At 28.9% G+C, this 130256-nt stretch overlaps 12 protein-coding genes, 1 long non-coding RNA gene and 1 pseudogene across 15 annotated transcripts; 2 read left to right on the forward strand and 12 right to left on the reverse strand.

Annotated features, from left to right (window-relative positions):
* Nucleotides 1-188: 188 nt before the first annotated feature.
* Nucleotides 189-814, reverse strand: LOC112536256. The gene is made up of 2 exons (XR_003080301.2): nt 594-814; nt 189-424 (listed from the first exon to the last, which is right to left on the reverse strand). It is a non-coding gene; the product is annotated as an uncharacterized LOC112536256 (long non-coding RNA).
* A 9599-nt stretch (nt 815-10413) lies between these two features.
* LOC8262529 (uncharacterized protein At4g22758) lies at nt 10414-12131 on the reverse strand. Its single transcript, XM_002527751.4, has 2 exons — nt 11194-12131; nt 10414-10871 (listed from the first exon to the last, which is right to left on the reverse strand). Exons 1-2 carry the CDS (start codon nt 11426-11428, stop codon nt 10690-10692), a joined length of 417 nt encoding a protein of 138 aa, XP_002527797.1. The 5' UTR covers nt 11429-12131; the 3' UTR covers nt 10414-10689.
* A 14284-nt stretch (nt 12132-26415) lies between these two features.
* LOC8262530 (protein C2-DOMAIN ABA-RELATED 7) lies at nt 26416-28015 on the forward strand. Its single transcript, XM_002527752.4, has 3 exons — nt 26416-26627; nt 27213-27308; nt 27523-28015. The coding sequence occupies exons 1-3, from the start codon at nt 26517-26519 to the stop codon at nt 27829-27831; spliced, it is 516 nt and encodes a 171-aa protein (XP_002527798.2). The 5' UTR covers nt 26416-26516; the 3' UTR covers nt 27832-28015.
* Nucleotides 28016-28337: 322 nt separating this feature from the next.
* LOC8262531 lies at nt 28338-30983 on the reverse strand. Of its 2 annotated transcripts, XM_048373889.1 has the most exons (5): nt 30884-30983; nt 29709-29983; nt 29266-29399; nt 29047-29144; nt 28406-28932 (listed from the first exon to the last, which is right to left on the reverse strand). In XM_048373889.1, the coding sequence occupies exons 2-5, from the start codon at nt 29965-29967 to the stop codon at nt 28728-28730; spliced, it is 696 nt and encodes a 231-aa protein (XP_048229846.1). In that variant the 5' UTR covers nt 29968-29983; nt 30884-30983; the 3' UTR covers nt 28406-28727. The 2 variants fall into 2 exon arrangements, with proteins under 2 accessions (XP_002527799.4, XP_048229846.1); XM_002527753.4 differs by lacking the exon at nt 30884-30983 and having other exon boundaries at nt 28338-28932; nt 29709-30140.
* A 64-nt stretch (nt 30984-31047) lies between these two features.
* On the forward strand, nt 31048-35587 carry LOC8262532 (phosphomannomutase/phosphoglucomutase). Of its 2 annotated transcripts, XM_002527754.4 has the most exons (7): nt 31048-31593; nt 31859-32122; nt 33589-34105; nt 34384-34583; nt 34668-34780; nt 35037-35177; nt 35273-35587. In XM_002527754.4, the coding sequence occupies exons 1-7, from the start codon at nt 31048-31050 to the stop codon at nt 35352-35354; spliced, it is 1863 nt and encodes a 620-aa protein (XP_002527800.2). In that variant the 3' UTR covers nt 35355-35587. The 2 variants fall into 2 exon arrangements, with proteins under 2 accessions (XP_002527800.2, XP_048229845.1); XM_048373888.1 differs by lacking the exon at nt 35273-35587 and having other exon boundaries at nt 34668-34813; nt 35037-35176.
* A 567-nt stretch (nt 35588-36154) lies between these two features.
* LOC8262533 (MLP-like protein 28) lies at nt 36155-37029 on the reverse strand. The gene is made up of 2 exons (XM_002527755.4): nt 36759-37029; nt 36155-36619 (listed from the first exon to the last, which is right to left on the reverse strand). The coding sequence occupies exons 1-2, from the start codon at nt 36943-36945 to the stop codon at nt 36351-36353; spliced, it is 456 nt and encodes a 151-aa protein (XP_002527801.3). The 5' UTR covers nt 36946-37029; the 3' UTR covers nt 36155-36350.
* Nucleotides 37030-43336: 6307 nt separating this feature from the next.
* On the reverse strand, nt 43337-44213 carry LOC8264364 (MLP-like protein 28). The gene is made up of 2 exons (XM_002535366.4): nt 43952-44213; nt 43337-43814 (listed from the first exon to the last, which is right to left on the reverse strand). Exons 1-2 carry the CDS (start codon nt 44136-44138, stop codon nt 43546-43548), a joined length of 456 nt encoding a protein of 151 aa, XP_002535412.1. The 5' UTR covers nt 44139-44213; the 3' UTR covers nt 43337-43545.
* A 2362-nt stretch (nt 44214-46575) lies between these two features.
* LOC125370086 (MLP-like protein 28) lies at nt 46576-54596 on the reverse strand. Its single transcript, XM_048373890.1, has 5 exons — nt 54387-54596; nt 53987-54249; nt 50797-50830; nt 47180-47362; nt 46576-47040 (listed from the first exon to the last, which is right to left on the reverse strand). The coding sequence occupies exons 1-5, from the start codon at nt 54571-54573 to the stop codon at nt 46772-46774; spliced, it is 936 nt and encodes a 311-aa protein (XP_048229847.1). The 5' UTR covers nt 54574-54596; the 3' UTR covers nt 46576-46771.
* A 15906-nt stretch (nt 54597-70502) lies between these two features.
* Nucleotides 70503-71345, reverse strand: LOC8261792 (MLP-like protein 31). The gene is made up of 2 exons (XM_002534220.4): nt 71072-71345; nt 70503-70930 (listed from the first exon to the last, which is right to left on the reverse strand). Exons 1-2 carry the CDS (start codon nt 71256-71258, stop codon nt 70662-70664), a joined length of 456 nt encoding a protein of 151 aa, XP_002534266.3. The 5' UTR covers nt 71259-71345; the 3' UTR covers nt 70503-70661.
* A 3927-nt stretch (nt 71346-75272) lies between these two features.
* Nucleotides 75273-76153, reverse strand: LOC125370145 (MLP-like protein 31). The gene is made up of 2 exons (XM_048374713.1): nt 75892-76153; nt 75273-75752 (listed from the first exon to the last, which is right to left on the reverse strand). The coding sequence occupies exons 1-2, from the start codon at nt 76076-76078 to the stop codon at nt 75484-75486; spliced, it is 456 nt and encodes a 151-aa protein (XP_048230670.1). The 5' UTR covers nt 76079-76153; the 3' UTR covers nt 75273-75483.
* A 7963-nt stretch (nt 76154-84116) lies between these two features.
* LOC8261790 (MLP-like protein 31) lies at nt 84117-85033 on the reverse strand. Its single transcript, XM_002534222.4, has 2 exons — nt 84778-85033; nt 84117-84539 (listed from the first exon to the last, which is right to left on the reverse strand). Exons 1-2 carry the CDS (start codon nt 84965-84967, stop codon nt 84262-84264), a joined length of 468 nt encoding a protein of 155 aa, XP_002534268.2. The 5' UTR covers nt 84968-85033; the 3' UTR covers nt 84117-84261.
* Nucleotides 85034-94723: 9690 nt separating this feature from the next.
* LOC112537642 lies at nt 94724-101488 on the reverse strand (annotated as a pseudogene).
* A 957-nt stretch (nt 101489-102445) lies between these two features.
* On the reverse strand, nt 102446-103594 carry LOC8269624 (MLP-like protein 28). The gene is made up of 2 exons (XM_002535154.3): nt 103215-103594; nt 102446-103028 (listed from the first exon to the last, which is right to left on the reverse strand). The coding sequence occupies exons 1-2, from the start codon at nt 103399-103401 to the stop codon at nt 102763-102765; spliced, it is 453 nt and encodes a 150-aa protein (XP_002535200.2). The 5' UTR covers nt 103402-103594; the 3' UTR covers nt 102446-102762.
* A 9694-nt stretch (nt 103595-113288) lies between these two features.
* LOC8258209 (MLP-like protein 34) lies at nt 113289-114266 on the reverse strand. The gene is made up of 2 exons (XM_002525992.4): nt 114019-114266; nt 113289-113697 (listed from the first exon to the last, which is right to left on the reverse strand). Exons 1-2 carry the CDS (start codon nt 114197-114199, stop codon nt 113429-113431), a joined length of 450 nt encoding a protein of 149 aa, XP_002526038.1. The 5' UTR covers nt 114200-114266; the 3' UTR covers nt 113289-113428.
* Between the last annotated feature and the right edge of the window lie 15990 nt (nt 114267-130256).

Genomic DNA, 130256 nt, shown 5'->3' on the forward strand with positions numbered 1-130256 from the left:
TACTTCGATGGCCCCTGACCAGAGACGAAAAGCCTTTACTATAGGCCCAGTTAAATACTTCAACTTCATGAAGAACACAACTAGAATCAAAGTTGAGTAAGGAAATGAAGAAAACGTAGAAACTTTCAGATAACACTCATATGTCACATCACATAAGCTTAAACTGGATCAAAATATACTCACCACAATACTAGAAATTTATGGTTGGTTTTAAGTATAAGCAAATACAAAGTTAAGCTGGCAGATCATTCATCCTTTTACAATTTACTTTACAGCTGAATTATTTCGAGCCGGTTTATCGGAAAACAGATGTGAAATTGATTGACACTGACCTCGTACTCTCTACAGAGTTCTGGTTATTGTCATAACATACAAAATAGCATATACTCAATGGATACTCATGGACCACCACGAGCTAGCTATTCTGGAATCAAACACAGAGTATAATCAAAATAATATCTAGAGCAAAGAACATAAACTTTTTCTTTTACGGGGTCAACACGTAATCAGCAATCCAAGGCATGCCATATTCTCTATAAGTGTATCAATTAGGATACTTATTGGTAATATCAATATAAATTTATCACCTTTACCTGAGCATCGTTTGAGATAAAAGGGCAGCCTCCATTGTTGTTCATACAACGAAATTGGAAAATTGTGGAGAACTGGAATGATTCTTAGTACTGTTCCAGAAATCTGTATAGATATCACAGGTTCAGTAAAATATAGGTGGGTGATTGAGAAGTGAAGAAGAAAATTTTTGCACGGCAAGAAAAACAAAAAAGACAGAATAGTTGAACTAGTTTGACCTAATAGTAATTGCTAAAATATCTGATAATGACACGTCGGAGTTTAGTGTCCGTGGAGCTTTTTGTACCAATTTTGGTGATAATAGAAACAAAATCCATAAGAAATTCCAAGCCAACCAGAAAACGACATAAAAAAGGACAGCTAGCAAGCTTGAAGATTGCTCTGCTTTTCTCTTTTGTCCTTTGTTTTAGTATATTTTTCATTTTTTTATTATATAAATTTAATCATATTATATTATTGAAAAATGAAAATGATTATCAGTTAATACACTTGATATGAAACGATGTAAACAATTTTGAATTAAAACATACTACAAAAATATTTGGAGCCCACCGGTAGTTTCAGAATCTTATTTCAGTTATAAGATTGAGAAACATGAAAAGAATTAGCTGCTAGTTTATAGAGGCCGGGTTGAGATTTCCCAAGAGCAAGAATGGCAACACTCTGTTGTCTTGAGAAACGCAGCGATATGAATGTTGGAACACAGACGACATTTGTGATGTTTAAATTTGGAGAAAAGTTTGATAGTTCCAGTATGAGTATGTTGAGCATGAGTTACATTACCAGTTGGTACAAAAATGGGCGTTATCGTGGGTTTTAGATCACTAAGTTAGGAATAAGGTTCAGTTTGGCTCATGAACTTTTTGCAAAGAGTCGAATAAGTCTTTTTGACCTTTTTGGACCATTTTAATCCAATACTTAGCAAAATAAGCTCAGTTTACTCCTTTTTATTTGGTCAAAAATAAGAAAGAGGATTGCACTTTCCATCGCAAGTGCGTGAGTGCAATAAAAAAAAACATTAATTTAATTCTTAAACTAAAAAATTAATAAATTTATAATTATTTTAAAAATTAAAAAAAATAAATATCACATATCAAATATTACTACAGCCCTGATCACATTCAACTACATTGCCACTATCACCATCGTCACCGCCACCATTGTCAATATTGCCATCAACAATAACAAAACCACCATCCCCAAAATAACAATACCACCAAACAATAAGACCATCAACAAAATAAAAAAACCTTGCTAGCTGGTCGTAGATTATAAGAAAGAGGTTCATAATCATTAACATCTTCTAGTAAGTATGATCAGTGTACAACCAAAAAACTGCATTCACCATTAAAGCCACAACTGTATCCATAACCATCTTGTATTATTTTGTAAAACAAATCGAAAAAAACAACCAAAATATTAGAGAATCAAAAAATAAAACTAAGTTTAACGCTGCTGCTTCAATCGCCGTCATAGAGCGTTGCTTCAACTGTTGCCGTTGCAATCGCATAGTTGCTTCAGTTGCCATCGCACGGTTGCTTCAGTCATCTTCGTTATCATTGTCTTGAATGAGTAATTATTGGTAGAATTAATTTTGGGTAGAATTTATTTAGTTAGGGTTTGAGTTTTATTTGATTTTATCATTGTAATGATTGTGTTAAGGGTGGTGCTAGTGGTGATGTAAGGGTGGCAGTTGGTGGTGGAACTGATAGTGGTGGTGAGACTGTCGAAGATGGTGGTGGTAGGGTGGGGACTAACAGTGGTGGTGATGAGGGACATTAGAATTTTTTTTCTTTAGTTAAATATTCAAGTCTTTTATTTTATTTTTAAGTATTTTTATTGATAAATAAAACACGTGTAGTTCACTCTCTAAAAAGGGGCTGAAATGAGCTATATTTATTAAGTTTGGACTAAAATAACCTCAACAGGTCAAAAGGAGTGTTTTGAACTTCAGGGGCCGATCTGAACTTATTCCTAAAAAGTTATGTGAAGAAGATGAAATGGGATTAGTGGCCATCCATACACCTAGGTCCTATATAGCTCGTTCAATCTGCGGAAGAGTCCGATTTAAACCAGGCTTGAAATTCTTAAAATATAAGCTTAAGTTTTTTAGAGAAAGAAGAACATTGTATTAAGAATGAGAAGAAATCAAAGTTCTTAAATCATCAAGAATCAAAACATTAATATCATATGAAACTTAATTTATATAAAATATATAAAAATTTCAATAAATTATCTTGTAATTTAACATATTTTCACTTTAAGATTTGTAATTTACTATTTTTCACTTTAGTATCTTGTGAATATGATTGTTAGCAAATAACGGTCAAATTGCATAACACCGTTAGCAAGCGCTGACGTGACAGTTAAAAGAACAGTAGCTATTATTTGCCATATTAGAATCTCTTAATGGTATTGTGCAATTTGGCCGTTATTTGTTAACGATCATATTCAGAGAATACTAAAGTGAAAAAAGTAAACCACATACCCTAAAGTGAATATATGTTTAACCACAAGGTAGTTTAATGAAGTTTTCCTAAAAATATAAGCTTTAAGTTGGGATAAATAGCTCAATTGATACCAAAATTTAGATCTATGTTTTTAATTGGTATCAAAACTCTAATTTTCGTTACAGGTGAAGGTACCTATGGGAATCCGTTCAATTTTTTATGACAAGGAGGGTGAAGCTCCACATCAGCATTTCACTCATCATTCACGTCACACTTGACTTTGAGTAAATTGCCCCGTTAGTACTAAATATTTGCTACTTATATTCAAATGGTACTAATTCTTCAATCTGTTTCTGATTAGTACTTAACCTTTATTTTTTGTTTCAATTGATGATACTTGGATTCAAGTGTTTTTTTTTTTTTTTATTGATGTGTTAATTAGTATCATGCTTAGATGAACTTCTAGCAACCACATCAGTAAAAAATACTGGAACCCAATGTACTGATGTCACCAAGAGTGTAAGGTAACAACCGTGTGATTCATTTTAAGTAGGGGTTCAAGGAACAATGTATTAGCATTAGCCTTTTATTAGTGTTTAGATGATGTTTGCAAGAGAAGTGCTAGTTTTTCTATCTTTGGCGTGATCTTAAAGATCAAGAATTTTAATTTTTTTGAAGTAGTGCTTTGTGACTGTCTAGAATGGTGGTTCGCCTATTGAGTATATTTGTGGCTCTAGGCAGACAGTCGAGCATTGACAAGTTCTTAACTCACATGAGAATTCACCTTTAGGCGAGTATCCATCAATTGCCATATATTGAAACAAAAATAATGAGTATGGTACTAAAAAGATACAAATTAAAGAATTGGTACCATTTGAATATAAGTAGCAAAAGTTTTATACAACGGAGCAATTTATCCAAAATCAAGCATGATATGGACTGAGAGGAATGCCAACATGGAGCTCCGTCCTCCCCATCATAAAAAATTAAATAAATTTTCAATAAATATCATCGACTGTAATGAGAATTAAAATATTAATTGAAAATACACATTAAAATTTTGACACCAATGGAGCTTTTACCTTTTAAATTGACTCAATTAAAAAAATAAATTTTTTAAATATATTATAAAGTAATAAGAAAACTTCAATTCGGACTCAAAAGAAATCTACTAGTATATATTCAAAGCAGAATACTTTGAACGGAATAGGTGAGTACTGGAATCTGTGAATAATTCTATGTTATTTTCAGTACAAGAAGGACAAAAGAAAGTACCTGCAAAATCTACTGTGCTAGCAAAGTTAGATCCAACAACAGATTTCCCATTCAAATATTTCATGAATTCGTGTTGAATCGCATTGGTGATCATATCACTCATCTTCCGTAACAGAGTTAATCGAAGGAGCATTAATTTCTCTAAATCTTCTTTTTTATTTTGTAATTTCTTCTCAAAGTACTTTTACAACTGTAGCATACATCAATACATTTGTTAATTCTTTGAAAATTGAATTTAGGATGTATATGTCTTTGCTGTCAAGTAAAGGAATTTGTCCTGTGTCTCATCATGTATTCTAAGCAACATCTACTACTAATTAACATACAATTACTAAAGTAAACGGCAAAAGGAAAACAGGAAAACAAATAAGATAAATCTACAGCATTTATTTTTTCCTTTGAACTGATTAATAGCCATTTGTAACATCATTGTTACTGCTATGATTTTGTTAATCAGAGAGAATGGGAAAAGATTGACGACACAAAATTAAAGTGGACCCTCAGCCCATAATTTAAGCTCAAAAGTGCACCACCACGAAGCTGAAAACCACATCATGTATAAGATTTATCCCATCACACTCAAATCTTCAATGAGATGACTTGTTACTGAACAAGGGGGGGTCTATTCATGCCCATAATGATCAGAGATAAATGGTGGCCACATTTAAATTTCTTGAGATATGACAATTGGCGCAATGTGAAAGAGGCAAAGGCAAGTGAACTTTAATATGAATCTGAATTGAGGAATGAGGATGATGACCATTGGCCACGAAATACATTGAGTATAAAGCTGCGTCCTGCCTTACTTGTTTTACTGGCATATTCGGTGGGTGTACCAGATTATCAATTATCTTGGCTTTTTCTCTTTTATTTATTTATTATGCATATATGTATTCACATATAGGTTTTAATATGAATAATTCTAGTAATAAGATAGACTTAGGTTTTGGCTCACACAAGTCTGGTCTGCTGCTTAAGGATATTTATCAATTTTAATAAGATTGACTTTTTAATTGAATTAATAATAGTATGTAGAAACATATTTTTAATGTACTTCTCGAGAAAAAAAAAAGAGTCAAATGCTGACATGCGCGTTAGACACAAACGTATTTTTTTTTTAAAAATAATTTATATCCATTAATTTTATATTAAATATTCATTAATTTATGTCCATTAAATATATATTGAGTTTATTAATTTAATTTTGTTAAAAAAATATGAGTACTATAACATAAATATTTATAGTATAATTTTAGCTTAATTATTATTTTTTTATTTATCAACTGTGTAAGGACAATTTATATTATATTTATTTTATATATGTTCATTTGAATAAATTAATAGTTCGATTTTCATTAATGACAAATATCTATTGACAAACTAATAAATATTATCCCTATAAATGATGAATCTTTATATCAATTATAAAAATTTTCAACATGCATCACAAAATCAATAAATTTTTTTATAAATAATTAGTATTTTTATTTAAAAATATTAAGGAACATTATATATACAGACAATGTACATTGCAGTACTAGATAATAAATATTAATATTAACATTGACGAATAATATATCAAAGAAAATGAACATGAATATTAAACATAATAAATATTAAGTTAACAGATAATGAATATTTCAATACAAAGAAAATTAATCATTATATAATATTACATCTAATGGACATTATATATATAGAAAATAAATATTTTAATACATATAAATGAATAAAGAAATATTAATAATGGTCTAATAATTTTTTTTTGACATGTGTTACTATATTCTAACATATATGATTTTTAATTTTGACACGTGTACTTATTATTGACACGTGGAATTCAACTTTATATTTTATTATAGTTTAAACAAATTAAAAAATTAAAAAAAAATGGGAACAAAAGTCCCTACATTATACACTTTAGAAGTAGAATGCTCCATAAATTTTAAAAAGAAAATACACCACACATGTGTTATGGATTCAGATCAATATAGAATTATAGACTAGGGTCCATATTATAATAATTGAGATTTATATGCAAATTGTAAGATGGACCCATGTCCATGCAGCTTTATGAACCCATGAGTGCATCTGACATCGTTTTACTTGAATAAATATTTATGTTTTAAATTTTACATATGTGTCAAACACTGACGCGTATCAAACGTTGACGCAATTTTTTTTGAAAAATAAATATAATATTGAATGCTTATTGTTTAAACATTAAATATTTATTATTTATTAACTTAATTTTGTTGAAAAGATATGTATACGATAATATAAATATTTGTAGTATAACTTTAGCTTGGTATTTTTTTTTTTTGATTATCAACTGTAAAGACGATTTATTTTATGTCTATATTATATATATATATTTATTTGAATGAGTTACTGGGTATGATTTTCATCAATGATGAATATATATTGACAAACTAATGAATATTATGCCTATTAATGATGAATATTTATATCAATCGTAACAATTTTTCAATATGTATCACAAAAACAATAAAAGCTTTCATAAATAATCAATATTTTTATTTTGAGAATATTGATAAACATTATATATACACACAATGAACATTGCAGTACTAGATAATGCACATTAATATTAACATTGATGAATAATACATTAAACGAAATAAATATGAATATTAACCGTAATGAATATTAAGTTAATAGATAATGAATATTTAAATATAAAAAAATTAAGTATTATAGAGTATTACATCTAATGGATATTATACATATAGAAAATGAACATTTTAGTACATGTAAATGAATAAAAAAAATTAATATTTATCTAGTCTAAGAAATTTTTTTGGACATATGTTACTATATTCTAATACATATGATTTTTAATTTTGATATATGTACTTATTATTGACACGTAGAATTCAAGTTTATGTATAATTTTATAATTCTTCTATTAATCTATTATAATTTTTATATTTTTATATTAATAAAATTTTAAAATATAAAAGAACTAACAAAGACGTTAAAAATATTTAATTTATTATTATTTTTAAATATTTTAATTAATTATAAAATATTAAAAATCTATTTAATTTTATATATAGATTTAATTTATATTATTATTTATAATCAAAATAATTATGACGGTCGTATAACAGGTGAGTAAACGAGTATTTTTCATAAATGTATAAAATGATATATTCAAAATATTATTTTAATATGATATTAATTTTAAATTAATTATATAATATAAAAAATAAAAATCTCATATGTCAAAAATTAAATACACATGTCGGAATAATTTTTTTATAATAATAAAATAAAATAATTATAACAGTCGTATAACACATAAATAAACGACTAGTTTTTATAAATATATAAAAATGTATTCAATATATAATTTTTAATGTAATATAATTTTTAAATATTTATTTTATTATAATTTTAAGAAATTTAAAAATGATACAATTTAACAAAAATGAAGAAGCAATGTTTTTTTTTTTTCACAATTACGACTTAAATGAAATATGAAATTCTTGAGTAGTCTACTTTCCTTTGAATGATAAAATCCTAGTACCTTCATTTTATTGTTAGGATATTTTATCATTTTTGGGATGGATATTATTATTTAAATTTCGATTACTTAAATACATTTGTATCGCTGTAAAAGTCAAATGGTCAACAAGTCAGGTTTTACTACAATTACTTAAAATATGTTTGGATAACATACTTTTTCGATTAGGTTAGGTATGGCAAAAAATCTAAACTTAGTATAGTATCTTTTTAAATCTTGGATATAACGTTGATTTATAATTTAATAATTGAGTCGATTCTATAAGTTCATTTCCTCTCTTTTCTTTTTTTATTTCCATCTGTCATTTCTTAAGTCCTATAAATCAACTAAGTATCATAATAAATAATCACTATAAGTCAGATCCAATAGAATTTGACCATATGGGATGTGGTTGTTTTCGATTGAAAATATGAGATTCTATCTTTCTCATTTTCAATTTTAAGTTGGCAATCTTACGTGTTCTACGATATCTTTCTCATCATGCTACAGATAAATTACTGGACTGTGGTGCATGTTATATCAATTATGTTAGCTTGTCTTGGCTTTAATATTGATTTTGGGTACCTAGCCCTCATGGATCCTCCTGCCAGTGTCCGTGAGATTATGCTTCAAGACTTCTATGGCGTGTCTCTTCCTAGAGCAATTCCTCTGAACTACAACTGATTGTTAGGCGTTTTTGCCTCCTCCTTTGTATTAAAAAAGAATTTGAGAGTAGATTATAAGGTGATAATTTTTTGCCATTATGAATCTGTTAACTTGGACTGAATAATCTATATTTAGCCGAACTAAGAATTGTAATCGAATCAAGAATTACATGAATTAGGATAAATTTTCTTTCTTTTATTTTTTCCCTCAAATAGATCCAAATTACATATATATGATTGAATTCTAACTAAAGCTGCAGGGACAAGAATAAAATTGTAAACATTATGGGACCAGCAGTACATCTTTTCTTTTTTTTGTAAAATATCTGAAAACCATAGGTAAAAGTTTCTCTCCAAATTTTGGCCTCTGGATGAGAACTTGGTGCAATGCAAGGCAACTAAACTGGAAAAGGAGGAAGTGTGATAGCAAAGATAAGAATAGAGATTTGACAAGGATAGATCATAAGGTTTCCGTGCAACATAATTGTACTCTATATCATATTGTTCTGAAAATGTGAGATAAGTATCTCCCTCTAAATCTGTATGGTGATGTGAAAATGATGCTTAAAATGATAGACAGTATGCGACTCGTTTTGTAATTTTGAAGCTATTGATTCCATAATATGGCCAATGATGCTGGAATATGATTCCTTTTGTATTGCCTCTTTACCTCCATTCAACACCACAAATGACTGCCTATTAACAAGGAATAAAGTTTTACACAGCTATGCAGTCAATTCAATGAGAAACAATGATCAAAGCAATTCTCGTAATATATATATATATATAAGATAAAGATTCAAACTGATCTTGACAAGATTTTTCTTCTATGAAGCACCAATAAAGAAATACCATACACTCTTTTAAAATTCATATTTTCCTACAACCACCAAGTTGGCATAATAATAATTTGAGCAACATGAATGCCTCACAGATCACAAGTCAACAAAAGAATTAGGCATCATAAGGGAGCCTAACACCTGTATATCTTGTCTTCAATAATATTTGGGGTTGGTGTACTTCAGATGAAGATGGAATCTATCTTTAATATCATTAGAAATCACGAATAGCATGTTAAGGGTAAATACTACAGCCTAAAACAGATAACTATGTAACAGAAAAGCCAGGTAAATGCTACAGCCTAGCGAATTGCTGTGCTATAATTGCCAAAACAACGGTCATGCTTCATTGCTTTATCTTGAAAGCCAAGAGAGGGAATGCTATCAATTCATACGGAGCCTAACAGTCGGGAACTTTTCCAGGGGGAAAAAAGTCTAAAAAGGTATAGAGCCCCACGCTCCCTCACTGTGAGTAGCAAATTTTATTGACATCAGTTGCCCATGTGATGGTGGAAATTTGGCTGTCTGGGTCCACGCCAATATCAAAAATAGAAGACAAACTTTGATTTGGCTCAATGTCAGGTCAAAATTTGATTATAATTTACTTATTTAGAAATGTCAGGTCTAATTTAAAAAATTAGAATAACATTCCAAACTTGATTAGTAATGCAAGTTGCATCCAGTCGCAGTTGAAGAAGAGGGTTCACATCATTAGCAACTCAAGCTACAAAATGCACAAATTTCCAACTGCCACTGCCCAACTCACTTCTAACAAGACATCCTAAAAATAATTTCGCACAATCTATTAATTAGAATTGGAATGATACAATATAAGCAATTCACGCACGTGTTATTCATGGTTAAACAAAGCAAAGGCAACTTCTTTCTTTCTTCTTGCTTCGTATGAAAGCAAGAAGAAACTTCAAGTGCCAAACAATAGATATAATTCCCCTTGGAAGTTTTAACCTTTTAAGCATAAGATGCATTCCCAGTTAGTGTAAGAATATACTGTAAACAGCAAATAATATGCCATTTCAAAGTGCAAAACAAACTAAACAACCATCTACAGGGAAAAAAAAAGAGAGTTTTATTAGACACTTAAACAAATGTCTAATTTTATTCAAAAGCAAAAACTTCCTAAAGAGTACACATTTATTCCCTGAATAGCAAATCTTCTTCAGGTATCTGGTTCAAGCCAGAATTAGATCGAGAATAGCCCAAGAAACATAACCAAGATGACGAATTCAACTCGGCAAATTAAAATAACTGAATACTAAAAATGATAGAGAACAAATTCCATTACTTGGAAACTGATAATTGACAGAAAGGACATCTTCCATTTAGTGAGAAGATATCTTCAGATTAAGGGACTTGTTAATCCAAGACTTCCAACTACCACTCCCCTTCTGTGTAATTGCTGCATGGGGCCTTGCTCCATCATCCACCTTTACTGGCTGTGGCTTCTTGCATAGCATAAAATTCCGAAAACCAAACGATCCAATTGTTTCCCATGGGCTCAGAGCTGCAACAACATTCAACAGCTAAGTTAAAATTATTAAACTTATTAACCAATTTTAACCAAAATCCGCTGCAAGCACGCAATGACATTGAGGATGACATTTAAGAGCGGTTAACGTGTACATGCAGAATCTAAAAACAAAAAAAATCAACACATCAGAGAGTTACCGAAAAAAGGCTCTGTCTCTGTTTTTTCTAAACCGACTTGGGTTAAGAAAATGACCCTATACAGCAAATAACAAGCAAACAAACAAAACAAGAAGACTAAAATGATTTGAACACAATTAAAAACATAAAGGGCTAAAAGGCTAAAAGAAATTGCTTACCTTCCGAACCAGCATTGGCGCAATAAAGGAAGAAATCATTGAGATCAGAGCCAAGGATAGGAAGGCGACCTTCACGAGCATAAGACTTCAGAGCAGTATCAATAACAGAAGCAACAAGCTCTTCTTCATTAACAACAAACCGGATCGGACCAGCACTTCCCAACACTGTCACACTAATCAAGAACCTATTGCCCTTAGCAGCAGCCTGATTTTTCTTTGGCTTGTAAAGCAACATCTTTTTTCTTTTCTTTTTCTTCTTTTTCTTCGAGAATTAACAAATCTAAGCAAAGCCCTTTTGTTAATAAAAGAAAAAGATCTCGAATTTGAGGAATCGAATCAATTAATTGTTAAAACAGATAATTCGGCTTTTCTTTTCTTTTGTTCTTTAGACAAAAAATAAAACAAATTTTCTCAAGAATCGAAAATTGGGGATTGTATGGGAATTAAAGATTAGCTCAGGGGTCGACGCCAAGGCAGCGATAGTACCAGCCTTCTTTGCAAGATCCAAAAGCGAAAGCAGATGCAACAGAGACAAAGCCAAAGCTCACCCTTGATTGACAAAGGGAGAGCATGAAATTGATACTATTACTTAAGATTTCCACCATTCACAATGACAACAACTAAAAACTCGGTTCCTTCGTTGATCTATTTCTGTTGCAAGAATTAAACAAAAAGTGTGTTTATGTGAGTTTCTTTTCAGTATTCAGAAACACAAAACAGAGAGAAAAAAAACTGGAGAGAGAGAGAAGAGGGGGAGCTGAAGATTGGCGTAAAAAAAAAAAAAGGGTATTGTGGATTATTTATATGGAAAGAGCAGAGGGTGTGGGGCAAATTAGGGTTAGGGTTTTGTTGTTGGTTTTGTTATTCTTGTTGGATTTGGAATTCGAGAAAAAATAAATTAATTTTGTGGTGAAATTTTAGGTTTTGAAGAATTCTAAAGCGGCGTATGTATTCCGCGCCGACCTTAACTCTGTTTCTTTACTGGCGGTTCCCTACTCCATGGGGAACACGTTTCTTAACGTCCTTTTTCGTAATTTTCCAGCGATTTCAACGGATTAACCTTCTCTAATTTAACGTCATTCTTTCTTCTACGCGTTCTTTTCCTCGTCTCCTTGTTCTTATTATTGTGCAAAATACACCCGTAAGCTTTCCAATTTTTAATTAAAATATACTAACTTCTTAAATTTTAAACTAATTTAATTATATTTTTGAAGTTTAAAAATATAATAATTATATTCTTACAGAACTTAATATTAACGTTTCTTCATTAAAGTAAATATTTTTATCTATTAAAAATAAATAGTTAAAATTAATATATTTCATATTAAAAAGATATAAATTAAAGATAATTAGATTCTTTTTAGCATCTAATATAAAAAAAATCAATTTATTCTTAACATTTACTATTGGCACATGCACTAAGTAAAACAATTAAAGGCATTTAATATCATTTAATTAGTTGATGTGTCAACATAATTGCTTGAAATCTTTGTTGTAAATTTCAAAAAAGAAGACGAAGAAAATGGGATGGGTACCAGCAGTAGCTAAGAGAAAATTACTTAATTAGCTGATGTGTCGAAGAAAATTACTTAATACTAAGAGAAATATGATAGCCTATTTAGTAGCTGATGTGTCAAAGATCATTTCTTGAAATATTTGTAGATCTTATAAGATTTTAAATCCCATCACATTAATTAGACAAGTGGGGAGAACCAGAATTTGCTCATTCCCAAGTACCACTTCTACAAGCTAAGCTTACTCCATTTTAAGTTCTATTCTGTCTTCCTTTGCCTCTTTCACTTTGTAGTTAGATGAAATAGAAGAAAATACCTCTTTTCCTAAATAATTGAGGAATTTCATTTTTTATTTATTAATAGATTAATTTAGTGTAGTGTGATATCATGTCAGAAACAATTACTAGGAACTCAATCTAAAATATGCTAATAGTCTAAAATAAAGTTTAATTATATGCTAAGATTCCAATTTTGATATATTAAATGATATATTTAAAAATTTCACTTCTTTTTTTTAGTTCTTTTTATATATATTCTTTAAAAATATACGAGATCTAATAAGAACGTTTGCTTTTAAAACATATATAGAGATACACTTAAGTCTGTCTCAAATAGTAAAAGTAATTGCTCTATAAGTAAAAAATTTAAACTTGAGTTTTTTTCGTACGCATTAGGTAATAAATGTAAAAGATGTCTATTTTTTATTGACTATTTTTTCTTAATATATTTTTTATAATATTAAGGCATAAGTATTTTTAGCCTGATTAAAACATAGCCATAGATTAGGATATGAGTTAACAAAGATAAAGTGTAATTTTTGTATTTATTATATAATTAATTTATTAATTAATAAATTATTTTTTGAAATAATTAATTATAAATAATATATTAATTTTAATTTTATATTAACTTTTATATTAATTTTCAATTATATAATAATTTCTAACTCTGAAAGTTGACATATTAATTATAACATTGGTATTAATTATATTGATATATTTAATTTATATATATTTTAATATAATTCTTATATTATTGATAAAATCTTAAAATATCAAAAGTTTTATTAAGAAGATATTTAAAAATATTATTATTTTCTAAAACAATGATTAAGTAAAATTGATAATTCTATAACCATATTTTATATTATCATTTATAATTAAAATTACACCAATAATTATGCAACACATTGATAAATTACTAGTCTATTATATAAATGTCGGGCATAAAAGTTTTGGTATATAGAAAAGTAGTTTAATATGTGTTTATTCTGAATATAGACATTATATACAATTCAGTAATTCTTATATTTTTTGAATTAGTATATTTTGATTTGAAGTAGTGTAATGCATTAACTAATATATTTTTAAATTAAAAATCATTCTAATAAAACAATATTTGATAATTATTTTAAAATAAATTAAAAATATTTATAATTAAAATAATAAATTCCAGAACAAAAAAAATTTTATATGTCTCAATAACTTTGTCACGTACAGTGATGATATATCATTTTATGCTTTTTGCCTAATTAATTAATTAACTTAAGTTACTTTCCTAATTTAATAATAATTATAATTTTATAAACGGGCATTATTAATTATATTTTTAATATTATATAGTTCTTTTGGTTCACCTTAAGTTTTAGTCATTTTTGAATTATTAATTTAGTGAGTAATTATAAAAAGTATCTTCTATTATTTAATATATATATATATATATATATATATATATATTGTCACATGCAATTGATTTTCACATTTTATATTTTGAAACTATAATTATTATTGAGAATTGAATAAGGGTATTTTAGAGAAATAGTGAAAACCATTAATGACATTAACTGAAAAAGACCCATATTTCTTAATCTGCATGCAAACTTAAAATAAACTATTCTTTTAGGATAAAAACGTATTAACTAATAAGTTAGTTTCTATTTTAGATAGTAATTATTAATCTTGAAAAGTATATTAGTTATATTTTAATGTTAATTATTCATAATTGATAAATCAATTATAAAGTACTCTAAACATAAATTTATATATTTACTGTATTAATAGAATACTATAAACTTAATTAAAGGGAACTTAAAAATATTTAGTAGTATTATTATTGTTATTATTTTTCAAAATGTGATAAACAATTTTAAAATACTAAAATATTATTAAAATCTTGTAAATTCATTTTATAATAATTAATAATAAATTTTCTAAATTCTTATCAATTGATGGAAGAGCAAATCAAGACAGTAGGAAGCAAATATTCTTGGTTAGACAACCAGAAAACAAATCTAAGGTAAGATCCAGATCATATCTAAAAAGGTAAAATTAAAGTACTTAGAGTTTAGAGCCAGCCTAGCCTAATAACAGACGCATTGAGGGTGTTACTACATTTTATAGATAAATTTAAAATTTTAGGGCAACCAAACCCTTCATCGTATGAAAAATAAAGTGATTGAAAGACTATGTTCTCAACTCTTAACTATAATCAACAAACATCTTTTTGTCTCTTCCAACCCCTTTTGGAGATTTAAGTTTTTTGCATATTCATATCTTTTGCTAGTTTAATCATCAACTTCCACTAAAAAGTCACCACTTATGCATCCAATGGTGTAGAGTATTAAAGCATATAACTGCTTACATATGAACAAATGGTTTTTCTTTTAATGTACACAAAGATTCCCATCTTCAATGGTCAGAAATGAAAAGAATAACAACTTTGAATTAAATAATAGAGAACAATGTTATCCATTTTTTAATCAACACTTTTAATATCTTTTGGTGAAAAAAAATGTAACTGAATTCTTGGAGTCCAAGCCTATATATATTATATGCTAAATCGGTTATTATTTTCATAGCAACTATTAAATGATGGCTATCTTTGTTTAAAGTGTGCGAAGCATTTAGCCCCATAAAACAAAATAATGATTCTATGCAGTAATCAAGACAAATAATAAGTTTTTTTAGATAAATTTTTAGATAAATTCATCAGTTTATTATGTCATCTGTACACTTAATTAATTGTATATTTATTATTGTATTTTTATCGGTTGATTTATTTATTATTATTAACAACTAATGATTAAAATCCAACAATGAGAATGCAACAGTTAATAAATAGAGCAATATATTACTATAGAATTGATTTAATTTACATATGATATAATAGAGTGAGTCTAATTTAAATATATGAAATAGCACATTCAACAAATTTGTTTTCTAAGCAGTTTCTAAAAGAGCGATACATATATTTGATTTGATGGGGCGATATTCGTTTTTCTTTTGTTTATAATATATAGATTCGAATTTCGTTAATGTATCAATATAATAGCTCATTTTATTCGATTTGATTTTTTTTAAACTTTATTTCCATATAAAAATTTAAAGTGGAAAATTCTTGAAAGGGGGAAATTTCAATGGCTATATATGTAAATGTATTAATCAATCATAAGGTTAGCTGAAGTACTTGATACTGGAGAAAATCTTAGAGGATTGATGCTAAAATAAAGAATTTGAAGAGAGAATGGTAGATTGAAAGTTTCTGTATATTGATAACAATGATAATACAAAGAAGATATAGAGCTGTACAAGTTTATATAGGAAAGAAACATAGCTAATTCTTAGCCTACTAAAACGAGATTCTCCTATGTTAGAGGGATTACAACATAAGCTATCTAAGAAAATTCAACTAAATATTACAGCAATATTTCTTAATACCCCCCCTCAAGTTGGAGATTGAATAACATGAAGTCCCAACTTGTTACACAATGTCATAAACTGCTCCTTTCTTAAGGCTTTCGCAAAAATATCTACTAGTTGGAAACGAGTTGGAACATAGGAAGGACTAATCATTCTAGCTTGTAATTTTTCTTAAACTATATGACAATCTATTTCAATATGTTTCGTCCGTTAATGAAAAATGAAATTTGCTGCAATGTGCAATGCTGCTTTATTGTCACAAAATAGTGGTGTAGGAGATGTTTGTGGAATTCTCAAATCTTGTAATATAAATCGTAACCAAGTCAGTTCCAAACATGTATTAGCCATAGCCCGATATTCAGCCTCTGCTGATGATCTAGAAACATTTGCTTATTTTTTTGATTTCTATGAAATGAAAGAGTTGCTGAGAAAAATACAATATCCTGTAACTGACCTTCGTGTAGCATAAGAACTTCCCCAATATGAATCACAAAAGGCTTTAAAGCAAGTTAGAGGGCAGTAATAATCCTTGACCTGGTGTACCTTTGATGTATTTGAGTATCTGAATGGCAGCATCCCAATAGAGTTTATGAGGTTCATGCATGAATTGGCTCAATGTTCGAACAGAGTAAACTATATCTGGTCTTATGATAGTGAGATATATCAATATTCTAATTAATCTTTTGTATTTAGTTAGATCATTTAGCAATTATCCATCTGTAGAACTGAGTTTCAAATTCTGCTCCATTGAAAATTTATCTGGTCGAGCACCTATGAGACCTGAATCTTACAAAATGTCCAATGCATATTTTTTTTTGTGACATGAATATTCCTTTCTTGGATCGTGAAAATTCAATACCCAAAAAATATTTCAAGTCTCCAAGATCTTTAATACGAAAATATTTGAGAAGAAACTTTTTAAGGCTTTCCATTTCCTGCAAATTATTTCCTGTCAAAATAATATCGTCAACATAAATAAGAATTGCAGTGAAAGAGGTGCCTTGAGCCTTTGTGAAGAAAGACTAATAAGCTTTTGATTGTTGATAACCAGCCTTTTGAACAACATTTGAAAAAGTGAACCAATTCCTTGATGCTTGTTTGAGTCCATAAAGAGACTTGTTAAGTCGACATACAGTGTTCTCCCCCTGTCGACGAAGACCAGGTGGTGCTTTCATATATACGACTTCATGTAAATCACCATAAAGAAAAGTATTTTGGACATAATTGGTGGGTAAACCATTGTTGAGCAGCAGCGATAGTGAGAAGGCAATGGAGTGTTGTGAGTTTGGCTATAGGTGAAAATATCTATTGATTATCGACACCCTCAACCTAGGTGTATCCTTTGGCAACAAGACGAGCTTTGTAACGTTCAATGCTCCCATCAGATTGTACTTAATTTTGTAGACCCACTTGTAGCCGATTGGTTTTTGTCCAACAGGCAAAGGAACTAGATTCCATGTGTTATTTTTCTGTAATGCTTCTAGCTCCACATGCATGGCTTGTTGCCAATTTGGATCAAGGATAGCTTTAGCATATGATTTGGGCTCAGTGTGTACTGTAATGTTAGCTAAAAAGTGCGATGGGTAGGAGTAATGCAAGAAAATGAGAGAAAATTAGAAATAGGATATCGAGTACCTTTTCTAGAACTTGAGGTCGAGGTAGACTGATTGACTTGAGGAGACGTTACATAGTCTTTATGCCATACAAGACGCTGCTTGAAACAAGTAGGTTATGGTGAAACTATGATAGGATCTGAAGTGTCTAGATGAGTTGTATGATCATGTTCTAATTGAGGAGTTACATCTAGTTGGTTAAGCTGAGTGGGTAGCAGTATATTTATGTTTGGTGATTCAGTTTCTTGTGTTGGAGGAGATGGGTCATTTATAATAAATGGTTCAATGTGTGTATGTTCTTGTATGATGTCAAGAGAGTGATCAAGTGGCATATGAGTTGGAGGAGATAGAGTTGGAGTAGAAGAAAAAGAAAAAGTGGTTTCATAAAATCGAACATCCCGATTGACAAAGAACTTTTTATTATCTAGATCATAAAGCTTGTAGCCCCTTTGACCAATAGGATATCCAATAAAGATATAACATTTGGCACGAGAATAAAATTTATTAGTTGGATGAACAACAGTTGCATAACATAGGCAACCAAATATTCTTAAGTGATCAAAAGATGGTAGATGTTTATATAATAACTCAAAAGGAGATTTGGCAGATAATAATGGTGGTGGAAGTCGATTGATAAGATAAACAAAAGTTAAAACACATTCACCCTAAAAATCAAGTGGCAAGTGTGATTGAAAAAATAATGCACGAGCAATAGTAAGAATATGGCGATGCTTTCACTCGATAACTCCATTTTGTTATGGAGTGTACACGCAAGTGCGTTGATATTCTATGCCATGTGATTGAAAATAGTTTTTCATAGAAAGAAATTCAGAACCATTATCTACTCTAATAGCCTTAATATGGGCATAAAACTGAGTATAAATGAAACCAACGAAAGATTTTAAAATGTGTTGTGTTTCCGATTTATGTTGCATGAGAAATATCCATGTGCATCTAATAAAATCATCCACAATGGTGAGAAAGAAAACATTCCCCTAAATGTGTAGGAATTTTATGTGGTCCCCAAATATCACAATGTATTAATTCGAAAGCTGCATGAGTTGATATAGAACTTTAGGAAAATGGTAGTCTTGTTTGTTTAGCCATGGGACAAACAACACAATTATTATCATAAGAGAAATTATTTAAAGATAACAATGAAGAAACTAGTTTGAGACGAGATGGTGATGAATGTCCTAGACGCATATGCCATAGATTTGAAGAGTGAGAAACTTGATGAGATGTAGGTGTCCTTTGCAACAGAGACATATAATATAGACCATTGTATTGTTTACCCGAGCCAATCATCTTCCCCGTATTCAAGTCCTGCAAGATACAAAAAGATGGAAATAAAATGGCACAACAGTTTAAAGCATCAGTAATTTTGCTTGTAGACATCAAATTTAAATTAAAAAAAGGGAAACATAAAACATTGTTTAGAGTTATGTCAGAATTGAATGGTACAATCCCCATTGAAGTTATGGGTTCGAATGATCCAGTTGGTAGATTAACAACAGGCACTGAGGGAGACTTTGTTTGTGTAAGGTGCATAGGGTCAGAAACAATGTGATATGTGGCTCCGCTATCCAAAATCCAAGGTTTTGTAAACACATAATTAATTGAAGTATTAGAAAAAGGGAACAGACTTGCAACGTTTGCTTGGACATTGCTATTACTAGAAGCAAGATTTGGAGACATCATGGAAATGGCATGAGCGAGCTGTTGAAGCTGTTCTGTGGAGAGACCAAAAAGAGATTTGGAAAAATCCCGTGTATTGGAAAGATTGACATCTGATTGAAAAGAGTCTGTAGCATTTGCAGTTGGAAAGAAATTATTGTGAGGCCCGCGTTACTATTGTTGTGATTGATTTTGTCGATTGTTATGCGTTCTTGTGTTGTTGAGAGCCCATGTGCCATCTTTATATTTACAGCGATCCTCTGTATGACCTTTCTTGTCATAAAATTTACAAGTGGAATTTAAGAGTTCTATAATTCTCAATTGTATGGCCATCTCTATTACAGTGATCACAATACTTATTTTTAGAGTTGTTTGAGTTATTTGTTCGACCTGGAACTGTAGTTGCAATGAAAAAAATTTAGTTGATTCTGAGGTCATTTGTTGTTGCGTTTCATCTTGGATGACCAGAGAGTATGCTTGACGTACATTAGGCAATGGTGACATCATCATGATATTTGTACGAATAGTGTTGTAAGCATCATTCAGTCCCATAAAGAATTGCATTAATCGATATTCCTCTCTCTGATCATTATGTGCTTTCATCTGATTGCAGGTGGTAAGCTTTTGGCAAGCCTCCAATTCATCCTAAGGGCCTTTAATTTTTGTGAAGTATGCCGAAATTGTCATGGAACCCTGTAAGAGAGAGGCTAAAGATTTTTGAATTTTATATACTGTAGGTGCATTCTTGTGTAAAAATTGGTCTTTGAAATCTTCCTATACTTGTTGGGCTGATTTGGCATGAATAACTTCTTTGGCTAGATCAGGTTCAACGACATGAGTTAGCCATGATAAGATCAGGCTATTGCATTGATTCCATATAGCATATTCTGTAGGTTTATCAATTTCTGAAGGTGGCTGAATGGATCCATGAATGAAGCCAATTTTATTTTTAGCTATGAGAGCATGAATCATATATTTACTCCATGATGAATAATTTAAGCCATTTAATTTTGTGGAACAAGTATATGGCCAGGTTGATCAGATGGGTGAATAAAGAATGAGTTTGATGGGTCTATGGTAGAATTCATATTTTTGGTGTTTGGATGGATTTTTGAAGATTCTGATGATGTTTTAGTAGTCATATTATCTGTTGATATATTAAAAAATGAATAATTAGGTGCCAGAATATTGCTATGATACCATGCTAAAATAAAGAATTTGAAGAGAGAATGGTAGATTGAACGTTTCTTTATATTCTATATTTTCGTTGCTCTTCTAGTAGCCCGTCTTTTATGTGGCTATAGTTTCTTTATTGCTTAATTTATAGAAGTATTCTTCATCAATTTTATTTTCATATTATATTAATAAAATTACTAACTTATCCAAAAAAGAAACATAAGATGATATTTTTTTTTTCTTTATAGTCATGATAGAACAAAATTTTATATTCTTCATTAAGAGACATTTTATTATTGAAAATCAAAAACTTGAGCGTAACATATTTTAATAATTTATCATGATTTTATACAACTTTCATGTGCAAATTCCCAAAATAGATTTTCCTCAAGAAACTGAATAACAGATCACGGATATAATCCATTTTAAATGTCAAAAAACCAACCATACAATTCTTTCTTGCATAAGACATGCTTACACCTACCAATTTATTGCTACAAGTGTAAGCGGTCTATATCCGTGGTAGCCTAAATTAAGTCCATGTCAAAACGATCCGTTTGTCCTTTTCTTTTTTCTAATGAATAACAGAAGCTTGTCTTAATTCGATTAAAAAAATTTAGCACTTCAATTAATTGATTAACAAAAATTGAAGAATGTGCATAATCGCACACTCAATTAATACGTTTAAGAAATTTTCTTTCAAAATTTAGTCACAAATTTCAAACACAAGCTAATTAATAGAATCGGAACCAAATTACTCAGTTTGAGCCCGGACACGCGGTTTCATTTGTCGTAAGGACCACTAAAATCTATTCAGAAAGAGAAGCATGGCTCTTTGCCTTGCAGTATATGAATTTGGAATATACTTACTACCCCATTTCCTTCTGTAAAAAAAGAAAAAAAAAGAATATATACTATATTATATTATTTTCAATAGATATTTTAAATAATTTCTATATAATCTTTAAAAATATCTCTTCAATATTTATATTCTAAATAAATCTTGTTTTAAGAAAATTATAAATAAAGTTTTCATCCAAACTAAAAGTTCAGAAACTTAGATTTTTCTTTTTTTCTTTTTCTCTTTTGATTTTTTAATTATCTTGCCACTACATATCTTTTACTTCTATTTTTAATTAATTTGGTTAACTGAACTCATATTTAACTGAATATTTGATTTAGTTTTTTAGTGAAAAATTTAGGAAAAGGTGGATAAGTCTTTGAATTTTTTGGCTGACGTGGAATTAAATTTCTAAATATTCTAAGCATTGAAAAATCTCAATTATACTTTTAATATTTAAAAAATAAAATAATTATATTTTTTAGATTTGACTCTACTTTTAATTAATAATAACAGTTGATTTTTTTTATTAATGTAAAAAAGAAATTATTATTTTATAAATTTTATTTATTAAAAGATACTTCTTTAGATGCAAAAAAATATAAGTTGAAAAGGATTAAAATAATTTTTTTTAACACCTAAATTTAACTGAATCTCATATTATTACATGAAGAGATAGAGAGAGTTAATTTTAATGATTAATTTTCTATTTTTTTTAATTTAAAAATTTAATTAAATTAATTTTTTAAAATTTACAAATCTAAGTACATTTTAATCGAAAATTTAAAAACTTATTTAAATTTTTATTAAATGTTTTATTTTTTTATTTATCTCAATTCGATTAACCGAATCGTTAGTCTAGTCTGATAATCCAGTGTGTAAAACGAATGAACCCCAAATATTTCTTCCCCATCATTTTGAATCATTATATATTATTTTAATTTTCACTTTTCTTTGTTTATAGGACAGCAAATTTCTTGTGAATAGCAACGAATCATCAACAGAGTCGCAGGACTATTGTGTTGTGCTCCCCTGCAGAAGCATATAAATTATCGAACAATTCTTAATTAAGTTTCACCAATTCATAGAATTATTAGTTGCCGCTTCTCTTGTCATTTGAGCCTCGATTTAATTAATAAATCATCAAAGAACAGATTTTATTCTTGTTTAATTGGGATGAGAAATTATAATTAAAATATTTACTTTTTAAATTATTTTCAGAGACAACCATATATGTTTTCCTATGAATTAAACTTTACAAACTATTTATTTATATATGCGTACATGAGATCTTAGTATGCGGCCAAAGATGTAAAAAGAATTTCCGAGACTTATTAATATAATTAAAAAATACTTGATAAAATTTTATAACCATATACTTCATTTATTTTAACAATTGAGTCATATTAAATATATAGATTTAATAAAAAACATTTTTATCTATCAAATAAGAAAATAAAATGGTAACAGTAAGCATTGAATTACATTATCATTTATAAATTTAGAAGTATATGAAATACGTCAGGCAAGTGATAAGTATTTGGTGGACAGTTTGAGGCTTACGGCTAGCTTCTGCACTGGATCTACACTTGCTCCATACTCTCTGTTTGTTTATGCTTATTGTACTACCTCCACATGCATTTTTTTAATCACCAAGGAAAAGATGCATGTGCAAGCAAGCCAAGTTTCTTATCCAATTCCACCACTGAAAAGGGCCCGCAAACGCTACATTAGATAATATTTTCTCCCCATTCACTCTTTTAAGAGAGAGCGTATAATTGGTGCCTAGCAAAGCTTAATCTTTCATATTTGTTGGCAAAGTCAAACTTTAGTTCAAGTTTCCTCAGCTACAGAAGATTACTTCTCAATCCCTTTTTATATTTCTAACATATATTTGTTAAGATGCGTTTTGACTTCAGATAGGGTGTCAATTTCTTTTGACAGAATGCTGTCCAGAAAGCCAAATTGGCTCTTAACTAGGATTAGGTAGGGAGAACAAAGAAGAACCTGTTTCATTTCATTTTCAATTCATTTATTGCGTGTGTTTATGTGTGAAAAATCAAATGTAGTAGGTAGGGAATAAATCAAAGAACACAAACCAGGCTATTTAATTTGAAATTGGGGAAGCTCTGACTTGAGAGATGTTAGTTAGAGAAAAAGACAATAATAATTGATGGAGACCCGGTTAATGCGAATTGAGAACTCGTTTATATGTAGGAACCGCCAAAATAGCTAAACTTGGTTTCACGAATATAACTAAACCTGGTTTCTTACATACTTAAATGGACAACTCACTGCTCGTTTAGCCACGACACATGATGACTCTCAGAAATGTAAAATCCACTGCTCTCCTTAATTTTAGCACCATTCATTCTACTTAGCAGTTAACACCAAGACATCACCTATAGATACCTTAAATCAGTCTAGTACAGAACTAGTGCAATGCCAACAACAGCCCTTAAATCACTTCTATCTGAATCTTACAGATCAAACAGCAAGTCTTACTCTCAGTGACTTCATAATCAAGTGAAAAAAGAATGCGGTGGGAAGGCGATATGTACGGTTTTGATTAGAATATATGACTCCATATGGCCCACGTTGAAGCCTTCTTTTCTTTCCTTTTCTCCCAGCATGCACCTGCCAATTATGTCACATTCGTCTAGCTAAACAATTAAAATTCTGCCGTCTATTTTCGTCTGGATTCCTGCAGAAATGTCAGTATTTAACTCGCTTTGAGTTCTTGACGTCTCTATTTTTTTTTTCTTTTGAGCAACAACTTTGACGTCTCTATTTCATGCCTCTTATATATTGAATTCAATAACTAATTAACTCGATAAGGAAATGTTTATGTTTTTGAGTCTCGACACATATGATATACCTTAGTTTCCTATTCATAGATACAATTTTCTTGATTCATACAGAAATCAATATGCTATAACTCCTATGATGCATTACTCTCTAGCAGGAAAAGAAGCCTCATTCAAAGAATTGCCTCGAACCTGTCATATTGTGTCGATGTTTTAGCTGGCAAATTCCAATAAACGCCAATCAGCCGAGTAGCTCTAGGTGCAATGCACTCGCCTGCAGAAATAAATTCACAGTGCAGAAGATTGCCTCGTGGCTTGATAATTTCATTCTTTTTCAAACTTCTAAGAAAAAGAAAAGAATACTTAACTAAAATACTTGGGTTATTCTATGATTCCATAACCATACATGATTAATACAGTTGACAGAACGTGTCAAAGTTAACAAGGATACGAAGATGCCTCAAAAATCATGAAAATGTAAGGGTAGATAAGCAAGTCCTTTGGTTTCAGTCAATAATAAGTACGGTTAAGGGAATAGTAATGGGCATCAGTGACCAACTTGGCTCATTAAATTTAGGTCAACTGTCTTAATACTATAAATGATTAGATCTTCCTTAATTTCTGAGCAAAAAAGCCAAACCAACGATTCTTTTTTAATTTTCCTGACATTAAATTATCATAACAATCTAACTTCTTCACCTGCGGCTCGCAATCAAGTTTAATATTTTACATGGAAGACAAATTTGATTTAAATAGCTTTGGAATCTGTTTATGAGTTTTTCCTACAATTATAAATTTATAGTGTCAGTGGAAGGAATCTTGCACGGACGAACGCTTGAGGGAGTGAATATTAATTATCTGTGATTTGCCAACAATATTATGGTCAGCTATTTAGAAATTAATTAAAACTCATATTGCAATAGATGAGTGGCACTTGCCTCTGAGAATAAAACCAGGAATATCCAACCAATTAATCATTAATTGTCATATCTCAATCATAGATCTCACCGGAAGTAATTAATATTCATATTGTAATAGATGCATGGCCCTTGCCTCTGACAATAAAACCTGGAATATGCGAACAATTAATCATTAAATAATCTAACTGTAATTTCTCAATCATAGATCTCACCAAATATATTGTTCTAAAAGTATTAATTTAGTTTCTAACTATCACTTGCATGTGAAGTCTGTGAGTCGTAAACTGTTTAGATGCTTTGAAATTTATAGAGATGTAATGTTTCAAACCTATCGATAATTAGATGAATTCAGTAATACTTCTCATTTTCCTGTCTCATGTTGTTATCTAGAAGATTACATGCAGAGCATTTAAAATAAGCCCATGTGAAGAATTCATCCCACTGACAACAAGGATTACCTGTTTTCGGTTTATCTGAAACCTTACATTACACCAGATGGCGATATAAAGAAGCAAGAAATGGAGTGATAAGAAAATTAGAACTTCTGATTAAGATTTTATACTAATAAAGTGTTTTCATGCCATCTTCACATAACACAAGCACTCTCTCATTGCCCCGCCAATAAGTCACATGGGCAAGTGATTTTCGTATAATTTCTCCACATGGAGAGTAATAGAAAAGTGAAGAAGATAACCAGTCCGATATTAGTCAAATCAAATGAGATGGAAAAATCGAAAGGACAAAACAAAAAGAAAAAAGGAAAGAAGAGAGACTAATTTTCTAATACAAAAGAGTGTGATGACGCGATGGAATTACAACCTCACAAATCATACTATCATGAGCTCACAGACGAGCGAACGCAATGGTGAGCCACGAGGCCTTATGTCCTTATGGAAATGACACGTAGCACAACATATCAAATTTGGAAGGTTGTACATAGATTCCAAAGGTGGGGCCCTCCTTTTGTTTTGTTTTGTTTTGCTTTTTTTTTTTTTCTTGGTAGTCTGAGTTTTATGTCATTACATGATTTTAGTCTGAATCAACTTCTCTTCTTGAATCTTGAGGCATTATTTTGCAATGGAAAACATTCTTGGACTTCTGAGGATAAGAGTAAAAAGAGGTGTAAATCTTGCTGTTCGTGATCTTGGTGCCAGCGATCCTTTTGTTGTCGTCAACATGGGTCACCAGGTCTCTCATATTTTTTTTTTCTTTTGATTTAAATTATGTGGTATTGAATCTTATTTTAAATTAATATTTGAATGATCTGGGATTTATCATTTCTGTGTTAGATGACTTGAGATGATTAATTTGATTCTGCTCAATCACTACATTTAGCTTCATCTTTTACAAGTACTTTTCTTTTGAGAAATATCTAAACTTTTGCTCCTTTCTGTTTTTCTCTTCTGGTAATCATTTAAGGGAAATTGGTAAACTTAATTTGTTGATGAAAAGGGCACTCGTGTTCGTATATGTTTAAAATGGTAAGAAATACTGTTTTAGCTTGACACTTTTCAGAGAAATCACCTCGTTGCAGAAAGTAATCGGACTCTGTTTTGGAATTTTCACGACTAAAAAATTGCCAAATCTATGATCCTTCTGAGTCACCGACTGTTTGTTTGATCAACTTTGAGCTCGTGAAAGAATTGTTTTACTGGTTCTGTTTCTCAAGTCTTTACATATGATGATGTCATCTTGTTGGAAAATAAAAGAAAAGAAATTTAGACTTGTGTGCTGTTATTCCTCCCTTCTGATGTAATTAAGAAGTTGGTGCAGACATTGAAGACTCGAGTGGTGAAAAAGAACTGCAATCCTGAATGGAATGAAGAATTAACTCTTTCCATTGAAGATCCCATTGTTCCAATAAAACTAGTAAGTGATTTCCTTGCATTATGGATTGTGTTCTTTATGCAGCCATGTAACCTATTTTAAGAGGCAAGAAATCCTAATTATTTTCTTGCATTAGATTTTTTTTTCTTAAGAAAATATCGTTTCTCTTTTCTCTCCTTGATATCGCTATGAAGAAGATGAACAATGGATATCTTGAGGCTTCTCTAATTGCATCACTTCTGGTTTCCTTTTGCAGGCAGTTTTTGACAAAGATACGTTCACTTTGGATGACAAGATGGGCGATGCACACATTGATATCAAACCATACATTGCGAGTCTTAAGATGGGCTTGCAAACTCTCCCTAATGGCTGTGTGGTCTCCAGAGTTCAGCCGAGCAAGGATAATTGCCTTGCCGATGAAAGTTGCATTGTGTGGAACAATGGCAAAATCACTCAAGATATGCATCTCAGATTAAGAAATGTAGAGAGTGGTGAAGTGGAAGTTCAAGTCGAATGGCTTGATGTTCCTGGCTGCAGGACACTGGAGGTTGAAGGTATCAGCTAAACATTATTAGCCTTATATCTGCGACATGTTTGTATATGGACTCAACTTCCATGACTTTGCTTGAAATGAGTTTCTAGTTACTCGTATATGTAATGAATAAACAGAAAGACATTAACACTGAGAATCTTTAGCATCACATATATATATAACAGGTGGCCATGCTGCCAATTGCTTGTGCTGAAAACTGCTTATACAATATGTATTTTCCTTTTCCTTAACATTGAAAATGTAACCTAATTGATTTGCAAGATGTGTTTTTCAAGATGAAGAAACTTCTGAAAACACCATGGAATCAGTAGAAGATATAAAATGCAATTGAGGAAATGAATTACTAGATTTTAGCATTCATGTCATCCTCAACCCTGAATAATTGCCCTGATTTTACCATTAATTCCTCTTCTGCGAATTTGATTTCTGTATATAATTCCTGATTCTTGACTTTTTGAAACCTCAAACGTCAGAGAACTGCTTGGGGTGCTGCAATGTACACCTGAAATTAGATTAAATGAAGGAATAACTAAAATCTTATTTCATTTTGTGGCCTCTGTTCTTACAAGTGATATCTTTGTTGTAATCTTTCCATTTAATGTGCATGTTCCTCCATAAAAGCTTGAAATTCATATACCATAAAGCAAACCATAATCAGCTTTACAATAAACCTGAATCCACAAGCTACAGTAGTTAGAAATGCAAGGATTTTGATTATCTTATTACAAGAGAAAAGAGAAAAAAAAACATAAAGAAATGTTGGGTGATGGTCACAGCCGAACAAGAAATTATGTGGATCATCTTCATTGTCCTTTCATTGTCTTCTCATTCTTTTGTTATCAATAATCCATAACTAATCAAAAGGAACAGAATCTCCTTTCGACTAGATCTTCACATTCTGTAAATAACTACTCATTAAGAATTTCTTTCAATCCATCAGAAATCACCAGTTGTGGAGTGGGAATCAAAGAAGCAGGTGATTCCCCTGGAGTGAACTCTCCATTATCAATCATCGGCTGCCCTCTAATCATGTCTGCTTCTCCATTTTCATTCATCACAACCATGTTACATGGAATTCTTTTTGCAAAGAATTCTCTATCCTTTTTCTGATGCCTGTCTCCAAACACAATTTTTTGTTTATGAACCATTGGTACCAAAAAGAAAAAAAAAAAAAAAGAAGTAGAAACCATAACCTATGTTAATATGCAAATACTTTTCACATTTTACCTGTCAAAGATAACCCATGTGGCATGAAGGCTAGAAATTTTTTCAGCCACCATAAGTCTCAAGGGGAACCCCATTACCACTTCCTTTTGTAGCTTAACCTGCACTGGATGCAAACAGATTCAAAATATGTTTTTGGTTTTTCCCTCACTTTTCTTTTTAATCTGTAATATAGCTACAGTACAGATACATAAAATACATAGAGAGTAGTTGACACCGTACCCCAAATCTTTTGCAGTGGTCTACCACTGCTTGAAGCTTTAGATATTTGGGATCGATCATTGACTCACTCGTCGCTTGCACCATAGATAATTCTTCAAACTCCACTCCCCATACCTCTGGGGTCTTTGAGGACACTATATATTTCAAAGAAGCACAATGTTATATGTGAAACTAATTGCCAATTAGCTGAAGTAGATAATCGTCTAGACACAAGGCATCGATGCCGTGTTTTGGAAGGATGTTCTATTGTGAACATATCCTTCCTTCGCTTCTAAGTTCAAAATCATGTTTTCTTATCATAAACATGAAATCTTGCCAATTATATTAAATTTGAGAGTAGCCCTCCTTTAAAACCTATCTATCTATCTATATATATATACAACTCAATTTTCACAAATATGATGTGTACTTGAACGAGAAAATTAAACTATACGTATACTCACAAGGAATATTAAGCCATGGCATGAATCCGAGAAGAGTTACAGTATAACCAGCAGCCGTAATATTTTCAAGAGCCCACATAAGTGGTTCTATACTGAACTCTCTAAGTGCATCCATAACAATGACTACATGTGGAGTTTTGTTAGATGAGCTAGGAGATTCTTGGTGTATAAGAGAATCTTTAAGTGATTTCTGACTGCTACTGAAAGGCATTGGCACTGATGAGAAGTTAAATTCTCTTCTTCTCAATGAAACAACCATTTCCAGGTTATGATCTGAGGAAAATAAATAATTAAACACAAGAAAGAAAATTATTTCCCTTAAGAAAATGATTAAACTTCGAGGGAAGGATAAGTGAAACATGTTTTGAGCCTTTAATTTATAGTTAAAAGTAATGAATTGTCCTTATGGAAAACAGGTGCAAATAACCTTGAAGTTGGATGCAAAACCTAGGAATACATTGTTCTTGTAAAAACCCAGATGCTTATCTTCATATGTTAGCATGATATTACCTAGACAAAAATGTATGTCCAATTGTATATGGTGTCATAAATCACTATATATAGGAGGGCTAATACTATTATGACACATCAGTGGAGGGTACCATGTGACATTAATGGGATTGAAAAAACAATAGAAGCTTAGTTATCGACAAATAAAGATTAGTCTTTACAAAACATTATTTGTTTTATACTATATTGATCTTAGCTTAATATTTATCTTTTCCTGCTCACTTGAAAAAGAAAAAGATATTCTTTCAAAAAAAGAAAGAAAAAGAAAAGATATCAAAAGAACTTTGCGTATTAATTTGGCCCAAGTAGCCATGTGAATTCCTAAACATGAGCATGGCCATTGGGCCAAAATCTTCTTCAATGGCCTTATCAAATGGGCTTGATTGCTGGAAATAACTTGGCAAATACCAAATTAAGGTTATGACAATATCCCAGTGATGACCATACTTCCAAATTTGTTCGTTTGGACTTAAGTCATGCTATGCAATTCTTTCCGAGCAACCTTTAGAATTAGAACATGCAAAGAATATCCCTTGTTCATTTCAGATATGCAGAAATATCAACTGCATAGATATCATGAAACTAGAATAAGGACATGCATTGGACAAAACAAAGAAAACTGAAACAATACGTAGAAAAAAAAAATCTAAAATTGTTTGGAAGCTTGTATAATAGATATTTTTCTTTTCCAGGATGGCTACGAATTGTAAGGTTATCGTTGTATGGTTAATCTCAACATCTTATCTTCCCAACTTAGTCTCTTCTTGGTCCAGAAAAGCTTCGCCTTTTCAAAAATTGGATTTTCAAACTAAGCTGTTGATCAGAATCGATGGCTCACACTGCAACATCCTCAATTTCCCTGCAAAACAATGTCCCAAATACAAGCTTCAAATCTCCACCATCACCACCAACAAAACCATTTCAGAATAATATTAAATTTTCATTTCCACCCCTGACATTAACTAAAGTTACACGAATAAAATCTTCAAGCACTACAAAGTACAATGAAGTTATTGTTGATGAAGAAATGGACAAGGTCAGGAGACTTCAAAATGGCTCAGATGTTCGTGGAGTGGCGTTGGAAGGCGAGAAAGGTAGGACCGTGGATCTTACTCCACCGGCCGTGGAAGCCATTGCGGAGAGTTTTGGGGAGTGGGTCATAAATGGCTTGGAAAAGGAAAAAGGACGTGTAGTTGAGGATGTCAGAGTCTCGCTTGGTAAAGATCCAAGAGTAACAGGAGCTTCTTTGAGCGTAGCTGTGTTTGCTGGACTTTCTCGTGCTGGTTGTATGGTGTTTGATATGGGACTGGCTACTACTCCTGCTTGTTTTATGAGCACATTGCTGCATCCTTTTGCCTATGATGCTTCTATAATGGTATAGTTGAGCACCAAGCTATCCTTTTTGTTTCCTTATTGAATTTGGGATGGATAATCCTTTCATATACAGATGGGGCGTTTGGATTGCATTTGGCAAAAGCACTTTTGAAAACAAAAATTCATTTTTTTTGGAGTTTCATAAAACCACTAATATGACCAAGCCAAACCCTAATTGATCTTAAATTTAGAATCATTTCATATTCAAGTGGTTGGGTGTAGGGATTAAATGGTGAGGTATTACTTTGAAATAATATGTTTTGCAGATGACAGCTTCACACCTGCCATACACTCGAAATGGTCTAAAATTTTTTACAAAGAAAGGAGGGCTAACCTCGCCGGAGGTAGAGGAGATATGCGAGAAAGCAGCACGGAAGTATGCGAACAGGCTTATGAAAGTGTCGACATTATTAAATACTCCACCAACGAGAGTGGATTTTATGAGCACTTATGCGAAGCATCTCCGGGACATCATCAAGGAGAGGGTGAACCATCCCTTGCACTATGACACCCCTCTCAAAGGATTTCAGGTTTAACTCTATTTATACACTTCATAATGTGTTTTGTTCTTTATCAAACTGTGCAGACATTCATCTACAAATAAGTTATAAGGAAAGCATATATCGCATTATCCTAATTCTATGTTAGGAATTTTGAGAGCCAGAGAGCAAACCTGTGGTGCAAGTTATAACGATATATATATATAAACACTTTAAGCATTATAAATTGATATAAAATGTATTGACGTTTACCGTTTAAATCTAATTGTACACTAATCCTAATTGCATGTTTAATATTTTAATCAGATTGACTTACTTTAAATAAAAACATAGATATTAAAATGATAATTAATGCTTACTAATATTTTTAGTTTTTAATTTTTAATAATAATTTTAAGTAAAATATACATGCAAAAACTTAAGTGTAATAATTTTCTTAAAAAATTTGTATATTAAATTGTGATTGATACAGATACATTATAAATAAAATAGTTAATATATATATAATTTTAATTCAATTATATTTAATAATTGAAAATCATAAAAGAGTTTAACTTTTTAAACTAAATTTGTATTTAGTAAAATTATTAATATTAATTACTATTAAATTAAATTAACAAATAACTAAATTAACCTTGATAGAATATTTGTCCTTTTCTCCTTCTCTTTATAGTTTTATATATTAAAATTATGTCATAAATTTAGAAAAACGATACTTCTTGGATTCAACTGTTCTTGTGAGAGTCTTTACTTCCTTTAAATATACTTCAGATGCCAAAAAGATATATAAAATCCAATTTTTTAAAATCCTACCAATAAATTAGTAGTTTAGCTTTTCTCTCTTTTTTTTTCTATAATTTAATCTTAGTAGTTTAGTTTTTGAAAATCAGTTTTCTAACCTCTAACATTATGAAGTGGGATTCTTGTTCTCAATTTTGTTTTCTGTCAGAAGTTGGAGGAAAGGAGGCTAGATCCCTAAAAGAACTATTTTTATTCTCTATTTTCAAGTGCCGAGGGAAGGAAGAAAAAGAAAACGGCAGTCAAAACTATAATTTTCTAAAATAGAAGGTTTATGCTTATAACCAAGTTGCTTTTTCTTCCTCCTTTTTCTTTGAAAAAAATATCAGAAATATTTATATCTTTTGTTTTTCTATTAAATTTATAATATTTTTTATTTTTACTGTTATTAAAATATTAAAAAGTATAATTTTTAATTTTTTTTTCAAATTGACCGGTTTACTTTTGATTTTCTTTCCCAAAGAACAATGGAACATAACAAAAGAAATTAAGAAACAATTTAAAAAAAGAAATTTACACAGTAAAAACAGTATTTTTAATTGATTTTAGGATATTTTTGAAAAGTTGCCTTTTCTTTTTCTCCCCAAGATTATTTTCTTATAAAAGAGAAATCATTTCATAGGATTTCCTCTCAGAAATAATTGAATTTAACACTTGTACATAGTTCAATAATTCTGTCTCATAAATACCTCTTGCAGATCATTGTCAATGCTGGAAATGGATCAGGAGGTTTCTTCACATGGGATGTACTAGACAAGCTTGGTGCAGACACCTTTGGTTCCCTACACTTAAATCCAGATGGAATGTTCCCTAATCACATTCCCAATCCCGAGGACAAAACCGCCATGGCACTTACGAGAGCTGCTGTCCTGGATAATTCGGCTGATCTTGGAATTGTCTTCGATACAGACGTTGACCGAAGTGGTGTTGTCGATAGCAAAGGTAATCCAATTAATGGTGACAAGCTCATTGCCTTGATGTCTGCTATTGTCCTGAGAGAACACCCTGGAACTACTATAGTGACTGATGCAAGAACAAGCATGGCGCTTTCAAGATTTATTACTGATAGAGGTGGCCAACATTGCTTATACCGCGTTGGTTATAGAAATGTGATTGATAAGGGAGTTCACCTTAATGAGGATGGGATTGAAGCACATCTTATGATGGAAACATCAGGACATGGTGCTCTTAAAGAGAATTATTTCTTAGATGATGGTAAGATGTTTTGCATTTTTCAACAATTTTAGTTGAATATAGCAAGGTAGAAAGTGATTTTAAAATTTGATCAATAATAAGGTGTCTAGTCAAGAAGATTAAGAGTTATAAATTCTGACAGTTCCTTTTGCTTTTAAAACTTTTTGAAAATTGCAAATGGATGAGTAAAACTATAAATTCTTTAATTGAATAGGTATATTCTGCAATTTAATAATGCCATTTAAATATATAGTCCAGCTAATACGGGAGGTTAGTTAACAGTTCAGTCTTATTTGTAGGGGCGTATATGGTAGTGAAAATTATCATTGAAATGGTACGAATGAAACTAGCCGGATCCGATGAAGGTATTGGTAGTCTTATAAAAGATCTAGAAGAACCAAGAGAAGTTATAGAGTTAAGAATGAATGTAATATCTGAGCCTCGACATGCCAAGGCAAAAGCTGTTGAGGTTATCGAGAAATTCCGAAACTTTATTGAGGTACACACATGTGAACTACTTTTTGGCTTTCTGGAAACATTGAAAGATAGCTCATGCTCACGGTAGATCCATACTTTGTCACAGGAGGGAAAACTTGAAGGGTGGGAATTGGACTACTGTGGAGATTGCTGGGTAAGTGATGGCTGCCTCGTCGACTCAAACGACACTCCAGCTGCTGTTGATGCTTACATGTACAGGTGCAGTAAACGCCGCTTGTTACAGTAGTTTTGGTAATATATACTTCAAAGTAGATTCTCTTTCCTAGAAGAAATCTATATCAATCTTTTATAATTCATTTTTGGTAAATTAGACATGTTTAGATGAGCTGAATAATAGAATTTGAACTCCTATTCTACTGCATTATGAATTACGAGGCGGATAAAATTAGGCCAGTGCCTCTTTGTTTCTGAGAAGAATTCATAGTAAAGGATGTAAATCTTTTTCCAAGAACAGGACAAAAGTATCTGATGAAGAACATGGACAACATGGTTGGGTACACCTGAGGCAGAGCATTCACAACCCCAACATTGCTGTAAATATGCAATCAATGGTGCCTGGAGCTTGTCAATCTATGACAGAAGTTCTAAGAGATAAGTACGTCGCGCTGCCTAATTGGGGGTATTAGCAAACAATTTATATCAAGTTCAGTCTGCCTTGAAAGCTTATATACTTGTTAAAAATCTTGTCAGGTTTCTCGTGGCAAGCGGAATTGACAAATTTCTAGATATCACTCAGATCGATAAGTATGCGAATACTGGAATTGCGAAATGAGATCAAGAAGTCAAGAATAGACGGCACAAGATTATTTTAGGGCACAAGTTATAGCCAATCAACTTTAATTAATGTACAGTGAGCATGTGTATACTGCAGTTGGAAATGCATGAAAATCAAGCGAGTCTTATTAGAATCATAGAGAATATTATGTATATGTATATGGGAAAATCTCTGGTATGGCTCTATACAAGTTCAAGTGAAAATTGAGATCGTATAGAGTTTTTACATAATCAATCATCTCTCCATCCTTTCAATTAAAAATGGGAAGTTCATGAGATAAAATTTCTATAATCTGTATCATAAATTGTTTTCACAAATATTGCTGACCAGTTGTAAATTAATGCATGCAATTATATATTCTTTCCTTTAAGTGTGGTTTATTTCGTATTCTTCATTTCTTTTATGCTAGTCATTTCTAATAATCAATATCATATAAGCTGTTACAAATCTGAGAAAGCACAAGTCTTTCATTTTGTCTCATTTTCTTTAATTTTTAATAATTCAATTCATTATATAAGACTACAGTGGAACTTAATTATATTCTTACCTTAACAAAATATATAAATAACAAATTGCCACCAAATGAAAAAATTATGGGCTCGCCAGAAAGTGAACCTGCCTTATAAATTGAGTGGATCTATGTTTTCATCCTCAGCCAATTTTTCTTCTCAAATTTATAAAAGTAAAAAGCAACGCTTGAATGCATATTTTTTAAAATAGAAAATAAAAAATAAAATTTCAACGCACAGTGCTTATTGCATAAAGTGGATGTTTGTTTATTATTAATAGAAATAGTATTAGAGCCAAAATTTAATTATTAATAGATAAGACCATTTGCATAAAGTGGATGTTTGTTTATTACATCGTTACACATAATAGTAAACGAATAATACTTCCACAAAACTTACATATGTTCGGTGGTGATTATTGCATATATATGCACGCAGGTGGACATCCACACAAAGTTTTATTGATTCTGAAAGAGAGTGGAGTCTAAGTTTGGGCAAGGTGGGCATCAATATCTTTGGTGACATTAACTAAAAATTCAAGCAAGGAAGTCGGCTCAGGAATATTTGCATTCAGCTTCTCGTATTCGAGGATCCAACGCACAGTGCTTCCATCGCCCTTAGGTGTAGCCTGAACAACAAATTTGAAACTTTTGTACTCCTTCAGTATATCTCCTTCAATCACTTTGAAGGTAGTGGACATGTTCACATGATCTATGTCTTCCACGAGCTCCTTTGCAACCTTAACTTTCCCATCTGTTATTTTGTCCCCCACCCAGAAAAGAAAGAAAAAAGAAAAGAAAAATCACAGTTAAGTAATACTAGAACATGAAATATATAATCAATGGCTAAAACTGCGCAAGAACTATGATATGGTGTAGTTATTTATAATTACCATGGACATAATTCCAGCGGAGAACGGAGCCCTTTTTTCCAAATTCACCTTCATGTAAATCACATGTTTGTATATTTTGAGGTGAAGCAATGGCGGTGTGGTGTGGTCTGCCGCCCATTACATCATGGAACTTGTCAGCGGAAGTTTTGATTTCTACATCAACCTCCATCTTACCAGAGAGAGCCATTTTTCTTCTATCAATTGCGAAAACAATACAATAATGCAAGGAAAACGGTTGTGGAGGAGAAATGCTTAGGCCTCAATGCTTATTTATAGAAGGCAAGACTCGAGCTAAATTATTTCCAAGAGCCATGTCATCTTATTAAGCTACAACGAGAAGAAGAACAGTTCTTTTTCTGAAATTTCAAAATTAATACTATTAGTAATGAACAAATTATGATTGCGCCCTTGAAAAAAATAAATTCAAATTGACCCCCTTGCTTGTCCCCGGCTTAACGCTTTAAGAACCGTGGATCTACTTCTATCTCTCTTGCTTTAATTAGTTTTAGAAACATTGAATTGTCGTTTTATGTCTTTTTCATAGAAAGAGAAAACTAAAATAGAATTGGCTCTTTTCTTTATTCAATAGAATTAACTCTTTTGCTTTTGATTTAAAACAGAAAATAAAAAATTAAAATAATACATTAGTCTAACAGGTTCTTTATAATTTGAAGTTTGAAAACATAAGTGCACAAAGAGCAACTTTCATTGCAAAAATTGAAAAATGAGATCAGTAATTGAGTTATTCCAACTTATAAATTTATGTATTTTTATACTGCTATAAGTGTCAATCCTTTTCATTTCATCTTTGCCATATAATTTGAATTGTAGTTTTGATTATTTTGTTGAAAAATTAAGTAAAGGAAAAATTACTTTGAATAATATGTACCCGGTTCATTTTTCTGTTGAATTAATTTTCCCTATACCTAGCTACCTACTAATATATATTAAACATGAATGAGAAATTTGATTGGTAGATAAATAATTGGGATTTCCTGATTGTCTGGTTTATCAACATAAGTAGGAGCAATTCCCCATAAATACATGGGTCATGCATGTTTGATTTAGTTGCTGTAGTTGATAATTATTTAATTTGCTAATCAGTGAATTTAAAATATTATAGATAATTATTTTAGTGCAGATAATAATGCATTTTATATAGAAGTTTACTCGTTTAATTTTTTTAGCACAACTACCTTTAACAAAGTACTTTAAAACTTATAAAACTTGGTGAAATTGGCTACGAGAGTTTCCTATTTCCCAAACAATATAGGTTTGATTTTAGGGATCACCACTTATAGATAGTTAATTAATCTCCATGCTCGTATATATCAAGTTAGTCGAATTAAAATACTTTTAAATTTGATTTGATTTGATTAGAAATTTTAAATTTGATTTTTTAATTCATAGGAGGCCAAATGGGTTGTGGACTGCACAACAGGGGATAGCTATTTCCTTACACTCACCATAAAGACAAATTTTTACCTAGGCAGAAGTGGAGACTTGAACTCAAGACCTCTATCTCCCAAGGGCAATTGCTCTTGCTACGTGAGTTAGGCCTCAAATTTGAGATTTTTTTTTTTTAACTTAGGCTCAATTAAGGTTGTTTGAATTATTTAATACAAAGGGTAAGTTCATAGGAAAATAAAAAGTTAAAATTTAATTGAATATCATTTATTAAGTTTAAGGTTGTTTGAATTATTTAATACAAAGGGTTAGATTTTTCAATCTTCTTCTCAATCCTAATAAAAATGAGTAAAATATTAATAAAATATTTATTCTTGAATCATCTATTTGTTCACGTAACGATATTGGATTCTTTTTGGTTATGGAATGACTCAATAAACCTAATGTTAAGTGATCAACTCTTTTTTTATTATCGCCGAACTAAAGCAATATCAATAAATTTTGATTAATAATTTCGTTAGAGATTAAAATATACTTTAGTAAAATTGAAAATTTAAAGACTTTCAAGAAATTTGAGAATAAATCTAAAATGCAAATTTATTTGACAATTAAGTCAATAAAATAATAATCCTTAAATTCCTTATCATTGCGATTAATTAACATTAGACTTGTTGTGATTTACTCTTAGGCTTATTATACTAGTTAGAATATGTATTCTTTTATTACATTAACAATTTATTGATTCTTTATAAACTGAATGCTGTAACGTGACTAAATTAGTAAAAAAGTTTAAAATTTATTTGTTCAGTTTATTATTAAATATCAAGTTTGTCTAAAATTACTTTGGGATAAATATTATTTATCCTTTGAGATTTGATCTAATTTATAACTCAGTTTTTGTATTTTTTTATTACATTAAACTCCCCTTCAGTTTTAATAAAACTAACTATTATTTCATTCCGTGTTAGTTGAATGACTAAACTGGTGATTTAAGATCACAATTTGATCTTTAGATATATGGTCAAGTATCAAACTCGTCAAAAATTAATTTTATTATCAAATTAATAGTAAAATTTTATTTTTAGCACAAGTTAATTTTAATGTCTGATTAAAATAATGACTTTAATATTTTTACTTGTTTATATTTTTATTATTTTAACATATTTGAATTCAAAATTTTTTTAAAAGTATTAAAAGATGTTTATTTCTTATTTAATGTTATTAAATTATTATGTAGTTTAATTTTAAATTCTTAAATAAAATAAATAGTTCAAAGTTATTATTTTTATTAGACACTAAAATTACACTATATTAAAAATAAAAGTTTTACTTGTATTAATCTCATTTGAATAGTTGATAAAAAGTTTCATTTTTAACATATAAGATTATCAAGATCTTCTTTATTGATAGTGAATTTATCAACTTGTTCTCTAAACTATTTCACTAGATTAAGATATAATTATTTAATTTAAGTTTAATTAAATAAGAAATTGCTAAGCGAATTATATAAAATGTGATTTACTTCTTGTAAGTGTCACCCTTGTATTTACTTAGTATGTATAAGTATAATTAAATTTGCCTAATTGGAGGTTATAAAAATAACTATTTTGAAGAAATTATTTGGATGGTATTGGATTCAACCGAAAGTAGTAAATAAATTGATTAATTAAGTTAATTTTATTTTAGAATTGAATTGAAATTTATATTTGAGGAGGAGGCTAAAAGTAGAGTTGAATTAATATGGAGCTTTAGTGGAAAATATACCGGTTGGTATTTTTATAAATAATAGTGTCCGTATGGCATTATGGTAATATCAAATATAAAAGCAAGGGTAAATAAGTAACTCTCTATTTATAATAATTTTAATTTGGCTTAAAGGTAGCAACCAACGACTTAATTAAAAGAGTGATATTGAGCTTGAGGGTTTAGGAAGAATTTTCAGGGATTAATAATCTTTAACTAAAGAATGTAGAGTCTAAATGGCGATATGAAAAAAGAAAGAAATAAAATAAAGAAGAAGGAGAAAAGAACAGGAAAGGAGAAAGAAGAAAAAGAAAGAAAGAAGAAGCTTGGCTACCTGCCATGGCAGATAAGGGAAGAAGAAGTCTGAGGGTCGGCGAAATTGACCGAAGACAGAGGAGGCGTGGCAAAAAATAAGGAAGGCGACAACAGCTTCTCACTACCGTGCAAGGCGATTCAGGCGTCCATTTTTGGTGCTGATGCTCTTAAAACGACCAGCAACTCGTGGGCTTTCATTTCTTTATCATCATCCCTTATGGCTGCCGAAATATTAAAACCCGACGAGATAAGCTCATGGGAACGAATTTAGGTTTCTCTTGATTTTCGGCGACTTCCTGCAAGGTTTGGCTTATCAGAGTTATGGATGAACTCCTCTTATCACAAGTTTTTCAATGGCACTAATTTTGCAGCGATCGGACTCCGTTGAGAAATCGACGGTTGAAACTTTATGATGTATCAAAATGATCGGAGAATCGGGATGATAGAATATTCATCTCGCATTGTCTCGAGTCTGTAGGGCGCACTCGGATCGTCGATCGGGTGACGGTGAAGGCGAGTCGACCGATTTATTAAGCGTCTCGATAATTCTATAGCCTCGATTTTAGAAATTATTAACTAAAAATTATATTGGTTATTTATTGGAGAAAAACAATTTAAGATTTATGTGTAAGTATCTTAGAAAATAAAAAACATATGCTATCGAAATTGAGCAATATGATAATTTTATATAAAATCTTTTATTTAGTTGCATTAGAACTATTAATAACATGAAGCTAAATAATTAGCATAAATAAATTAGTGAATCTTGAATAGATAACTATAAATTCTAGTAATTCATTTAGGTATTTGCAATTGAGATTTTAACTAAATGATTAGCCTATAATTAAAATTGATTATGTTGTTGCTGAATACTAGAAGTGTTTCTAGCAAGTTCTAGACCCGTTATATGGGGGGTAAACATCTATATTTTAGGGAGGTTCTACCGAATTTTCGGTTGCATTTCGAGTCGAAATTATTAGACAGTCAATTCTAGGAGTTTAGGCCTAGGGTTATTTATTAAATATTTTATTTTTATTGATTGAATTATTCCCGTGAATAGATAATCTATCGTTTTAGCCTGCTCCACCCGAGGCTTAGGAGCAGAGCAAGAGGCCATCATAAATGTGAGTTAAAGTTATATATCTGGTATACTTGTATTATGCTAAAATTTTATATAGCAATTTCGATTAATTGATTTATAGATTTAAATTATTTATTTATTTATTATTCATCTAAATAACCGTTTTATGGAATTAATTATCTATTTACTATTTATATATCATTTTCTACATCATTGATATTATGATTGTATATTGACTCGGGATGGGACGACAGTAGAATATGTCACCCGATGGGTTACATCACGACCACGTGCGCACCAATATAGATATGAGACAGGTAGTAAAAGAATATTTTTGAAATTTTCCTTGGTCGAGTTCAACTCTCTGGGCTGTGAAGATTTGATTGCCCGATTAAAGGTTCCTGGTCGAGCGTTGCTCTCTATGTGCCGGCTTTATTTAGAGTCAAGTGACCAGACTGGATTTAAGGACCCTGGTCGAGCCCCGCTCTCTGGGCGCCAATCCTATTGCAGCGGGAGAGCCGAAAAGCTGTTATTTTTGAGATTAGAGTTCTGCTTAGGTACTCGTACCATAACGTTTAAATTGTATTTTACTAAATCATGTATTGCACGCGTTTTAATATGATATAATATTTATTCTAATCAAATAAATATTTTATTAAGATGGTTGCATGTATTTTTGGATTATATGATTTTAACTCACTCTCGAGACTGATAATCTCAAATTTAATTATTTTTCAAGTGTTTGTTAGTTTTCCCGCAGTTGTTCTTCTCTGGCAGCCCGACTTCCTTTATCTTCGTGTTTAATGTAACTAATTTTATTTGTATGTTTAGTTTTTAGAATTCTAGATTCTTCACAATAGTGATTTCAAAACTTATTATTTTGTTTTGGCATGTTAAACTAGGTATTGCCTAATTTGTACTGACAGACTGAATTAAATATGTAGTATCTGGGTGGTTTGAAAGTTTGTTATGCAAAAATATTATAATGGATAGAATTTGAATTATACTTTGATTAAGTTACTGAATATTCAGACTTGCAACGGATTTCAGTGTCCTTACACCTATCCATTCCCTAGCGCCGGTTACGGGCCCATAGATCAGTTCATGACGATACAAGTTCAAGTAAAAATTGAGATCCTATAGAGTTTTCACATGATCAATCAACTCTCCATCCTCTCAATAAAAAATGGAAAGTTCGTGAGATAAAATTTCTGTAATTTGCATTATAAATTTATTTCACAAATATTGCTGATCAGTTATAAATTAATGCATGTAATTATATTTTCTTATTTCAAGTGTAGTTTATTTCGGCATAATTTTTTCATTTTTTTTCTGTTAGTCATTTCTAATCATCAGTACCATAAAATTTTTTACAAACTTAAAATGGTTAAATCTTGAAAAGAATATCATAAATATCTATTTTTTTTTTATTTTTTTATTTGTATTGTGTTAAAATATCAAAATATAAATTTTTTTATTTTTTTTTTGAAATTAATGGTTTTAGTTTTCTTTTGGTTCTTTTTAACCACCGAAAACAAAAAATACTGTAAATTTTTTTTAAAAAGTAAAAAGATAGTATATTTAAAAAAATTTATACAGGAAATACGATATTTTTTATTAATTTTAGAATATTTTTAAAAATTACTTTAAATCTTTTTGACCATGTTTTGTAAATGTTCTAAAAGAGCATAAGTCTTTTATTTTGTCTCATTTATCTTGAAATTTTTAATAAATCAATTCACTACATAAGACTACACGAGCGACTAATTATATTTTTACCTTTAACAAATTTATCAAGAACAAATTGCCACCAAATGAAAAAATTATGGGCTTCGGCGAACCTGCCTCGTGAATTGTGTTCATGGCGGATTTATGATTTCATCCTCCTAGTGAATTTCTCTTCTAAAAAATTCACCAAGACAATAACACATATCACTTCATATACGAAATTTAGCTAATAAAAAATAATTTTGAAAAATCGCTTGAGAGCACGTTTTATAAAAAGAGGAAAAAAAAACTTTCAACCAGTACATAGCCACAATTTAATTATTATTGGATAAGATCATCCACATATAGATGTTTATTTATTACATAATCACACATTATAGTAAACGAAATGATACTTCCATAAAATTTGCATATACTCGACAGCGATTATTGCATATATGCGCGTAGGTGGATTTCCAGGTTCAGTAGATAGTAGCGGCACAAAGTTTCATTCATTATGATAGAGAGAGGAGTCTAAGCTTGGGCAAGGTGGGCATCAATGTCTTTGGTGACATCAACTGCAAATTCAAGCATGGAAGTCGGCTCGGGAATATTTGCATTCAGCTTCTCGTATACGAGGGTCCAATGCACAATGCTTCCCTTCCCCTTAGGTGTAGCTTGAACAACAAATTTGAAACTTTTATACTCCTTCAGTAGATCTCCTTCAATCACTTTGAAGGTAGTGGACATGTTCACGTCATCTATGTCTTCCACGACCTCCTTTGCAACCTTAGCTTTTCCATCTGTTAATTTGTCCCCCACCAAAAGTAAAAGAAAAGGGAAAAATCACCGTCAAATAGTACAAGAACAAGAAATATATAATTAATCAATGGCTAAAATTGCATAAGAACAATGATATGGTGTAGTTATATATAATTACCATGGACATAATTCCAGTAAAGAACAGAGCCCTTTTTTCCAAATTCACCTTCATGTAAATCACATGTTTGTATATTTTGAGGTGAAGCAATGGTCATGTGGTGTGGTCTGCCGCCCATTACATCATGAAACTTGTCAGCTGAAGTTTTGATTTCTACATCAACCTCCATCTTACCAGAGAGAGCCATTTTTCTTCTATCAATTGCGAAAACAATACAATAATGCAAGGAAAATGGCTGTGGAGGAGAAATGCTTAGGCCTCAATGCTCATTTATAGAAGGCAAGACTCGAGCTAAATTATTTCCAAGAGCCATGTAGCTTACTAAGCTACAAAGAGAAGGAGAACAATTCTTTTTTCCGAATTTCTAAATTAGTACTATAATTTATGAACAAATTATGATTGCCCCCTGAAATAATTCAATTTGATTCCCTTGCTTGTCCCCTGCTTAACTCTTTGAGAACCGTAGATCTACTTCTGTTTCCTTGCTTTTAGTCTTAAAAATATTGACTTGCTGTTCTTTGTCTTTTTCATAAAAAGAAAGAATTAAAATAGAATTTGACTCTTTTTGTTTATTTACTAGAATTGACTCTTTTGTTTTTTTGTTTAAAGCAGAAAATAAATTATTGAAATAATACATTAATCTAACAGGTTCTTTGTAATTTTGAGTTTTAAAAAAATAAGTGGACAAAGATCAAATTTTATTGTGAAATTTGAGAAATGCGATTAGACGTCGTAAACACTTCTTCAAAAGTTTTAATGCAACTGTATATTTAAGTTTTAACTCGAGACCTTAGTTAAGTCAGAAGAAGCTCTTACAATCTCATCTAAATGCTCTTGAATTAGTAATTGAGTTATTCAAACTTATAACTTTATATATTTATGTATTTTTATATTGTTATGAGTATAATACTTTTGATTTCACCTTTGTCATAGAATTTAATTAGTACTTTTGATTTATTTTGTGTCAAAATTAAATAAAAAATAAAAGCTTGAATAATATATACTCAGTTTATTTTTCTATTGAATTAAATTTCCCTATATCTACCTACTAATATATATTAAAACATGAATGAGAAATTTGATTGGTAGATAAATAATTGGGATTTCCTGATTGTCTAATATAAGTAGGAGCCATTCCACTTTTAAAGAGAGAGACAAAACAAATAGTTCCCCATAAATACATGGTTCATGCATCTTTGATTTAGTTGTTGGAGTTGATAATTATTTAATTGACTGATGATTGTTTTACTGAATTCAAAATATTATAGATAATTATTTTAGTGCAGATAGTAATGAATTTCATATAGAAGTTTCCTTGTTTAATTTTTTTTAGCATAACTACCCTTAACAAAGTATTCTTTAAACTAGAAAGTTCTAAGGATAGATTGTTTATTTTCTTTTATTTAAAAAATCTTATACAAAAATTACTTAGTTATTGTAATAAATCAAATTTAATGACTTTCCTACTAAAGCATATTTTACACGTTTTAATGTATTAGGTGAGTCAGATCTTATCAGATACTTGTTAATACTTTGTTAATCATTCATATTAATGGATACTCAAATAAAATAACCTATTATATAGGAACTCAACAAAATAATTCAATAAAAATAATAAATTTAAAACAAAAATGTGAAAATCTGACTGTAGGTAATACTTATAGAATTGTTTATCATGGATCCGAGACTATAATACATTACGTACATGCATATGTGTGAAACCTTTTCTTTTTTAATTTTAAATATTAAAGGTAATGTCACACTGCATAAATACAACTTTTACTTTTATCCTGTCTCGTCTTTTTATTTTTTTTATTAATAATTTTTTTTATTTTATATTTTCAATGTATATTTGATATTTTTATTTTATTATAATACTAAATTTATCTTTAAGCGATATGCTAGTTAGTATTTTTACAATAAATTATTATATATTTGATATACAAGTCTTATTAGAATCATAGAGAATATTATGTATATGTATATGGGAAAATCTCTGGTATGGCTCTATACAAGTTCAAGTGAAAATTGAGATCGTATAGAGTTTTTACATAATCAATCATCTCTCCATCCTTTCAATTAAAAATGGGAAGTTCATGAGATAAAATTTCTATAATCTGTATCATAAATTGTTTTCACAAATATTGCTGACCAGTTGTAAATTAATGCATGCAATTATATATTCTTTCCTTTAAGTGTGGTTTATTTCGTATTCTTCATTTCTTTTATGCTAGTCATTTCTAATAATCAATATCATATAAGCTGTTACAAATCTGAGAAAGCACAAGTCTTTCATTTTGTCTCATTTTCTTTAATTTTTAATAATTCAATTCATTATATAAGACTACAGTGGAACTTAATTATATTCTTACCTTAACAAAATATATAAATAACAAATTGCCACCAAATGAAAAAATTATGGGCTCGCTTGGGAAAGTGAACCTGCCTTATAAATTGAGTGGATCTATGTTTTCATCCTCAGCCAATTTTTCTTCTCAAATTTATAAAAGTAAAAAGCAACGCTTGAATGCATATTTTTTAAAATAGAAAATAAAAAATAAAATTTCAACGCACAGTGCTTATTGCATAAAGTGGATGTTTGTTTATTATTAATAGAAATAGTATTAGAGCCAAAATTTAATTATTAATAGATAAGACCATTTGCATAAAGTGGATGTTTGTTTATTACATCGTTACACATAATAGTAAACGAATAATACTTCCACAAAACTTACATATGTTCGGTGGTGATTATTGCATATATATGCACGCAGGTGGACATCCACACAAAGTTTTATTGATTCTGAAAGAGAGTGGAGTCTAAGTTTGGGCAAGGTGGGCATCAATATCTTTGGTGACATTAACTAAAAATTCAAGCAAGGAAGTCGGCTCAGGAATATTTGCATTCAGCTTCTCGTATTCGAGGATCCAACGCACAGTGCTTCCATCGCCCTTAGGTGTAGCCTGAACAACAAATTTGAAACTTTTGTACTCCTTCAGTATATCTCCTTCAATCACTTTGAAGGTAGTGGACATGTTCACATGATCTATGTCTTCCACGAGCTCCTTTGCAACCTTAACTTTCCCATCTGTTATTTTGTCCCCCACCCAGAAAAGAAAGAAAAAAGAAAAGAAAAATCACAGTTAAGTAATACTAGAACATGAAATATATAATCAATGGCTAAAACTGCGCAAGAACTATGATATGGTGTAGTTATTTATAATTACCATGGACATAATTCCAGCGGAGAACGGAGCCCTTTTTTCCAAATTCACCTTCATGTAAATCACATGTTTGTATATTTTGAGGTGAAGCAATGGCGGTGTGGTGTGGTCTGCCGCCCATTACATCATGGAACTTGTCAGCGGAAGTTTTGATTTCTACATCAACCTCCATCTTACCAGAGAGAGCCATTTTTCTTCTATCAATTGCGAAAACAATACAATAATGCAAGGAAAACGGTTGTGGAGGAGAAATGCTTAGGCCTCAATGCTTATTTATAGAAGGCAAGACTCGAGCTAAATTATTTCCAAGAGCCATGTCATCTTATTAAGCTACAACGAGAAGAAGAACAGTTCTTTTTCTGAAATTTCAAAATTAATACTATTAGTAATGAACAAATTATGATTGCGCCCTTGAAAAAAATAAATTCAAATTGACCCCCTTGCTTGTCCCCGGCTTAACGCTTTAAGAACCGTGGATCTACTTCTATCTCTCTTGCTTTAATTAGTTTTAGAAACATTGAATTGTCGTTTTATGTCTTTTTCATAGAAAGAGAAAACTAAAATAGAATTGGCTCTTTTCTTTATTCAATAGAATTAACTCTTTTGCTTTTGATTTAAAACAGAAAATAAAAAATTAAAATAATACATTAGTCTAACAGGTTCTTTATAATTTGAAGTTTGAAAACATAAGTGCACAAAGAGCAACTTTCATTGCAAAAATTGAAAAATGAGATCAGTAATTGAGTTATTCCAACTTATAAATTTATGTATTTTTATACTGCTATAAGTGTCAATCCTTTTCATTTCATCTTTGCCATATAATTTGAATTGTAGTTTTGATTATTTTGTTGAAAAATTAAGTAAAGGAAAAATTACTTTGAATAATATGTACCCGGTTCATTTTTCTGTTGAATTAATTTTCCCTATACCTAGCTACCTACTAATATATATTAAACATGAATGAGAAATTTGATTGGTAGATAAATAATTGGGATTTCCTGATTGTCTGGTTTATCAACATAAGTAGGAGCAATTCCCCATAAATACATGGGTCATGCATGTTTGATTTAGTTGCTGTAGTTGATAATTATTTAATTTGCTAATCAGTGAATTTAAAATATTATAGATAATTATTTTAGTGCAGATAATAATGCATTTTATATAGAAGTTTACTCGTTTAATTTTTTTAGCACAACTACCTTTAACAAAGTACTTTAAAACTTATAAAACTTGGTGAAATTGGCTACGAGAGTTTCCTATTTCCCAAACAATATAGGTTTGATTTTAGGGATCACCACTTATAGATAGTTAATTAATCTCCATGCTCGTATATATCAAGTTAGTCGAATTAAAATACTTTTAAATTTGATTTGATTTGATTAGAAATTTTAAATTTGATTTTTTAATTCATAGGAGGCCAAATGGGTTGTGGACTGCACAACAGGGGATAGCTATTTCCTTACACTCACCATAAAGACAAATTTTTACCTAGGCAGAAGTGGAGACTTGAACTCAAGACCTCTATCTCCCAAGGGCAATTGCTCTTGCTACGTGAGTTAGGCCTCAAATTTGAGATTTTTTTTTTTAACTTAGGCTCAATTAAGGTTGTTTGAATTATTTAATACAAAGGGTAAGTTCATAGGAAAATAAAAAGTTAAAATTTAATTGAATATCATTTATTAAGTTTAAGGTTGTTTGAATTATTTAATACAAAGGGTTAGATTTTTCAATCTTCTTCTCAATCCTAATAAAAATGAGTAAAATATTAATAAAATATTTATTCTTGAATCATCTATTTGTTCACGTAACGATATTGGATTCTTTTTGGTTATGGAATGACTCAATAAACCTAATGTTAAGTGATCAACTCTTTTTTATTATCGCCGAACTAAAGCAATATCAATAAATTTTGATTAATAATTTCGTTAGAGATTAAAATATACTTTAGTAAAATTGAAAATTTAAAGACTTTCAAGAAATTTGAGAATAAATCTAAAATGCAAATTTATTTGACAATTAAGTCAATAAAATAATAATCCTTAAATTCCTTATCATTGCGATTAATTAACATTAGACTTGTTGTGATTTACTCTTAGGCTTATTATACTAGTTAGAATATGTATTCTTTTATTACATTAACAATTTATTGATTCTTTATAAACTGAATGCTGTAACGTGACTAAATTAGTAAAAAAGTTTAAAATTTATTTGTTCAGTTTATTATTAAATATCAAGTTTGTCTAAAATTACTTTGGGATAAATATTATTTATCCTTTGAGATTTGATCTAATTTATAACTCAGTTTTTGTATTTTTTTTATTACATTAAACTCCCCTTCAGTTTTAATAAAACTAACTATTATTTCATTCCGTGTTAGTTGAATGACTAAACTGGTGATTTAAGATCACAATTTGATCTTTAGATATATGGTCAAGTATCAAACTCGTCAAAAATTAATTTTATTATCAAATTAATAGTAAAATTTTATTTTTAGCACAAGTTAATTTTAATGTCTGATTAAAATAATGACTTTAATATTTTTTACTTGTTTATATTTTTTATTATTTTAACATATTTGAATTCAAAATTTTTTTAAAAGTATTAAAAGATGTTTATTTCTTATTTAATGTTATTAAATTATTATGTAGTTTAATTTTAAATTCTTAAATAAAATAAATAGTTCAAAGTTATTATTTTTATTAGACACTAAAATTACACTATATTAAAAATAAAAGTTTTACTTGTATTAATCTCATTTGAATAGTTGATAAAAAGTTTCATTTTTAACATATAAGATTATCAAGATCTTCTTTATTGATAGTGAATTTATCAACTTGTTCTCTAAACTATTTCACTAGATTAAGATATAATTATTTAATTTAAGTTTAATTAAATAAGAAATTGCTAAGCGAATTATATAAAATGTGATTTACTTCTTGTAAGTGTCACCCTTGTATTTACTTAGTATGTATAAGTATAATTAAATTTGCCTAATTGGAGGTTATAAAAATAACTATTTTGAAGAAATTATTTGGATGGTATTGGATTCAACTGAAAGTAGTAAATAAATTGATTAATTAAGTTAATTTTATTTTAGAATTGAATTGAAATTTATATTTGAGGAGGAGGCTAAAAGTAGAGTTGAATTAATATGGAGCTTTAGTGGAAAATATACCGGTTGGTATTTTTATAAATAATAGTGTCCGTATGGCATTATGGTAATATCAAATATAAAAGCAAGGGTAAATAAGTAACTCTCTATTTATAATAATTTTAATTTGGCTTAAAGGTAGCAACCAACGACTTAATTAAAAGAGTGATATTGAGCTTGAGGGTTTAGGAAGAATTTTCAGGGATTAATAATCTTTAACTAAAGAATGTAGAGTCTAAATGGCGATATGAAAAAGAAAGAAATAAAATAAAGAAGAAGGAGAAAAGAACAGGAAAGGAGAAAGAAGAAAAAGAAAGAAAGAAGAAGCTTGGCTACCGCCATGGCGGATAAGGGAAGAAGAAGTCCGAGGGTGAAATTGGCCAGAAGACGGAGGAAGCGTCGGCGAGTGCGGCCGGCAACAATTGCAAGAAAAAATAAGGAAGGCGACAACAGCTTCTCACTACCGTGCAAGGCGATTCAGGCGTCCATTTTTGGTGCTGATGCTCTTAAAACGACCAGCAACTCGTGGGCTTTCATTTCTTTATCATCATCCCTTATGGCTGCCGAAATATTAAAACCCGACGAGATAAGCTCATGGGAACGAATTTAGGTTTCTCTTGATTTTCGGCGACTTCCTGCAAGGTTTGGCTTATCAGAGTTATGGATGAACTCCTCTTCTCACAAGTTTTTCAATGGCACTAATTTTGCAGCGATCGGACTCCGTTGAGAAATCGACGGTTGAAACTGTTTATGATGTATCAAAATGATCAGAGAATCAGATGATAGAATATTCATCTGCGCATTGTCTCGAGTCTGTAGGCGCACTCGGATCGTCGATCGGACTGAAGCGGCTGAAGACGAGTCGACCGATTTATTAAGCGTCTCGATAATTCTATAGCCTGCTGATTTTAGAAATTATTAACTAAAAATTATATTGGTTATTTATTGGAGAAAAACAATTTAAGATTTATGTGTAAGTATCTTAGAAAATAAAAAACATATGCTATCGAAATTGAGCAATATGATAATTTTATATAAAATCTTTTATTTAGTTGCATTAGAACTATTAATAACATGAAGCTAAATAATTAGCATAAATAAATTAGTGAATCTTGAATAGATAACTATAAATTCTAGTAATTCATTTAGGTATTTGCAATTGAGATTTTAACTAAATGATTAGCCTATAATTAAAATTGATTATGTTGTTGCTGAATACTAGAAGTGTTTCTAGCAAGTTCTAGACCCGTTATATGGGGGGTAAACATCTATATTTTAGGGGAGGTTCTACCGAATTTTCGGTTGCATTTCCGAGTCGAAATTATTAGACAGTCAATTCTAGGAGTTTAGGCCTAGGGTTATTTATTAAATATTTTATTTTTATTGATTGAATTATTCCCGTGAATAGATAATCTATCGTTTTAGCCTGCTCCACCCGAGGCTTAGGAGCAGAGCAAGAGGCCATCATAAATGTGAGTTAAAGTTGTATATCTGGTATACTTGTATTATGCTAAAATTTTATATAGCAATTTCGATTAATTGATTTATAGATTTAAATTATTTATTTATTTATTATTCATTTAAATAACCGTTTTATGGAATTAATTATCTATTTACTATTTATATATCATTTTCTACATCATTGATATTATGATTGTATATTGACTCGGGATGGGACGACAGTAGAATATGTCACCCGATGGGTTACATCACGACCACGTGCGCACCAATATAGATATGAGACAGTGAAAAGAATATTTTTGAAATTTTCCTTGGTCGAGTTCAACTCTGGGGCCGTGAAGATTTGATTGCCCGATTAAAGGTTCTGGTCGAGCGTTGCTCTCTATGTCGCAAGCTTTATTTAGAGTCAAGTGACCGGACTGGATTTAAGGACCTGGTCGAGCCCCGTTCTCTGGGCGCCAATCCTATTCGCAGTGGGAGAGCCGAAAAGTTTATTTTTGAGATTAGAGTTCGCTAGGTACTCGTACCATAACGTTTAAATTGTATTTCTTGAATCATGTATTGCAGCGTTTTAATATGATATAATATTTATTCTAATCAAATAAATATTTTATTAAGATGGTTGCATGTATTTTTGGATTATATGATTTTAACTCACTCTCGAGGTGATAATCTCAAATTTAATTATTTTTCAAGTGTTTGTTAGTTTTCCATGATTGTTCTTCTCATGGCCCGACTTCCTTTATCTTCGTGTTTAATGTAACTAATTTTATTTGTATGTTTAGTTTTTAGAATTCTAGATTCTTCACAATAGTGATTTCAAAACTTATTATTTTGTTTTGGCATGTTAAACTAGGTATTGCCTAATTTGTACTTGTGGTGAATTAAATATGTAGTATCTGGGTGGTTTGAAAGTTTGTTATGCAAAAATTTTATAATGGATAGAATTTGAATTATACTTTGATTAAGTTCTTTGAATATTCGGACTTGCAACGGATTTCAGTGTCCTTACACCTATCCATTCCCTATCGCCGGTTACGGGCCCATAGATCAGTTCATGACGATTCAAGTTCAAGTAAAAATTGAGATCCTATAGAGTTTTCACATGATCAATCAACTCTCCATCCTCTCAATAAAAAATGGAAAGTTCGTGAGATAAAATTTTTGTAATTTGCATTATAAATTTATTTCACAAATATTGCTGATCAGTTATAAATTAATGCATGTAATTATATTTTCTTATTTCAAGTGTAGTTTATTTCGGCATAATTTTTTCATTTTTTTTCTGTTAGTCATTTCTAATCATCAGTACCATAAAATTTTTTACTAACTTAAAATGGTTAAATCTTGAAAAGAATATCATAAATATCTATTTTTTTTTTTATTTTTTTATTTGTATTGTGTTAAAATATAAAAATATAAATTTTTTTATTTTTTTTTGAAATTAATGGTTTTAGTTTTCTTTTGGTTCTTTTTAACCACCGAAAACAAAAAATACTGTAAATTTTTTTTAAAAAGTAAAAAGATAGTATATTTAAAAAAATTTATACAGGAAATGCGATATTTTTTATTAATTTTAGAATATTTTTAAAAATTACTTTAAATCTTTTTGACCATGTTTTGTAAATGTTCTAAAAGAGCATAAGTCTTTTATTTTGTCTCATTTATCTTGAAATTTTTAATAAATCAATTCACTACATAAGACTACACGAGCGACTAATTATATTTTTACCTTTAACAAATTTATCAAGAACAAATTGCCACCAAATGAAAAAATTATGGGCTTCGGCGAACCTGCCTCGTGAATTGTGTTCATGGCGGATTTATGATTTCATCCTCCTAGTGAATCTCTTCTAAAAAATTCACCATGACAATAACACATATCACTTCATATATGAAATTTAGCTAATAAAAAATAATTTTAAAGAATCGCTTGAGAGCACGTTTTATAAAAAGAGGAAAAAAAAACTTTCAACCAGTACATAGCCACAATTTAATTATTATTGGATAAGATCATCCACATATAGATGTTTATTTATTACATAATCACACATTATAGTAAACGAAATGATACTTCCATAAAATTTGCATATACTCGACAGCGATTATTGCATATATGCGCGTAGGTGGATTTCCAGGTTCAGTAGATAGTAGCGGCACAAAGTTTCATTCATTATGATAGAGAGAGGAGTCTAAACTTGGGCAAGGTGGGCATCAATGTCTTTGGTGACATCAACTGCAAATTCAAGCATGGAAGTCGGCTCGGGAATATTTGCATTCAGCTTCTCGTATACGAGGGTCCAATGCACAATGCTTCCCTTCCCCTTAGGTGTAGCTTGAACAACAAATTTGAAACTTTTATACTCCTTCAGTAGATCTCCTTCAATCACTTTGAAGGTAGTGGACATGTTCACGTCATCTATGTCTTCCACGACCTCCTTTGCAACCTTAGCTTTTCCATCTGTTAATTTGTCCCCCACCAAAAGTAAAAGAAAAGGGAAAAATCACCGTCAAATAGTACAAGAACAAGAAATATATAATTAATCAATGGCTAAAATTGCATAAGAACAATGATATGGTGTAGTTATATATAATTACCATGGACATAATTCCAGTAAAGAACAGAGCCCTTTTTTCCAAATTCACCTTCATGTAAATCACATGTTTGTATATTTTGAGGTGAAGCAATGGTCATGTGGTGTGGTCTGCCGCCCATTACATCATGAAACTTGTCAGCTGAAGTTTTGATTTCTACATCAACCTCCATCTTACCAGAGAGAGCCATTTTCTTCTATCAATTGCGAAAACAATACAATAATGCAAGGAAAATGGCTGTGGAGGAGAAATGCTTAGGCCTCAATGCTCATTTATAGAAGGCAAGACTCGAGCTAAATTATTTCCAAGAGCCATGTAGCTTACTAAGCTACAAAGAGAAGGAGAACAATTCTTTTTTCCGAATTTCTAAATTAGTACTATAATTTATGAACAAATTATGATTGCCCCCTGAAATAATTCAATTTGATTCCCTTGCTTGTCCCCTGCTTAACTCTTTGAGAACCGTAGATCTACTTCTGTTTCCTTGCTTTTAGTCTTAAAAATATTGACTTGCTGTTCTTTGTCTTTTTCATAAAAAGAAAGAATTAAAATAGAATTTGACTCTTTTTGTTTATTTACTAGAATTGACTCTTTTGTTTTTTTGTTTAAAGCAGAAAATAAATTATTGAAATAATACATTAATCTAACAGGTTCTTTGTAATTTTGAGTTTTAAAAAAATAAGTGGACAAAGATCAAATTTTATTGTGAAATTTGAGAAATGCGATTAGACGTCGTAAACACTTCTTCAAAAGTTTTAATGCAACTGTATATTTAAGTTTTAACTCGAGACCTTAGTTAAGTCAGAAGAAGCTCTTACAATCTCATCTAAATGCTCTTGAATTAGTAATTGAATTATTCAAACTTATAATGTGTGATTATGTAATTAAATTATGCCGTCGAGTATATGCAAATTTTACGGAAGTATCATTTCGTTTACTATAATGTGTGATTATGTAATAAATAAACATCTACATATGGATGATCTTATCCACTAATAATTAAATTGTGGCTATGTACTGGTTGAAAGTTTCTTTTTTCTTTTTATAAAACATTCTCTCAAGCGATTCTTCAAAATTATTTTTTATTTGCTAAATTTCATAAATGAAGTGATATGTGTTATTGTATTTGGTGAAATTTTGAAAAGAGAAATTCGCTAGTAGGATGAAATCATAAATCCACCATGAACACAATTCATGAGGCAGGTTCGCCCAAGCCCATAATTTTTTCATTTGGTGGTAATTGTTCTTGATAAATTTGTTAAAGGTAAAAATATAATTAGTTGCTCTTGTAGTCTTATGTAGTGAACTGATTTATTAAAAATTCAAGATAAATAAGACAAAATGAAAGACTTGTTTGTACTTTTTTAGAACATTTACAAAACATGGTAAAAAAGATTTAAAGTGATTTTTAAAAATATCCTAAAATTAATAAAAAATATCATATTTCCTGTATAAATTTTTTAAAGAAATACTATTTTTTTACTTTCTTTTTAAATTTACAGTGTGTTTGTTTTCGCTGGTTAAAAAGAACCAAAAGCAAACTAAAACTCTTAATTTAAAAAAAACACTTATATTTTGATATTTTAATATAGTACAAATAAAAAAATAAAAAAATAGATATTTATGATATTTTTTTCAAAATTTAACCATTTTAAGTTTGTAAATTTTTTTATGGTATTGATGATTAGAAATGACTAACATAAAAGAAATGAAAAAAATTATGCGGGAATAAACTACAATTGAGATAAGAAAATATTATTACATGTATTAATTTACAACTAATGAGCAATATTTGTGAAAGAAAATTTATAATGCAAATTACATAAATTTTATCTCATGAACTTTCCATTTTTGATTGAAAGGTTAGAGAGTTGATTGATCATGTGAAAACTCTATAGGATCTCAATTTTTACTTGAACTTGTATCCTCACGAATCGATTTTTGGGCCCATGACTGGCACTAGGAAATGGGTAGGCGTAAAGCCACTGAGATTCGTAGAAAGCTTGACCATTCATTAACTTAATCAAAGTATAATTCAAATTATATCCATTATAACATTTTTGCACAACTAAAGTTCAACCACCGAGATACTACATATTTAATTAAGTCTGTCAACACAAATTAGGCAATACCCGGTTTAACATACCAAAATAAAATAATAAATTTTGAAATCACTACTGCGGAGAATTTAGAATCCTAAAAATCAAACATACAAATAAAATTATTTACATTAAACCCGAAGATAAAGGAAGTCGGGCTGCTAGAGGAGAACAACTGCGGAAAAACTAACAAACACCTGAAAAATAATTAAATTTGAGATTGTCAGTCTCGAGAGTGAGTTAAAATCATATAATCCAAAAATACATACAACCATCTCAATAAAATATTTATTTAATCAGAAATAAAGATTATATCATATTAAAACGCGTGTAGTGCTATGATTCAGTAAAATATAATTTAAATGTTATGGGACGAGTATCTCAGTAGAACCCTAATCCCAAAAATAGTAGTCTTTCCGCTCTCTCACTCCAATAGGACTGGCGTCCAGAGAGTGGGGCTCGACCATGGTCCTTACATCGAGTCTGCTCACTTGATTCCAAATAATGTCGGCGCCTAGAGAGCAACATTCGACCAAGGACCTTTAATCCGGCGATTAAATCTTCACGGCCCAAAAAGTTGAACTCGACCAGGGCAAGTCTCGAAAATATTCTTTTACTACCTGTCCTAGATCTATATTGGTGTGCACGCAGTCCTGATGCAACCCATCAGGTGACATGTTCTACTGCCGTCTCATCCCGAGTCAATATACAATCATAATATCGATGATGTAGAAAATGATATATAAATAGTAAATAGATAATTAATTTCATAAAACGATTATTTAGATAAATAATAAATAAATAAATAATTTAAATCTATAAATCAATTAATCGAAATTGCTATATAAAGTTGTAGCATGACATAAGTATACCACTTTAACTCATAGTTCTGATGACCCCCTTGCTCTCCTCCTAAGCCTCGGGTGGAGCGGGCTGAAATGATAGATTATCTATTCACGAGAATAATTCAATCAATAAAAATAAAAGATTTAATAAATAACCCAAGGCCTAGACTCCTAAATTGACTGTCTAAGAATCTTGACTCGGAAATTCAACTGAAAATTCGGTAGAACCTCCCCTAAAAGATAGACGTTTACCCTCCGTATAATGGATTTAGAACCTACCAGAAATACTTCTAATACTCATCAATAACAATATCAATTTTAATTATAGGCTAATCACTTAGTTAAAATCTCAATTATAAATATCTAAATAAATTACTAGAATTTATAACTATCGATTCAAGGTCCACTAATTTATTTATGCTAATTATTTAGCTTCATGTTATTAATAGTTCTAACACAACTAAATAAAAGATTTTATATAAAATTATCATATTGCTCAATTTTGCTCAATTTTGATAACATATATTTTAAATTTTCTAAGATACTTACACATAAATCTTAAATTATTTTTCTCCAATAAATAACCAATATGATTTTTAGTTAATAATTTCTAAATCAGCAGGCTATAGAATTATCTAGACGTTTAATAAATCGGTCGACTCGCCTTCAGCCGTTGGAGTTCGATCGATGATCCGAGCCCACCTACGGACTTGAGACAATGCGCAGACGAATATTCTAGTATCTGATTCTCCAATACAGTCCTCGATCATTCTGATATATCACAAACAGTTTCAACCGTCAATTTTCCATTGGAGTTTGATCGCTACATAATTAGTGCCATTGGAAAGCTTGTGACAAGATGAGTTCATCCATAACTCTAATCAGCCAGACCTTGCAGGAAGCCGCCGAAAATCAAGAAAAACCCAAATTATCCCTATGAGCTTATCTCGCCGAATTTTAATATTTCAGCAGCTTAAGGGATGGTGATGACCGAGAAAATGAAAGCCCACGAGCTGCTGGTCGTTTTGAGACCATAAGCACAAAAAATGGACGCCGGAATCGCCTTGCACGGCAGCGAGAAGCTGCTATCCTCTTCCTTAGTTTTCACCACCCCTTGCTGCTCGCAGCTGTTGCCGTCGCTGCTGCTGCACTCGCCGACGCCTCCTCTGTCTTCGGTTGACTTCGTCGACCCTCCGACTTCTTCTTCCCATATTTGCCATGGAAGGCAGCCAAGCTTCTTCATTCTTCTTTTTTTTTTTTCTCATATCACCATTTAGACCCTACATTCTTTAGTTAAAAATTATTAATCCCTGAAAGTTCTTCTTAAACCCTCAAGCTTAATATCACTCTTTTAATTAAGTCCTTGGTTGCTATCTTTAAGCCAAATTAAAATTATTATAAATAGAGAGTTACTTATTTACCTTGCTTTTATATTTGATATTACCATAATGGCCTAGTGACACTATTATTTATAAAAATACCAACCGGTATATTTTCCACTGAAGCCCCATATATTAATTCAACTCTACTTTTAGCCTCCTCCTCAAATATAAATTTCAATTTAATCCTAAAATAAAATTTAACTTAATTAATCAATTTATTTACTACTATCAATTGAATCCAATACCATCTTGCTAATTAAAATTTACCTTTCTCCTAAGTAAATACAAGGCCGACACTTACAAGAAGTAAATCACATTTTCTATAATTCACTTAGCAAATTCTTATTTAATTAAACTTATTAAATATGAGTTAATAATTCCTTAAATTTTTATCTAACATTTAAAATCCTCTTTAGAATAGGATCTCATCAATAATCTGTCATTATTTATCTAATTTCTTTTAAAAAAATTCTTTACTCTAATCACATACATCAAATTTTAAAACTTCTAGTTTTATTATTATCATCATTACAATCCTTATTAGTTATTATTATTATTATTATTAAAAAGAAAATTTTCTAAGTGTAAACTTTAATTATATTTTAGTATATATTTTTATTTTAAATTATATTATATTTATTTCATAAAATTTAAATTTAAATTATATTAGAGTTTCCTCTTAGATTAGCACAGTCCATCCCTCTTTCCCTTATCAAGGTAATCATCTCATCGTTACCTCAGTTGCTGCCAAGAATTGAGGAGCAAGAAGGAAGCAGCCCACTATAGTAATCTGGAACCCTCCACCTGCACTATATGTCAAACGGAATGTAGATGAGTCCTCAAAAGGCAAACCTGACCTTTAAGGTATTAGGGGGGGGGGGGGGGGGGGGGGGGGGGGGTGGGTGCTTCGCAACTGCAGTGGCCATTTTCTGTCTTTTCTTATGTAGTTTTGGTACATAGGATTCTAGTAAGATCGAACTTTTAGCAATACTGAAAGCATTACAGTTGTCTGCCTCCCATGACTCCCTAAGATTCTTAACTACAATCCTGGAATCGGACTCATCAAACGCAGTGGGATGGGTCTCAGTCAAACTGGAAAAAGGGTCATAGAAACACTGGTACATACTTGGGGAGATTAAGAATCTCAATAGCGTTTTGCCCTCCTTCTCAGTTAACTCTATATCTCGATCAGGTAATCATGCAGTTGATTCCCTTGCTAAAAGTGCAGTCGACAGGACTAGCGACTGTTGATATTTAGGGATTTGTATCTCTCCCACATTGCTAAGTTATTAATTTTGAGGAGTATTTCTCCCACATTGCTAAGTTAACAATCTTGAGATACCTTCCAAGCCTATATAATAAAGACCTCACTTTGTTATTCATTCATTCTAAAAATAAGAGAAAAATATTAGAGAGTTAAGCAATTATTTTTCTCCTATTATAAAGAGAGAATTTTAATGTTTTCTCCTTTATAAATAGAGAGATTGTAACTCCTATTATTTTCTTATAGTGAAATTCTTCTATCATTGCCTGTGGTTTTTACCTTAATTTGTTTAGTGGTTTTTCACGTAAATCTGTGTGTTCTATTGTGTATTTTATTTTTTCTTTATCTTTATTTTCTCAAATTATTAGCTGTGATTTTGCTCTATCAGGTTCATATTATTCAACAATTGGTATCGGAGCCTGGTTGGCAAGAAATTCCTTAAAATTCTGCGGTTGTAGCTCAGTCTGATCTTTCACATCAGAAAAGGGTTTTGAGGTTTTCTTTGGTGCAAAAAAGCTTGTGTGGAGTAGTAAGAACACTTACAATTTAGGGAAGGTTCTGTTTAAGGAGATTGGTATTTAAAAGGTCCGCTTGTGACCCTCCAATCTTTCCTGGAAACTTACCTAGTGAGTTGTGTTCATTACTGTGGTTCATTTTACAAGCTAAAAGGCACCGTTTGTGATAGAAGCAATGGCGGCAAAATTTGAGATTAAAAGTTCAACGGGAGTAATTTCTCACTGTGAAAATTAAAGATAAAGGCTGTATTGAGAAAAGACAATTGTCTTGTGGCTATCAGTGAACGACCGACAACACTCACAGATGATAATAAGTGGAATGAGATGGATGGGAATGCTATTGCAAACCTTCATCTAGCACTTGCAGATGGGATCTTGTTTAGTATAGAAGAAAAGAAAACAGCAAAGGAGATTTGGGAGCACCTCACTAGACTGTTCGAAGCCAAGTCATTACACAATAAAATTTTCCTTAAGAGGAAACTTTACACCTTAAGAATGTCAGAATCTACTTCAGTGACAGAGCACCTTAATGTCTTGAATACTCTATTTTCTCAACTCACATCTTTGGGCTATAAAATAGAGTCATAAGAACGTGCAAAACTTCTACTCCAAAGTCTACCTGATTTATATGATCAACTCATCATCAGTTTGACAAATAATGTGGTTACCGAAATTCTAGTCTTTGATGATATAGCAGCAGCTATTCTTAAAGAAGAAAATCGGCGAAGGAACAAGGAAGACAAGCAGGCAGGTTCACAACAGGTGGAAGTCTTGATGGTGATGAGAGGGAGATCAACAGAACGTGGTCCAAATGGAAGTCACAATCATGGTAGATCAAAAGCAAAAAGTAAGAAGAATTATAAATGCTACCATTGTGATAAGAAAGGTCACCTGAAGAAGGATTCTTAGAGTCTGAAGAATTCCAATCCTCAAGGGGATGTGGCATGCACTTCGGATGATGGAAATGTATTGTGCTGTGAAGCAGCAATATCAATTGAGAGCAGGAAGAGATTTGCTGATGTATGGCTTCTTGACTCAGAAGCAACTTATCACATGACCTCTCGAAGAGAATGGTTCCATCATTATGAACCTATCTTAGGAGGATCTGTGTATAGTTGTGAAGATAATGCCTTAAAGATCATAGGCATTGGAACCATCAGGTTGAAGATGCACGACGGTACAGTCCGCACTATTCAAGGAGTGCGACATGTGGAAGGTCTGAAGAAGAATTTGTTATCTCTGGGGCAATTGGATGATCTTAATTTCATCATCAAAGTTCAGAAAAGAATCATGAAGATTAGCCAAGGAGCACTTGTAATTATGAAAGGAGAAAAAATTGCTGCTAATTTGTATATGTTTTTGGGAGAGACTGTGCATGAAGCAGAATCATCTGTTGCTTCAAGTAGTTCGAGCGAGAGATCTGTAATGGTGTGGCATCAGAAGCTTGGACATATGTCTGAATAAGGCATGAAGGTTATTGCTGAGAAAAATCTACTTCCTGGTCTCATAAAGGTGTCATTACCCTTTTGTGAGCATTGCATAACAAGCAAGCAGCATCGACTACAATTCAATACATCCAATGCTAGAAGCAAAGATGTTCTAGAATTAGTTCACTTTGATGTATGGCAAGCACTAGTTTCATCACTAGGAGGAGCTAAGTACTTTGTGTCCTTCATCGATGATTACTCCAGGAGATGTTGGGTGTATCCTATCAAGAGCAAGAAAGATGTATTTGCAGTTTTCAAAACTTACAAAGCGCGGGTTGAACTTGATTCAGGCAATAAGATCAAGTGTTTGAGGACAGATAATGGAGGAGAATACACAGGTAATGAATTTGATAGCTTTTGTAAGCAAGAAGGCATCAAGAGGCAGTTCACTACAGCATACACTCCTCAATAAAATGGAGTGGCAGAGCAGATGAATAGAACTCTGTTAGAAAGAACTAGAGCAATGTTGGGAGCTGCAGGCCTGAATAAGGCATTCTGGGCTGAGGCAGTTAACACCGCCTGTTATGTGATTAATCGGTCTCCATCTACAGCAATTGATCAAAAGACACCGATAGAGATGTGGACTGGGAAGTCAGTTGATTATTCAAACCTCCATATATTTGGAAGTCCTGTGTATGTGATGTATAATACCCAAGAAACTACAAAGCTGGATCCAAAATCTAGGAAGTGTTTGTTCTTGGAATATGCTGATGGTGTGAAGGGGTATCGCCTGTGGGATCCCACTACCCATAAGGTTATAATCAGCAGAGATGTAATCTTCTTAGAAGATAAATTGAAGGGAGAAGATGATAGCACTTCAAAAGAAAATTCAGAGACTATAACTATACAGGTGGAAAGAAAGTCTACAGAAGAAGATTCTTCTGAAGCAGCACCAGAGCACGAAGAGGAAGAACCAGTCGAGTTTGAAGAGCCAGAACTTAGAAAGGAAAAACGTAAAAAATTTACACCAACCTGGCAGAAAGATAATGATATAGGCAGCAATGTCGCATACTGTCTTCTAACTGAGGAAGGGGAGCCATCAACTCTCCAAGAAGTAATGAGCAGTTCAGATGTATCTCAGTAGATGGCAGCAATGCAAGAAGAGATGGAAGCTCTGCATAAGAACAAGACTTAGGAGCTTGTGCCACTACCATAAGGAAGAAAGGCCATTGGCAACAAATAGGTCTTTAAGATCAAAAGAAATAGTGATGATCAAGTGGAGCAGTTTCGTGCAAGAATGGTGGTGAAAGGATATGCTCAGAAGGAGGGGATTGACTTCAACGAAATATTTTCCCTTGTGGTTCGATTAACAACTGTTCGAGTAGTCTTGGCGATGTGTGCTATATTTGACTTACATCTAGAGTAGCTAGATGTGAAAACAACTTTTCTTCATGGAGATCTTGACGAAGAAATTTATATGCTCCAGCTATAAGGTTTTGAAGAAAAAGGAAAGTGAAACTTGGTTTGTAGATTGAACAAATCTCTATACGGTTTAAAGCAGGCGCCGAGGTGTTGGTATAAGAGATTTGATTCCTTCATCATAAGCCTTGGATACAACAGACTTAATGCAGACCCTTGTGCATATTTCAAGAGGTTTGGTAAAAGTGATTTTATTATCTTACTGTTGTATGTAGATGACATGTTGGTAGCAGGCCCCAACAAAGATCATATTGAAGAACTAAAGGCACAGTTGGCTAGAGAATTTAAAATAAAGGACTTGGGACCAGCAAACAAGATTCTAGGGATGCAAATTCACTGAGGCAGAAACAATAGGAAGATTTGGCTTTCTCAGAAAAATTATTTGAAGAAGGTCTTGCGACGCTTCAATATGCAAGATTGTAAGTCATTTTCTACTCTACTTCCTGTTAGTTTCAAATTATCCTCCAGTATGAGTCCTAGCAGTGAAGAAAGAAGGATGGAAATGTCTCGAGTACCGTATGCATCAGTAGTGGAGAGTTTAATGTTCGCGATGATTTGTACACGACCAAACATTGCACATGCAGTGGGAGTAGTAAGTCGGTACATGGCGAATCCTGGCAGAGAGCATTGGAATGCTGTAAAGAAGATCCTAAGATATATTAGGGGAACCTCAGATGTTGCATTGTGTTATGGAGGATCAGACTTTATTATCAGAGGATATGTTGACTCAGATTATGCATGTGATCTTGATAAAAGCAAATCTACTACAGGGTATGTGTTCACACTTACTCGCGGAGCTGTGAGCTGGGTATCAAAACTGCAGTCAGTTGTGGCGACATCAACAACAGAAGTAGAATATGTAGCAGCTACACAAGCTAGTAAGGAAGCAGTATGGTTGAAAATGATGATGGAGGAACTAGGGCGCGAACAAGAGCATATTCCTCTGTTCTGTGACAGTCAGAGTGCCTTGCATCTCGTAAGGAATCCAGCTTTTCATTCAAAGTCAAAGCACATATGAGTCCAGTATCACTTCGTTCGTGAAAAAGTGGAAGAGGGCACTGTAGATATGCAGAAAATTCATACTAAAGACAACCTAGCAGATTTTTTGACGAAGGCAGTTAACACTGATAAATTTATTTGGTGTCAATCCTCTAGTGGCCTGATAAAAGCATAAGTAGCATGGAAAGGCAAGGAAGAAAGAACGGTGTGAAGATCTGACTGATCCTCAATCAAATCTTCAAGTGGGAGATTGTTGATATTTAGGGATTTGTATCTCTCCTACATTGCTAAGTTATTTATTTTGAGGAGTATTTCTCCCATATTACTAAGTTAACAATCTTGAGATACCTTCCAAGCCTATATAATAGAGGTCTCACTTTGTTCTTCATTCATTCTAAAAATAAGAGAAAAATATTAGAGAGTTAAGCAATTATTATTTTTTTCTATTATAAAGAGAGAATTTTAATGTTTTCTCCTTTATAAATAGAGAGATTCTAACTCCTATTATTTTCTTATAGTGAAATTCTTCTATCATTGCCCGTGGTTTTTACCCTAATTTGTTTAGGGGTTTTCCACGTAAATCTGTGTGTTCTATTGTGTATTTTATTTTTTTCTTTATCTTTATTTTCTCAAATTATTAGCTGTGATTTTGCTCTATCAGGTTCATAATTTTTCAGCAGCAACTTTATAGCTTGGCTCTAACAATCTGCAATCTCAGCATGCTCCCCATCTTCCCCTGTTGAAGTTGGCCATTTAAGCTAAGATATCAGTTTCTATTTATAACCTCAGTTGCATTATCTGAGGTCCTGGAGTTTTTTCACATGTAATTGGTTGACTTAGGCAATTAATATCGGGTGTATTAGGAAGCCTGATGGCTGGGGTAGTTACCGCAAATCACATGTTTTTTCCCATTCAATAATAATTAATAAAAATTCCTAGTTATAAAAAATAAAGAACCTAGGAATAAGAGATAAAATACAAGTACTAAAATGTAGATAAAATACTATATGTCACGACTCGATCTATGGGCCCGTGACCGGCACTAAGGAATGGGTAGGCTTAAAGCCACCAAAATTCGTAGTAAGCCTAATTAATCAACAATTCAAATATATATACATACTATTAAAACAACTCAACATTTTAATCATATATCTCCAGCTGGATGATAGCAAACATTCTATAATTTATTACAAACCAAAATCAAACATAATATGCTAGGTATACTATTACGGAGAGTCTAGAATTTTAAATAGTTTAAAATGCAAAAGTATAAATTATCTACAACAAGTCAGAAGGAGAAAGAGGTTGGGCTGTCAAGCTAAAGACGACAAAGAACCTAGTTGTCACTTGAAAATTTAAAATTGAGACTGTCAGCCTCGAGAGTGAGTTAAAATCATATAATCCTATAACAAATACAGTCTTCTCAACAAAATATTTATTTAATCGGAATAACATATCATATTATATTAAATCATGTGTCAATGCTATAATTCAGAAAAAATGCAATTTAAATGCTTATGGGACAAATGCCTCAGCAGAACTCTAACTCCAATACTAGCAGCCTTTGGACTCTCTTATTCTAATAGGTTTGGCGCCTAGAGAGCGAAGGTTAACCAGGGTCCTTAAATCCAGCATGGTCACTTGATTTCCAAATAAGGCGACGCTCAGAGAGCAACGCTTGACCATGGACCTTCCTCCGGCAGTCAAATTTTTCACAGCCTAAAGAGTTATACTTGACCAAGGCAAATCTCAAAAATAATCTTTTACTGCATGTTTATGATTAATACCAGTGCGCACGCAGTCTTGATGCAACCCATCAGGTGGCATGTTCTACTGTCGCCTCATCTCGATGTTACAATCATAACATCAATAATAATTAATTATAGTATAAATCATAAGAAAACATAAATTGTTCAATAATATATTAAGAATTAAAGTTGAATAACCTCGAATATAGTAAACATGCAAATAATAATAATAATAATAATAATAATAATAAATAATAATAAATATGATAGCAGAAATAATAGTAATACTAATAATAATAAAAAAATAACAATAAATATGATAGCGAAATAATAGTAATAATAATAATAATAATAATAATATTGATAATAACAAAAATATAATTTCTAATAATGATACTAATAATATTCACAATAATTATTAATTAAATAAAATTTTTAGTAATAACATTAATAATAATCACAATAATTATTAATCAATTAACATTGCATTGAATTTAAACATGACAAATGTACAGTTGATTATATTACTTTAACTCACAGTAATGTGGCGTTTTGCAGTCTATTCCTACACCTCGAGTGGAACTGGCTGAACGGACGGATTATTAATTCATGAAAATAACTCAATTAATAAGATATTTCTAATTTCTTACTAGGCATAGACTCTTAGATTAGACTGTTTAAGCAATTCAGATTCGAAAATTCTACACCAAGACCCGAAAGCTGGTACTGCCACCGGTGTCAGATTTTAAATCCTGAGGCGCTTACGTGAAGCTTGAATTGTGGGGAGTCAGTACTATAATTTGTGAATAAATAATGATTGCCCGCTGAAAAAATTTAAATTGATTCCCTTGCTTGTCCCCTGCTTAACTCTTTATGAACTGTAGATCTACTTCCGTTTCCTTGCTTTTAGTTTTAAATTGATTGTTAGATTTAGTTGTTGGAATTGATGATTATTTAATTGACTGATGATTGTTTTACTGAATTCGAAATATTATGGATAATTATTTTAGTGCAGATAGTAATGAATTTCATATAGAAGTTTCCTTGTTTAATTTTTTTAGCATAACTACCCTTAACAAAGTATTCTTCAAACTGGAAAGTTTTAAGGACAGACTGTTTATTTTATTTTATTTAAAAAATCTTATACAAAACTTACTTAGGTACTGCAATATATCAAATTTAATGATTTACTTAATGACTTTCCTACTAAAGTATATTTAATACGTTTTAATATATTAGATGAGTCATATCCTATTAGATACTTGTTAATATTTTGTTAACCATTCATATTAATTGAGATTCAAATAAAATAACCTATTATATAGGAACTCATTAAAATAATTCAATAAAATAATAATTTTGAAACAAGAATGTGGAAATTTGATTGTAGGTAATAGTTATAGAATTGTTTATCATGGACCGGAGACTATAATGTATTATGTATATGCATATGTGAAATATTTTTAATTTTTACTTTAAATATTAAAAGTTGTGTTACACTCAAAAATACTACTTTTACTTTTATCATGTCTCGTCTTTTTATTTTTTTATTAATAATTTTTATTATATTCTTATTTTAATTTTATATTTTTTAAATATATTTTCTATATTTCTATTTTATTACAATACTAAATTTATCTTTAATGATATGCTCAACACTTTAAGAAATGAGGATACACTTCTTTTTCCCTTATTTTTAGTTTTAGAAATTGTTGTTCTATGTCCTTTTCATTAAAAGATAAATTAAATAGAATTCACTCTTTTTGTCGTTTGAGTCAATAGAATTCACTCTTTTGTTTTTGGTTTAATAGCAGAAAATAAATAATTATAAGTTTACATAATTAAGAATTTACATTAATTTAGTAGACTATTTATAATTTTAAATTTAAAAAATTAAATTGACAAAAGTAAATTTTATCGTGAAATTTGAAAAGTAACATTAGTAAATTTTATATATCTTTATATTATTACAAGTGTTAACTTTTTTCATTTTACCTTTGTCATATAATTTTAGTTGTCCTTTTGATTTATTTTGTCTTAAAATTAAATAAAATAAATTAAAAGGTTTGAATAGTTTGTACTCTTGTTTTTTTTTTTCTATTGAATTAATTTTTCCTCTACCGACCTATTAATATACGGGTTAATTATTTTTTGTTAAGAAATAATAATCGAATGATTTATTTTTAAAACTAATAATTGAGTGTATCAGTCTGTAAAAAATAACAAATGGTATTTTTAGTAGGTAACTTCAAATTTTCTTAAATTTTACAGATATAGATAACAGAGCAAAAATTATTGAACACGTCAAAGACTAAAATAAATTCGTTAGTGATATAGCCTTATGATACATTTTTTGTTTTATCTTATACTCTTTCTCTAACCTCTCTTAATCCTCATTTTAGTAGTTAAAATCCTTAATCTCCAATTTATGAATCCTAATAATTATTGTGCTATAAAACTCTAATGACTTTGTAAATGACATATTTATATATAATGGACAAGTTTATCATTTTTACTATATGTTTCTTGTTTTTCATCTCATTTAATATAAAAAAAATTCACATAGATATTTATAACGTGTGACCTGTTAAAAATTTTATTTTTTTTATTTTTTTTATAGATTACACACTTATTAATTTTAAAAGTTCAACCACTCAATTGTCATCTTTTAACAGGTTTAGATACCAAAAAATATAATTATCCCTTAGTATACCATAATAGAAAATTTGACTGGTAGATAAATAATATAAAATTTAAATGTAGCAAATTGCACATTTAAAGGGAGAGAGAAAACAAATAGTTCCTTATAAGTACATGGTTCATGCATGTCTGATTTAGCTGTTGTAGTTGATAATTATTTAATTTACTGATGATTATTTTACGGAATTCATAATAATATAGATAATTATTTTAGTGTAAATAGCTAGCTTTCCATTCCATATGGAAATTTCCTCCTTTACTTTTTTAGCACTACTAACCTCAACAGAGTATTTTTCAAACTTATAAAACTGGGTGAAATGGCTACGGGAGTTACCTTTTTCTCCCTAACAATGGAGGTTCAATTCTTAAGATCAACACTTGTAGATAATAGATTGATTTTCATGCTCGTAAATAACTGATTGAAATAGAAATTATGAATATAATTGAGTCATATCGAGTTAAAATATTGTTAAATTCGAATTTGACTGATTAAAAATTTAAAATTCAATTTTAATTCAACTAAGACTTATTATATTAGCTTGAACTCAATTAAGGTCGACTTAATTATTTTACACAAAAAGACAAATAGTTCAAGTTCAATGGAATGTTACTTTTTAAGCTCGAGTATTGTGAGATTCAAGTTTGGTCAATTAGACTTGCGAGCTATTAGAGTAGAGTATTATGAAGCTCTGTTGGACTCTCAATCTACTCAAGTAGCTAAGGATTAATTCAATCAACCTCAATTCAATCTCAAATATTTTTCAAATCGATGCTAAGTTACTTGCACGTTCTTTTAAGCCATTAAGACCGTTTTGAGAAATAATAGTTAAACATGTTTAATCATCAAATGAATTATATATCCTGTATTTATTTTCAAATCTAGCATATAGTTTTTTTTATTTTTTTTCATATGAGCAATGTATTTTGATTTGGATTTTAGTTTTAGTTTCTAATGAAATTATCAACAAAAATATGTTGACATAACTACAATTTCGACCATAGAAAAAAAATTGAAGCACTGCTAAGAGTTGTCGATTCTTAAATAGTCTTTATGTATGTTCCTATTTACACACCAAATCGATAAATAATTAACATATGTTTATTAGTTTTAAATAATAGAGTATCTGTCAATCATTCAATACTAAAGTGTAAAACACTCATACATACGTGTCATTCTCCTATCTATTGTGATATATACATAAAGTTTAAATAAAAATTTTCTTAAATGGAACTAGTCAAAAAATGAGACTGTCTCACTAATAGGGATTCCACAACACTAAATATTAAGAAATACATGCAATTTATAAAGATAAAGATCCAATTAATCAAGTGACTAATTTTACTCATCTTGGTATTAATTAGATTCAAGACTAATTCTATTAATGGGCTCTATATTTAATTAATTAATTTAAATTTCTAATACGAATTGAATATATGTAGCGAAATTACCTTTATAAATTCAGGGGAGAAAAATAGCACAGATCATTTCATGCATGACCCTTTTAAAATAATTTAGCTATTATGAAAAATATGATGAACAACCACTTAAAAACACATAAGCAGAAAATGAATATAATTAAATTCGATCCACGCTCATGTAAAGTAGAGATAGTCGTTAACAGAGGCACAATTAATTTATCAGTAGACAAAAGGATCACAAGTAAAATGAAAGCATGTTTATTTATTTATTACATCATTACATATTATAGTAAAACAATAATACCCACACAAAACTTATTTGCATATTTATGCGCGCCGACGGACATCCATGCCTAGCGAACATTAGCGCACATGTTATTGATTATTATAGAGAGTGGAGTTTAAGCTTGGGCAAGGTGGGCATCAATGTCTTTGGTGAAATCGACTACAAATTCAAGTAAGGAAGTTGGATCAGGAATATCTGCATTCAGCTTCTCGTATTCAAGGATCCAATGCACGGTGCTTCCCTCGCCCTTGGGTATAGCCTGAACAACAAGTTTGGCACTTTTGTACTCCTTCATCACATCTCCTTCAATGAATTTGTAGGTAGCGGACATGTTGACATCATCTATGTCTTCCACAATCTGCTTTGCGACCTTAGCAATCCCATCTGTGGCTCCCCAGAAAAGAAAAAATAGCGTCAAATAGTACTAAAACAGGATTTAATCAAAGGCTATAATCATAAATAACGATAATACTAAATATTGTCATTGCGTAAGAACAATGGCATGGTGCAGTTGTATATAATTACCATGAACGTAATTCCAGTATAGGACAGAGCCCTTTCTTCCAAATTCACCTTTATGTAAATCACATGTTTGGAATTTTTCAGGTGAAGCAATGGTCAAGTGGTGTGGTCTGCCACCCATTACATCATGAAACTTGCCAGCTGAAGTTTTGATTTCTACATCAGCCTCTATCTTACCAGAGAGAGCCATTCTTTTTTCTATCACGAGAAAGAAAATGGCCGCTAATTGCGAAAACAATACAATAATGCAAGATAAATGGTGTGGAGGAAAAATGTCTAGGCCTCAATGCTTATTTATAGAAGGCAAGACTCAAGCTAAGTTACTTCCAAGAGCCATGTCAGCTTACTAAGCTACAAAGAGAAAGGAGAACAATTCTTTTTTCAAAATTTTCAAATAAGTATTATTCTTACTGAACAAATTATGATTGCCTCCCTTGAAAACATTCAAGTTGACCCCCTGGGTTGTCCGCTGCGCAACTCTTTAAGAAATGAGGATCGACTTCTTTTTTCCTTACTTTTAGTTTTAGAAATTGTTGTTCTACGTCCTTTTCATTAAAAGATAAATTAAATAGAATTCACTTTTTTTCTTTCATTTGATTCAATAGAATTCACTCTATTGTTTTTGGTCTAAAGCAGAAAATAAATAATTAAAAATTTACATAATTGATATTTATAATTTTAAATTTAAAAAATTAAATTGATAAACGCAGATTTTATCGTAAAATTTGAAAAATAAAATAAGTAAATAAATTGTTCAATATTATAATTTTATATATCTTTATAATATCACGAGTGTGAACTTTTTTCATTTTATCATTGTCATATAATTTTAATTTTACTTTTGATTTATTTGTCTTGAAATTAAATAAAATAATTAAAAAGATTTGAATAGTTTGTACTCTTGCTTCTTTTTTTCTATTGAATTAATTTTTCCTCTATTGACCTATTAATATACGGGTTAATTATATTTTTAGTGTTTAAATTTGTCAAGAAATGACAATCGAGTGATTGAATTTTTAAAAATAATAATTGAGTCTAGCAACCTGTAAAAAAATAACAGGTGATATTTTTGGCAGCTAACTTTTAAATTTTCCTTAGATTTTACAGATATAGATAATAAAGCAAAAATTATTGAACACGTCAAAAACTAAAATGGACTCATTAGTGATATAGCATTAGGGTAAAAAAATTTTATCTTAAATTCTTTCTCTAACCTCTATTAATCCTCAATTTAGTAGTTGAAATCCTTAATTTCTAATTTATGAATCCTAATATTTATTGTGCTATTAAACTCTAATGACTTTGTAAAAATATATTTGTATACAATGGACAAGTTTATCATTTTTACTACATATCTCTTATCTTTCATTTCATTTAACATAAAAAGAAATTCACATCGATGTTTATAATATGTGACCTATTAAAAATACTATTTTCTTATTTTTACAGCTTGCATACTTAATTGTTAGTTTTTAAAGTTCGTCATTTTTTAACAAATTTAGATACCAAAAAATATAATTATCCCTTAATATACCATGATAGAAAACTTGACTGGTAGACAAATAATTAGGATTCTCTGATTTTCTAGTTTATCAACACAAGTAGTAGCAATTGCACATTTAAAAGGAGAGAGAAAGCAAATAGTTGCCTATAAGTACATGGGTCATGCATGCTTGATTTAGCTATTGTAGTTGATAATTATTTAATTTACTGATGATTATTTTACGGAATTCATAATAATATAGAGAATTATTTTAGTGTAGATAGAAGTTTCCTCCTTTACTTTTTTAGCACTACTAACCACAACAGAGTATTTTTCAAACTTATAAAACTTGGTGAAATGGCTACGGGAGTTACCTTTTTCTCTCTAACAATAGAGGTTTAATTCTTAAGATCAACACTTATAGATAATATATTGATTTTCATCCTTGTAAATAACTAATTGAAATAGAAATTATGAATATAATTGAGTTAAATCGAGTCAAAATACTGTTAAGTTCAAATTTGACTGAATTGAAAATTTAAAACTCAATCTGAATTCAACTAAGACATATTATTTTAGCTTGAGCTCAACTAAAGTCAATTTAATTATTTTATACAAAAAATAAATTCACGAAAAGATAAATAGTTCGAATTGAATTTAATGTTACTTTTTTAAGCTCGAGTATTGTGAGATTCAAGTTTGGTCAATTAGGCTTGCGAGCTAGTAGAGTATTATGAAGCTGAGTTGGACTCTCAATCTACTCAAGTAGCTAAAGATTAATTGAATCAACCTCAATTCAATCTCAAATATTTTTCAAATTGATGCTAAGTTACTTGCACGTTTTTTTAAGCCATTAAAACCATTTAGAGAAATAATAGTTAAACAGGTTTAATCATCAAATGAATTATGTATATTGTATTTATTCTTAAATCTAGCATGTAGTTTTTCTTTTTCAATGAGCAATGTAATTTTTATTTTTTCATATAAGCAATGTACTTTGATTTTGATTTTAGTTTTAGTGTCTAATGAAATTTTAGTTTTAGTGTATAAGCCGGAAAGATGCTGCACCGGTGATGCTTCCTGAGGCTACCGGCGAGAATTTTTGCGGCAAGGGAGGTCGTTCCTGGGGTTTTCGGGGGTGGGAGTCTGTTTCCGGTGTCGATTTTCCGAAAAGACGCCGGCAAGAGGTCGAACGACGAAGGCAGCCCTCTTTCTTCGGTTGTCGCTGGCGGAAAGCTGTTGGACAAAGGCGAGCTGGCTGCGCGGTGAGGGAGAGGGCCGAAATCGACGGGGAGAGGGAGAAGGAAGGAAAGAAAAGGAAAGAGGGAGAGAGGAGGAAAAGGAAAGAAAAAGATATTTTTTTTCATATATATAATAATAATAATTATTATTATTATTGATTTATTTTTTAAGAAAAACTGAGTATTACAATACTTGAGGGCGGAAAAGAATATTTCCTCTACTTCAAAATAAATGCTGTTTAAAATAATTTCACAAGGATTAAAAACCTATTAAATATCGTCAGTTATAGTACACTAATCTACTATGACTATTACATATTTATTAAAATACTTAAGATTAATAAAAAAATTATTTTTCATTCTATTGTATCTTTCTCTCTTTCTTACACTAGCAAATATATTTTTCCTCATTATCTATAAAAAAATTACTCATGGATAAAAAAAAAAATTAGAAAATATTTTCTTAGATTCTTGAAACGGTTCCTAATTTGGAATAATTTTTTTAAAAATAACATTTATTTTAAAATAGGAAAAATACTAAATTTATTCGACGGATTATTATTCTTAATAATATTGTTGATTTTGAGTTTCGGTTATAATTTCTGAAAGAAAGATAGTCGCACGAGTTATATGGAATGGTGTGTTTCGGTTCTCTACGCTTCAAGGGCACCTGTTTCTCGTTAAAGAATGCTGTCGATTTTAGGAACATCAAGATTTTCTTATAGCTTCAAAAAGTTGATCTAATTACTGCAGTCTTGCTTTTGTATTCGGGCCATAAGATGTTCTTCTGAATCATTTCTTCTCTGCTATATTTATGTTTTCTGTGTTATGATTGCTGTGATTTCTGCTAGTTTTCTGTATGTTCTCTTAGAGTTTTTTCACTTATGACTGAGGTGATTTTAGCTAGAAAATTTGGGACAGAGTCTGGGTAGCTTGCCTCAGTCATAAACTTTTCCCCAATCATTATAATTAATAAAATTCGCTTCTTATCAACAGCAAAAGAAAGTGTTGTTTATTCCTATAGAATTTCTTCAATGCTTTTCTGTTAGTCATTACTGATGAACATTATCATAAAAGCTATTAAAAACTTACAAGCTTTTCAATGTCCCATTTACCTTAGTTTTCAATTACTCAATTCACTATGTAGGAGCCAGAAAAAAGGATGAATTAATATTTTTACATGACTAGATTTACCAAGATTCAAGAAGAAATCCCCACCCAATGGAAGATAAAATGAACCTGGCTCACGAATTGAGTTCATGATGGCTATATGATTCATCCTTGTAGCCAAATTCCCTTCTCAAAATTCATCCGAAAAAGAAAAATAACACACATCATTTTCAAGCATTAACTTTTTAAAGCAATTTAGCTATTACAAAAGACATCACGAACAACCAGCTATTACAAAGTACAGCAAAACAAGCAAGCAGAAAATGAATTTAAATAAATGGATGGCTACTCATTTAAAGTGGAGATGAGATAGTCTTTAACAAAACCACAATTTATTTATTAGTAGTCAAAACGATACATATAAAATAAAAGGATATTTATTTATTCATTTCATCACACATACATTAAAGTAAAACAGAAATACCCACACGAAATATTATTGCATATATATGCACTCCGAAGGACATCCATGCCCAGCGAATAATGGTGCATATGTTGTTGATTATGATGGAGAGTGCAGTCTAAGCTTGGACAAGGTGGGCATCAATATCTTTGGTGAGATCCACTACAAATTCAAGCAAGGAAGTCGGCTCTGGAATATTTGCATTCAGCTTCTCATATTCAAGGATCCAATGCACAGTGCTTCCCTCCCCCTGAGGTGTAGCTTGAACAACAAATTTGAAACTTTTGTACTCCTTCAGTATATCTCCTTCAATTACTTTGAAGGTAGTGGACATGTTCACGTCATCTATGTCTTCCACGAGTTCCTTTGCGACCTTAGCTTTTCCATCTGTTAATTTGGCCCCCAAAGAAAATTATAGTTAAATGCTACTAGAATAGAATATACATAAAATCATCGACAAGGATGAAACTAAATTTTTGTGATTGCGTAAGAATAATAATATGGTGCAATTATATACAATAATTACCATGGACGTAGTTCCAGCAGATAACAGAGCCCTTTCTCCCAAATTCACCATCATGTAAATCACATGTTTGTAATTTTTGAGGTGAAGCAATGGTCATGTGGTGTGGTCTGCCACCCATTACATCATGGAACTTGTCAGCTGAAGTTTTGATTTTTACATCAGCCTCTACCTTACCAGAGAGAGCCATTTTTTTTTTCTATCACCAGAAACAAAACGGGGGCAATTGCGATAACTTAAGACAAGTGGTGTGGAGGAGAAATGCTTTTGGCCTCAATGCTCATTTATAGAAGGCAAGACTCAAGCTAGGTTACTTGAAAATTTACATTATAACCTAACGGGCTTTTTATAATTTTAAAGTTCAAGAAAATAAAGTAGAGAAAAAGCAAAGTTTGTCATGGAATTTGAAAAGCAAGATTAGTAATTGCGATATTCAATCTTATTTTATGTATTTTCATACTGTTATGAGTGTCAATCTTTTTCCTTTTGCTTTTGTCACATAATTTTAGTGTGCTTTTAATTTATTTTGTTGTAAAATTAAGTAAAAGAAAATCAAAGTTTAAATAATTTTCTATGGAGTTTATTTTCCCTGCCTATTAACATATATTAAATATGAGTGCGAAATCTGATTGATAGACGAATAATTGGGATTCCCTAATTGTCTCTTTATAAATACAAGTATGACAATTCCCCATTGAAAGGGAAAGAGAGAGAAAATAAATAGTTTCCCATAAATACATGAGTTATGGATGTTTGATTTAGTTATTATAGTTAATACTTATTTAATTTACTGATGATTATTCTTTAGAATTCAAAATAATATAGATAATTATTATAGCGTAGATATCTAGTAATGCATTCCATATAGAAGTTTCCTCCTTTTAATTCTTTTAGCAGTATTAACCTTAATCACACTTATGAAACTTACTGAAATGGCTGCGCCAGTTTTATTTTTTCCCTGACAATATAGGTTTGATCTTTGAGATCAACACCTATAGATAATAAATTAATCTCTATGTTGGCATACATCATATCTATATGAAAATAAATAGTATAATTGAGTTGAATCAAATTAAAATATTATTAAGTTCGAATTTAATTTGATTGAAAATTTAAAATTCATTTAAATTCAATTAAGTCTTATTTTTTGAGCTCGAGCTCAACTAAGATTGACTTAATTATTTTATATAAAGAGAAAAATAGTTTGAACTTGATTGAGAATTAATTTTTAAGCTTGAATTCAACGTGATGATATACTTGAGCTAATCATTTAGTATATTAAAAGTAAAACAATAAAATAACAAAAACATGATTAGTAATAAATCTACTAAATTTAACTATTGTGAAAATTAGACTCCGCTTAAAGAATAAAATAACAAAAGTTTTATACTCATCAGCTTGTCAAAGTAGAGTATTATAAAGTTCAAATTCAATTTTCAAGCTATTCCAGTAGCTCAAGCTTCACTCAATCAAACATCAAATCAAAATCTCTAATATCTTAAAATGGATAAAAGACTAGATGGATTTGATGTAGATTAATTACTTCTTATACATAGCAAGTTTTAACAATCAGTGGGGGGCACATTCAGGAATTTCAATGAGGCTGGTCAGGGATCAGTGGGGGCAAGTCATTTTGAATCCGCTAGTGAAGTATAGGAATAGTATTATAGGTTTCTCCATCGAAATTAATGCTTTTGTAATTCTTTTTCTTCCTTATAGCACGAAGTGGAATTTCAGTTGAATGAAAATTGACAAGTCTTGTGGTTGGAACAGTGTCATGTTTGGAACAGACTGCAAGCAAATCGTGGATTTCGTGAAAGGAACTGCTGATCCTCTCAGGCGTATAGCTGCTCTTATTTTGACTATTAGGGACAAGTTTTGGATTTTTGTACATTTTAATAGGCAGGCAACTTTTTTTTTTTTTAAAGAATTAATTTTTAGAAAACTTATATCTGAGTCATTAATACTCTTAACCAATAGACTAATCTTATTATCAGAATTAGATCCTAAAACAATTGAAATGCCGCTCCAACTGGACAGCCAAACACCATTTCTCTCTTTCTGGTTCTTGTGATTGGATATCCAGCCACCCATTTTCTATTATTATTTTGCAAAGCCATAGTTCCCTGAGCTTTTAATGCATTTCTCTCTTGGTTCAAGAAAAAAAGGGGTGGAATTTCAGTTGAAAAAGTAGGCCTTTTAGTTGAAAAGGTGTGATTTTCTGGGCAATGTTAAGAGTAGTTGGCCAACTACAATCTATGATTATAGCAATTTGTTCAATTTTGGAAATTATTTTAATACATCGCATCTGTCAGAAGTAGTCACATGAGTAACAATAGATTACTGTGATACCATAGTTGGCCAAGACGCATTTTAAGGACTTCTCGATTATCTTACATCTCTATAACTGGATATATTTTCAAAAGCCTAAATGTGATTCAATTTAAAGTAAATAATTATTGTACTATGGAGTTCTCAGATCATTGTACTATATATAAATATTACAATTTCCTTACAACTGATAATTTATATATTTTGGGATAGGTATATATTCTCTTCCCAATTATAGAAAGTTTTTCTGATAATAATTTACCATTTATTGTGATAGATAATAGTCTTTGTTTAGGTAATTATAGTGGGCATCGGATGTTCATGGTCGAAATCGCCAATGCACAAACCTACCTCATATTTGATTGATGAAAATGAAACTTTTGTATTCTTTCATTTTATTTACCTCCCTCAATCCACACCTTCACAAATATATACCCTCAATCATTTAGATGGTGAGTAAAGAAAAAAATCTTTGAATATTAAACACTTTGTACAACTTTGTGATAATTAGTAATGTATTAAGCACTTAAATAAATAAATATTAATATTTTAGTGCTGTTCTGTTCTCCAGGAGGAATCAAATCTCAATCTTATCATCACCAAATACCTAAAAGTTGGTGTCTTCCAGAGCTATGTGTCCAAATAATCTCCAAAATATAATGTCAAGGGAGCTTCTTACCATTATTCATCTTCTAATTATTGAATATGATAGTCTATTATTTCGCAATCGCATGTTATTATTATGCCTTATCATCAAGAAAGGACGATGAAATTTGAATTTAATAATATGTTTTGGCTCCTTTCATTGAGCTGGCATGCATATACACTTTTCTGCAAACACATGGATGATTTGTTCTTCATTTACGAATAATAATATTACCTGATTCCACCAAGCTATATATCAATTTTTCCTGGACCTACGTTTTAATGTTTGTTAGATATAAATGCGAAATTTAATAACTCTCTGATGGATTAATAGCTAGATTTGCTATCTGGATAACATAACGTAAGTGGGGGCCCATCTTTGATATTATGTTGAAGAGATTTCATGTGACACGTCTTTTTTATAACAATTGTTTTTACGTTTTTTTTTTTTCAAAACTTTTTTTATAATTTTTTTAAATTTTGCAAGAAAAAAATATTAAGAATATATGCAAAAGATATCGAAAGTAATTTGATATGAAAATCTGTATTTTAAAAAATATCATAATATATTAAAATATAATAAAAAATATATGAGAATATAGTTAAAAAAAGTCATTTAAGGTAGTAAGAAGGATGGTAATTCTTTTATTATTTATAGTAGCTATCTGAATGTTTATAACAATAAAAAAGTGAATAGAAAGATGATGCTTTCATAATCTCATCAAGTAAAATGATATTAAAAAGATATATCAATAAATATGAAAAGATATCACGATACAGTTAAAAAGAATTATATAAATAAAAAAATATTGGATCTTAAAATGTAAAAGAAAAAAATCGGGCTGTAAAAAAATATTAGAGCTTGTTTTCAGTATGTGTTAAAAAACCCTATTATGTTCAACCATAGAGAGAGGGTAATTATGTTGCTGTAATATAATTTCAGATAATATGTTTCGGCTTAATAGTGGCCTCGATTGTATTCAACTGTTAGAGCTGTAAGATTCAACCCATCGTCAGCACTCTCACAAAAGAAAAAATATTGCTGAACCTTTGCAGTTTGAAAAGAATTTAGAGATTAGTAAATCAGATTATTTTAGTAATATATACGGTTAATTTAAGTGATAATTATAAGTTTACTCTTAATTTATATTATATTTGATTCATCTGGTCAACATTTAAAACATAATTTATGTTATTTAAATTGCAACGATCCTCCATTTTATATGCAAAAAAAAAATTTAAAAGAGAAAAAGTGAGAGACTGGTCCAGACTCATTTACAAAATTAAAATAATCAAAATACATATAAAGCTAATTTGAGTAGCGGAATTATACATATTAGTTCTTTAATCAATTTGAATTCAAAAGAAAAGTTACAAAATAAAAGAAAGACAAACATTTTGAAGTCATATACGATGTGATTTGGTAAAATATAGCAGTAAATCGATGGCTTGATCCAAAGATAGAACTGTCTACGAAGGCCAAATGCACGAGTTGTGTGGTTAAGGAAGCATTGGAGATCTCATAGTCACCTTGTTTCTTACATGAAATTTAATTTTGCAGCTCAGATTTTATAGATATCGCACATTTGCACGGTTAAAGATCATTAGTTTTTTACAACAAAGTCGCCCTGAAAAAAATAGACAAGTCAATTGAATTAATTTCATGATTTTATCAGTAAGATTAATCAATTTCAAATTATACCTACAATTTGAATCAAACTTGAAATGATAGTTAAGAATTTAGAGAACTTCTTACTAATTATTTAATTATAAAAAATGAAAATAAAATTAATTAAATATTAGCATGTGATATTATTATTAATTATTATATTTATACTGATTAATTTTTAATTATCCATGGTTAATGATAATAAATTAATCAATTAATATAAATATAGTATTTAATAAATAATATTACGCGTCAACATTAATTAATTTTATTTAGGAATGAATGGTAGGCTGAATTTATTTGGATAAAATCTTATTTTGTTGGTTTAGTTTCCTACTTTCGGCCTATAAAATTCAGTTCAGTTTAAGTCCATAATAAGTGATCCCATTTTTTTCATCAGGTCCGGGTAGAGATTAAAGGTTTTGAGCAACCGATTCGGCAGAACAATTCAAAAGATAAAGACGTATCATTAATTTCTTCATGCTCGTTCCAAGTTCGAAGTACCATTTGTACAAATAAGAATCCCCTTCGTTACAAGATTTCTTCTTCATATAGATAGATATAGGATCTATGGGGCAATTACTTAGAAATATATTTTGTGTAACAGCCCGTCCTATCTGATAGAAAAGGATCCCATGATCTTGAACCGATCTTACCTGGGATCGCAAATCACAAGTTTGTTTATGGACTTAAGGAATGACGGAAGGGAATAAATAACTCACTTCTTGGTCTTCGACCCCCTCAGTCACTACGAACGCCCCCCTTCCTCACCTTCCTCCAGCTTATCACCAGCAGTCTACTCAGGGTTCCAAACTCAACAGTGGCAACTAAACACGAGGGTTGCGCTCGTTGAGTTCAGTTTAATTTTTATCAATTTTGTGATTAGTGGTGATTGAAAACCCTATATTGGATGGTCTTTTGGGCCTAGCTCCATCTTTTGCACATTTTAAATTTGTGTCAAAACATAAGATTTTTGGTTAAGAAAATAAAGATTAAAATTCTTTTATATTATTATTGACATAATAAATTATGTCCATATAATTTTTACAATTGAATTTACATTTGTGATGTGTCTAAGTTAGTACTCGTAAATGTACGAATCGTTCTTATAGTAAGTGTAAGTTAACCATGAGGTTGATTTCTTAAGTAATTATGATGTTATATACTATAAAGACTAATTATCAATACAAAACAATAAAAGTAAATCTAAACACTCTAAACCAGTATTTTGAAAAAAAAAAATATTTATAAAGTAAAGTAACCAAACAAAAAAAGATATATACTATGCAAATGCTTATAATTTATAATTATATGCTAAATACAGTATTTAGTCTAGCCACTTATTTAGTAATCTTTTTGTTCTACTTTAAGCCTAAATCTAATGAATAAGATGATGATATGTCTTTTTTTTTAGCCACTCAAACTAATGATCCAACTAAAGTTTTTTCTACCAACATAGATTGAAGCAAAATTTGTATCTCTAATACATTCAACCTAAATATTTTCATAACAATTACTATTGATAAATTAATATGATGATTAACTAGCAATAATAACTGAAATTAATAAAGATATGAAGGTAAAGAATCATTCATTAAATAAATAAATAACAAGGTTCATATAAAAGTAAAAAGGCTAAACTAAATACTTATAAAAACTAGCCTAATATATTTAACCCAATGATCATGGTATTAAATAGAAAGACAAAAAATAATAAAGTAAAAGTTCACTCTAGATTTAGAATTTCTTTAAATAGGAAGATAATTAGTCCTTATTCTCTACTTCTTGAAAAACTCCTCAGATCTTAAAAAGCGTAATGAAAACTAAACTAAAATGTCTATAGAAGAATTATAGAAAAAATAATGGTATACAGATATAGAGAGCAGATAGGCGAGAACCTCTCCTCAGAATTAGACTTGTAGAGATATATATATATATAGAAAAGTCATCCTCTAAATAAGTCTCCCTAGGGATGTATACCTAATATAAGTCTATCTAATAGATAAGATTATAAGTATCTTTATCTCCACCAGATATTATCCCATAAATAACTCTTAATGTAAATCATAATAATTATACAAAATGACTAAAATGCCCTCATTGGACCTTGTAATTTTCGACCAGGACTTGCAATCGCAGTCCATGCGTCTTAATCTTGGGTTCTTGACAGCAACAGTCTTATTTAAGTCCATTATTGAGTATTTTGCTATATATTCTTCTTTCTTGACTAATATTACCTAAAAATAGACAATTAAAGTTAAGTGAAGTAAAAACACTTATTTCTACCATATTATATAATATAATATTAAAGCACTAAAATATTCAAAATATATATACATACTTTGAATCTATCAATTCAAAATTTATTATTAAATAATAACTATCTATTTTTATGAATTTAAATTCAAATTTTTAATAAACTACTAAAATTACTTGCAAGTGAAAGCAAGTAAAGTTAATAATTCCTTTTTTTCCTTTCAAATTCTCTTTTCCTCTTCTCTTTCCCAAAAGGAAAAGAAAATATTGCAGAACCATCTTCCATATAATTAAGCATCATCACCAATAAAATTCTCAAGAAAAAGTCTGATTTTAAATTTGATTAGTTGTAATTATCTTTAACAGCAATTATTTTTTCAGCTATATCAAACACAATCATCTTTAACAACAATTATCGTCTAAGTCAGAAATATAATTGTGCCTAATGTCTAGCAAGAACCAGCAAATACAATTCATAAAATCAAAACCAAATAAAGGACATATTATTTTATTGAATAAAAGGCAGGTGTTTATAGAGATGGGTTATGTGAAGGCTAAAAGTTTTCCAAATATTCGATTTTAGTTTTCTCAAAATTGGTGATATTTAAATTTTGATATTGATTTCCAATGTTATTTATTTTATGATTAGAATAAAACACTGATATTAGATGACACAGCAGTTGATGGATATACTCTGTGAAAGGAAAAAAAAAGAAAGATATAATGCAAGGCTCCATCAAGTCAAAAACACCATTAAAAACTTATTTTATAGACAACCAATAGTATATTCCTTGGTTGAGTTCTGACAATGCACATTATTCATTTTTTTGATCTGTCCATATGGGGGAACATCAATCAGATCGGATAAATAGATATTTATGTTTGGTTTATTAAGTTGTTATTATTATTGTACGTAAGTTCTCAAGGAGAAAACAAGCCTATTCCTAACCCAAACTCTTGGATCATTCATTGGAGTTGAAGACATAACTCAGCTGATTCAAAGTATCAGGCGTATAGATGATACATAATATGTCTATTAAGAAACGATGTGGATTGTTCACTGAATAACGATTTGAGCGACATACGTCCTTCCAATTAATTGAGAAGGCAACAATACGCTGTCAAAACAATTTTTCAGGATATTGAGACTTTGGCTAGGTGTTTTAATTCTATTAGTTTTTCATTTGTTAGAAGAGAACTTAATTTCCTTGCTCACCCTATGGCTCTTCGAGTTTTCTCGAACAATCCCATCTGGTCGAGTTAAGGGGTTGTTATCCTTTCCTTTTTTCTAATGCATTATCTACCTTCGGCAAACAAAAACAAAAAGTCAAAAAACAGAAAGCCAGATATGTATTAATTAGTAGGTAGAAATTCACACATAAAGATAACACAACCACACATGCTTACAGAAGCACTTATTTATTACACCCATTAATATTATCCATCACCGCATAAGAGTGAGACTGCCATAATCATTTCTCATTTTTGCTGTGGTGAGCACAGATATCCTTGCTGGTATGGACACAAAAGTCGAGCAGTGAATGAGGATCTGGAATACCCTCATGCTTCTTCTCATACTCAAGAGTCCAGTGTACCAAGCTGCCTCCCCCCTCCTTTGGGCTAGCTTTAACGATTATCCAGAAACTGTTGTAATCCTTCAACAGATCTCCTTCAATCACTTTGAAAGTGGTCGAAAAGTTCTCATCATCTATCTTTTCAATAAGCTCCTTAGCAACTTTGGCTTCCCCATCTGATCATTTTTATGCATAATTAGTCACACATGCATGGTATTTTATTACTTTCCCTAAAGAGGATACAGAGCTATAACCCAACCCATGTATGAAGTTGTTTTCAGAACTATAAAATTAGAAGTTTAGGCCTCAGGCAAAAAGCCAAATTAATTAACCCAAAAAAGAAAAAAGAAGAACAGTTGAAAGTTGTATATATATATTCAAATCAAGCTGGAAACTAGAAAGAGCTGTGCTTACCATGAGTATAATTCCAGCAGATGATAGTGCCATGCTTACCCCACTCACCTTCATGCAGATCACATTTTTGTATCTTATCAGGGCTCATAGTGTTGACATGGTGTGGTCTGCAACTGAAGATTTCGTGATGCAGCTCCGCAGAAGCTTTGATCTCTACATCTGCCTCCAACTTGCCGAAGAGGGACGTCATTGTTTTTTCTTTTCAATTTTTAGGTGGGTGATGTTTCAGAATCTATTGCTGATGAAGAAAGTAACTAGATGTTGATGCTCTTATATAGACGTGGCACTAAATTAAACAATTACGATTATTTTGATTATAGAATTTTTAATTGAAAATTCAACTTAGATTTTTTATTTTAAAAGTAATTATATATATAAATTTATTAATACTAAATTAAACACATACCGTCAGTTATTTAATATTTAATAAACTAAAAATTCTATTAATTAATATCCTTTCTCATTGGATATTTAATAATTAATAAAAATTTAAATTTATGTAAAATTGTTAAGTATAAAAATTTTATAATTGGATAAATTCTATACAATTTTATAAATTTCCTTTAAAATAAATTGTATATAAATAATTAAAATTTATCTATAAATATCAAATTAATTTAGAATTCTAATTCATTAAATCATTAAAAATGATATAACTAAATTGTAGTGGAATAGGTAGAGTTTTAAATAAGTTATATACTAATAAGTTAATAAGTTTCATAAATTAAAATAGCACTTTTAGCTTCACCATTCTTTTTTATCTAATATCTTCTATTTCAATATTCTTTTAACTTATAATTCATTTAAATGTAATATTTATTTTATTTAAAATGTATTCTATAAATTATTATTCCACATATCAAATATAAAAGATTCCTTTATAAATAAAAGTAAATTTTTGAATAAATTTCAATAAAATACCTACTTAATTTATGATTTTTAAAATTCATAATTGATAATAAAATTTATAATTCTAAGAATTATCAAACCCGAAATATTTTTTAACACTTGACATCAAAATAATACAAATAAAGTAAAAATTATATATCTACTAAAAAGTGATGAGATTATATTAAAACATACTCTTTTTCATAGTAGTCACTTGTTAAATTATAAATTAAGAAATTAACTTCTATCTTTATAATAATTCTTGTTATATAGTAATTTCATTTCCATATGAATATATATAATATTATATTATAATTTTTATTTTCTTTAATAAATAAATATTTTTAAATATTTAATAACTTTTTAATTTATCAAACATGTGAATTATAAGAAGGTCTATACTTGACAGAATATAGTTTGAGATGAAATATTTTTAATATATTTTATATTAAAATTCATAAGATTATAAATATGTAGGCCCTATTGCCGACACCAAAATCGGAGTAGTCACTTCTCCATAATTTAGAATTTGTTTTTCTAAACTCTCTCTTGCTTTGATCTCACTAGTCTTAAGGACTAAATAATACCTAAAAAGTATTTATTATTTAAAATTAAATAATTTTTTATTATTTAAAATTAGTTAATATATATTAATTATTTATTTATTGATTTAATATATAAAAAAATATAAACTAATTTCACTCAGTAATTTATTCACAAAATAATAGTACTGAGCTAAAAAAAACGGAAATGATTTTATTTTTTTATCAACTTTTTGAACAAATCTCAAAAATTATAACTTTTTGAATCTAAGATTTTTCCGAAAGACAACTAGAATAGCTAATTGACGTAAATATTATGTTTATGTGATTATGATTCCATTGTATTTTTTAATCCCTTTTTTAAAATCTCTAGGTATGTTATAGATTTTTCATTGTTAATGCTCTTAAAATGATTTTAAAAAGAATATCCTTGAGAATTTATGTAACACAATAAATTCTATTTCAATAAGGAATCATAATTATAGAAATCTTACTTGCTCAAATAATCTTACTCTAACAAGGAATTCTAATTCCACTAGAAATCATAATCCAACAAGGAGTCTTGATGACATTAGAAGTCCAAACGACAAAAGAAATCATAACCTAACTAGGAGTCCTAATAAGATTCAAAGTCCAAGTGAAATTGAGCTTAGTCAAAATAATATATCTAAAGATACTCTTATCAACTTAATCTAAATATGGAGGCACGATAAGAACAAGATAAGCCCAAGATAAACAAGTCAAGCTATTTGAAGTCCAATACTCAAGAATGAGCCGCATATTACATGTTACTTAAGCTCAATTGTCATGATTATTAAATGAGCTAGGGTTGGACGAATTTTAGGAGTATTTATTCATTTAAAGAAGTCTTTTAATAGTTAACAGTTTTGTTTTAAGTTATTCATTTAGTTTAGAAGTTCTATTTCTAGTCTTATTGTTATTTGCTTCCTTAATTATAGAATTAGGTTTTTTTAAGGCTTATATAAGCTAGTACGAATTTCTATGTAAAGGGAGTTGTTGAATATCGATTATTTTGGAGTTAATTCTCTTCTTTTATTCTTTATGAATTTGATGAATTTATAAAGTGAAGGCTTAATATTTTACAAACTTAATTTAATCCAAATTTTATTTATGTTAAACAACCTTTAATTCTTTATAATTAAGGTTTTTAAGTACAAGTTATTTAAGGATTTGGTTGAGAGTTAGAGTTTCTTTACTTGATTAAATGAATGATTATTGGTGAAGACATTAATATTGAATACTTGTTTGGCATAAATTAGTCATGTTCGTATCTTTTTAAGTTTTATAATCTTAAACATATGATAATATTAATCATATAATTTGTTTGAATAATATTCATTAAGTAAAAAAGAAGAGGGCAATATTGATCTATGAAGCATAACTATAGGAATATTGAAAAGGTACCATGTGTTTTTATTATTGCCTCACTTGATTTATAAAAACAAAAGGAATAATAATTTCACTTCATTAATAGTAATAGTTTTTGAATTTTTTTTTAATATTGCCTCTGTAATGTTTAACAAAATTGAGAAAAATCAGGAAAAAATTTATCTTTTCATTTTTAATAATAGTTCTACCAAAATCTTATATTGATATCATGAAAAAGGTCAATAATACATCTGCTAACGGAGAAATAATAAATATTATATTGAATATTAACATATTCATGGAAAATTTTATAATTCCTATAAATAAGAAAATAATAATTTATAAATATAGAATTTATATATACTGAATAAAAAGTTGTAAGAAAAGAAAAGAAAAAAAAGGATAAATATTAAAAAAAGGTACCATGTGTTTTTATTATTTTATAATTTTTAGTATGTATTTTTTGAGATAAAAAGAGGTATATCATTATAAATCGTGACCGAAAAATATATATTATCGTTAAAAATTCTTGATTTGCAAGGATTTAACTATATTCGCTTTGATCGGTTATTATTATTATATTGTATATATTTGATTATATGAGTTTGGAGCTTAAAAATTCTAATTTTAGTATTTGATCATTTAATCGCAGTTTAAGAAATCATAAATCTGCTAATACTGATTTAACGGTTAAACAATGACGTTTGGAATTGTTAAACTTTAAATTTATATTATCAAATATAAAAAATATGATAATGATAATTGATCAAAATAAAAACAGTTAAATCTTTTTCAATTGATATTGTTTCACTAATATATTTTTTTGTCATAATTTTTGACCATATATTTTTCTTATTTATAAAAGAAATACATATTAAAAGTTGTTAAATGATGAACTTATTAAATATTTTTATATATTTTTTAAGAAAAAACAGTAATGATTTAAGAGAAAGATTAATAGCGAATAAAATTTAGAAAGAAATATGAAAAGTTAGACTGCAGGAGATAAAAATAAAAAAACATATTATGAGAAACTAAGGAGGAGAAAAAAAAAAAGGGGAGGAGAAACTATTAAATATATTCTTTTACTAATTGTATAAATTTTAATTGGCTAATTGATTAATAAGGACGGACATAAACAATAAATTTTGAAAATGATTGAAAAAGTATAAAAATATTTCAATAATTATAATAAGTGAGAAATTATTATTTAGATTTTTATAATAATTAATAAAAAATGATATATATTATAAATAGTTTATATTTTAATATTTTAATTGATATATAATTTATTATTTAAAATTAATAAATATATATTAATTAATTATTTAATTATTTAATGTGTAAATAAAAAAATATATAAAATAAATTATAGGGAGGAAAGAGTTTGGCAGTTACCTGTTAAAGAAAGATGATGCGCGGCTGTCATGTGATTTGACGGTGATTCAATCACTATAGTCCATTTCAAAATATATTTCCTCTGTCCGATTTCAGTTGACCATCTTTTATTTTTAAGTTGGTTTAAAGATATAGCTTTTTTTTTTATTATAATTATTAGGTAAATGATAAAATATCTAAAAATATAGTTTTCTCATTTTTTATTTTTAGTTAAAATTTTATTTTTTATTCATCATTTATCACTTTTAGATTGAATAACTTTTTAAAATTAATTTATTTTAAATAAATAAATAAACTATATTTTTAAAATTTTATAATTTTTATTATATGAGTATTGAATTGTTCTTCGACAGAAATTTTACTTATGCTAATACTAAAATCTAATTCTATGAAAGTAGTACAAAAAATTCAATTCAATAAATAATAAAATTTGTCAAAAAAATTTTATAAAATCAAAATGTAATTTTGTAGCGCTAAATAAAATAATTTTTAATGAAATTGTAATATATTATTCTATCAATACAATTGGTAATTGTCATATATAAATTATTTTATATATATCTCTTTATTTTTTTATTTTTTATATCAGCTTGTACAGTTTGTAAAGAGGTTTTGATTGATAAAAAAAAGCACTATTGCTGCTTTCTTGCTTGGTCCGATTTGACTTGCTTGCTTTATCGATCGATTGCTTTTCTATTGCTCTTTTTTTTTTTATTCTAATTGGCGTACCCTGTTCTAAAATAAAACGATTTTGCAGAGAATGAAGCTGAATATTCTATTTATTAACATAGATATTAATATCTATAATAAACTTTTATTTTTTCACTTTAAAATCACAAACCATTATGTAAAATTTTCGAATTTTAGTTTATAATTGTTTGAACTTCAAAAATTATAAATAAGTAAGGAATGCCATAAATATTTAAATTATAAGTATAAATTATAAAGTATATATATATATAGGAATGACAGATAGGAGCGATGGATAGGATGGCACATCAATAACTTTTAGAAGAATGATAATGTTTCTTTTTATTTATTTATTTATTTAGTAAAACGATAAAGGAGCTTTAAACAGGAAGTACTAAATTTGATTTGGGAAATTTTGTATTAGAAAAGGAGAAATTTCATCAATAACTTTTAGAAGAACGATAATATCTTCTTCTTATTTTCTATTTGGAGAGACGATAAAAAAGCTTTAAACATGGAAATATTAAACTTAATTTGGGAAATTTTGTATTAAAAAAAGAGAAAGTTATGTATTTATGCGGGTCCATATTTAATTCTAGTCTAATAAAGAAATTATAAAATAAAATGTAAAAGTGGAAAAGAAGTAGTTTGATACTTAGTTAAGTATAAATAAATAAGAAATAAATTCTTAAGTAAATTACAAAATAATAATAACAATATTAATTATAATAATAAAATAACAATTTGACATCACATGAAAGATTATATAGTCAATACTTAATAAGATTCAAAAATTGTGAGAAATTTTAAGCATTGGGAATTGTAGACTTTTTAATTCTTGAGATTTTAAATTTTATTTTTCTTATTGGTTGAAAATTAGTTGATTATTTTTTAAAATTCTCAATTTCATAGTTATTTTCATATTAGAATTGTCTTTTGAATTTTAAAAATAAGATCCTCTAATGTTTTCTTAAATAGGATAAGTTATATTTAAATGATATTAACTATTTAATTTGAAAATAATAATTTTAGTTAATTCAAAAACTGAAATTTCTATATTGATATCATATCTCAACTATTCATATAAAATTAAATGGTTGAAGTTTTATTAATGTAATTTGAAGATTGTAACCTTTAAAATCTAAAAAGTTTAATTACAACAAGAAAACATTTGATTTTTATTTTTTATTTTTATATCTTTAGTTTCTTATGAACTTAAATTCTCACCTTAAATTAATTAAAGAAAAATTAATCTCGATTAAGATTCTCATGACTTGTTAAAATTCTCAAAAGAACAAACATTTAATAAATTTACTTCACTTGCACTTAATTCTAATTCAGATTTATTTACAAATACTTTTTTATTTTTGATATATTAAATAATAAGTATAAATTTCTTTTCTAAGATAAGTATTGTGTTAGAAATACATTACAATAAAATTATAAAGAGAAATGTGAGAATTAGAATGAAATGAAATGGTAATTGAAGGGGTGTTTTAATAATATGAATATGTTAATTTATTGATGTAGAATATTTGAAATTATTATCTATTATGTTAAAATTTAATTTAATTATTTTTATAAATATAATTATGTAGAACTTTAAATATATTTTCATTCCAACTAGATATTTATTTTATAAATAAATGATTAAATTTACTTTAATCAAACACCACCAATACTTATATGCTGATTTAGCATGTTGGTCATCTCAATTTTCCCATAACGCTATTATGCATATTGATAAGATATTAATTGTTACTCGGACATTGTAACACTGTTATTATAATTTTAAATGTCATTATATTTTTTAAAAATTTTAAAATTTCACTAATATAATAATGTAAAGATTAATTTATTAATTAATTTAATATTATTAAATTATTGTATCAATATAATTGATATTACTATTTTTAGGATTAAAATTTATAATATAAGTAAAACATTAATTTATTATTAAACATAACGTTAAGAATATAATTTATGTTATTTTCTAAAATCAAAACTTTATTTAATAATAAAAATAATTTATTAGTTAATTTAAATATTAAAATATAATTAATATGTTATTTTTTAGGATTAGAGTTAATGGCTAATTAGGAATATAATTTATAAATCAATAAATTAATAAAAAAAATTATAAAATTATATAAAGTTTAAATTTCACATATGTCAAAGTAAATATAAATCAAAATAATAATTTTATACATTAGTCGTACTACGAGCCAAGTTCTTTTTGTACAATTTATAATTTTGATTAAAATAGAATATAGGGCCATGTCAAAAGATATGGTATATATCCCGCTGCTTAAGCAAGAAAGATTTTAAACGTAACAAGAAGATTTTAAAATAGGGCAATGTCAAAAGATATGGCCCTATTTTAATACAGGCAAATTTTGCCTCTTACATTTAATATAAAATCATATCCCAGTATCAGAACAAAGAAACCAAATTGCAAAAATAATATATGATACTTTTCTTTTTCTTTTTCTTTTTCTTTTTTCTCCTTTAAGCAAGCAAGATTGATGATGACTTGCAATTTTATTTCTGATCCTTAATTATATCAGAGTCTTATGCATGGATGCCAATTAAGTAAATATGATGACTTGCAATTGTCAAATTTACATCTAATTAATATGATAAATCACAAAGATTTGATATCTATGATGATAAGTGCATTCTGTAAAATCCTTGCTCCCATGGCCGACATATAGATAAGAGTTAATGATTTTAATATTTATGAGTTATGTCATTTACACATTCTTTTATATATTATTTTATTTTTCAATTCCATTATAGTCTTATACTTTTCAAAAAGTAGTTGTTTACTATAAATATAAAGTCTAGAATATTCTATTCAGTTAAATATTTTAAGTTTTATTAATTATATTGGCAATTTTTAATAACTTATCATTCTATTATATTAGACTATTCAGAAACTAAATTGCCAATTGAGCCTCACTAATATTTTTTTTAGGAATACTCTCACTATTATTATTGTATCAATATCACCTCTATAAATCAAACTTTGTGTATATAATTTATCAATATCACCTCTAATAGTCAAACTTTGTAGAATTCATTTATATATCAAAATAATATGATATAGTTATTATTTCATAATATTTTATACTTAGCCTAATATTTATTAATTTGATTAGTTCTAAAAAGAAAACATCTTTTAGGTTCTTTCCTTATAATTTTATGTAAGGGATTCTTTCCTTAAGATATCTTGGTTCAAGTTTTATCTTTTTCCAAAAAAGAAAATTCTTTTAATAACTTATAAAATCACATTTTAGGTATTAAAGTAATTAATTTTTAAATATAAATGTGACTAATCATTTTAATTTTTTTTATTTTTAAATATTTTTTATTTTAATGTTTTTCTAAAACAAACCATCCCATCTACTCTAATATGATTTTCGCAAATATACCATCACTTTTAAATTTTATCATTTTGATTCATTATTTTTCTATTTTTTAAAAAATCTATCCAAACTTATTTAGACGTGTGCCTTTAATAATATGACATACAAATGTCTTATTTTTTACCAACATAAGATCTAGCTCTGACCAAAACTATTTCATCTATGATATGATCTTTAGCTATTTTTATTAATATACTCTCATCAAACTAAAATATATAGTTTTTACAAATCAAATATATAATTAAAAAGAGATAGAAATAAAACCGGTTCTATATTTATTCTTTTTTATTAAAATATTTTAGATCAAGTGGTGTGTTTATAGAGAAATAGATTTTAAAGAGAAAAAAATAAAGGCATGTATTTGTAGAAAGAGAAGAACTATAAAGTAAAATTTAAATTCAATCAAAACATCCATATGATCCACACAAAATCAAAAAGAAAATTAATCTATATCACAAAAAAAGAAAAAGAACAATCAACTTCGCATTATTATAAACCAAATCAATCAAACAATTAAAGAAAATTGAAGAAAAAAATAAAAACCATAAGATTAGCAAAATCCCAGAAATAACAAAATAAAAATTCATAAAGAAACAAACAAAATTAAAGAGACCGACAAAACTCTTGGAGAAGACTGCTTTGTGTTTTCATTCTTCTGTATCTATAATAGTCATCACACTCTTTCTTTCTCTTTTTCTCTCAATAAACATAAATTTTATTTGTTTTCTCTTTTTAAAATTTCTCTATCAAAAGAAGAACAATGTTTTTTCTAGTTTTTTTTTTATGAGAGTATATTTACGAAAATGACCAAAGAAAATATGATAGTTTTAGTCAGGGTTGGATTTCATATTCGCAAAAAATAAAACATACTTGTATGTCACATCATCAAATACACGCAAAAATGAATTTGAGTAGATTTAATAAGAATATAAGGCAAAATGTTGAAATTTGAGAGAGAATATATTTGAAAATAGTCAAAAATTATGGTAGATGAGATGGTTTTACCTTTTAAAATATAAATATAAATTAATTATCTCTATATTTTTAAAATATATTGAAATAATTAATAAAATAGAACTCATTAATATAATTTAATAAAATTTAGAAATGTGAAGGTCTCTTTATTTATATAGGTAGAATTGTTATTTAAAAAATATTGATTACGTAAAAATATGAGGAAAAGAACAATCATTATTTGGTTGAATAAAAGAGAAATTAAAGTTAAATGTTAAAAACAAAAAGACCCATTAACATAACATGACAAAACTCTGAGACGTAATTAACCCTAAAGATAAACTTTTGAAAGCCAATACTTTGTGATACCCACTCTCTTGTATGTATTGATGAGTCCAAAACTCAGCCAACTAAACACCTTTGATTGTCTTTATTTTTTATTTTTCTATTAATTAAAAATTGCAAAAACAAAATTTATCTGTGAATCATGTGCTTACTTTTAAATATGGTAGAAAAAAGAAAGTCGTCATCGAGCACTCTGATTTTTGTACAGGAAAAGTTATGATCTTCTCTGATTAAATTTCATCAATTTTTGGTAATCCATATGATTTTGTGACTGGAAATTAAATAACATAGTTATCTTGTACGGTGAAAGCATAACTAAGATATCGTAATTATTGATGGCATAAATAATAAAATTACATAAAGTATTGATCAGCTTCGATCTCTGAAGCTTTTATTATACAGTGCCGACATTTTAACATGGCATGCATGTGAATTCATGCTATATTTGCCTTAACCTGAAGAAGGTAAGCATCAACAGTCTTGTTGAAGTTAGCCAAAAACTCCATGTATCCCGTAGGAAGTGGAGTGGCTTCGTTCTGCTTCTCATATTCAACAGTCCACTTGATAAAACTGCCTTGACCCATTGTTATGACCTGAATGCTTGGCTTGTAGGTCTTCTCAAATTCAACAGTCCAACAAGTTGAAAGTGATTGTCCTGCTTTTCTCATCTACAGCCTCGACTGTCTCCTTTACTGTCTCAGAACTCCCTACCACAATATCATGAAGCCTGTCATGTTTGTAAATTTATGAATTCATTTGTTTTTATTTTGAAAATTGATAGCTATCAGGAGATCAACTCTCCATCTCCCTGCATTACGAACCAGGTATTTGACTTGTAGCCCAATGGGTAGGCTGGCGGGTGACAAGCCCAATAGATTGATGCATTCATGGGTTTACATCCTTGCAATATATAGTACAAGATACGTCATATGATTATTAATGTTAGTCTTACCTCAAAATTAAGTCCACAGCCTGACTGAGCCTATAGTTCCCCAATCACCTTGAAGAGATTTTAAGTCTTTAACATAATCAGGGCAGAGCTTAGGTATTAGATATACTTTGCTCCTTAACATCTCATAAAACTGGTCTGCATATGATTTTATCTCAGTTTGGACTTCTAGCTTCTCAATTTGAGCCATATTTTAAGCAACTGATTAAGAAAAGCTATGGCAAATCTTATTTAGAATGCAAATGAAATGTATCAAGGCCTCCCTTATATATGGTAGGAAGAAATAGGAATCAACCTAGCTTTTTATCTGTCAAGGATCAGGCTTGATGTGCTGTGAGATAAATCAAATCGAGACTGGATAAGATTTCAAAAAAGTATTTCTTTAACCGAATCTCAAGAAAGTTATATGTGACTGTGTTCAAATAATAGTAAGCGTACCCTTGTTCCATACAGGCCAGTGACTAGATTCCTGTATGAAGTGTGGTCCAACAACAAAGAGCTTATGAAGATTAGGAATGAAACCATATCATATGTGTTAATGAAAGTATGAGAGTTGTTTGTAAATCGAAATGCTATAACACAGATTTTTAAAATTAAATTTTTTTTTTTAAATATATATATATATCTAGAATTAATCTAAAACATGCTGGATAGAATCTTTACGGATGACAAAACATTATCTCAAGAGTTTTAACGCAGCTACATATCCAAATTTCAAACTCGAAACCTTAGTTAAGCTATAAAAAAATTTTATCATCTTATATACATACTCTTAAATAAAATTCTAAAAATTTTAATTCCAAAGTTGGAATGTCCTTTCAATTTTTTGTGGGAAATTTGGCGTTAATACTTTCTAACAAGTCATTAAAACATCTGTTAATATCTTATTTAGTTTATGGGTCAACCTCTGGTTCATAACTTCATATCTTTTAAATAAAATTTTGCGTGATTGTAAATTATATCTTGATCTTTAATATTTATTTATTATTTAATAAATTTTCTAGATTTTGACAAATTAAGTTATCAAATCTTTAGAATTTATAATTCAAATTATCGACTAATATTTTAGTGTATTTATACCTTTATATTAGATGAGGTTTGTAAATATTAAAAAAAATATGTAAAAATGCATGTTACATTTTATTCACTCGAGCCGTTATTAAAACGGTGTATTTCCCATATATAAATGGTGTAATTTACAAATTAATTTCTTAAAAAAGATCTAATTTTCCATCATTTTCTCACTAATCAAATATTTAAAAAAAATATGAACAATTTTTCACTTACTAAACATTAAAAGTAAAAGAAAACTCAAATTTTAGCACTTCAATGAGCATCAAGATAAAGACTAAACGAAAAAAAAAAAACCAGCAAAACAAAAGCAACTGAGTAAAAAAGCAAAAAGAACAAAAAGGATTGGCCAAAATCAAAGAAGAAAGCACAAACTTTGGAATCAAGAAATATCGAGTAATTAGATCAACTATCAAAGTCCATAAAATATACCAATACTTCAAGATTTCTCTTTACTAATAGAAAAAAAAAAAAGAAATATGTTAAAAAATGTATTTCTCTCTCTTCTGCCATCAATGGTTGAATACATAGGAGATCGAGGCAAAGAGGAGAGAGAGTTAGAGGCTGAAGAACTTGTTGCTGAAGCTGGCAGCGTCAATCGGTGGCGAAAGATGGTAGAATTTGGAAAAAGAAAGAAGCAGCCATCGTAAACTTCGAATACTGATTTTTCTCTCCTCTCATGAAAGTCTTTAGATAGACTCGTATCGACATGGGTTCACTTTTATGGTGGCTTCGTCATCTGGTTTGGTTGGAAAGAGATATTGGCGTGGGAGAAGGAAGAATGGCTATGAAAGAAAAAAAATTGGAGAAAGAAATATACAGAATGTTAATTGGTAATAATTTTTTTGAAATTAGTTAATTGGTAATTTGAATTGCAAATTTTAAAGCCTTGATGACTCAATTTTTAAAATTAAAAAGTTAAATAATTAAAAAATGGTAAAGATTTAGATTTAATTTGTAATTAGACAAATTCTCTTTTCAAATTTATATAAAAGAGTGTAGCATAATTACATAAATGTATGTTGAAAATTTTTATTTAAAGAAATAAACATCATCTGAACCGAATTACATATTTAATAACACAAATACCTATATCTTTGTGTTAATAAATAATATAAAATAAGCTCCAGCAAACCCACGGAATATTAGATTATACATGCAAGAAAACGGCCAACATCATACTTATTACAAGGAGATAAACACCTTGTCATTTATTATGATATATATATATATATATATGGCATGACTGTTGCTTATGCCTTGACAAGATGATCATCAATATCCTTAGTGATCTTCTGTGCCAAAACCATATAGTTCTCTAGAGACGGGGCATCATCATTCGACGCCTCAAATTCCATGCTCCACTTCACAAGAGCACCCTCTTCCTTTGCAATTGGTTGGACAGTTGCCTTCAAGGCCTTGAAATGCTTCTTCACTTCTCCATCCAAAATGGTGAATATGATGATCTTGTTTTCTTCATCTACCTCAACGCTTTCCTTAACGCTCAAAGTTTCTCCATCTATCATTTTCCATGCAGAAAATTAGAAATCCAATAATTTAAGAAAAGAGGAACAAAAAAAAAAGAAGGAACTATTGAGCTTTGATGAACTAGAGTCATTTACCTAAGTTGTAATTCCATTTCTTGACAGAACCTGGTGTTTGCCAGTCACCTTCATGAACCTCAATTCCATGTATTTTATCGGAGCAGATGTTAGGGATATGGTGGGCTTGGCTCCTGAAGATTTTATAGAAACTATCAGCAGATTGACATTTGATAAATTTCGGGTGGCAGGAAATTATGATTATTTCTTTGCTTTATTTTAATATGAAAGCGTCTTTATATAAGGGCATTTCTTGAGCTAAAATACTTTCATTCCATTTGTATAAATATTTTCAAAAATAAAAATACTTAAATCTAATGTAATTGTTATTGTTAATTTTATAACTAATTAGCCTTTAATCCGTGTGTTGTACAATTATTATAATTATTTTGATAATAAATAATAATTTATAAATTGAATTTATAAATAAAATTTAATAAGTAATAATAAATTAAATATTTTTTAATGTTTTTTTCGAAACTCTTTCAATATTTTTAGATTTTATCAGTCTTAAAAAGAATTACTAGTATGATTTATTTTTAAAATATTTATTAATTAATTTTAGTATTACATAAATTAATACTAATAATATAATTGAATTTAAAATTTATAAATATTGTATAATTAGAAAGACAATAGATTTTGTAAAAAAAATTGCAAAAGTGACAGTTATTGTGCTTATGGTTGGTGATAAAAATTGCAAAGGGTTATGGTGTTGATTATAAAAAAGAATATAAAAAGGAAATGTTATGATAGGAAAAGAAAAGTATGACAAAATGATGTCAGATTAACATTCGTATTTTTCTAATTGAAGTAATAGAGTTTTTGAGAGAAAATAAAAGAGTGAATTAACATTTTTTTCAAATAATGGTTAAGATTGGTTATAATTGTTATGATAGTGGTGTTATATAACATCAAATAATGACTCTTTTAAAATTAAATTTTATTTCAATTTTATTTCTTTTGGATTTAAGGAAAAAGAAAAATAGAATAAGATTGGATTTAAATTTTATTTCAATTTTACTTCAATTTTATTTTAATTGAAGTAATTGGTGCTATATTCAGTTATCTAGACAATTTGAATTTATCTTATAACTACTTGTTGATGTTCCAGTTATTGCTCAAGATCTTATTCGGTCATATGACACATTTATTACAAATAATTTTACCTACAATAACAAATAAAATAAAAAATAGAATAAGAGAAATTTTTAAATGAGATATATGTCTTTTAGTTTAATATAATATAAAACTACTTATTTGTCTTTTTTAGTACTCCCAAATACACGAACTATTTTTATAGTAAGGGTTAGTTCACCACGAGGTCGATCTCTCAAGAAAATATGACGCTACTTATTATATAAATACTAATTATCAATATAAAACAATAAAAGTAAACTAAACAGTCTTAATCAGTATTTTTGATAGAGTAATATCCATAAAATAAAGTAGCAAAATAATATATAAACATGCAATGCAAATGCAAATGCTTATGATCTAAAACTATATGTTAAAAATAGTATTTAGTCTAGCCAATTACTTAGTAGTCTCCTTATTTTATTTTAAGCCAAGATCTAATGAATGAGATGGTGATTTGTCGTTTTCCCTAAATCACTCAAGCTAATAGTGCAACCTAGGTTTCTTATATCAACATAAATTAAAGTAAAGATGATGTTTCTAATTATTTTAACCTAAAGATTTTCATAACAAATATTACCACTAAATTGATATGATGGTCAACCAATAATAATAGATGAAACTAATACACATATGAATGTAAAGAAATTATTTATTTAATAAATAAATAACAAGGTTCATACAAAAATAAAAAGACGAAACTAAACACTTATGAAAACTAGTCTAATATATTTAATTTAATGATCATATGGTATTAAATAGAAAGACCGAAAATAATAAAGTAAAAACTCCTTCTAGAACAAAGATTTCTTCAAGTAGGAAGAAGATTGGTCATCACTCTCCACTTCTTAAAAAGCTCGTTAGATTTTAAAAAAAGTAATGAAAATTAAACTAAATGTTTATAAAGAACTGTAGAGAATAATGGTGGGTAGGTGCAGATAGAAAATAAAAATTAATAAATTTATAAAAATACACTTTTTCATAATCACGAAATTTATTGCTAAATTATAAAAAATAACAATCTTCTTCATATTCTTTTATAAATTATACTAATTTTTCGTAAATTGTTACTATTTGTAAAAAAATAAATACTATTATAAAAAAGATAATCATTTTAATTTAATGATTTATGAAAAAATTAGTAAATTTGTAAAAAATATTAAATTTTTTATAATTATGAAATTTATTACTTATTATAAAAAATGACAATCTTCTTCATATTCTTTCACAAATCATACCAATTTTTTTATAAATTTCAAGAATATATAAATTTATAAAAGTACTTTATGTTCTTTTAACAAACTCTATTGTAATTATTAACCTATAACTATAGGTAACTAAAATTAATTTCTTTTAATTATATAAAATAAATTTCTTATCGTAACTTGATTGGTCGTTTAAAACAAAGTGAAACAAAATAACATAGAATTTTCTATATATTAATGGTACAGCAAAATTGAAATGGCTCAGACTATTTTAATAAAGACTACAACATCATATTAATTAACTATTCTTCATATCAAATTAATTAACTATTCTTCATGTGTCTAAGATGTTTCAAGTACAACACCCTTCCGTCCACCAAAATTATAACGAATTTTTTTTCTTTATCAGATGTGAAAGGACACCTTTGGGAGATGGCGACTGGTAAGTCTCACTCCTGATGATCTTGAAGAGCTTGTAAGCAGGCGATTGAATCTCAATATCAACTCCTTAATTATTAACTTAAGACCTGTTTTTATTTTGTTATTTTGTTATATTTTCTTTCAACAAAAAAGGACCAACTAATCTAACATATTAAAAGTAGGGAAGTAATTGTACTGCTGAAGAAAAACAATAGGGTTTTCCCATATATAGAAGTCCTGCCCTTACCTCTGTCGATTAATAATAATTGATTTATCTGACTTACTCCAGCAGGAATTATTTGAAGATTTAATTATGCGCAGAGACAAGGGCTCAAATCATAATAGTTATATTGAGAAATTAAATTTATGGGAAAATGAAAAGCTACGCGAATTATCAAGTTTTGGAGAAAACTGAAAAGGAAAGAAAATAGTGAAAGAGAGAAAATAAAAAAGAAAATGAAGAGGTGAAGTAAAAAGAGATTGAGAGAAGGATTATAATTATTAAGTTTTGGGATTATACTAATGCATTCATATCTTTTACATCTAAAGGATTATAATTATTAAATTTTTATTTTTTTTAGTTTTAACTGTTAAAGTATGTGGTCTATTATTTCCTAAGTAAGTTATTAACAAATAATAAAATTATAAATGAACGTCTGACTAGAGTTAGTGATCGCCATTATTACCTTCGCATTCTAGAAAATATAAGAGACCAGTGTTCAAAAATTTCTTTCTCTTCTTTCCTTTTTCTTCATTCCCGTTTCCAGCAAACAAACAGAATAAATAAATAAATAAATAAAAGGAGTTTTGACGCTAATTTAACTTCTCTTGCTTCTCGAGTTTATATTCTCATAATGAAATTTTTTTACTTTTATATATATATATATATATATTTTTTTCTACTTATATAAGGTAAGATTTCAGATTCAATAAAATAAATTTATAAAATTTTATTTACTCCCATACGATTAAATGTAAGAATTATGATATGAACTGGATTGGAACTTTTGAAAATGTCACTATAAACCCAATGGTTATATCATATACGTAGAGCTTCTTTTCTTTTTTTTGTTAAGCGAATTTTTTGAGTTTTAACACTTCGGGTTGTAGACTCACAAGGGATAAAAAATAAAGACTATGGTTAGAGTGAGACTGACGAACAATAAACAAATAGAATGATAATATATGAACTTTCGAAGGATTAAAGAAAAATAAGTGACTCAATTTTATATTTATTTGATTTTATTTATAAGAAAAACTTAAAAATGAAATGCAAGCTACAGAAATCATATGATACTGGAGGGATACTGAGACCCAATGCCGGAAAGAAAGGAAGAAACCAATCACGGACGCTAGAATGGGATAATTTCTAAATCTCAGACCAAAAATGGTCATAAAAGGAAGGACAAAATAGAAAGAGAGCTACAAGAAGTAGACTTGCTTAAAATTAAACTAAGAGAAAATATCCTGAAAGAGATTGTGAAAGGAAAAAAAAAATTAAGAGAGAAAGAATGGGAAACAACAGAAAATAAGGTTTTATGAAAACTGAGTAGGTCTTTTGTTGCAATGCAGCTGCTACATCAACATTAAGTAGGCCTTTTGTTGCAAACTATATATGCAATAAACAGTAATATCAGTAAAAGAAATTGGATAACTTATTTAGAAAAAGATATATTTGTAAAAGAAATTTCAATCCCACGTTACTTGAAACCCACGTTACTTGAAACCAAGTAAATAGAGTAAGGTACAAGATAATTTAACATGATATAAGGATCGACCCCTCCACCTAGTAGATTAGGTTTTGGGTTAGCTACATAACAAGACGATCCTATTATGAGCTTCTGTTCATTGATGATACAAATACAATAACCACAGTACATATATATGAAAATAACCACGAAATCCAGGAAAGGCTTCCAGGCCTTTATTTGCAAGTATCATATCATATATGCCGAGCCATCATCATGATCAGGCATTGACAAGGTGCGCATCCACATCCTTGACAACGTAAACAATAAAGTTTAGATACTTGTTTGGAGGTGCATCATCGGGTTTGAATTTCTCATATTCTGTAGTAATTTTAGCAACAGCTCCTTCGTCCTTTGGAACAGCTTCAATAATAATCTTGTAGCTCTTGCACAGTTCAAGGATATGTCCTTCTACTGCAGTCATTGTTACTATCTTTCTTGCCTCGTCTATTTCCACCTTCTCTTTGAAAATCTCCCGCTTTCCATCTATGTTCAACACAAAATATATATAAATATAAAATAGAAATCTTGAGAATTCAGTCGGTGCTTCAACCTGAATGCTACAATTTTGAATTGATTTAGTATATTTCTCTATTTTTTAAATTGACAAATAAATAACCATATTTTTATTAACATTAAATGATTATAAAATGAAAATGTTAATTCAATTACCTATGGTGTAAGTCCAGAGCTTGACAGAGCCAGCAGTTTCCCAATCACCTTCGTGAACATCAACCTGATGGATGTTTCCAGGGGAAGCATTGGGAATTTGGTGAATTTGTTTGCTAAGAAGTTTGAAGAACTTCTCAGCAGAGGACTTGAGCTCTACATCAACCTGTAGCTTTGCAGATAGTGCCATTTTCTTAGAATTCTTAGACTTCAGAGATCTTGTCGTATGGAGGAGGTTACTTATGAAATATAAAATGAGGGATTGCCTCCATGTTTATATACAATGTGGGGTTTCTTTTTTCTTTTTTCTTTTTTATTTTTTTTTATCCAAGTATAAAAGGTTAAATACTATTTTAATTTCGGTAACCTTATAAGTTTTTCGCAGACTGGTGGTTGAATACAATCTTTTAATTGCTTAAAAGCAATATATATATATATATATATATATATATATATATATATATATATATATATATATATATATATATATTATATGGGAGCCTATAAATATAAGGATTAAATATTATTAATTCATATTAAACTAGTAGATTCAATAATTAATTTTAACATTCTTCTAAAAAAATTTAAACGAGGCAAGGAAGATAATAACAATTTAATTATTAGAAGAATTTAAAAATTATCAAGGTTATATTAAGATATTTTAACTAAAGAAAATACCTTCCATAAAATTACATAAAAATATCTTATAAAATAATATCTTTTATAATTAATAAATTTAATCAATATTAAATTAAATAAAAAAATATTATAATTTAATCAGACTTTTTTAATATATAAATAGATTCTAGAAGAATAATATATACAAAATTTTGAGTTGACTATTACAAATAATATTAATAAAGAAGGTAAATTAATATTTTAGTCACATTTAATCTTAACGTAACAATATAAGATAGATGTTAAACTAATTATAAAAATAAAAAAATTTAATATCATTTAATAAAACTTAAAAATGTTAAACTATGTAATCCATTAAAGATGTATTAGATATCTTATTCATATTTAATATTTACTTTTACATTAAGAACGTTATAGCTTAACGAAATTAATAAATAGAAATATTAAAATAATTAAAACAAATATAAAAATCTGCTAATATAAGTTGCCATAATTCAGAAATATTATAATAACTAAATTTATATATGACTTTGACTTAATAATTTAGTAATAAAATGTTTATATTATAGAGGCAAAAGAAAAACCGAATTCGCACTTTATACTTTTTTCATCCTAAAATCAATATTAATTAGTCGTTTATCCATGCACCGCATGTCTGTCATTATTATTTTGATCATAAAATTAAATTTGTATATATAATTTAATAAATTTTTAATTTTTAATATTAGTTTATAATATTTTAAAACATAATAGCAAATTAACTATTTTTAAGTGTTTTTAATTTTTTTTAATTTTATTAGAGCAATAACATAAAATAATTCAAAAATATTTATTTATTAATTCTAATATTATATAAATTAATATTATCAATATAATTGATATTACTATTTTTTAAAATTAGAAATTATTATATAATAGAAATTAATTTATTAGTGAATATAATTTTTAAAATTATAATTTTTATAATTAGATTATTATCTAATTAGAAAACTAATTTTTAGTTAATATAATATTAAATGATAATTATTATAATATTTTTTAAAATAATTATTATCTAATTAGAAAACTAATTTACTATTAATATTTTCTTTATTAGGATTAGAACGAGTGTTTAATTAGAAGTATAACTTATTAATTAATAACTTAATAGAAAAATTATAAAATTACATATAAGTTAAAATCTCATGTGTCAAAAGTAAGTAAGCATGTTAAGATAACAATTCTATGTGTTAAAAATTAAGCACACATGTCAAAAAAAATTTAGTTCTCAAATATATATATTATAGATTTAAAAGGTTCTTTTAATTCAAATTATATATCTTTTTAAAGAAAAAAACTAATAAAGGCATTAATTGCTATTTAGTAAATTTTACTTTCATTTTTTAGGAAAGGGAAAGAAATATAACAACATAAAAAATAAAATTTATAGTGCTTCTGACTATTCTCACGAATGGCTATTTTAGTCTAAGTTATGTTTTATTATAAATTCAGACTATTAATTAGATTTCTTAAATTTTTATATTTTATATTTTAGATTAAAATATTTATTTATTTTATTTATTTAATATTTATTTATTTATTATAATTTACAAAAAAAATAGACAACACATATTATGAATGGAGGAAATATATTTTCAATTAAAAAAGCTTCGGAAGCATAAGACATAATTTTTTAAATAAATATTAAAAAATATATAATTTCACTATTTGACAATCTTTAGTATGTAATTTTTTTAAATAAAAAGAGATATAGTTAAAAATTATAATAAAGAAAAATATTTTAATATTAAAAAAATTGATGCGTAAGAATTTTGCTATTTACATTTTAATTAACTATTATTATCATATTGTCCTTTAAAATAGGAAATTAGAGTTTAATAACTTAAACATATTATTGTTCAACTGGTAAATCAATTTCATTATATTAATAACATTTTAAACCATCATTTGATTGTTAAACAATAAAAACTCTGAATTATTAAGATTTAAACTCATATTATCAGATATAAATAATATGATAATGATGGCATATAGAAATGAAGATGACCAAATTTTTACAGATAAAATATTTTAACGGTAAAATATATTTTTTATTATAATTTATAATTACATATATTTTTTATCTAAAAAAAATAAACACTAAAAATTATAAAATATTGCTAGAGAAAAGGAATTGTATTTATTTTTTTCAAATATACAATTTTAATTCTCTATTTACGTTTTGAACCTTATTATTATATTCTAATATTTGAGTGACTAAGTAAATGATATATCATTCATTTAATTCTTATATTTTATACACCTAATAAAGATACAAACAATATTAAATTTTAAATTTTGAACATAGAAAATAAACTCAAAAGCTAATAAATTCTCTCACTGTCAAAGTTTTAAATTAGGAAAGAAAAAGTATACAAATTTCAGGTTTCTTTATCACAAGCTTCAGGCTTCGAAATATCTCACTGTAACTTAAGACCCATAATAGAAGTACTCAGTATCTTTCAAGTTATTGCAGTGAGAGAATTTATTTATTTCATTAATAATTAATTAATTTATTTTTATGACTACTTGGTGGTCTGACTTTGAGATAGAGCGATGAGTGATAGCTACTCTTTAATAATTATGGTTTTCAAGAAATTAAATTTTAAAGGCAAAAGATACTAATAAACTTCAAACTTTAGATTAAATCTCAATAAACCCTTAAGACTTAAATTCAGAATGGGTTAATTAAGCCTCTATTATTGTCATATAATTTAACTTTAAATATCAAATATAATATAAGCATATTTTTTATTATAAATTTTATTAGACACTAAAATTATAATTTTAATAAGCTTAATAATTAAATTGTAATATTTATCAATTTAGTCTTTTAATTGTATCGATTTTCAAAATACAAAGTGACTTTAATGCACTAGGCAAACACATAAGGAACAACTTATATAAATTAGCCAATTAATTAGAAGTAAAGAGTATTTAGTCCAATCTAAATAATGATTATTTAATAAAAAATTTAATAAGAAAATTTGTTAATATAAAACTGTAAATAAAAAGATAAAAATATATAATTTTTAAATATTAACAAATAAATAGTATAATATAGAAATATATCGTCATTACTTCTAATAATAATAATAATAACGATAACGATAATGACGATAATGATAATAATAAAATATTTTGTCACTTTTAGGTAAATTAGATTTTAATTTTAAATTTTACTAAATACATTTTATGTAGCATGTTTTAGATATGATATCAGTAAATTAATGAAATAAATATTATTTTTAAATATGTAATTAATTTTTACATAAATTTAAGAGGTTATTTGATAAAAAAAATTAAATTGGATTGAACATAAGTTAAAAGAAACAATTTACTAAAAGAATTTAATTAAATATATTTGATACTTAAATATAGTTTCAGAAAACAAATTACCAATTTGTCTATTCTAAACTTAAGCCAACCGGAAATCAGCGGCCAACCCTAAAAGCACCAACATCAATACGTCAGAGGGGAGGGAGGGAGAGAGAGAGAGAGAGAGAGAGAGATCAAAGATGTCAAGTTGTTTCTTTTGGTTTCTTTTCTTTTATCACTTTACTGCTCCATTTATTTTGTTAGTGTGATTTTTTGAAATGTATTTTCTTGAATTTGGTGTTTAATTATCAAGAAAATGGATGAATGTTCCGTTGTCTAGATAATAGATTTTTATAATACTATTTTTAATAAACAGTACTTATAATAATAAAAAATATTATAATTAGTTTTATTTAAACTAATTATATTTATTATCAAAAATATTCATAGAAATTATTATATAAATTCATTAATAATAAAACTTAAAAAAACTTCTTAACTAAACATTCACTTATTGAAATCCTTTTAGTTTCCAATATAATTTATTAGAATTTGAGAACCTTAGCTTTTCTTTTCTTTTCTTGTTGGGTAATAAAGGAGCTCAATCCCTATGTGCATTCATGCATGATAGCTAATAAACTAGGTTGCACGGAAACAAAAATAGACACGATATCGAAATATGAGATTTTTAAAAATCTAGAAAATGAAATGTTTAAGAAAACGTTTATATATATGTGTGACTATTATAAATTTTCTATTATATTAGTGCCTTTATTATTATAACAGATACATATTAATATAATTGATCATGATGATAATTAGATAATTACTATAGACCCAGAGTAATATATGAAAAAGGTATACATATATATATATTTATATAGATTGTTAAATGTAAATAATTAAAAATTAAAAATATTAATATAATAAAAAAATTATATAATAGGAAAAGTTAAGAATCATCTCATCTATAAATAGAAAGCAAAATAAATATAAGAAATTGAATATCTTTTTTAAAGTAGGAAATCAAATTAAATAGAAAGATTTTTTATAAAAAAAATTCTCAAGATTTTAAAAATAAATAATATATATTTTTTGAAATTTCTGAGATATGCAAAGAATTTTTGAAAAATTTCGGTGTTCAAAACGTATCGGATACAGAAACATAACCTATTTTATAATTTCGGTACAACCTAGCTAATAAGAGTTTAGATCTAGATCTTGTAAGAACAGATTCAACAGAGCTTTGTATATACTGTGAATTAAATCCTAAGGCGTGGGGCATCATAAATATGCTATAGAATCAACTATTGGTGTTTTCCCATGAACTTTCAATCAATATGTGCTGGACAAGCCTTTCAAGCTTTGATCTCTCAATTTTCGAATTTCAATCCTAATGTCTCCTTTCTAGGAAATACAATCCTCCATTTTCTCTCTTATAAGACTATTTTTCACTCTCTCACGCTCTATTGCTTTTGCCAAACATAGTGGCGTAAATTAATGAACATGTTAATTGCATTTATACTAACCACAACGACCTTAATATGTAACTTTTTATTTATTTTTATTGAGAAAGACACACTAACTAACAGAAAGATACATAAATATACAGAACACATTCATTAACTCTTTTTTTTTTTTTTTTTGGAAGGATCACCAAATAGACGATAGGATTTGTGACACCACAAAATCCAGCTGCATAAATATGTCACATTATAATTATACATTGCGATGGATGAACAATCCACAAGATCTTATTGGACAGATAATAGCAAATCTCCATTCATAGAACACTTTGATTCATGCCTTGACAAGGGGAGCATCAACATCTTTGATAACCTTAACCACAATATCCATATATTTGTTTGGTGATGGATCATCAGCTTTTCGTTTCTCATATTCACAGGTTGCTTTCACCAAGCATGTTCCATTGTCCTTTGGCAGAACCTGGAAAGTAACCTTGTAGCTCTCGTACTTTTCAAGGATATGTCCGTCCACTGCAGTAAAGATAATTGATTTTGTCGCATCATTTACCTCTACTTTCTCCTCGAATACTTCAGGATTCTCATTTGCGAATCAAACAAAAGAAAAAAGAAATAATAATAAGGATTCTAAATCATAGTACCACAATACTGGAGATAATTCAGGATCGGGTGAATTGCTTCTTAGTGTCAAACTTCGGGATATAATATCCAATTGGTACTAATATTTAATTTTTTGGTATATTTATCTCTAATTTTCCAATTTAGGATATCTATCAATTTTTCGGCCATTTTTATTGACACAACCATTGATAATAAATGGTGTATTTGATTCGATTGATTAATACAGCTGATGGCTGGTAGTTGATGGTTTATAGCCGGTTGCTGATAAATTGAACTGTTTGGTAGAATTCTATTAGCGATTGCTGTTAGTGTGTTAGATGACTATTAAGAGTATAATTTATTTTTAAATATATTCTATTTTATTATATCATCTTCAACAATACAAATTTAAAAAATAGTTTATAATAATTAAAAATATTATAATTAAATTTATTTAATTCGTATTCTAAAAGTGGGAATTAGAATTTAACTTCCAATAATAAAAAAAATTCTAATTTCAAATGCCATAATTTATACATATCATAATTATTCAACTATTAAGTATAGTATTAAAATAATAATAATTCATTATGAATTATAAGAAAAATATTATATGAGATTAACTTAAAATAAGTTATTATTAATAAATTTTAATACGAATAATAATTGTTCAAATAAATAAATAAAAATCAAATTATCGATCGGTTGATAAAAAAAAATTAAAAATAAAGATGATACAGTGAGGAGCTGATTAAGACTAAATCAGCTATCATCTGTTGATTTTTAAGTTTTTATCAAACGCTTTAATATAATTATTAAATGAGGAATAACTTCAGCTACACAAATCTTTTGAACCATACACTTTCGAAATACTTTTAATTGATTTATCAAATCAACAAATACCAATTCATTAATAATTTATTATGCTAAGCATATGGAACACACATTTAGAAATAGAGATTATGTGCTTAGTGAGATTTAAAGATGTATTGGATTCATTGCACAAAGATAGAGAGGAAAAGATTGAGCATAAGGACGCTACCTGCTAAGAGTAGATGGTGGCGCAACTATTAACAACCTCTTGATGCAGATTCAGGCAGACTTGGTGGGACACCTAGTTGTGAGGCCAGCTGATATAGAAACAACAGCTCTTGGAGCAGCTTATGCTGCTGGTTTGGCTTTTAGGAGAAAAGGCTAAGACAGATACCATCTTTGCGTCCGTCCGCTGCGCCAAGGAAAAATTATTAGGCAGTGATACTGTTTTTCCCAACACGAAGCTCCATTTTCCTTCCCCGTGATAAAAAAAAATAATAATAATAATTATTACTTTATTAGAACTTCAGATGGATAAATTTCATTTTAATGTGAATGGAGCAAGGTAGGAAAAATTGCAGACGCTTAAACGCAAGAATAATAGAGTTTGAGTTTGTATTCTTAGCTTTGTAAAAGCAAACAGAATTACAAAGCATCTGATTAATAGTTCATTTATGTATTCTTATGAAATTGCTTAGTCACAATGTGGTCTGACTCCAAAGAGTAGAGCGACGGTTATTTGTTGTTGGCTGGAACATGATGCTGATAGATTTTTATCTTTATGTCATAAGTTTATTTTACTGGATGATGGTGCTAGGGCTCTTCAGTCTATAGATCCCACTATTAATTATTACGAATCTCTTTCAAGAAATTTTACTGAAAGTTACATGTCCCAAACACTGCATCACTGTTTCATCAAACAAGAAAAAAAGGGCATCAGTATCACTTAATCAAGTTCTTTCATGTCTTTTTGTTCTTTTTGGATGATTCAAAACAATCCGAAAAAATATATAAAAAATCATTGGGCCATGCGGGTTCTCCGTAATAATTTTGACCCATTCTCTTAGCCAATTTAGCCAGCAATGTCCGCATTGTAGCTTTTTCTAAACCGGTATATAGCATATTTTTCGTAGAAGAGAAATCTGATAAAGAGTTCTGTTTGAAATCCTAAGCTTTTGAATTATCAGCCCCTATCTAGCTAACAGCTATAAAATTTAGCTTTTTAAAGCATATACCAGAAGTCCCATATCCCAATCGTATGTTGGGGTAGTCAAGATCAGGAATTATCTACTCCATACAAAGAATAGTTGTAGAAGGTCAGGATCATGAAGCATTGGCGAAATGCAGAAGGTTGGATGACCATACAAACAGGCAACAGGCACATTAAAAGCCTAGTCATCTGCCCATAAGGCCCAGGTGATAAATTTGTCGGAAATATAGGGTGAACCTTGCATCCCCATGGCCGGAGTTCAAACACGTAAATCAATAAGTTGGACATAAACTTACTAGTTCCCAACAGAAAAGTGCATTCATAACCTAAAGCATTAATATCCAGTGTAAAAGCAATTTCGACATTAAATTGCATTTGGGATATATTTGCAGGCCTATCCTTAGCAAGGACAATATAACAGATATAGAGGAAGAAGTTGAAAACTAGATGAGCCCAACTGATTAATTTGTTGGAAAGAAAGGGTGACCATGCATCGCTGCAAGTGTAGATGTGAGTTTGTTGAGTTAAGCTTTGTAAAGCACTAATATATATAAATATTCAGTAAAAGAAACTTCGAACATTAAAAAGTATTCTGCGTCTGCTGGTCTAACCTTTGTATTTAGAACAAAGGAAAAACGATATAAGATTGAGGAAGAAGGTGAAGATGAGACAACAGAGGTGGGAAGGAAAAAAAGAAACATGAATCCTAAAATTATTAACCACGTGAACTCCTGACAATTTGATTAACTTTGGAAATTAGTATTAATCCTAAGATCAAGGTTCACATATTAAATAAAAAATCTATGAAATGTATATTGACATGTCATTAATGTACCTAAATTGATCCCCAGAATTTGGCCTAGAGGTTAGAGACCTGTTAGTCCTGGAGTAGGTATTATCTCTTTAATCCGGTACATAAAGTTCCCAAAATTTTTCCTTCTTAAGATCGTTTTCTAAATATTCGAGACACAGCGGTGTGGAAAATATTTCTCTTCTTAAAATCGTTCTATACCTACAACGATTTTAATATATAGTTCAACTCCTAAAAGAGATCATATAAAAAAAAAGATACATAAAAATATAAAAAATATACTTATCAATAGACATTTTTGCATTCAAAAAGTTGTGATTTTTTTTTTTTCAGTTTTACAACCTTACGCATTAATATCTTTAGGTTTGTATTATTTAATATTAATATAATTTTATTTTTAATAAAAAATTATTTTATAGGTGATTTACCATAAAATCATACACACATATATATAATTAAATTTTATTACTATATTTTATTGTAAATTTAAATTATATATTTTGAGAACTTTTAGATTCAACAACTAGTGTGTCCACTATTATAATATTTTATCATTAGTATTATACAAGTGATTACTTCAAATGGTCAATATTTTTTTTATATGCTAAATTAATTTATTACATTAAATAATGCATATATAAATTTAAGTTGTATTATTATATCTTATTCTAAATTTAAATTGTACATTATATAGATAAGAGCTATTTTAAATTCAAGGAGCTCATTCTCCCTCTGTTTCTAAGATTCTCATATGTGTGATTCAAATATAAGAAAAATAAAGTAATAAGGATAATTCTAAAAAAGGAATTAATAAGAATTCTAACTCACAACCTCAAAGCTCTATAGACGATTCGACATGCTTGCAATGGAGAATTTGCATTATGTCACTGAATAATCAGTAAAAATGACTTAAAAGGCTCAAATTTATAAATTATTATTAATAAAAAGGGAAAATTCTATATTTCTAACATATTGATGGAGCAGGAGAATAATGATTGAATAGATTGAACCCAATTGTTATATTTAATTATCTCATTTCAATTTATATTAATAAAAAATGATTAATTATTATTAAAAATAAAATAAGAGCATCGTTTAAGGATATTTTTTTTTGTATATACGACCTCGACTAATTAATTCTGCATCATAATGAAAATGAAGACTAATCAAAATAAAGCAGCGTCTTATTTATTTGAATATATAAATACATGATATATTAAGTCCACAAACAGTCAATACCATTGGCTCTAGCATACATACATACACACATACATACATTCATTTCATTGAAAGCATTAACAGTTTATTTTGCCCCAACAAGGCCAGCATCGATTTCTTTAGTAGCATTGATCATGAACTCCATGTACTTGTCTGGAGCTGGGACATTCTCATTCACTTTCTCATATTCAATAACACATGTTGCCAAGCAGCCGTTTCCTTTTGGTGCAAGATAATAAATTGGCTTGAACACCTTGTAGGATTTCATCACATCTCCTTCCTCTCCAACAAGAGTTACTTTCATATTTTCTTCGTCTACTTCAATTCGCTCTTTGAAAGTCTCGGTAGTTCCATCTATTGAATTTCCATATTAACACAACAGACATTAAATAAATTGCATTGTCATGTCCAAAATACTAGAAGAAATTCACAGAATTAATAAGTGATGAGTCTTTTTGTGTTTTCTGCACATGAAAATCAGAGGTCATATCACAGTTTCAATCGTCTCAACTCTTATATATGCAGTGCTTATGGGGCCAAACCGGCTCAGTATCTAACTTCTGCAACTCGAAACTTACAAGATTAAATCATGTTATTGAAGAAAATAGCCCCTGCATGTTAACATGGTCGTGTGTGTTATGCAATATTAATACTATGTGAGTTGGGGTTACCTACCTACAGTGTACTTCCAGGCCTTGAGAGAGCCAGCAGTCTCCCAATCACCTTCGTGCACATCTACAGCATGTATGTTGTTAGGAGTATGATTAGGAATTTGGTGGGCTTCGCTCTTCCAGACAGTGAAGAACTGCTGTGGAGTGCAACTTAATTCTAGGACAGTCTCCAGCTTAGCTGCCATGGTTTTCCTGGACTATTATCTTATCAAGAAGAACAATGGCTTGCGAAACTAAGCCAGTTTCCCTTGCCTTATATAGAAGTAGTGAGCCACCTATATCTCTCAATAATTTTCACACTTATGTTTATTGCATTTTTTAATATTCATTCGTACAGATATAATTAAATATCAATTAATAAATCAAATTGTTAATAAAACAGTAACTTTAATCTTAAAAAATTGGCACATCGATTAGGATTTAATTATTAATTTATACATATTGAGACTTAAAAGCTTTGACATATAAGAATAAATTTCGATATATATGTACATTTGTTTCTTTATAGGCATTATGTTGATGCGAATTTTTATAATTTTATAAATTAATTTTTTATTTAAATTATTATATAAATATATTACTTATTATGTTAAATTTTCAATTATATTATAATTATAAATCTAAAATAGCATTTACTTAAGTTATTTTTTTAATTAAGTAATGACTTTTAATTCTTAATTATATTTTAAAAATTGTCTATATAAATATAATTAATATATTAATAAAATTTCCTAATTTTATATGATATATTGTCAATTATATTATTTATTGAGTTGTTATTATATGTATTCAATATAGTATTAGAGTTAGATTTTATATATAAATATTTTTAATAAAAATTTAATTTAGATTTTATGAACTAAAAGTATTTATAACCAAGAAATTAAAAAAACATTGAATCCCATTCTAGTATGTCAATTATATCTTATAAATATTTTATTATGTGTTATTTATAATTTTTTAAAGTAACAAGTGAAGCTTGATTGTTCTAATATTAAAAAAAATTGATATAATCAAATCATATTAACAGTCTGCATAAATTACGGATTGACGACTAAAAACAATAAGTTACTATTATAAGCGACTAAATAATTACTCAAAAACTGCTGTTTTATATGAGAAAGTCTTTTCCCATGTCGGCTTATTTGCTCGTGGGGTCCTTAAACAACATGCACTTAATTACAAAATCAAAAGGCACGATTATTATTTCATCATTTATTCTCCAAAGATTTCTTGATTATTTAAAGGATTGAATCAAGAAAGACTAAGGATTCACGTTTTTCAAATAGACAAATACAAGTGACACTAAGCTTCGCAACTCCGGCCGCCGTGAATCCGAGACAACCAACTACTCAGTTTTGGTTTTTTATCTTATTAACTAAACATCGAATCGGCCATAAGCGAATTACTGGTACACAGTTAGTTGACAGATAATTTTTTTTAAAAAATTGATTAATTTGTTAAAATAATACTATATATAAATAATATATTTGATAAATTATTTCCATTGGCTAACTGAAAATTAATGGTTATTAAGGAAAAATTCAAATCTAAAAACTAAGAACTTAATTTTATATTAATATTTTTAATATAAGAAGGAGATGTTAAGGAATCTATTACAACTGATAGATATTTATCTATTATGAATCTTTTTATATATTTTCTGTTTATAATTTGAAATTTAAAATAGATCAAATGCTGTATTAAATACTGTATAAATATCAGTAAAAATATTAATAAAAAATCATTTATTAGAGTTATTATCAAACACTTTTTCTTCTTCTTCTTGTATTTTTCTTTGAAGAAAAGAAAATATGAGTATTAAGAAGGTAAAGTATAAAGTACTGCCCTCATAAAAAAAAACATATTATCCCTCAAACATAAAAATATTAAACCATATGTAGTTTCTTAAATTTTATTCAAAATTAAATGAAAATCTAAACCATCACTTCATTTAATCAAAACATTAATTCATTTTTGTTGATTTCGGTTTGAATATCAACTTAATTTGTTTTTACACAACCCTACTTATATTTATTTGCCATGAAAGAAGTAGTCAGAAAATAAAAAGAATTAATCGAGTAATGGTATTGCCATGAACATTAGCAGCTGTTCCATTACTGAGGCGGAGCTTTGGGGTCTATATCAGGGATTGGCCATTGCGTGGGACGGGGCATTCGAAGCCTTCATGTGGAAACAGATAGTAGCTGTATGGTTGAGATGGTCCAGGGTGCCAATCTCCCTTGCAACAGGTTTTCAACTCTCATAAAGGGCATTCAACAGCTTCTGGACAGAGATTGGAGTGACTCTCTTCGACATGTTTACAGGGAAGCAAACTAAGCAACAGATCATCTTGCTAAGATTGCGGCATCCTTGCCTATCGAATGCCACATTCTTGATGCTGCTCCTCCTAGCTTACTTCCTTTTCTTATGCATGGTAGCTTACTTCCTAGCTTACTATTTTTTTATTGAATTCTATATTACTTAAGTTATTTTATTTTACTTAAATAATTATTTTTATATATTTTCTGAAAATAATTTAATTTCACTATTTTAATCTTATTTAATAAAAATATTTAAATAAAATTTCTACATTGATAATTAAAAATACAAAAAAAAAATCAACATTTTAATTTTAATAATTTTCTTAAAGTTTTTAAGTTTATAATAAAATATTTTTAATGATAATTACTTATAATTAAATACAATAATATTTTTATTTTTCAAGAAAGAACTAGGCAGAAAATAAAAATAATATAGAATATATGAATTCTAAACTTTCATCATAAACAAAGCAGAGGAGTAATATAAAATACTAAATAGTAAATAAATATTTTAAGTTTTAATATCTTTTTATATTATTTTAAATTTATTAATAGTTAAGTAAGAATCAATTTTCTAAATTTAAGATATTTCAAAAATTTTATATGTATAATCTATAACTTAAATTTATATGTATATATATGAAATTCAAAAATGTCCATATGCAATGTGACATTGATTACTCTAACCGAGATTGCAAGTAGTTTGTTTCCGTTCGAACATGGGATTAGTTCTTGGATTCACGTGGATGGCCAATCCTTATCTACTTCAGCTTCGTGTTGGGATTTTGATGGATTTGCTTAATGCAAATTGGAACTAATCTTTTCGAGGCTTATCTATTAAAAAGAAAATAACATATATACCTTTTAAATTTGTGTTAATCTTTTTACATTCGAACTAAATCAGTTCTAAAAAAATTGAAACAATTTAAAAAATGAACCAAAACGAATTAAATTTAGAAAATTAATTAATTAACCGACTTGATTTAGTCGATTTGTATTTATTATAAAATGATTCAAACCGAATAGGATGGTAAATCTCTATAATTGAATTAAATAAACTGAACTGAAACTAAAATCATTTTAAAAATTAAAATTTATAATAAAATTAAGAATATATTTTAATTAATTATTAGATAATCAATTTCAATTAAAATAAATTTATATATATTTTAATTAATAAGAAAGTAAACCCTCAAATTCCAAAATCCTTCAAGCCATGAAGATGATTAGTCTTCATTCTCCACTTATTGAAAAGCTCTTTAAATCTTAAAAAAACAATGAAAACTAAAAGCTAAAGTGGAAGATGAACAGTAGATAATTTGATAAACAAGAATGTTGATGGAAAATGTAGCAAAAAGTAGATAAGAGAGACCTTTCATTCCTTTCTAGAACTAAATTTGTAGAGATATATATAAAGTAAAGTTCTCCTCTAAATAAGTCTTTCTAAAGATAAGTATACCCAAGATAAATCTATCTAATAGATAATACTATAGATATAATTATCTCCACTAAAGATAATCTCACAATAACTCTTAATATAGATTCTAATATAAAATGATTAAATTGCCCTATGTGAATGGTGATTTTTGGCTAGCACAGCAAGTAACAGCGCATGCATTTTAACTTTAGGTCTTTGGCAACATCAATTCTATCTAAATTTCTTTTTTAGATATTTTTTTTTTATATTTTCTCTCTTCGCTAATATTATCTGAAAATAGACAAACACTTATTTTTACCGTATTACACATACAGAACATACTTTTAAAGCACTAAAATATCCTAAATATATATACATAATATGAACCTATCAAGGAGATTCAATTAAAAGACATAGTTTAGATATCGAAATATATTTAGTAGCATTATCAAATCTATAAATATAAGAAAATAATAAAATTTCACTCATAAAATTAAAAAGAAATATTGATTACCTAATAAGAAAATTTTATCGAGTAAAATTGGAAAATATAATATTTACATATTGTAGAACATATCTCAACTATATATTATCTTATAGTCTACTGACACTAAAAATTCAAATTTTTATATTTAATTGTGAATTTGGTTCGTCCTTTTAATTTTTACTTAAATGGACCGATTTGGCTAATTGATTATAATTATAGCCAAATTAAAATTTCAGTCAAAATAGGGTGACTTATCATTATTAATAATTTACACATCACTGCCGTATATATTTGCACATCACATATGAGCTATCAAAGTGAGGTTATAGATGAACAGTAAAGTGAATGACAAGTGAAAATTATAAATAAAAAAAAAAGAATGAAAGGTAAAATCATTTCTTTCTTATCTTTTATCGTTATTTATATATTTTTTAAGAGACAAACGATATTGGTAAAGTAAAAAGATATTAGTATCTAGAGTTAAGAGGATAACATCCAATTTTAACATATATTTTAATTTGATTATAATTATAATTAATAAGCTAAATCGGACCATTTAAATAAAAATTAAAAAAATTGTTCAAATTTAGAAAAGAGATAAAAATTGATTAGTCTTTATCTTAGACCCAGTAAAATGTGCCAACATTATACTATTTACTGCAATATAATATAAGCAACTTGGGGGAATGATTTTTCACTTTTCGGTAAAAATGGAGCCAAGCCGATTCAGGGCTTGTTTGGCATTTTGCTTTTCTAATCTCAATCCGAAATTATTGTATTTCTAAGTTTTATAAATCATTTTTAGAAGAAGTAAATTTTTCTTAAAAATAGAATTTAAAAGAAATTAGTTTATAAATAATTAAAAAGTTTATTATAATAAATCAAAAGAAATTTTAGATCTGTGTTTTCAACACTTTGTTCCTTTCAAGGCTAATTTATTACCATTAAAAATGATGAATGTTCTATTGTTGATAAGACCTCAATTATCCAATACGCCTGCATTATTTCAGACCATGAGTTACTTTTTGTTGGATGAAAGCTTTGCTGAACAGAAATCCAACCTTTAAAAAATTCATAAATAATTGGTACCAAAAAATTCAAGAACACAATTACCTAATCTTCCTATATAATAATACAATAATCCCTTTGATATAATATAATGCCTCCCAGTATTGGCCCGCAAACCTAATCCTCCACTAAATTTGCAACTTACTATTGTAAAAATGATAAAGTACCGAAAACTATAAACAAAAATACTGAGACTCATCTGATGTGATATTATAATAATTGAGCCATCTCAGATTTTCTAAATCAAACACATTTTAAATTTAAGAAGATTTGATTGAGACGGGAATGGATAATCATCACATCAAAAAGATTACAGTTTAATTTTTTAAGAAAAGAAAGAAATGATACATATGAGATTATTAAGTATTAAAACTGTCAATTTATTAAGTTTATTAAAATAGAGTTTGAGATTAATTCATCCAAAGTAAACAATCTGTAAATTTAAAGTGAATGATCATTAAATAAAAAAAGTCTTCACTAGGATTTGTTAAATACTATAATATTAAATTATTTATTGTTGAAGGTGTTACACAAAAAGTTTAATAACTAATAATATGATTAATTTATTGAATTTTAATATTACTGTAACTTTATTGTTTCCAAAATAAATTTTATCTAATCTTATTAGGTATTTTTTTAAACAAAATATTAAAATAAAATAAAATAATCATAAACGGCACTGTCTACCGATTATTAGGCCGCAGATCTCTGATACAAGGAAATCACATTATCTATCTTTTTTATATTATTTATTTTTGCATCATATCTTTAGTTTTTTATTTTTTTATATTTTTTACTATTATATTTATAAGTCTGTTTAAATATAAATTGAACATACTCTTTGATAATACTTTTTATATATTTATAATATATTTTATAAACTATGAAATTTGGAATGTTACTGTCTTTTCAAATGTCCATTGTGATAAAAAAAATTATATCAATATTTATATAAAATAATTTTAAATTTAAGTACAAGAAATTCAATACAAATTAAAATATCATATATTTAAAATAAATTTATTATATATTTAATATATATTATTTATTATATACTTTAAAATTATTTATATTTTTATATTTGTTTAAAAAATATTTTTTTATGTTATATATAAATGATATATTTTTAAATATTTATATTCATATAATAGTCCCATATATAATAAATTTTAAAAGTTATATATCAAGCACAAATAATTAAAAATATAAATTACTAAATAAATAATATTTATACGTCAAATATACCTATAGATTTCTAAAGAACACGTGTATTGATAGTTAGATGAATATTAAATAGCGAGATTATTGGTTTTGATTGTATTATAAAACTAGCAATATGTTTGTGTTAATATACAATTATTAATAAATTTATTATATAAATTTCAGTTTAAGAAATAAAAAATATATTATATTATAAAAATCAATTTTTGTAATTATTATTTATTTTAATAAGCACTTAATATTATCATTTTACTTATATAACTATATATTTAATGATTATAGAAAATAATTAGAACATTTATAATAAATTTATAGTAAATAGTAGCATTATGTAATCACTAATTTTTTATTATATTTAGCTCCTATTTAATTATAATAAATATTTAATAATATTATTATATTTAATTTGTATATAATATTATAATACATTTAATTTTAATATTTTATTTAAATAGTGTTTAATATCGTAACAAATTTTTATAAGCCATATTAAAGCTATGTCTTTCTTTTATTGGAATTTTATTGCTCATGTTAATACATGATTATTTTATTTATATTATTTTAAAAATTTTATTTTATATATTATATAATTCAATGTATAATTATATTAATATAAAATATTAATTTTTATTTTATAATATTTTTATTTACATATATATTAATATTTTTATATTACATTTTTGTAAATTTCTGTATTTATTATATATTGAGGTAAATATACATAAAAAGTATATATAATGTCAATTTTAATCTTTTTATCTATTCCTTGCACTAATAAGTTCTCATATGTAATATATATATTGAAATCTCTTTCTATTCATTATATTGTTTCAATAAGTTTTCTAATATGTCAAAATTCTTTTTTATTCATTATATTATATCAATAAATTTTTTAACATGTCAAAAATTTCTATTAATTGTTTTTATGTTTTAAATTTAAAATTTTATATTATTATATTATTATTTATTTATATATATATAAATATAAATATATATTTTATTATAAAAATAATAAAACTTATTATTAATATGTAGTAGCTATAATAATTTTTATTTTTATTATTTTATTTTTTAATAATATAATAGTCTTATATTTAAATAAATTATACCATTACTAGTATTTAAGATCATATTTATTTTTTTATAGATGTTTATAATTAATATTTTTTGAATATATCACATATGTCATTTTCTTATTAAAAAATATATGACATAATTTTACAAAATTTTAGTACGTGAAGTTTATATATATATATATATATATATATATATATATATATATATATATATAAAAGTTGGTTTAGTTTTTGAAAATTATTTTTTAAAATTTGGTGTGTATATATAAAATGCACAATCAGTTGGACTAGCTGATCTACAATGCAATACCCAATGCACCATTGAGTGGCCCGACGAGTGATTTCGTCCCCAACTCTTTATCTGTCGGCTAAAACGACTGTAAATTTAAAACATTTTTCGGCCTGATTTTAAGATTTTGTTTGATACATCGTACCTTTCTAAAAGTTGTCTGACACATAACTTACATATTCTTGCGGTTTCATGCATAACAATCAATCAAAAATTGAGAAAATTTACAAACAATTTTTAAATTAGTACACTAAAATTTGCAAATATTATAAATTCAAAATAAATTATATCTTGAGACAATTAATGAATATATATTTGATAATATTAATATATATATATATATATATATAATTGAGAAAATTTACAAACTATTTTTAAATTAGTACACTAAAATTTGCAAATATTATAAATTCAAAATAAATTATATCTTGAGACATTCATGAATACATATTGATAATATTAATATTAATATATATATATATATATATATGATAAAACTTAAAAAATTATTCGATAATTTAGTTGAGGAATATATCTTTTTTATATCAAAAGAGTAATATATATTTGAATTTTATTCTAATAAATAAATGATATATAATTTATAAAATTTACATTTGCAAGCTTCCTAAGTTATACATATATGTGAGTGTTTTACATTTTAAAATTGGATGATTGATAAATATGTGTCAATCATATATTATTTTGATGTATAGATAGAGCCATATACCTAGATTAGAGAAAAAATTTGGTATTGCTTAATTCTAGAAAAAACAAAGTGGTCAAGTAATTTAAAACCTCAAACAATAACCAAACAAATACCATTCAAGGACATAAATAAAATTGAGAGTAAAATGATGAACTTTCATTAAATTTTTAATCTTATAATAAATTTTGGTTTTTATCAAATAATTGAAGGACTTTTCAAATATACTTCAATTCTATCATAAATCCGACTATAATCATATTATATCCATATCGACCAATTTCGTGGCAGTTAGTTTAAAAAGCAATTATATTATTAGTCATTTAACCTAAAAAGAATAGCTTTAATTGAAAGGGTGTCATATGTTGAGAGAGGGGGGCGAGAGAGTAACATCGAGCAATCGTGATTGCAGTGTTAAGAATTACCTTAGCTTGTTAGTATTGGTTGACTTGTTCTTTAGTTTATTTGTTACTTGAAGCTAATTTTTAGGCACAACTCATAGTTGCAGCTTATAGTTGCTACTATTTAGGACTATGTTATTTTGATATTTCTAGCTGTTGTAATTGCCTATTTAAAGGTTAATCTTTCTTCTATAAAATGCAGTAGTTCACTCACTCTACCTTTTAATTTGTTATCACTGGTATCAGAGCCCAGTTATTAAAAAAAAAAGCAACAGCTTTATTTATTTTTCTATTTGCATCATGTCTTCTGAAAGTTACGTGCAACCAGCTATTCCATGATTTGATGGTCATTACGACCATTGGAGCATGTTAATGGAGAATTTCTTAAGGTCTAAAGAATACTAGAAGGTTGTTGAATCGAGATTAGCAGATCCTTAAGTTGGTGTGCCAGAGCAAGAAGGATTAAAGTTCAAAAATTTTAAAGCTAAAAATTATTTGTTCCAAGCCATTGATCGATCTATCCTGGAAACTATTCTTTGCAAAGATACTTCCAAGGATATTTTGAGACTCAATGAAGAAGAAGTATCAAGGCTCCTCAAGAGTAAAGCGGGCACAGCTCCAAGCATTGAGAAGGGAATTTGAGACTTTGCAGATGCAAGATAACGAATCTGTTACCAATTATTGTGCAAGGACTATAGACATTGCGAACAAAATGTGGTTCCATAGTGAGAAGATGGACGATGTTGTTATCATTGAGAAGGTTTTGCGTTCTTTGGCTCCTAAATATGACTATGTTGTTTGCTCGATCGAAGAATCAAAGGACATAGATGCATTATCACTTGATGAACTTCAAAGCTCTTTATTAGTTCATGAACAAAAGATGAACAGAGGTGTGGGCACAGAGGAACATGCTTTAAAGGCTTCTACCTCTTTTGAATCCTCATCTTTAAGAGGAAGAGGAAGAGGAAGAGGTAGAGATAAAGGAAGAAGAGGTCGCGGTAACCAAGATGGAGGCAGACAACATCAGGATTCCAGAACTGATTATAATCAAAATAAAGGGAGATGATATGACGAATCCAAGGTAGAATATTTTAGATGTCATAAGTTTGGGCATTATCGTTCTGAATGTTATATCAAACTACCTAATAACAAAGGAAAAGAAGAGAAATCCAATTTTGCAGAGAAGGTTGAAGTAGAGACCTTGTTAATGGCTAACCATGTTCTTAAGAAACCAGAATCAGATGTATGGTATGTGGATACAAGCTGCAGTAACCACATGTATGGAAGTAAGTCTCTTTTTTGTTTTTTAGATAAAGACTTTCGTTCTACAGTTAGCTTTGGTGATAGTTATACTGTTAATGTAATGGGAAAAGGTGACATTGACATTAGAACCAAGAATGGTTTTGTAGAGACTATTTCTAATGTTCTTTATGTTCCTGATTTAAGAAGTAATTTGCTAAGTGTTGGACAAATGCAAGAAAAAGGCTATGTTATAATCATTCAAAATGGTGCATGTGAGATATATGATCCTTCAAGAGGAACCATTATTGTAGTTCAGATGAGTCCAAATAGATTATTTCCATTGAAAATTGAAATTGCTAAGCCATGCTTAAAGACTGAAGTAAAAGATCCTACCTGGCTTTGGCATTTTCGTTACGGCCACTTGAATTTCGGTGGATTAAAGACTCTTCATCAAAAAAATATGGTAACAGGTCTTTCTCAAATTGATGTTCCTCCTACTTCTCAAATCTATGAAGAGTGTGTTGTTGGCAAGCAACATCGTTCTCAATTTCCTCAAGGAAAGTCATGGAGAGCAAAAAATATTCTTGAGCTGGTTCATTCTGATATATGCGGACCCATTAATCCATCATCTAATGGGGGTAAAAGATATATAATTACTTTCACCAATGATTTTATTTAGAAAACTTGGGTCTATTTTATGCAAGAAAAGTCAGAAGCTTTTATTGCATTTAAAAGCTTCAAGGCTCATGTTGAAAATGAATAAAAAAAAAGTATTAAAACTCTTCGTATTGATCGCAGAGGAGAATATTGCTCAAAGAAATTTGAGGAATTCTGTGATAATGAAGGTATTCGTAGAGAACTCACAACCTCTTACACACCGCAGCAGAATAGTGTGTCAAAGAGAAAAAATAGAACCACCCTTAATATGGTGAGGAGCTTGCTTGCAAGAGGGAAAATGCCGAAGGGTTTTTGGCCAGAGGCAGTAAATTGGAGTGTCATGTATTGAACAGATGTCCCACCTTTTCTGTTCAAAATATGACACCTGAGGAGGCATGAATGGACGAAAACCAGCAATAGATCACTTCAGAGTAGTTGGATGCATTGCTTATGCACATGTTCATTGTCACGACCCTATTTGTGGGCCCGTGACAGGCACTAGAGAATGGGCAGGCGTAAGGCTGCCGAATCCCGTAGTAAGCCTGACCAATCACTAACTTATCAAATCTCAATCTTAATAGCATTGATCTACAAACAACCCTAACCATTAGGTTCTACATATTTAGAATGTGGACTGCCAGCATGAATAGGCAAGACCGAAATTTACATGAAATTATAAAATGATAAATCTGAAATTTCTACTACAGAGATTCTAGAATTATAAAAGTCAACATACCAATAATATATCAATTACATTAACCTGAAGATGAAGGAGTCGGGCTGCTAGATGCAAAGCACTGCGGAAAAACTAACCACACCTGAAAAATAGTTAAATTGAGACTGTCAGTCTCGGGAGTGAGTTAAAATCATATATCCAAAAATAATTACAAACACTTCAATAACACATTTGTTTAATTTAAAATAAAAATTAAGTTATGCAAAAATATACGCGTCCATGCTTAAATAAAAATAAATTTCACATACCACGGGACGGATTACTTCAGTAGAACCCTAATCCCCATTGCTAAACAGTCTCAGCCTTTCGGCTCTCTCGTTTCCAACAGGATTGGCGCCCAGAGAGCGAAGCTTGACCAGAGTCCTTAAATCCAGTCTGGTCACTTAACTTTTCAACTAAATCGGCGCCTAGAGAGCAATGCTCGACCAGGGACCTTCACTCTGGTAACTCACTCTACACAACCCAAAGAGTTAAACTCGATCAGGGCAAACCCTAAACCATTCTCCTATTACCTGACTCAAAATTCATACCAGTGCGCATGCGGTCCTGATGCAATCCATCAAGTGGCATGTCCTACTGCCGTCTCATCCCGAGTCAACATACAAATTACAATAGCCATAATGCAAAAATGAAACATATATAAACAATAAATAAATAAATAATTAAAATATTAATTATTTAATGAGAGATATTACGTAAAAATCTTAGCATGACACAAGTAAGCAGATATATGACTTTAACTCACAGTTCTGACGACTTCCTAGCTCTGCTCCGATGTCTCGGGTGGAGCGAGCCGAACAGACGGATTTATCTAATCACGGGAATAATTTAACCAGAAGAAGTAAAATATTTGACAATTAAACCTAGGCTTAGACTTCTAGGACTGACTCTCTAAAAATTTTCGACTCGGGTAAATTCTATCGAAAATCCATCAGAACCTCTCCAAAATTAAGGACATTTACCCCCCATATAACGGGTCCAAAACCTGCCAGAAAACACTTCAAATATACAGCGATAAATTAACGGGAGTCGGGTCATCAAAATTGCATTAATTTTTCCGACTCTGCAACACAACACAATCACAACTATTGGCAGACAGTCTGACAAATTATTTATTTTAACTAATAAAACTCACATAACTTTTCTAAAATTCAACACAATAATTAAACACATAAATTTTATCAATGAACTCTAAAATCAATGGGCCAGAGAATTAACGAGACGCTTGATCGCTCGGTTGACTCGCCTCCAGCTGCCGGAGTCTGATCGACGATCCGAACGCACCAACGGACTCAAAAAAAACGCGCTGATGACGATCCCAGCTTTTGATCTTCCGATCCAACCCTCGATCATCCGGAGAGATTTATGGACGATCTCGGCCGTCGATTATCAAACAGAGTCCGATCGCCGCAAAACCAGTGCCATTGGAAAGCTTGAGCTGAGGAGAGTCCGGATATGTCCCCTAATCGGCCATCCCTCGCCGGAACTCACCGGAAAAGTCAAAAAATCCGGCTGCCACCCATTTTTTCTCTCCACCACGAACTTCCAACTTTGGCCACCATTTGCGACACCACCATCGCCAAAATGAAGCTCAGGCCGAGGGGAGTTGATCGCCACCCGGACTTGACCGCCAAAGCCGGCGGAAACGCCTGGAATGGCATCCGAAAGCCGCTGCCTCCTTCGTGCTCTTCCGCTGCCTGGTGCCGTTCGCCGCTGCACGCCGCTAGCGCCGCTTTGTCGTCCCGCTCCGCCGGACCTAGACAATCGGCCACCGACGACCGCACAACCGATCTTCTTCTCTCCGCACGATCTATCCCTCTCCCGATTCTCTTCTTTCTCCTTTTCTTTTTTTTTTCTTCCCTACATCGACATTTAGTCCCAGAACTTTTCTTCTTTACCATTTAGTCCCTCAACGTTTTTAATTACTAACAATCTCGCCCTGCAAAATTTTCGATTAATCCTTAAACTTTTCTTTAGCTTTTCAATTAAGCTCCTAACTATTTAATTTGTACCAAATTAGAATTATTGAAAACATATAATTACTTATTTACCCTTGCTTTTAAATATAAAATTACCAAAATACCCTTGCTGACATATTTAATTACAAAAATACCAAACATACAAATTTTCATTAAAACTCCATATTAATAAAATTATATTTTAAATCCTTATTCCAAGATTAATTTTCAATTTAATCTTAACACACAATTAATTTAATTAATCAATTTGCTAAATATTTTTCAATTAAAACTTAACACTATTAGCTAATTAAAATGCCATTTCCCCAATAATTCTTTATAAATATTCTTTACTAATTCTTTCATAACTTTCAAATATATAAATTAATTTATACATTCATATTGTGGAAAATTGAATGACCGAAATAATAATCCATTTTCCAAGAAATTTACTTTAACTAATTTCTTAGAAATCAAACAAATTAGATATACAAAATAACTCAATTATGTTGTCTAGCATTAAAATTCCATTTAAATCAATCTAATTAAATCAAATAAAAATAAAATGAAATAAATTTAAATAAAAATTCATTTATTAACTATTATTAATATTATTATTATTAAAAGAAAATCTCGGGTATTACATTCCTGATGTAAAAAAAAAAAAAAAAGCTGGATGATAAAAAGGTGAAAAGTGTCTTTCTTGGTGTAAATGAAGTGTCCAAGGCATATAAATTGTTCAACCCAATTATAAAGAAGATAGTGACCAGCAGAGATGTGATTTTCAATGAAGAAAGCACTTGGAATTGGAGTGAGCAGCAGTCTACTCCAATCATTTTGGATGTTGAAACTAAAGAAGCGGATGAGCAATCCCGACAAATTCCAATTGCCTCCTCACTTGAAGATTCGCCAAATGCAGATTCAATAGACACTGTAGCTTCACCAATAGCTACACGTGAAGAACATGAGGCTAAACTTACTAGAAAGAGACCTGCATGGATGCAAGATTATGAGATAGCAGGAATTAATACTCAAGGTGAGGATCCACTTACATATTTTGCTTTATTTTCAGATTGTGATCCTACGCTCTTTGAAGATTCTGTAAAAGAATCAAAATGGCGAGAGGCAATGGATGTAGAAATTGCAGCCATAGAAAAGAACACATGGGAGCTGGTTGATCTACCAAAGGATCAGAAAACTATTGGTGTGAAGTGGATTTATAAGACAAAGTTGAATGAGAATGGGGAAGTTGATAAGTTCAAGGCCCGTCTTTTGCAAAAGGGTACAAACAGGAATTTGGTGTGGATTATAAAGAGGGTTTTGCACCAGTTGCAAGACTTGACACTGTTCGGCTGGTTCTATCAATTGCAGCTCAGAATTCTTGGTCCATTTATCAACTTAATGTTAAGTCAGCATTTTTGCATGGAGACTTGGAAGAAGAAGTTTACATTGATCAACCTCTCGGATATGTGAAGCAAGGTCATGAACATAAGGTATATAAATTAAAAAGGGCTTGGTATAGTCGTATTGATTCCTACTTTGTTAAACAAGATTTTGTTAAATGTCCTTATGAGCATACACTGTATACTAAGGTTGGCAGTAATGGAAAAGTACTTGTTGTATGCTTATATGTTGATGCCCTTATTTACATGAGTAATGATGGTGATATGCTTGTAGATTTCAAGAATTCAATAATGAGGAACATTGAAATGACTGACTTGGGATTGATGCACTTGAGGTGGTGCAAACCCCTGCTGGTATTTTTATTTCACAAGAGAAATATGCTCTGGAAATTTTAGACAGGTTTAAAATGAAGGAGTGTAATTCAGTTTCAACTCCAACTGAATTTGGTTTAAAACTCACCAAGAACGGGGAAGAAAAGAAGGTGAATTCTACTATCTGCAAGCAAATTGTTGGGAGTCTTATATATCTAACATCTACAAGACCCGATATTATGCATTCTGTTAGTTTAATCAGCAGATACATGGAGAGTCCAACTGATGTTCATCTCTTGGCAGCAAAATGAATCCTTCGCTATTTGAAAGGTACAGTAGATTTTGGGATTTTTTATCAAAGTGATGCAAACTCAAGTTTGATTGGGTTTTCAGATAGTAATTATGCTGGTGACATCAGTGATAGAAATAGTACTTTTGGTTCCGTGTTCATAAAGAATTCTGGTGTTGTCTCATGGTCGTCTAAAAAGCAACAGATAGTGACTTTGTCAACTACCGAAGCAGAGTTTGTTGCTGCAGCATCAAGCTCATGTCAAGCTATTTGGTTGCAAAGATTACTTGAGAGTTTACATAATTTCCATCAAGGCCAATATCAATTTATTGTGACAATATGTCTGCAATAAAGCTATCCAAAAATCTTGTTCTACATGGGAGGAATAAACACATTGATGTGAGGTTTCATTTTTTGCGTGACTTGTGCAAAATGGAGGTCATAAATCTGGTGTTTTGTAGAAGTGAGGATCAAGTTGCAGATATCATGACCAAGCCCCTTAAACCAGCAACTTTTATAAAGCTTCATAAGAAGCTTGGGGTCTGTTCATTAGTTGATATAATCTAAATCATTTTTTTTTATTTTTTTTTAAACTGATTTCGTAAATATCAGTTTAAAGGAGGAATGTTAAGAATTATCTTAGATTGTTAGTATTGGTT

This window comes from Ricinus communis, chromosome 5 (genome assembly GCF_019578655.1).
Source record: "Ricinus communis isolate WT05 ecotype wild-type chromosome 5, ASM1957865v1, whole genome shotgun sequence".
NCBI lineage: Eukaryota > Viridiplantae > Streptophyta > Magnoliopsida > Malpighiales > Euphorbiaceae > Ricinus > Ricinus communis.

Coding starts and splice junctions, on each gene's coding strand:
- LOC8262529 (XM_002527751.4), bottom strand. CDS start 11,428: ATGTTGCTTTACAAGCCAAAGAAAAATCAGGCTGCTGCTAAGGGCAAT. Junction 10,872..11,193: donor CGCCAATGCTGGTTCGGAAG/GTAAGCAATTTC, acceptor ATGTTGTTGCAG/CTCTGAGCCCATGGGAAACA.
- LOC8262530 (XM_002527752.4), top strand. CDS start 26,517: ATGGAAAACATTCTTGGACTTCTGAGGATAAGAGTAAAAAGAGGTGTA. Junction 26,628..27,212: donor TCGTCAACATGGGTCACCAG/GTCTCTCATATT, acceptor AAGTTGGTGCAG/ACATTGAAGACTCGAGTGGT. Junction 27,309..27,522: donor CCATTGTTCCAATAAAACTA/GTAAGTGATTTC, acceptor TTCCTTTTGCAG/GCAGTTTTTGACAAAGATAC.
- LOC8262531 (XM_002527753.4), bottom strand. CDS start 30,069: ATGTTTCACTTATCCTTCCCTCGAAGTTTAATCATTTTCTTAAGGGAA. Junction 29,400..29,708: donor GCCATGGCTTAATATTCCTT/GTGAGTATACGT, acceptor TGAAATATATAG/TGTCCTCAAAGACCCCAGAG. Junction 28,933..29,046: donor ACATGGGTTATCTTTGACAG/GTAAAATGTGAA, acceptor GTTTGGAGACAG/GCATCAGAAAAAGGATAGAG.
- LOC8262532 (XM_002527754.4), top strand. CDS start 31,048: ATGGCTCACACTGCAACATCCTCAATTTCCCTGCAAAACAATGTCCCA. Junction 34,584..34,667: donor AATTCCGAAACTTTATTGAG/GTACACACATGT, acceptor ACTTTGTCACAG/GAGGGAAAACTTGAAGGGTG. Junction 35,178..35,272: donor ACAGAAGTTCTAAGAGATAA/GTACGTCGCGCT, acceptor AAATCTTGTCAG/GTTTCTCGTGGCAAGCGGAA.
- LOC8262533 (XM_002527755.4), bottom strand. CDS start 36,945: ATGGCTCTCTCTGGTAAGATGGAGGTTGATGTAGAAATCAAAACTTCC. Junction 36,620..36,758: donor CCGCTGGAATTATGTCCATG/GTAATTATAAAT, acceptor ACAAAATAACAG/ATGGGAAAGTTAAGGTTGCA.
- LOC8264364 (XM_002535366.4), bottom strand. CDS start 44,138: ATGGCTCTCTCTGGTAAGATGGAGGTTGATGTAGAAATCAAAACTTCA. Junction 43,815..43,951: donor TTACTGGAATTATGTCCATG/GTAATTATATAT, acceptor ACAAATTAACAG/ATGGAAAAGCTAAGGTTGCA.
- LOC125370086 (XM_048373890.1), bottom strand. CDS start 54,573: ATGGCTCTCTCTGGTAAGATGGAGGTTGATGTAGAAATCAAAACTTCA. Junction 54,250..54,386: donor TTACTGGAATTATGTCCATG/GTAATTATATAT, acceptor ACAAATTAACAG/ATGGAAAAGCTAAGGTTGCA. Junction 47,363..50,796: donor ATGGACGCCTGAATCGCCTT/GCACGGTAGTGA, acceptor GAAGAAAAATGG/CTCTCTCTGGTAAGATGGAG.
- LOC8261792 (XM_002534220.4), bottom strand. CDS start 71,258: ATGGCTCTCTCTGGTAAGATAGAGGCTGATGTAGAAATCAAAACTTCA. Junction 70,931..71,071: donor ATACTGGAATTACGTTCATG/GTAATTATATAC, acceptor GGGGAGCCACAG/ATGGGATTGCTAAGGTCGCA.
- LOC125370145 (XM_048374713.1), bottom strand. CDS start 76,078: ATGGCTCTCTCTGGTAAGGTAGAGGCTGATGTAAAAATCAAAACTTCA. Junction 75,753..75,891: donor CTGCTGGAACTACGTCCATG/GTAATTATTGTA, acceptor CCAAATTAACAG/ATGGAAAAGCTAAGGTCGCA.
- LOC8261790 (XM_002534222.4), bottom strand. CDS start 84,967: ATGACGTCCCTCTTCGGCAAGTTGGAGGCAGATGTAGAGATCAAAGCT. Junction 84,540..84,777: donor CTGCTGGAATTATACTCATG/GTAAGCACAGCT, acceptor AAAAATGATCAG/ATGGGGAAGCCAAAGTTGCT.
- LOC8269624 (XM_002535154.3), bottom strand. CDS start 103,401: ATGGCACTATCTGCAAAGCTACAGGTTGATGTAGAGCTCAAGTCCTCT. Junction 103,029..103,214: donor GCTCTGGACTTACACCATAG/GTAATTGAATTA, acceptor TGTTGAACATAG/ATGGAAAGCGGGAGATTTTC.
- LOC8258209 (XM_002525992.4), bottom strand. CDS start 114,199: ATGGCAGCTAAGCTGGAGACTGTCCTAGAATTAAGTTGCACTCCACAG. Junction 113,698..114,018: donor GGCCTGGAAGTACACTGTAG/GTAGGTAACCCC, acceptor GAAATTCAATAG/ATGGAACTACCGAGACTTTC.